Here is a 142,140-nt window from a genome sequence, read left to right as displayed (position 1 = left end):
ATCAACTTGGGAAGGAGAGGTTCCCATCCTCCTGATTTAAAAAGAAACAATGACTTCAAAGAACATAAGAGAGATGGGCCTGAGTGAGCAAGAGCCAGCTCCAGAGACACAGCAAGGTAACACCCCAAACAAACACACGCCAACAACATGAGCTAGGAGACATGTTCTGTGGGAGTGTGCCAGGAGACTTCAATTTAACTGGGTATTTGGGAGGTTTCACCTGTACTCCTCCCACAGCAACACCTCGGGCTTTGGCAGAGCGTCCATCCGCTGCACTTGCCCTGTTTGGTTCTCAAGTCAATACTCTTTCGACAAATTCCAGGTTTCCCTTACACAGGGCCTACTCTTCTGCACGTGAGACGTTAGTCACTGCTTCATGTGCCTACCCAGCTTCACCACAAGAATCCCTCTTAGTGTTCCAGCAGTAAATAAATTGCTAGGAGAGAAAGCATCCCTCTTTGAGAGGTGCTGAACCAAAGTATAATGAGACCGAGGAGCTTGGTCTCACCAGGCAACCTGCTGTAGCGGTTCAGACCAGAAAACGGTTCCCCCCATCCAGGGTCTTAAACTACAACTCTTCTCCTTGGAAAGTTCGATGCTCTGCCCAGGGAGACCAGTATCAAACCTCCACTGACTTCAGTAGTACATGAGTTCAGTACCAAATATACCAATTAAGAGGTCATTCCTTGGAAATCAGAGAGGTGGGGAATCTACTGTTACTTTCTTTTCATACACGGTAGCAATTAGGAGTCCAGCCTCCAAATCAGAGTCCCCTGGACCCAGACAACGCATCAGCCCTGACTAGGCTATGAGGGAAGATGAAGCCACATTCTTCGGCATCACATTGTTCCATTTTTGGACTCTGCAAGTCATCGATATTATTAGAATTTTTACTGAAGGCATGCAAACTACTTACACGCAATCTGTTGTACTTTTCTCTCAGAAGCTCACTTCATCTCCCAACTATTTACAAAAAAATAGCTTTTATAATAAATCTTGAAAAATTGGTTCAGGCAAGAATCACAGCTTTAGTAAAGCTTTTAAACTGTTACCTGCTGCCTGATGAGAGTGGATTGAAACAAGGTGGCACAGGAGGAAAATCCCTGCTCTCAAAGGATGCTACATAAAATTAAAGTGAACGTACAAAGCCGCAAATGACCTTTAACAGATTGCTTTGTATTCACAGCTTGGTTTCCCTCCACCATCCACATGTAACATGGCTGGCACAAATTCATAATGAACCGTGCTCTGTCATGCAAGACCCACTCTACAGTCTCAGCATAAGATACGTGGATACGCACGCGCACACCTACGCGTTTGAGGAAAGACCTCCTTTGTCCCAGCAGAACGTTACACTCTCCTGCAGACATGAACTCTTCGGGGTACAGACTGCAGCCCGCTCTCACCTGTGCAGTGTGACGAGGGCCTTCAGGAATTACGGCAATATCTACAACAGATTACTCTGATCTCTACCTCACTGCTTCCCCTGGGGAATGAGCAGAAAGGAGCCTTACACGTAACCTGCTTCCCTCTTCGTTTAAAAACAAATGAACTAAAGAACAGCACGTTCTGGGGGGGGTCACAAAGCTCCTCTCCAGTTCACACCTCACATACATGGTACTTTTCTACCATTTCAGAACATGTTCTGGATTGTTTCCCTCCAGAAATAAAAGAAGAATTAACAGCAATTATCACAAATAACTACAAAATACTAGCAAAACTCTAAGAAGTTTGGGAAAAACACACCTGACAACCCCATTATCCTTTTACCCCTGGATTTACTTTGTTCCTCTCATCCCTGCAATCAGCAGCTCACAAAAACGCACAGGTGTCTTTTCACGGTGCCCAATTCTGCACTGTATAGGGAACACCACCTCCTGCACTGGCCAGGTGAACATCCAAGCTGCTACAAACTAGCGTGCTTTTCTGTGGTCCAGAAAAGCTGTGCAGCACCACTGTCTCGGCAGGTAAGGTGTTTGCTGCATATGGAATTAGAGCCTCAGAGAAAGGCTGGACTCAAAGGCAAGTGCAAGCCAGGCTATGAATAGGTGGCGTTCCTGCTGCAGGCACCCACCGCACTGCCCCGCTGCGTTAACCGTCGCTCCATCCCCACCTTTGTGAGACAGAAAAGCTCTTCCACGTACAGCAGACATCGCCTACATCATGATGACGGGTGCTAAGGAACACGTGGGACTCTGCTGCTAACCCCTTACGCAGGCATTCAAGCTCAGCAGAAGAGGATTCCTCTTCCTGACAAACACCCTAAATCCCTCCAAAATACCAAAGAGCGAACAAAAACCCACAAAAACCTGTCGATGTCATGCGATTGCATCACACCTCCCCTTCTCTCCAGGACTCAAAGGCACGTCTCCAAACGGCTATTCGCTTTGCAAAACAAAGCAGATGTTCCCTAACGCCCAAATCCCGGCCGCCTGCGAGGTGGTGACCGGCTCCACCGAGCGGGAGCGGCAGGACCGGGCCGTGCCCGCGCATCCGCGCTGCAGCGGGAAGAGCGCGATGGGCAGACGCGCTGCCCGTACTGCAGCGCCCGTGCCAGCCTCTGCGCCGCCTCCCTCCGTCCGAACCCACCCGACACGCCCAAAGGCACCGAAAAGAAAGAAACCCAACCCAAAACGCAGGGAGACGAAGCTGGGAAAACGCCTGTTTTCCAGATGAATCCGGCTAAAAAAGCCCAGCGTGCCAACCCCCGGGCTGAGCCGCCGCCGTGCCCAGGTAGCGGGACACCACCCGGCTGCCGCATCGGCGCGGGAGAGCTCCCACCGCGCGGGGCCGCGGCCGCCCGCACCGAGCCGAGGGTGGCGGGGGAGCCCACCTACCTGCTTCTCCTCTGCAGGGCAGGGCGGCGAGGGCGGGATGCCCGCGGCGGGAGCCGGCAGCGGGGAGAGAAAAGAAGAGAGAGTGAGGCGTGAGGGATGCGCCGGGCGGCCGGGGATGAGGGATGCGCCGGGGCGGAGCGGCCGCGCGTCCCCGCCGCCTCACCTGGGTTGACCAGCTTGCTCTTGTACCGCATGCCGGTGCTCATGGTGCCGCCGGCGGCCCTGCCTTCCCGGGAGCCGACAACGGAGCCGTGCCCGTGCGTGAGGGTGTGAGTGTGAGTGAGTGAGAGTGTGTGTGTGTGCGTGTGTGTCAGTGAGCGCGGGTGCGCGGCCGGGGCCGCCCCAGCGCCGCCGCGGAGGGGCGGGGGGCGGCCAATCGCGCGAGCCCGCCCCGCCCCGCGCCCGCCCCGCCCTCCTCGGGCCGCCGTGGGACAGCCGGGCCCGGGGCCAGCGGGAAGGGGGGGGATCCCGCGGGGAAGGGGGGGACGGACGGACCCCTCCGCGGGGAAGGAGGGGGACGGACGGACCCCCCCGCGGTAGCGCATCGCTCAGCGGCCGCAGCACCTGAGCAGCGTCTCCCACCCGCCCCTGTCAGCGGCCCAGTTAATTAACGTGCGCGACGGATTCCCCGAAACCACCCAGGATCGTGCCTCTGTACATCCCTCTGGAGCCTTAAACACTGTAAGAGGGAGCACTCCCTACTCCCGAACAGAAACACAACACCCAGAAGAAGGAATACTCCAGTAAAAAAGCCAACAAACACAAATGGAATAAATAGGAAATGCATTTCCAGATTTAGCATCTCAAAATACAGTGGGAAGGCCTGAATCATACTGCAACCACACTGTGCAAAGCAGGAATGTCTGCTCTGTTTCCATTAAAACGTTTTAAAGAGGAAAGTAGAACTTTTTAAGAAGAGGCAGGAAAGGACTCAAAGGAATTTTAAACACTCCAAAAGCAGTAGTCAAAAGCACATGATTTAAGAACAGCTCATAGGAACCTCAGCAGTAAAGGAGCAAGGAGAGGGGGATGTGAAGCCTCAGGACACCCAGATCCTTCCCCCAACTTCCACAGCTGCAGGGAGGGGTCATGTGATCCACATTTCAAGGACAGATAAATAATCAGACCTGAAACTCTCTGAACACAGGATAGGATAAGCTCGGCACGGTGATGGCTGCACAAGCGCAAGGACGCTCCCCTGCCTTGGAACAAAACTGACACTGACGTCACAGCACCAACTTTTCAAATCCTTCTGGTCATCATAGCATTTATCTTGCCATTTCTTCCACCTTCTCTTTCAAAACATCCCTCATATCAAAACAAGGAGACACTTCCAAGGCCAGAAATTGGCAATCCCAGGCACATATGTTTTAAAACCTTATTAGCTCATCCCGAGTTCACTTTTAGCCATTGATTCAAAGCATCAGAAAAAAAACCAACCAGATAATTGTCATCATATTTGCTTGGTTTTCAATGCTAGAGAGCCACAGACCATTAGAGACTCTACACCACAATTCAAGGCACCAACAAGTCAATCAGCCTTTCATGAGTTGTTTTACAGTCTGCCAGTCTGTTTTAAACCTAACGAAGACTGAAAGGACCACAGTCAACAGCTCCCTGATCCTGCTGCAGTCATTAAAATAGTTACTTTGTCCCAGTGCTGGAAAGCATGAGCCTGGAGAAGGCCAGGGTGGAATTCAGAGAAAGAGATTTGTCTTCCATGGCCCTGTCACTGCTGACACCAATGGAAGCAGAAAAGCAAGGCCAGAAATTAGGCTCCAGCCAGCGTCCTCTATCCAGAGATCTTCACAGTAGCAAGGACTTGGCTTAATAACTATATGTTCCCCCGTTAAGCTGTGAAGTAGTTTAACAAAACCAAGTTCAAATGTAACTGAAGATTAACATCAGACAACATCAAATAAGTGGTAGAAGGCATCAAAATTAGGCCTACATTGAAAGGAAAGCACTCGCACATGGTATCATTAGTACTGCAAACCCTTCTTGGACAACTTTTAAAATAGATCTCAGGCTTTGAGCCAACTCCAGCTGGAATCCACAAGCCCGAAGAAGGCAGAGACTATCAATCGATAATCAGTATCTGCTAGTAAAAATCTGTTCACTGAGGCTTCCCACACAAGAATTGTGACAGTGACCTTAGGTGCCTTGCTTTGAAAAGAGGGGGGGAGGGGAAGCTCTGTTTTTAATAAAATTAAAGATTAGATGCTTTTGAAAGCCTGCTTCCCTGTTCTCCTAGTTTGCTTTGAAAGATGAACCTTTCATGTTACCTTTGTTCCAAGACCTAATCCAGTATGTAACTAATGTCTTGGTTTCTCAGGAGGGGTGTGGCTGTCCTGACTTGCAGAAGCACAAATGGACAGCATATCATTTTAAGAAGGTTGCAAAACATGACGAAAAATTCTGGAACAAAAACAACAAGAAAGGTGCACGTAATGACACAATTCACGAGCGCGTGTTTACCATTACATCTCTCACCTTGGTCCTCTTGACAGACATGCTTGCAATTCAGATCTTCATAAAACCTGAAGAGACTTTGTACAAACACAAATCTGTCACTCCATTTCTTCTTTTCAAACTCATCATAGCAGCCATGGAGATAACAACGTAATGTCCATTTTACGCAGTTCAACTCCACACACAAGACAAATACGCATCCCTGTGATGCAAATTATCTGTAAATCCTATCCTGATTAAACACTCATTGCTAGGTATCAAAATCAGGGCTAATCATTACATGAAAGACACCCCAATTCAGTACAGAAGTGTCTCAAGTCCATATTTGCAAAATAATTTACACTTCTGCATATATAATACATGCAAGATTACAAAAGCATGCAGAAGAGAGCTAAACACTCAGTAGTGACATAAAGGACACAGAAACATTCATGAATCTATAAACAAAGGTGTGTGATCAGATTTTCCAAGGTATTTACACACCTAAAAGACGCCAGAAGATGCCTAATGAACTTTGGGAAGAAAAAAGTGGATGCAAAGTCTTGTTACCTAACTTCCAGTTAAAACATTTTTTAAATTGTTTTGAAATGAAACCAAAGCAGATCGTAGGTAGACAAATTCTAGAAAAATGCCTTCATTCCCCAGGGTAAACATCACTATTCCTTTGCACAACACCATTACAACATTTCACAGATTGGCTTAAAAAAGCCAAAATCAAAAAAAAAACAACAAAAAACACCCTGAAATTCAACATTTTCCACATTCGTATAATTTATTACAAAATTTCAATGAAAATTAGTGTTATGGTATATAAAAAGTTCAGTACATGCCATTGCTCAGCTGACAGATAAAAACGCCTGACAAATTCTTGCAATCAATACTTGAGACCTGAAGACAAATCTTCAGAGGCATCCACAGAAGCTGTTGGCATGTGTAGTGTTTATGGTATGTTAAGGCACGATGATTTAGAAAAGTCAGCTTCTTTGCATCACTGGTGAATCATCAGTGTTTTGTACATTTTCTCATACATCACACAAATATAAATCACCAGAGATGAAGCTTCAAAAGTAACCAAAGCAGAGAAAGTTATGAAAGGCTGATGTGATACACAATGACTTAAAATGGCAAGTGAAAGTTATGATACTGTGCAAACACACGTTTACTGTAAACAGCCACAAAGTCTTCTAGTATTAATCAGGAAATTGTTCAGAACAACCGAGCAGATACACAATTAACTCCTTAAACCCATCACAATGACTATCCACACAGTGTACTCTATCGGTTTCAGTAGAAAAGAGTATAGGAAGGATAATAAAACCACATTTATAAGTATGAAGACAGTGTTACCAAAAGAATCAAAAAAGATACAATATAACTTGATTAACATGGAATATATAAAACAAGCCGTTTCACAACACGATCTTCAGACTTTGTGTTTGTTTTAACGCAGGTCTTGATCTGCGGCATCCAGCTTTTGCATTTGAACGTTACCATTCGGTCAAAGAAAACAGAGCACCCGTCCACTTAGAGAACTGTACACTGCTGTGAACGAAAGCGGAAAACAAAGAGCATTAGAACGGACAAACTCTCAGCACTGTCAGAGCGCTGGGGCAGTCTGAGCCCCTCCGAGCAAAGCAGCCTAATCCAGGGAACAGGACATCTCGGTTACTGCATCACAGGGGCCTGCCTTACAACTACATCAGCTCAGTCAGATACAGTTTGGCCTCAAATATTTATCATAAACGTCTAATAAGAGCATATAAATGAGAATCTATTTTTAGTTACATACTTTAAGCACCCACGCCTCCCTCCATCTGCAAGAATACAAGAACCCAGTTACAGCTCATCTCAACAGTAACGCACACAAGAAACCAACCTCAGTCAGCCTGTTACACGAAGTGTTACTTCTGATGAGGAAAACAAAAACCACTTATCTAAACAGCACTAAAAGTAAGCACCAAGTATGGTGTCACATAGAAATAACTCTTAGGACACTGCTAAGGTAAAACAAAAGCAAACAGATTTTTTCGAGCATTCATACAGCAGTATTCATATGGCTGAAGGAAGGGATATCCATCTGTAATTTCAAAAGTAACTACCAGTTTGTATGTCTCTACAGCTACTTGCCAATCAAAAAGGCTGCTACAAAGAAAGCAGAATTCCAGCTTTCCCGGAAAATTAAGCCCTGCTTAAGAAGCTGTGTCAGATTTAGAACTTGGGAGACACCTCAAATTCTCCAGTCCCAAAAATACTAATTCCCAGCACGAAAAAATAGCTTAATCTAAACTCTCACCTGGATGGAAAAAAGAAACACCCTTTTGTGTCAACTCACTTGTAAAGTACAGTGCAACACTCCTCCAGACTACACTTGCTGACTGCAGCTGGGATAAGGAGCAAGGAAAGCTGACAACAGGGTCCTCTGCTCTTTGCCATTCTCACAGCGGGAACTCTGTTCAATACACAATTACTTAACACCTTAAGGAGGCCATCGCTTCCCTCAACAACCAAAACAAGCAAGCCAGCTTTCAGGCTTTGAAGCCAGAGTCCATACATTGTTAACCAAATTCAATATTCAAATTCAAAATTAACCTGTTGTGCTACTCTGCTACTTGGAGTATGAAAGAGAAACTAAGTTTCTGCCACTGCCTGTCTAACTCTAATCTGTTACAGAAGATACCTCAAGAGGAAACGTTAACTGATGTTTCAGACTCACAAAACGACTGGAATTTCCAATAAACACGAAGGCTACGAGCGCAGCTGTGCACTGATGTTACCAGCATTAGCAACACAAAATCCACATTTTATAGGCTTGTAGAACATATTTGGACAAAGTAATGCTTCTGCCTTTCAGTGGGGATTCATTTCACTGCTCTTTCTTCCTACTCTCCTTATGAGACAATGTTTTATGGTACGTTAGGTTGAAACTGTTCCTTTACAAATTTGATCTCCAGTTTTATTAGACTAACCTTACAGTCCTCCATGCTCCTTTCACCAATACATAGCTTTAATAAGTGCCTCCACTTGCAATGTGAATTTCATACCATTATTTAAGAAAGACAGTACACTTCTCCAGTATGGCATTTAAAAAACTTGCTCAGTAACTAGCACTACACACGCCTGCACCCTGATGCACATGGTCAGACAGTGCAGAACACAGTATTTGTAAAGGTTGAAAAAGCCTTGGGAAGGAATGGGTTTGCCTCCCCCTCAGCTGCTTCCAAGAACACCACTACACCACAGGGCAACTTGACATCTCTCCGTATACGCTTCTGAATTCCTAATGAGAGAAATTTGTTTTATAACCAGTTACGTTTTCTCACTGACCTAAATTATTCTTCTTCAAACAGCACCCATTTCATGTCATAGCTACAGCTTTTTGAGTGTCCAATCGTCAGCTGAACTCTGGGAAATGGTGTCTTTCCAAAAAGAATGGGTACTGGATGACACCGAAGTCCTGTTGCTAGTTTTCACTCATTTTGTCACTCACACCCCTAATATTTTGGGTGACTTCACTGCTTCAAGTTTGTTCCCTTTCCTTTTGCTAGTCTGTAGCAACACCTTATACTTCCCCATAGCAAATGTCATCAGCCAAGTATATACTAAGTTACAAAACTGGCCTTTGAACTGCTTCCTAAGGTTTATCAGTTGATTTAACATTCTAATAGGGTTAATATCCACTGAGTCAGGTATACATACAGGCCTTCGAGCTCTAGAACTATAAGAAATGCTCCTCCGAAAATGTTTATTTAGCAAAAGGTGGCCTGAAGCATTTACAGGTCCCCTGTGATATGATGTCAGGCTTTGGCATGGACCTGGTAGGTCCATGTACTCCACTCCTCAGACCCACTAATGCCCAAGAAATTCTGGCAGCAGGCACCTGCCCTCACCCCTTCCATCCAACAGCTGTACTGGATGCAGCAGTGTGTCACTGAGGTACAGGAAGAGGTGGAATATGTCAATTGTGTCATTCCTGGGTAATCAAGCCTCTCAAGGGCAGAGTGCAAGGTGCCACTGCATGTATTCACAAGAATTGAGAATGTCACTGTAGCCACTGCACTGTGGACTTCACTTTTCCCAAGGCATCAACACATTACTGAAAAGCAAATAAATATATTTCCACTCATCCTTGACATTTTCCCCACAAAACAAGATTTCTGCAGTGATCCATTAGTAATTTTATATTCTCTCTATTTTATATTCTCTGAGGTCACTTGGCAAAAATTGAACCAATTTGCATTAGTCCATATACTGACAAAATTTATTAAGATACAGTCTGGGCGATTATGTGAAAATATCAGAAAAACTTGCTGTTGAGTGTTTCCATCTTTTCCATTTTATGTTTTGCAAACATGGTGTCATTCCTTGGAAAGCTTTTAAGTCTGCAAAGTAGAGAGCGTTTTGTTTTTTGGGAGGTGGGGAGACCATTTGCCTCTCCTTTCCTCTATAAGCACAGCATAAGATATCATTTTCAGATGAACAAGCTCAAACGAACACGTTACTGTTCTGTGTCAAGGATTAAAAGCTGTAACACGACTGTCATCTGGCTCTCTCTGCATTATATACAAGGGCAGGTGGGCACCAGCTACACGGCAGCTCTTGAGGACCCTGCTAAGATCTTTCTGTACACATTAACTTCTCGGTCCTACGGAGCCACACAAGTCCAGAGCTTCAGTTGTACAGTAGCAGAGGAAAACCGACAATTTCTATCAGAAATCTACTAAGGGAAATGAAAACCCGTGCTAGCCCACCAATGCAGGGCTTGCTGAGCAACTCCACAGTTAGGAGAGTCAAAAAAGAGCTGGAGGACGACGATGCTCTTCTAGTTGAGCTTCCAGCCAGAGAAACACGCACTGGCAGTGCCAGGCAGTTGTTCCAAATGCTACAAATTTGCCCAAGCTTCGCATTCTCTAGGCTCTCAATTTCAGCTGCCAAAAACTACAACATAATCTTTACTTCCTCAAATGACACTTCTCATCAGATCAATTCAGTATTCAGCAGCATCGTTTTAGAAGGCTGGTTGCTATGACAACACTTTGTGTTGTTCTGTTAAATGATGTCGATTCACTGGTAGAAAGAGCTAGCTGTTTGGTTCCTTTCGTACTGTTCTTATCAAGACCCAGAACAGTGTTAGTGAGCTCGAGAGGCTTTAAAATAGTTGTGGAAATCACGAGCTATACTAAAAGAATTTTCAACATCCTACAGATATTTTAAGTGCAAGATGCTTGGGTTTTTTTCTGAACATGTTTCCCTAACCATAACTACATTTCCAGCTGACTATATTTGTTTTCCATAGCCTGGCTTCTGTTTCTGGTTTGTCCCAGTATGATCTTGAAGCTGAGTGGAAGACAGACAATCCAGATTTTTAAGAATAACAAGAGGAAAACAGATTGCAAAGAGCTACACTTTCAGAAACAGAGAACGAAAAGGAAGAAACGCCCATCAATAACCATTTTATTTGAAAAAATAATTCCAGCTTTTCGTAATAGTTGCTCTTCTGAGATGGACAAGTTGAGAAACTAGTAAATACGCTATTGGAATTACTACAGGCTTAGTCGAAAAGCATTTCGTATCGGAGTATCCAAATAAAACTAAATCTGTTTTAGTTTTTAGTAACTTATTCCACCGCTCCATCTCCCTCCTTTCCAATCCTTTTTTTGAACTGTCAAATATAAGAAGCAATAAGCTCCTATACTTTACAGCAGTCTTGCATTTTAGAAGCAAAAAATCTGAAAAAAAATATCAAGCTTGTCTTTAAGACTTTACCATGCTTCACACAGACTGCTGCAAATGCCTCCACATGCACTGGTTGTACACAGAAGCTACGAAATGTTTAGAGGAAACAGACAAAAGTGTAGGTCAACACACCTTTGCTAAGCTCATCATCATCATCACCATCATATAGATTAAGTCCGTACTCACAGGCTTTTGCCAAAAACTGCAGTTGGCACACTGGTCAGTACTGTTTCCAAAATCACAGTCCTTCCTTTCCTACTTCTAACTCAGTTTCCATCAGTGCTCTTCTTCATTCCCCTTCAGGTTTCCATTCCTCCACAGCAAGAAATCTGTCCATCCTCTTTGGAAACTTTGAAAATATTCCCTTACATATAATCTATGTCACTTCCCTTATGCTTCTCTTACTCTAGCCTTGCACGTAAAGGAAACTGCTTAAAGTAAATTCTCCCTTTGCTCTTCCCATAAAACCTTTACAGATGGCCCTATTCAAAAGTGATCAGGCAAACCAGACCTTCCGGTAGCCCATCTGTGTAGCACTTTATGATAATACAGACTCGTCAGTCCTTCTGGCAAGGATTTGAGTTCAGCACTTCTTAATCATTATACAATGCCAGACTCTTTCAGAAAACCCCAAAAAAGCATTCACCACCTTGAAATACCTCTGAAACCAGAAGTGGGTATTTCGCATATTTAGATATTACCACATTTCATTATTCTACTCTTTGCTCTCCAGTTCTTATCTATGAAGGTATTTACACCATACTTCTCTTTTCCCAAAATACCTGAAAACATCTGTGTATCTGTGCTTTATAAAGGGAAAATATTTTTAAGATACTTTTGAAGAAAAACCAATAAACACGTATTTATCCAAAATAAAAAGAGTGAAAATGTTAATTTTTACTTAAATTATATATAAAGTTACATATTTTTCTCAGCACTAAGATAAGTAAGGGTGCAAAGAGCAACCGGAGGGGAGACTCTGCTTTTAGTAGGAGAGTTGACTCTTTAAAGTTCTTGTAAAACTAGAACCTGAGAGATGCTCAAGATAATCTGTGACAGAACAAAAAGATTGATATCAAGTATATTTACATTTGTTGGCAGTTTGGTTCTGTTAAGTACTATGTTAATTACAAGTTTCCTGGATTCTCTGGAAATAGTGAGTTTAATAAAATACAGCGAATACATCTGATGGGAATGCTGGAGGTTGAAACCATCATTCCTCCTAAACTGCAAAGTCAGTTAATATGCATGAGAGAAAATTCCCTAAGGCTAAGTTCTAGGCAAGGATTCACTTCAACACACTGACAGGATCATACAGCACTGCTTTGGTTTAGCAGGGCTGCACTTGCAGCTCTGACTGTGCATATTAGCCAACAAATTATGCTAAAAGTCTATCAATCAATATCTCAAGGGTAACAAAAAAGAAGTTCAAAATTCTTTCCTGAAAACAATCTGTCAAAACGTAATTTCCAAAGCACGTGCAGAAGTGTAGTTTAGCAGATTCCAAAGAGACAGCAGGACCTCCACATATGAAGATCTCATTCAACTCCTCAAATTTGTTGACATTCTGTGTTTCAGACCAACTCACCTTCTTAAGATTTAGTTCAAACTGAATCACAACAAGATCACATGGACGCCTAGTTAAACCTGCAAAGCTCTCCTGCTTAACACATGGAGTGGTCCAAGATACTTTATATTGCTAATCTGGAATGTATCTACAGAGTAACATTTCACTTGGACACACACGAGCATGCCCAGAACCCTGTATACTTATGTATCCATGGCTGCAAATTCAGCCTGGGACAAACCATGCCCTACTTTGTTTTTATAAATACCATATCCAGTATTGCCAGAAGCTGTGAAACACAGAATTCTGGTGCCATTACTGCCTAACCATTAGTAGGAATACTGTATACTACTAGCCCTCAGATACTGATTTCACAGCAAATCCAGTATTTAGGAACTAAGGAAAGAGCTCTGAACATATTTGTATCGTTTGCCATCCCGTGCTCTGCAAGCAACAACTACGGACAAGCCTGTTAGATTTAGGGTGGGTTTTTTCTTACCCAGTATCAGTTTAAAGGTTGCCACGTGATTAAATGTGGTTTGTAAGTCACAGAAAGAATCGAGCTCCTTTGCAAAAAACAGTAGTAACAATTTACACTACATAATGTTTCCTGCATCAAACCGCCATTTTCACAAGTGGTCAGAGTTTGCGTGAAAACTTGGGACCTTCAGTTTAGACTAAAATATTTAACAGGCTGCATAATTACCAGCTCCTGTCTGGGGAAGTGACAGCTTGATGTCAGACACCGCTATCACATACACTGCATGGTCAGCCACAAAATTATCCTCAGTGTTTAGATTTCCAACTTTGGGAAAATATATCTTAGTATGGAAGTTGGAAGACCTGACGTGAAAACTCCTCTATCTGCAAGACTTGGAATTGTGACAGTAAGAAACCTGAGCCTGAATTACTTTTTTCCCCTTAACTACTTCATTCAAGGATCACAGTGCACATACCAGTAAAACCATCAACATCTGCCTAAATAGGAATCCAGTGAATAAGTTTATTACTTTAGACTTTTTTTTTTTTTTAATATAAACAGGAAGACTGAAGGTTCAAATAAAGGCAACAAAAAATCTCCTTATTTTAGGCTTGGAATGTTGGCAGCTGCCACAAGGTCATAAGGGATAATATAATCCATTTTATTCAAGCTTTACATTCCAGAAGACCAACAATCACAACAAGAGTATTAAACTGAAGTATTAAGCAACATGACTCCTTGTATCCTTCTATTTTTTTATTCTTGCATTTAAAAGAAAAATTGTGCCAGAAGAGCTGTATTCTGAAGAAAGCATTAATATTTGCTACAAAAATGTTTTTTTCTTCACTCACTGTGATCCCACCTAATATACCACACATGACATCAAGGGAGCCCGTATTCAATGCACGTAACAAGTTTGTCTAAAATTCTGATTGGTTCTTCGAAAAAAATGCTATAAATTCAGCAGCCTACATATCCCAAAACATCCTAACTTTTGTTTATGTATAGTCAAATTAATCTTCTGAGCAGCTTTTGCTAAAAGAAACAAAGCCAGATGATCCAGAAATAAGGCACTAAAGATAAGCACTCACAGGTCTCAAAAACAGCTGGAAAGGTAACATCTGGATAGATTTTTTTTCTAGTCTACTCAGAACATCACTCATTTTTTCTGTAAGTACTATAAAAGCAAGTCCAAAATTAACAATAATCACTGTGAAAATCTCATGTAAGAGTAAACAAGTCAGAAAAGTCATACCTGATGCAACCAGATGTTAAGCATCTTAATCATCACCAGGCTTCATCCTCATCTGGGCCTGCATCTGTGCAATCATCTCCTGCATGCGGCGCAGCTGGAAAAAAAAAAAAAAAACATGCACATGTTTAAAACAATTTCATGAGGAATCCAAAATCCAGGAAACTTTAAGTCTTTTTCTTCCACGGTAGGGCGCAGATCTGATTTGCCTCTTTATAAACTGGCAATGTTAGATTAATTCACATGATTGAATATTCTGTTTTTCCCCATCTCAGATGCTTCAATGTATTATATCTAACTGTCACAAAAGATTTGTAAGAATACTTACAATGAAAATTAAGCAATAAAATCCAAATCTTCTGAAGCTTGCAGACCTGTGAATTAACATCTAATTTACAATAAAGAATCAAGCCCTTGATGTGCATACAGAGATACACTGTTTGAGGGAGCTGAAGTAGCTTTGCTCTCATACAAGTGCTCAAAGCATAATACCATGTAGGAATACTCGTCTTGTGGCTAACCAGATACTGTTGCTAAAAATCCACAAAGTTAACAGCCAAACAGGCAGACAGAGTTCAAAAACTACTTCAAAAGCAAAATAGAAAGATGTTTACAAAATTTGGAAAGGCAGACTAAACATACTAAGCACCAATATTTTTACATCTAAACAAGGACTTTTTCTGGAAATAACTGTTTTCTAAAGGCATTTGCTTATGACACTTAAGTTAATTTCCATCTCATAAAAGGCCAGATTTATATAATGTTTTTTTTCCAAAAAAAAAACCCCATTAATTTAAATAAACATTCCTAAGAAAGAATAAGAAACACTAATACAGTTTTCAAAATATATATGCAAATACTTCTCATTTGGTTTACAAATGACTTTGTAATTCCTTCCAGGTGCAGGTGGGGAAGGTGCACATACACCACGAAGCGCCCTGTCTTACAAAGCGGAAGAGAAATAGGCTGCAATTTCCATGCGCATTGTACAAAATACGAGTCTATCTCAAACTAGAGATCACTTAATAATCTGAGGCTCGTATAGCAAGTTTTCATTATTCTAAGAATAATTGTGTAGTTTTTAATATATCCAGCTTTTTTCCCCTTTAAGAAAAAGTAGTTAGAGAATTGCTTTTATTTCTTTTCTGGGGATGGCGGGGAAAAAAAAATAAAAAAAACCCTCTTCAACTCAAAAAGCACTGCTATGGTTAAACGAGCCTATTGTATTTTCATCCAGTCAACCACATCAGCGATTGTGATACTAGTTACTCCATCAAATTCGATACGAAAGAATGTGATAAATCCTTGACTACATGTATGCGGTTGTTGAGCTGCTTGTTTGTGTGTTTTTTAAGTTTTTTTTTGTTTGTTTGTTTGTTTTTAAAAAAAAGGCTGAAAGAAACATCACAGAACAAGGAAAAATTAACTGCAGAAGCCTGTACCACTTTTTCTTGCCTGGCCTCAGATACAGATTTGGGAAAGAGCAAGAAACTGAAGTGCAGAGCTTGCAGCATAGCCAGAGATAACAGAGCTTGCCTAAAACTAGCTGGCTTATACACTGGTACCCATCCTCCTGCTACGGCATCACAGGGTTCTGCAGAGGCTAACTCAGGGTCCTGCCACTGCAGCACAGATACACTCTTGAGAAAAGGGGATTCACACAGCAACAGCGTAAGACACAGCTAAGTCTGTAATGATTATTATATACCCATCTACATCTTCCTGCTAAACACTTAGAACAAAAAGCTTCTGGTCAAAAAGACTGCATAATGCTGCTGGAAGGAGGGGGGAAAAAAAAAGCAGAAAGTCTCAGAAATGAGTTGCATTGATTCCATGGTTCAAGAAAAGAAGAAAGCTTCAAAGATCGACTTGTAAAAATGTAAGACACCTGGCCCTTTGAACTGCCTCTTTGCAGATTTACCATCAGAATAAAACTAGCTTTTTGGAAGCTCGTCTACTTGAGCTTTCCCAAGAGCACTCCAAGTTGAGCCATGAAACACTCCCAAAATAGAAACCATCCAGCAATCACAGGGGAAGATACTGCTGCACATATATCATGGTGATTGCTCAAATGCAGCATTCTGCTAATAGCCAACATCATATTTTAAGACTTAAATACAGCGTTGATAAAAATATGCCCACACCATGAAAGAAACCAGATGCTGCATATGACTCAAATGTAAGGTAGGACAAAAGCAGTAGAAGACCTACTCTGCTCTATAACATTAAGGTTTTAAGATGATCTTCCATTTCCATTTTCATTCTTGTTTTGACATCTACTGATGGAGTTTTAGTCTCATCATTAGCTAAATAATGGCGAGTTTCTGAAGCTATTTTAGCATAATTCAGTAGAAAAAACTTCCAGGCACAAAGCCTGTTAAAAAAAAAAAACAGGTACATGGCTGTCTCCTATGGCCATCAGTAGGTAAGTCATCATTGAAGTTTTCTTTTCGTAAGGAAAGTTGGAAAAAAAAAAAGTAAAGAAAAAATAAGAATAAAAGGTACTCAAGCACATCTATCTTTTTCGCTGTATCCTGGGCTGCATCAGCATTTTGTTTTTGTTGAACATTTGATATGCAAACAATCCAGAATGGTTGCTTTGTGCTGTAAAACCGCGGCTTCTTAAGACCTCTAAGCAAACTCACAGCTATCGGTTTCCTAACAGTATTCTTAGCAGACAACCTCTGAGTAACGATAGATGCCACAAGCTAAAACCTGGCTGCATAACTACAGCACTAAAGCTAGAGGTAATAACTGAGCTTAGGGAGAAGGCGCACAAATATCTTGGAGAGAAAATTGTTTGCGCAGTAAGAATCCTTGTCAGCTCAAGTGTAAAATTCAAACTGAAAAAGAAGAATCAAGTTGTTTTGTACTCAAAGTGGTAACCATGTCAGTCTCTTCCACAGCTCCTCTGCAAGCAGAGAACAGGACATAAGTACCATTACAATACAAGCTAAAAACAACTCATGTGTCTTCACCTTACTAGATCTACTGCACGGACAGAAACAATCTCTCCTCTTAATAAAGGTCAATGTAAAAGAACACACAAAAGACTGATGTCATATCAACATCTGTGTTCCCTTCGCTGTTGGGTACTGCAAGCATCAAGGGCATGCCATGACTTTGATCTCGCTCAGCAGTAAACCCTCTCACTTGTAAGGGCAGCACTAATATATTCTGCAGGAAACTTGCATTCATCCCCTAAAGAAAAGACACTACGACATGATAGCACAGGTTCAATGCACATGATGAAAAGGAAGCTCGGAAACAATGTTTGGAAATCTCTTAAAACAAACAACTCCTGTGAATTCCCAGATAACAAAAATCAAAAGAGTAAACTTGACCTTAGTATAAACTCCACTTAGTTTACTTACGCCAGGACTAAGATTTACTTCAAACTACCATGTAGCTACTGGGTAGTGACTACATGTAACTACTGTAGCAACACAGAAAGGAAACATTTAAAATGAGAGTTAAGCTTATAGAGTTGAGTGAACCATAGAGCTTCCTAATGGGTTCCACACCACTAACAAACCACAGATACACAGCTTAGCTTTACCTACAAGACTGCATCTGCAGTATGTTTTGCCCAGAATACCAACAAGTACTATTCCTGTCTGAAGAAGGCAAGTGGCTTTTCAGCGACAACCCTACAGTTACCACAGGAAAAGAAATGTTCGAAAATGAAGAATATCTACTTCCCACTGACATGCTTCCCCTCCCCACATCAAGTATGATCAGTTCTGCCCTTGCCTTTACATGAGAAAGTTTGTAAGAGAAGAAACTGCAAGAATAGGGCAAGACAGAAAACTGTAGACAGCGGATTTTCTAGTACACCAGGATGTTCCCATGACAGTTCTGTTGGTTAAAAATACTTCCAATACCAGAGTACAACTACTCTTGTTAACTGAAGACAAGAAAAATACTCTTGACAAAGGTACTATGTTTGAAAAGGGGCTCCCATTGAGATAAACGTCTTTCATAGGACACATCGACACTACAAATTGCAGAAGTCACTATGGCCACAGCCATCACACTACATGGGCAACAAGCATTGCTCCTTCAGACAGCTCAAAAGGACAAAAAAAAGCAATTACTTAAAAAAGAATTGTTCTTCATTCCAGCTCCCAAGGAATTCCCCATTGCTAACTGCTTTCTAAGGGTTTTCTTCTCATGATGTTCTCCCAGGACCAAGACTACATCACTTCCCAGAAGAAAGCTGAAGCATTCTGCACAAAGTCTGCCTCCTGCCCCGGCAACAGCATTTCACAATACAAACCAAACCTTAGAGCAGGTTTTATTTCCCTCAGGTCTGCAGGCCTTCAGCAGCAGCAACCATGCTGTCTCTCCACATAGAAGTTTCCACCTTATCTTTCAAGAAAACACTTAACACAAATACCTGCAATACCAGGCAGTTACTCACACACGTAAGTGTTCCTCACACTCTCACCTGCCCGCAGCACTGCTGCCAGACCCTGGCCTGGCAGCCCCACCACTGCAGGCTGTCCCCCCGCTGACTCCCCTACCAAACCAGCGTTCTTCATCTCATCTGATAAAGGGTTAAACACAGGCAGAAGAAAGTCAAAGGACAGAGGGAAAACAATTTCAACATTGCAATTAATTCTACTGTATTCAGCTTACTGCTGACCGTCTCCACCAAAGACGGTGGAGCAAAGGGATTTGCCCAAAGCCTCAGGGTAGGCCACTGGGAAAAAAAAAAAAAATATCAGAGGAAGTTTATTCCTTACTGTGTGATGTAATCATGGCCTTAACATTTTTCTGGAAGTATTGCCTCTCAAAACTTTGAAAGGTTTTTATTATGAGATATTTTCAGAGTAGGAAGAGTATGGCACAACACTACAAGCTTCCTTAAGTTTGTGCCCACAACGTCAAAATAATCTGAACTGCAGCATATTTACAGTAAGGAACACGGACACTTTCATTCTTATTTTCACTTCCCAGCTCAGAAAAACAGGTCATCACTTGCAAACGAGCAAAAAACTACAACCAGACTGAGCAATAAATCCAAAATGACAAATTAGCAACTCCAAATCGCTGAACTAGGGACCACATCCTTTGGCATAATAAAAGATCATTTAGCAAAAGTGATGCCTTGATAAAGATGATCCTGGCACCAGCCCAAGCATTCATTCCTTCCAAGGTTATATAAACCTCAGAAAACTGTAAATAGAACTTCAAGCACCGTTACTGATGGGAATGCAAAACAGGAGGGGAAATGGATATTTGTTTTCTCTGCAAAGGCCATGGAATGCAAGCCCATTTCCTCTGTGCCTCCTTCCTCCCCAGACCCTTCCCAGTCTGAACCTTAGGGATGATACGGAGATGAAGGGATTTCATACTGGCTTATCTACAGAAGATTCAGCAAAGCCTCTTGATCTCTTTGGGACAATAGAACGCAGAACTTAAAATCCATTTGTTTTGTCAAGTTCTAATCTAATCCTCTGCAACTTCAGCAGCAGTTATTCAGAGATGATTAGTCCCAGAGGAAACTTTCAGAGACTGTCCTCCAAGAAATTCAAGACTTCATCCCTTTAGCCATATTATATAAAAAAATATATTACATACATATATACACACGTATATAAAAATACTATACATACACATTCACACAAGAGTGGTCAAAACAGACCAGTATACAATACTGTGCCTGCCATATCAGCAGTTTCCAGGGGAAACAATTACAGGAGAATTTTTCCAGATGTAAGCCTAAAGACAAATAGTTCTACAAGGATACTTAAGTTTCTACTTAACTACTAGACGTGTACAATTTATATAGTTCAAATAACAGGAGAAACAGTTATGACTCAAATTCTCTAAGTCTACTGTCTGAATCTTGGAAGCATTAAGAAAAAAGAAACACAAAACATTTCCAAACAATGCTCTTGACATTTTCAAGGCATCTGGTCCTCCTGGCTATCAGCTGATGGTCTACTGTTGTTTCGCACACACATCAGCCGACGGGAGGCAGTTCATCTGTGCACAGAATACTTGCAGAAGTCCCATTCCCAGAAGCGCATGGCCATTAACTGTGCTTATGTTGCTGAAATGAAGTTATACAGTGATAAAGACGCAGCTCCTTTAATCTCTAGTTATTCATATTATTAACTACTAATTATGGTGATAATCAGCTGCTTTTGCATTTCCTTTTAGAAAAATGTTCTGCTACTTATGTCAAAATGCCAGGGTTAGCTATTTTTAAATATGGATGCTATAAAGGCAAAAGGAAATGCACACACTGAAGCAACTATATTCCAAAAATTTCCATGTATGGGAGTCTGAATCTTTCACCTCAGAAACACACAAAACTGCTTGCAATTTTTTCTTTCTTGCTACAAAGCACTGCATATATGCATTGATCTTTTAAATCATGTCTTCCTCCATTTATGGACTTGGATCCAAGATGAATTGGGTACAAGAAGGATAAACAGAAAAAATACTGTCTTCCAATTGGCAGCAAGTCTTGAGTTTTCACAAGGCAAACAGTCATAAGCATTGGCAGTGTACTACTTGAATTTAAATACTAGGCTAAAAATCTCTGAGACTTTAGAACTTTAGCATTGAAATGTTAAGTTGAAAGGCCTAGCAATAAGTCGAAACCAGAGTAAGAAATCAGAGATTGAAAACATCAAATCCGTAACTTACTTGTACAACAGAAACAATATGAATTTTGCTGCAAGTCAAGATTAAGATGCAAAAACATGCACATAAACTATATTATGGGATTTTTAAGACTCAACAACCTCTTTCTACTCCATAGCCACATGACACAGGAAGAAATTTACTGGTAACATGCTTGTAGTAAGCCATGTACATCTGAAATGACATTAGACTATCAGTCTACCCCAACATACCAAGTTTAAAGCAGCATATGTAGCTGCTAAACATAAATTTATTTCAATAGTTAAAAAAATAGCAACTATATCCTAATGGAAAATTAGCATACAAACTGGAAGTGAAAAATACCCTGCCTACAACCAAGAATCCACCTGCTACCTACCATCCACAGTACACGACTACAAACAAAACACTTTGTATGGGCAACTTGTAAAAAACGACAGACCTAATCTGAACATACAACTCCAATCTTACACTCTGTAGGCAGTAATTGACATAGAATACCGAAATTGGAACATTATATTAAGAACAACAGTTTTAGAAGCTCACTCTTACCTCAGCCTCTTTCTGCTGGAGGATTCTATCCTTGTCTACCACTTCTTCTTCAACAGGTCTATTGAACAAAAGAATGCATTGGTGGTATAAGATATAGAAGTTAAAGTCTCCAAGAACAGATTCAAGGCTCATATTTCAGCTAATATAACAACAACAAAAAAAGTCTACACGCCTCCTCAAAGGGGAAACTAGGACATTCTTAAACCCATGCTTCCCTTTTGTAAAATGCCATTTTTATCTCCTAGAGTCCTATTATTCACACTCTGTTTCTTGACATTCCATTTCTTCACTGCTTTGGGGATTTTTTGTCATTTAACCAAGAGATTCCCTGCACTATCTCTACATGGTACAAAAATCAACCATTAAAAAGCTGCATAGGTGACTTCCTTTCTTCTTTAAGATCAAAATGCTTGGCTGAATACTTAAAGAACAAGTAGGGACATAAGTAAATTGCTATCAAAAAAGATGCAGCACAGGTAGATGCAGATTTTTCCTATTAAGTTGGCAAGGACAGAAACCTTACCAAGGTGAAACAAAGACACCATAAAATCCACACACTTTACCAAAAAAATTGTTTGTTCTAAATTTCTCTCTCTAGCTATATATGAAGGAGCAAGAGAACAGTCACCATGGCAGTTCTGCAATAACTGGAAAAGCAACATCCTATCTAATCAGATAAGCTGGGACCTATATAAATGTGCCCACTAGAGTTTATTTTTTCCAAGTAGACATCATTAAATAAAAACCTATGTTGCTTGCATCCCACTACTTCTTTATGCACATTCCAATTAGAAGCATAGAGAAAAGGGAACGGATACAAAACCAAAACCAGCCTTTTCTAAGCACAGCACTTCACTACATATTACTCCTTTTCAAGGTGAGTATTTCATATAAATTTCAGTAACTTCATAGATTGAAATCTCATGAGAAATAACTAGTTCTTCCTCCTAACTAGCCCCACCTGTAACAAGTCCAATGTCACAGTGGAAAAGAAGATGCTCACAAGCAGCAGAGCCCAAAGGCACGCACATACTCACTTGCCAGTTCGTTTTAGCCTCTCCGAACGGAAGTTCTCATAGTGCAGATCTTGGGTCACCTCCTGCAGGTCCTGCATGTGCGTTCTAGAACATGCAAAGGGCTATTGAACACTTTGTCCTTCTTGTCAAAGGGAAGAAAAACACCCTTTTATCTTCTATTTTTGTTTTATACAATGGATGTTCTTACTGGAGAAATAATCCATACAGACCAAGCCTGCCATAAAGCTAGCCAGAACACTGCTTTCATGTTTATTGGTTTTTAATCCATACTTAAGTGTCCTCTTCACCAATATTCTTCAAAGATGCAAAGTATGCTGTCCTCCTCTTGTTCACCAACTACTTTATAGCAGTTGTTTATACCAGCCTTTGCAGTATTAAGAACCTTGTGAAGACAGTTATTCAGAAAGCTACTTTAATTCCTAAAGCATTTTTTGACTCTTAAGTGCTACGAAGTATAATTTGTAACTGAGAACTAGGTGGAGCTCCTTGGCTCACATAACAGCTGACAGCCTAACAATTTTCAGTTGTCCAAAAAAAAAAAAAAAAGGAAAAAAATGCTTGCTAGTGATTACCAGCAGAGGGCAATCCTTGCCCAGCAGACTGACATGGGAAATAACAGAAATCAATTTCCAACAAGACTTGTGAGATGCATTACAAAAATTTTTTTAAAAATCACTTAAAACTATCTACACAAGTAGAACATCCAGATCAGCTAAAAATCATACAGGGGCAGGGCATCATATTTAATATAGGATTTCCTATACTGCCAAGAAAACCTAGCTTTGCATTTAGAATATTCAAAGTGATTGATTAAACTGTGAAGAGTAATATTTTAAAAGCCTCACTGCCCCACCCATTTCACTATAAGAAAACTTCAATTTATATGTAAAGCCACCACGTAAGCCACAAAAACTGTCACATATATCTGACAAGTTAAACACAGAAAATATTTTCTGAAGTCAAGCGATCAGAGGATTTCAGCAGCAAAACAAGCTCAGAGGGGGCGGACACACAATAAAAAGCCACTCCACACTGCCATCAGAGCTAGCTTTGAACTACGGAGTTCACGTTCTTGTAACTCTCTAGTCATTGTATCAGTTACGTCACCACCGGCGATGGGATAATTTTACCATTACTCACACCAGCATTGTGCGCAGTTTAAGGAAATCATTGTGCTCTGGATTTTCAACTTCAACAACTCCCCAGGGATACAGACGGCCTCTGATTTTTTTCCCTTTCACCTCAATAAGCTGATTGGATCCAATAACGGCAAAGGGAATGCTAGCCTAGTTGAGACAGAGCAAAACAAGTTACTGCTTTAACTTTTGACTGGTTACTTTTCTTGTGTTTTGTTTTTCTTTTAAAGAAAACACAGACACTTTTAAGCAACAGACAGGAGAGGGGGAAAAGAAATGTTGACAAATGCATTCTACTAAAATCCTTCCACATCAGAAAATCAACAAATCCTATTCTAGGCAATGCACCTGTAGTTTTGTCAGGATCAGTTTGTCTTAACAGAGGCGCAAAAGGAAATGATGCTTTGCTTTGGGAACACTTGACTGTTGCTGAAGTACAGTTTGGGCATAATGTGTCATCTGACATAACATCATACATGGAAAACAGCCAACAGAAACATACTTCAGATACAGATTCAAGTAGCCAGAGAGAAAATTTCAGATATGTTTTTAAGCACCTTTGCAAGTATCACAGCACAAAGAGGAAATTACTTCAGTAAAATCTTTATTATCTGCTCTAATGAGGAAAGTCCTTAATTAGTATAGTAACTATAACACATACACACTTTTTCTCTCTTTGCTTGCATGTTAAAGGGCTTGAGTCAGAAAACAGACTGCAGATCGCAGTTGTTTGTGGAGAGCTGCTTACATTTGAAAGAGAAAAGAAATTCAGGACACACTACATTTGGAACTCTGAAGAAGCAGAGACTGGAATAAAAAAGATTATAATTCAGATTCAACATCTAAAGAAAACCTCAATTTTCAACATGTTATAAAGGAATAAATTATCTTTAAGCACACCATAGGCTTGAATAACAAATAATAAACTGCAGCAAAATAATAAACTAGGAGAGAAACTTGCCTTTAAAACTCTGGTTTGCTCTTTAAACTCCTCATCTTCATCAGAGTCTGCATCAGGGAGCTGATAAATCCTAATGCCATGTTCAGAAATCTCATCCAAAACCTGATGTTTACAAAAAAGGAAGAATAATAAAGTCTTATTTCATTGAAGAGGTATTAAGTTGAAAATATATACAATTGATTTACTAGTCTGTCACATCTAGAAAACCCAGAATGTTTTTCTGCTTTAAGTAGTTTGACAATGCTTAGAAAAAATGATTGGCAGAAATTGCCATTTCTTACGCTTTGAATTTATGTACTACCAAATCAGTTTATAGCCTACAATACTAACTCTCATGGCACTAATTTCATTCTACCTATGAAAGAAGAAAAGCAGTGTTTTTCATTTTTTTCTTCATTCAATAGAGACTTGCACTTCAAGTCCATAAACATCCTGGAAAGAACAGTTCAAGGTAAAAGCACTCAGCAAGCAACCTACATGTTTTCAGATGTAAGAAAGGAATACTAAGTGGGAAATTAATCACATCCTTGAAATTAAGAAAGGGAGTCTACACCTGATCTGGTTGGATTTTAAAAAAAAATTATTATTGCAAAAAAAGTATCTTAAAAACACTGCTGAGATTTGCTAACTACAGAGGTTCTCTTTTAAAGAGCTTACTAAGAGGCATTTTAAAAAAACAAAACATTTTCTGAGATTACCTCTGAATTAAACTGTTTGCAATCTATCTGTAATACAATCTGCAAAATCAGACCTGGCTAAACACCAACGGCAGCTCACCTGTCTGTCCACCCAGAGAAACAGACTCACAAACTAAATGCATTTTGTGACATTCCTAATGTAGGTTTCTTTGCATACGACCTTAACTAGCATATTTTTGTGCAGTGAGACAGAAATAAAGATTTAAAATAAACACATCAAGATGCAATCAAGGCCTTCAGAAAACAATCTGTAGCTGTACTTGAGGAATAAACATCAGAATTAGAACACTATTTGCGATGAATGCTAGCTGCATAACTAATAGAGTATTTATAATACAGTGCCCTCTTGCGCAGCACTTTTTGAAGACTAATATGCCCTTGACTCAATGCCCAAAGTGCCAAATAACACAGGCTTAAAGATTTTTAAAAAGGCACAGAAGATAAATGCATTTTTAGAAAACATAGCAACTAAATCATAAAAAAAACCCAGAAGATTTACATGGAGCATAATACAGATGCAGACAAATCAAAGTGAAGTTAATATGAAAAAACAAGTAAAAGCAATGAAATTTGTAGAAGGGATTCAGTAGCTACAGCATCAAAACCATGCAGCTCAAAGTATATTTCTGTGTATTTGATGTGCACAGAAATTTTAAAAGATAGTGCCTACTGTCTCTTGAATCAAAAAGACAAAAGCTTATCATTCACTTCAACCAGCAAAAGGTATTCAAAATCCACTAAGAGAAAAACCATCCATAAGCAGTTTTCTTTATTGTCATTAATGTCTGAGATTAACATAAACTCCACACTATCCCTATTCCTGTATGCATTCTTTTCCTAATGAAATCACTGCAGGGGTAAGCAGCTGGCATAATTCCAGGCCTTTGGCAGTTCCGAAAGGTGGTACAAGTCAATCCTTTCTTCAAAACTGAAGAGAATGCTCCTACTGCCATACTATTAGAAATATTTAATTCAGAAATCCCACCAAATGCACTGACGAGATTTCATTTCACTTAAGAAAGTGTGGTAGCATGACAAATGCTGAGACTCCACAATAACTCTCCCCAAAGCCATCTTGGATGTCTCATCAGAAAAAGGTTAACCATGCAATGGTCCTAGATTAGTGTTCCCTAACGAGGTTGAGGCAACTGCAACCTCACAAACAGCACACGAACTAAGCAGCAGCACTGCTGCAGTAACAAACTCTTACAGCAGACAGAGCTGGGCCAAAATCTGGACAGGGGGGTAAGGCACCTGTAAAGACATTCAGAAAAGCCTAGGTAAGGACTTGTGCTGTCATTTCCACATCTATAACTGGACACTATCCAGATAACACAAACACAATCGGACTTCAAACGGATGAGAGGTCTTAATGAGCCTTCCCATAGAATTGTTGGGTTCCTCAATACTCGGTTGTGATGGCAACCGATAGCTATGGTATAAATAAAACTTGTCCTACCAGAGTTTCATTATTAAACAGCGTTTAAAACAAAACAATCCCTCACACCACTAGAAGAGGAATGACCATGTATGAACCACAGCTATTCCCATGAAAAGCTTTTCCTGCCAGGTATATAAACATCCCCCGCACTCACACACGGGCGCACACGCTGAATAAAATATTATGAGTCCCCCGCTCCAACACAGAGAGCAATATTTTTAAAAGAAATAAGAAATTTGGGAATAAGTGTTGCCAATAAGCAATTAACACTTACATTCGCACAACTACATTTAAACCAATCCATGTTGCTATTGTTTTGCAAAATGGAAGATAACTAAATTGTCACCAAATGATAATAAAACATGCACAGCTGGGATAGGTGGGGCAGTGCTGCAGTGCGATGCCTTTAAGTAGCTGCATAAAACAAGAAAGCAAATTTAACCTGGCTGAGATCTTAAAGATAAAACACAAGCGAAACAATAACGGGAAAGCCAACAACAAGGGGTGCTAGAATAATATATTACAGCTGTTCAACCTAGTGCTTCCCTGAAAGGAAAAAGAATTGCAATAAAAACAAACTGTATTTTACAGCCCTAACAATGAAGCAGCATTTTGCTTCTTCAAATCTGAATTTTATTGGCCTCAGAGGAGTCTGTGTTCCTAAAGATTAGCCTTCCCATGGGAAATTAAAAAAAAAGTCAAAATATTAGTTCCCCTCTCATGAAGTCATTCTTTTGAGCAGGTTTCCTTAGCAGCCTTGCATGGCACAGCTTGTGAAACTGCCTTGCATTTCTTCCCACTCAAGAGTTTTAAAAAATAACTTTGAATTCCAGAAAGACCAAACAGGAATTACTCCAAGCTGGGTTTCCTTTGCAAGCACCACAAGCCGATCTTGCTGCTTAGCCCAAAGCGGCAAAACAAAAAACATTTTACTTTAGATTGATGGCCAAATGGCAGAAACATCTTAAAAAAAAAAAAAAAAAAGACTTCAAGCTGCGTCAGCAAAGCAGGATTTTGATTCTTCTTCTTGATTAGAGATTCCGTTAGCCAAGATGCTTTGAGTTAGAACAATATACAGTAGCTAGACTTTCAAAGCTTTGGAACCACATTATACATTTGACTTTAGTATAAACTCAGTTTGTAGAGTGACCTTTTGCCAGCAGTACAAAAATAATGAAGCCTTGTTTACCTGTTTCCTAACCGCTCCCTCAGGCTACATGGTCTAAGGGCCATTCTTCTTGTTATACTTAGCCAATGCATAAATGTGGTGTCCATATATGTAAGTCAAGACTGTTTTAAAGACTTGAGCAAAGTTACTTTTAACCAATTAATGAGAAAGAACTAGACATGGATTACCACTAGATATGGTCAAGAGAGGTTGCCTTTAAATTAATCTATTCATCACAGGACACGTAAACTGGGATTCACCTCCATCTTCCACAATAAACGTGTATCATAAATCCTCAAACTAATATCACTTACAGAATTGTACTGAAAAATAAGCAATTCCAAATTCACATTGGGAAATACATTTGTTTGCGCTACTGCCATGTTTCAGGTCAAATCCAGTGTTAACAATACACAGAAGCCAATGTCAAACAACACATGCCCTATGCTACGCTTGACCCTAAGAGAAGCCACCAAGCAGTAGGTAAAAGGAGCACAGAAGAAAGAGTCCCAAACAATTATAGCAAGTATTGAAATCTGGTATGAGTATGTTCCTCTTCATACCTAAAAACTGCTTTTGTGAAAGATGACTGTGGCTAGCACCTATTTTATATCAGTTTATTTTATGCATTTGAACTGACAAAGCAGAACATTCAGATTCCCAGTGAATTATAAAGTCAAATAATTAATGTTCCACCTAAATGCCTACTTCAAATCTTTCAACCTCATTCTGCTACCAAATGCTGAACCAAAAAATAAGTACCTATGAAAACTGAGCCTGAAGCACACTGCTGAAAGATCAAATACAGTTTCTTTATAAAAAGTAGCAGCTCTGCAAACAATCTTACTATCAGATAAAAATCTTCCACCAAATCAGTTCAGCCACAGAAAAAGAGAAGTGGTAAAACCAACACACGCAGCCACATCTCTGCTGTGTTATTTCCCTATGAGTTCCTTCAATTTGTCCACTGTACTGATCATCTCCTCATGGCATTTGTGGAGAGACAAAATAAAAGCTCAAGAGCCTGGACAGAATTTCTCCCAACAAGAGGTAGAAGTTCTTTTTAACTCAATAAATGACTTTTTTTTTTTCCTTTCCCCCTTTCACCTAGTTCATCATAAAGCTGCTCACTTTTGCATAAATACCTCTCCCCCTGCCCCCAGTTCTCCAGTTAATGTTTGTGTACCTTGCAGAGAAGGTTCATACAGTCACAACTGTCCTCGCTTTAAGCTTCCTCAGATATAGAGAATTTATTCCATTTCTTGGGCAAGTTTTCTTACATCACTGAGCTTTATACAAACACAACAGCAATGCCAGCAGCACCTCACCTTGCCAAGCTGTACTTGCTTACATGCCTGCACAAACCATGGTCACACCTTTGACTGTGGCACTGGTCCACTCAAAAAACGTCTGACAAATCCTCTGAATTTAGGTGAGGTTCAGCTAATGTGCTGGTTTTGTAAGCAGGATTTTAACTATACTATTTTTCCAGTTAAAGCAAGGTGCACTTCCTCTTCGAGAAAACAGAAAAATACTCCCAACACAAAAATCCTTGGAATAAAAATCCAATAACGATATTTATTCAGTAAAGATTCCAATAGTCTAAAGGACTACTGGAAGCCAAAAGACCACAACCAAAACATCTGTCATGCCCTCTATGAAAACAAAAAAGTGGTAGCATAAAATGACATTAAGACACAATATACAAGATTACGATACAAGTTCACCATGAAAAAAAGTTTGCATACTCTGGTGCAAAGTATAGACTACATTTTAGAAGTACTAATTATCTCTTTATTACTCAAGGCATAAGTTATTAAACTTGTAAAAATTCACAGGCTTTGTAGGGTTTAAGTCTATTAGACTTTACAACTGAATGTGCAGGTTTTGAGTCAACAGAACCTGAAAAAAGCTTGTGATCTCACTAAATTTTACTGAATCACCTCTCAGCACAATACTATCTCACCACCTACCAATTTCCTTCTTTAAGAAGGTGCATGAAGTCATTCTGAATCAAAGAGGATAAACCAGGAAAGGTTAAATATTTACATTCATTGGCCAGATTATTCTACAATGAGATTAAATGGAAATTTAATTTTTAAGTGAAAGACTTGTACAAGGAGCATCCTGCTAATATATCAGCCGAAGTGTCCTGCCTCTGTGTGGGTGTTTTAGTTTGTACCACACGTGCGCTCAGTAGCAAGTTTCCAACCACCCCGACGTAATCACATTTTGCTACAAACAAGGAAGCTCAGTTGGAGTATGCAAACCAAGTTTCTTTTGGATGAAACTAAACCTAAAGACACAGTCTGGGAGATACCTAATGCACTCCCACCACTAATGGGCATTAAGTCCACTGGACTAAACAAGAGCTAGTCCGAAACATCTACACCACACGCATTTCGGGATGATTTGAGCCTTTGTTACAAACCGTTTTGCTCAAAACCTGCTCTATTGGGGCACACTGCTTCCAAAAATAGACGAAGCCAAGACCAGTCAGATTCTCAGCAAGTGTAACTGACAAAGCACATCAGCCTTCAGTGAAGATTTCCCACCTCACGCTTCTTGAAGATTAGGTCCTTGGCCAATACCATCCACACCTTTTGAATCTGAATTTACTTTATATTTGGCTTTAACATTGTACGGGTTGCATTGTTCTCACAATCAAGCATTAGACCTACTCTTCTCTTCAGCCTTTCTCTCTCCTTCAGTGTCAGCGTGTCAGCCTTGGCAATCACAGGGACAATGTTGACTTTTCCATGAAGAGCCTTCATGAATTCTACATCTAATGGTTTCAGCCTGCCAACAAGTGGGGAAAAAAAAAAGGGGAGAAAAAAAGGGAGGGTATTTTGGTTATTTTTTTAATAGACCAAATATATTAAAAATAATTCATTTCAAGTCTCTACATAAATAGTCTTTCCAGAATAAATTAATTCAGAGCACTTGCTTATCAGCTTGGTTGTGTAAAGGTTGAATTGCAATTAAAACTGTAACTATAAGATAAATCAGGTATTATAAGTTCTCAAGTTTCTGGGTGATAAACAACGCAATACTAACTGCTTCAAAACATTATTAAATGCCAAAAAGGGCACAAAGCAGAGGAGAGCACTAATCCCCAAAGACCATTTTAATTGCACTGGCTACCTGACAGTGTAGGAAGTAACTCAATTAACATCAAAGTTAAGTTTCCAGTTCAAGTAATGAACACACTTATGAACACAATATAACGCCCTAAAATAAAAGAGCTCAAAAGCTTTTTCTTACCCATGACCAAAGGGAGATATGAAGTAAAAACAGCAATGGACTCTGTTGTCTATAATGTGGCGCCTGTTTAGACCGCTCTCATCATGAAGGTATCTTTCAAACTGGTTATCAATGTACTGGATAATTGTTTTGAAGCTGGGGAAGGTGGGGGGGGAAGAAAGAGAGGCATCTTAGATCAGCTTTAAAACCATTAAAAAATTATTATGAAAAGAGAAGAACAGAAGGAGGAGAACGACACTTTTATTATGAACATTTCTTTTACAAAAATTCAACTTCCTAGCATTCTATCTACTACCGAGAAGGATTTTGATAACGCAAAAACATGTTTTCACAGCAACCACCAAGTGTCTATTTATGCCTAGAGCTACTTTAGAGCGTTACTCTGTCCACTGGATAAAAAGTTCAAGTGCAAGCTCAGAAAAAAAGGACTCAGTGCTGAGATAACACAGACAGAAACAGAAGATTGAGGATTTTTCTGCTTTTTTTTCTGGGGACAGGAGGTGAGGATTTGTTTCTAAACCATCTGACGAATGACATATCCTGGATATCCTCTTGATTTACAACCCTGACCCTAGAGCTACATTTCTATAGTTACCTATGAAAATTCTGGTATTCTAGTCTGTTTAAATTAAGTATAAATACGTTTGTAAGTCATGCACTAAAGTACCACATGATTTATTAAGCTATTTTTGTTACCTTACAGAATCCTTTTTTGTTGGCAAAGAAAAATAATTCCTGCTAAGTTCAAGGCAATTTAAAATATGCCCTGCAAAGAAGTAAAGGAACACAAAATTCGATCATACAGTTTAAAAAGAGCAGGGGCTAGAGAGAGAAAAGAAGACACCATGCGTTACTAAGATTCTTTTAAAGATATTCCAGAGCATGTAGACATCTGCAAACAACATTAATATAAAAGGACACTTTATATTAAGTACTGCAGGGGAAGGGAAATGAACACACTGATGAAGATAAGATTAGGCAGATAGATGATTGTGTGTCATGAACATATCTTAAACTACTCAGGGAAAAACTGAGAAGAAAGCTTAATTTAAGAAGTAGTATTCCTGTTGTGGAGAAAACGCAAATTTGACTAGAGAAATTTAAGGAGAAAACAGATGAGAACACACAAAAAAAGAATTAGCAATCTGGAAAATGTACACACAGAACGACAGCAAACACTGTGACAGGCAGCGAAGTTCAACCCTGGGCTGCAGGGCTGTAACAAAGATAATGAAAGACAGTAACAAGAATGATGGAAGAGGTCCTGGAGGGAATTTGATTTTCCAAAGCTGAGTAAGCTTTTGGATCTAGGAGGAATAAATCCATAGTAGAATATATGTACACACATTCATATCTTTGCAAGATTTGCACCGTGCTAAGTCACACTACAGAAGACGGCACAGCAAAACCCAGAATTTATTGGGTTTTGACCTCAGTGCTGCTCAAGTCTTTAAGAACTAACATCTCGATACCTAAACGTGTCGAAAAAGGAAAACATGGTTTATGTTCCTGTTGATCTTAGATACTCTTCTCTTAGAGAGTGAAAGGTAACGAGGCTGAAGACGCACAAATATTAGGACAGAAACCAAGCACAAACAATGGGAAAGCAACTATCACACATTTCTCTGGCAATGTAATCAGTTTACGTGCAGTTTTCTAGCTCTAACAGCTATAATTTTCCCTATAAATATGGCATTAGTGTCCTGTACCTCCTGACTTCCGGGAAACACCTGGCTTACACCGCTGTGCTATCATTACTTAGGAGATAGCACATCCTGTATTGTAACAGCAAACAACACAACTGTTGCATTTAAGTCCATTGGGGGAAAATTAACAATATCACCAAGCTGCCAAAACCCACAAAATATAAATCAGTAAAATCAGAAAGTCAGCAGCAGTCAGAAAGCAGTTATCAAAAAAATGACCTACAACACTGCAACTAAGACAACACAAGGCATATGATCAGCAATATCTAACAAGTTAACCTGTAAACTGTTTTTGTCAACCATCCTTTTGAGACTAGATTTGATCCCAAATTTGTGTATGAAGCAATTTTTTTTTCCCTCTCCTCCTTAGATCCCTTCTCTTCTGTCTGATAAAAGAAGTTGCCTCACAATCCCAATGTCCTTATCCATGGAAGAGCCATTCTATGCTTCAAACCTCCCACCTCGAAGAATTTTGCTACTCTCCAAGCACACATGTAAACTGATGCCAAGAGCATTCCCAGGTGTAGTTTTATTCTAGAATACAGAACTCCAGCTAGCACTAAAGCTTCACACAGAATCTAAAAAATTATCACTATGGTTAACTGTGGTTGGCCTGTAAGAAAAGGTAGATGCTGTTTTAAATACAATAGCATTTGGAAAACAAAAAATAATCCACTTTAGAGAATGTGGTGTACTAAATCTATAACAACTCATTTTCCAATCTAATTATTCTTTTGATCCAGGAGAAACTCTGGACAAACTCCCGACAACATATAATCCTTACTAGCACTTCTTCTGTGATGGAAAAATACGTAAAAATTGATGGCAGCTCCCATCCTTGAAAGTCAAACTCTAAAATTAAGCCCTTTCATCAATGCAAAGGCAGAAACCAAAAGCCATTAGGTAATCTACCCAGGAGAAATCTATTTGAAACAAGGTCAGTGATCACTGCCTCCTAGGTACATCGTGACAGTTTGATTCACCTCTGTTCAAAAATAGCCTTAGTAAAGTTCACCACTCTGAAGAACAGGTAGTCTGCACAGATTGCAGCTTTCCCCAAAAAAGTGTTTCATAAAACTTGCATCAAGATCAGCACCATCTACTGGTTAATCACAATTGCAGTAAATGCTCCTGAACACAAACGAAGTTCAAGAACACGAACTCACTATTTCCTCTGAACTAACGAGGAAGGAAGGTAGTTGCCCTGGGTTAGTCCTGACTACAGTTTGAAACAAAGAGTCTATCCATCCAAGTCCCTATAACATCCTGTAAGGACTAACAGACCTTGTCAAAATGACAGTTGTCATGACTCAAAAGCTTTTCATGTGACATAAGAAAATGGGACTAGAGAGACAATTAAAATTAACTGCATCTTTTTATTTTGTAGAATGTAAGTACCATCTGATCCTGTAATGTATTTTGATGTTTAAGATTCGTCACAAAAAACTAAGTATAAGCCAGTAAGTTGTTCTACTCCATCTGAATCATCACGGAATGACTCTATTTAGCAAGACTCCAAAAAGAAAGGGGAAAATTCTGAACATGTAGGTCTCTAAGAAACATCTTAGCAGAATAAACAAAGGGCATTAGAATACAATCAACAGGAAGAGCTCTACGTAACACAATACATGGGCTGCAGAGCTCTTAGTTCCAGCGGAAGGAAGCTCTAGTCAACAGTGCACAAAATAAGCAACATCATGCTGCAGTCCAGAAAGATGCCTCAGTGTTACTGCAGAAGCTCAACATTTTTCAACTTCATGAAGTACGAAAAGTGGGAGGAAAATAAAAATTTCACTATAGCTTCACTTTCAAAATATAACCTATATTATACTGCCTCCATTTTTGCTGTTTCTACAGTGCACCATAGAAAGAAAAGAAAACCATGTCTGATAAAAATGTTCTTCAGAATGCTCCAGATAACACAGCATTCTGTCAAGAAAAGATTGCAAAACATTCTATTAGCCTTATAATGTTTATTTTATGAGCTATTTGCCTCCTTCCTGATCTTTAACTCATACTGAAGAACTCAAATCAACCAGTATTAGCTTTATGCTCCCTTTCTCTGCACAATGACGTTTAGATTGCCTTAGGATTACCACCATCACAAAAAAGTGTCAACAAAAATTAATGGCTAAACAAAATAAATATTGTTAGCACTTTAAATTTCCACATGGTTATCTTTTAAGTTTAGCTTCTAGTTGCACTGGAATAATTCAGTCATCCTATTGAGCACATGAATGTATCATCTTTATTTGAAAAATATTACCATAAGATCAGTTTTCCACAGTTAAAGTGCATGACTATGATGATTTGGAAGTTACATTTATGAATAAACTTATTAATTCTAATTTTGTTACAAACTGCCCAATTCCTTCATATCTATTTTACCATTTTATTTCTTCATGCTCTTTTGGCATAAAGCAATTACGTATGTTGTCCAGTGTATCTGTGGACAATTATTTCAGCCGTTAAAGATTATCAGTGATATTTAGGCCAGAGAGAGTTAAGTAGTAACTCCATCATAAAAATCAGCAGTTCTATCCAAATCGCTCGTAGTACATACAAAGGACAGGGAACAAAAAGTACTGTCTTAAAAACATGGAAACTGGATGGGCCAGAAATACAGAAAGACAAATTAAAAAAATTTCCCTTCACCAGGACTCTGCCCTATCAGAGCAGCTACGGAGACAAAAAGTCAACTGCAGTTGTCACACAGAACCTTACTGGAGGAAAGGCCATTAATTTTGAGGGAGAATCAAAGACAGCCTAGAGATCACTAACCAAACCTTTTAAAAACAAAAAAATGGTTAGAAAATTGAAACAGGAAGTTGTACAAAGTAATATACTTTTACTAGAGATGTGTATTTTAGGCAACAAAAATTTTAAAAGAAACTTGATTTGAAAGTTCACATAAGCTACACGATCACGTCAATGATGATATGAAGTTGAGCATCCAGAATGCAGCAGTGCTTAGAAAACTGTGCTTAACTGCAAGGACTCAGAAAAGACCCTCTACGATGAATTCAAGATAACACTTCATTAATGTTAAGAATAAGGAACCTGTTGCTTCCTTTTAGTATATCAAAGTTATCCAAAGACCACCAGCTGAATCACTTGAGTTCAGAGAGACAGACACACTAGAGCAGTGTTTGTGTGAGGTACAAAGTCTATCAAGCAAAGCAGTATTTGCACACATACCAGTCCTGGCTGTTAATGGCATCTCCATATCCTGGTGTGTCAACTACTGTTAAACGCAGTTTCACCCCTCGCTCCTCTATCTCTACTGTAGAAGCTTCGATTTGAACTGTTCTCTCTATTTTCTCTAAAATAAAGGAACATTTTGATTGTTATTATGCCTATCAATTGCTGCAGAAACTCCTGCAGGTCAGAGCAACGCAGCAGGAAACGTAATCTGAAATGTATTGTAACCTACATGACATAAAATATTTTACATTAAAAAAAAATCAAGCTAGTTAGTCAAAATTTAACACCACATTTTTGTAAATAAACAAGAAGCAATGAACTAAGAAAAATTTACTCGTGACAATATGCAGAAATAAAATTATAATACTCAGAAGCATGCTAGATTCTTTGTCAAAAGGTATTTACACATCTAACCAGGATTTAAGGCATTACAGGCAAAAACATTAGAGGAAATGGGGATTAGAGTAAAACCACATTTAGGTATATTGACACCTTAACAGTCTAGGGGGTTGGGGTTTTTTTAATAACAACTGATAAAGAAACAACAAAAGCTGAATCTTTGAAAGGAAACATATCAGCTCAAAAAAAAAAAATTGGAGGATTAAAATACAGCTAGACAACGTGAAGAAAGGGTCTCATGGGTGAAGTTATCATCAGAATGAAGCAATGTTAACTGAAAGAACATTAAATTTCATAAAGTACGTGCTGGAGGAACTGCAAAACCATTTACCTGCAGCTCCAGGAATATAGCGTTCTGGATAAAGATCAGTCAGGAACAGACTGTTAATTAAAGTGGATTTTCCCAAGCCAGACTCACCTACAAACAAAATAATTCAGGTTATTAAGCACATACACCTTTTACACCAGGCTTTTTCAAGCACCTCCTCTTTCCCCGAACCCACATTATGGAGGAAAACTAATTTGTTCATAGAGATCCACCCTAGTTTTTTAGATAAAAACATCAAAGGTTCAGCTAAGCACTTTAAAAACACAGGAAAAACAAGCCTCTGATGTTTTTATAAATGTTACATGAAAACGCTAAGTTTACTGTAGTAGATTTCATAATAAAAGCTGAAAGGTCACACAGTACTGACTGCAGATCTAGAGATAGTTAGGTTACTTCAGCGAAATAAAAGCTTTTTTTTCATTTAACTTACAAAACCAGGAGCTGTAACTCTTTTATTGAAAATTTCTGAGAGCTTTAAGGTTTTCCTAAGCTACAAATTGAACCCGGAACACTGTTAAGAGGGAGAACGAATAAAGCAATCTCACGCAAACAGTTGAGCTTTGCACCCTTATAGTTAGGCTACATACATCCGACAAAACATGAAACAGAAAATCATAAGAAAATTGTTCAACGTTCACCTGAGAAGTTCCATAATTCTAGAACTTTAGGTCATAGAAATTTTATCCTACAAAGTAATAAAATTAAACCTGTAAACAGAATTACTAAATCTGAATTTTAAAAAGTCACTTTCTTCCTAACCCAAGGAATCAAAGGAGTCAGCATTTAGAACTGGCCATGTTTAGATGCCACTAACCTAATCTTAGAGATGGAGAAGTTACCTGTATTTATCATCACAAACTACATGAAATAAAACTCTAAGCTTATCACAAATTACCTATCTATTTTACAGATATTGCTGAACACTCTGCCACCAAGTAATCCCAAACGGTACTACAGAGCAAGGAGAACAAGAAGGAAGTGTTAGGCGTGTTACGTATCTCTTCTTGTTTTCATTTTTCAGTAACATGTAATTCCAAGGTAGCCAATACAAAAAGTTGATAGTACTGCGGACTCCCTTTGCACTTGCATAAAACTAATCTGATTCAATGCAAGTATAATTCAACATGTCACTTAAAACAGCTTTGTGCCTAAAGGATTTGCCATCAAAGACTCCTAACAGGTGCTCATTCACATAACAGGCAAATTAAAAGTTTAGTTATAATACCAGAGTGAATCAGTATAGAAAACACAACAATAGCATCACCATTTCAACAGCAAGATATTCACCATGTGCATTCATGCCTTCAGTTGGGGAAATGAGAGTCAAAGAAAGATTAAGCAACTATCCCTACCATCTGATGATGAGTCAGGAACACAAGAATGTCCTGTTGGCTCAAAGACATCATCTTTAATCACTACAAATACTCCCTCCTACCAAAGATAACCAAATAGTAGGAGATTGAATTAGAAAACGTGTGGAGGTTCAAAGCTTTTTCTTCTGTAGAACAGTCAATTGCTAAGTAGGAAGACATTTTTTGTTGTTGTACAACAGTCAAAAATACTTAAACAAGTCACTTACCAACCACCATCAGTGTGAATTCAAAGCCCTTCTTCACAGATTTCCTGTGAACCTGGTTGGGCAGATTAGCAAATCCCACATAGCCTGCCGAGTCGGAAAACTGACAAGAAAAAAATTGAGTATAAATGAGATCCCCTTTCCCCTAAAAAGTTGAAACAGAGTTCAGCTGATTCTATACAATAAACTGCAGAGGTATATAAAGACCATGGGAAAATAGAGAATGAAACATTTTTTTGCTACTATAGCAAGGCAGACCTTGAAAGAGGCCCATTTACCAAGCAGTATGATATAAACAGAAATCTGATGAGTACCTTGGACTACATATAAACAAAACTCTCTCCTTGGATTAAAAAAAAAAAATCTGCAAGCTTGCAAGAACATACTATTATTAAACAGTAAACATAGCTAAAAATCCCAAAGATTTTAAGCTAGAGGTCAAAAATATCTGTTGAAAATCAGTATCTGCTGCTATTATCTTCTATAAAAATAATGCACACACTCACATGGAGAAAAACAAGAACATTGTATAGTAATGCAGAGATTACCAAAATACAATCACACAGATATAGCTTCTGCTTGTTAAACTGTACACCTATCTCCACAATGTTTAACTTGTAACACAAAAGCAGGAAAAAGAAACCTGCCTGAAAAACTTATCAAAGAGATTTGGGCTATAAAAAGGGCAGTCTGCTTCACCATCTGTTATTAATTGAATGAAAACCTAAAAGGAGCCTAAACAAGAACTGAAGTCACCCGATTTGGGGACCTATCAGCTAGCTGGAACCAAATGTTTTCTTCACAGATGAGTTTATGATGAGAACAGCTTTTCCACAACGCCACACTTCCATGGGGCAGGGGGCATACATGGGAAAACACTTACAAGGCAATTAGTTATTTGCTAACAATCCCTTTAAAACTCACCTAGGTGGGCAAAATCCCTACAAACGAAGGCTTCTCAAATTAAATTTCTTTAGGTAAAGGCACCATTCTAAATTGTAAGCAAACCCTGAGTGGCTGGCAAACACCTGAAAACCTATTTCTAGAATCACACACAAGCTCTGTTTCTACTAAACAATTTCTTTTAAGAAACACATCTGAAGCAACAAGGTGTCATTTTTTCACTGTTTTATCACTTCAGCAAAACCACAAGTATTTTCAGAAGTTGAATAGATTCTAAGCAAAATTTTGGCTATGCAGCCATCTCTTTACCTTTACTTTTTCGCCTGACTGAGACATGTTTCGTCACTCCAAGTTTCAGACACTAGAAAATAAAATTCATCGTGTATGTTAGCTGACTTGAAGATTACATTAATTTTAATTTTGAACCAATCAATTGTATGTAACAATCACATTTTATTCCAGTAGAATGAAATGCCACATACTCAAAGATTACCAGAACAAACAAGCCATAATCAAAACGGCTGCTTCTGCGAAGCAACTCACAGGAAAGAAATTACACAGGATTATGAAAACCGGAAAGCTTTATTTAAACACTTAAAAGTTTTAAAACAGAAAGATTCCTTTAAAATTTTAAATACTAAAATTCCGTATTCTTAAAGATCTTTCATCCATCCTGTCTTTAAAGAAGGAAAAATATCTACTGAAAGCTAATACTCCTGATGCAATTTTTCTTTCAAGTTCACTGGTTCTGTAATTAGCTACTAAAACCTGAAATTCAAATATTCTGTTCCCAACTCCCTATAAAGAAGAGCATAAGGAGGTCCTTTTTCCTTCCATTTTTTACCCTTTCCACTTAGGAATCATATGTTTCTTGAAGATGGTTTACAAATAGGTGAATGTAATCTAACTACTGTCCGAAAAATGGTATTTGAGACTCATGACCACGTACAAAATTATCCCAAGAACAGGACACCTATGGGATTTCCAGGTAAAGGTTATCACATTATTTTCAGTCACTTTGAAGTTGTATCGCTGAATGTGAACACTACACTGACCACTGCAGAACCTTGGCACTTGGCTAATCCACGTTGGACACGAAAATTCACCCTGATCTGAAGGGCTATCGGAGAGATTTGTTCTTTCGTTTCAGACACCCAGAACAGCTGGGGTTTGGCAAGCTCTTATCTCTTTACTCAAGGATGTTAGTTGTGCTATAGATGAGTTATCATGGCAATGGTGAGGCCCTTTTATTTCGAGCGGCCACAGAGCACTGACAGGAAACGCAGAAGCGGCAGGAGCGCTGCCCAGCTCGGTTTGTTGACAAGGCAGCTCTTGGCCACGGAAAGCAGGGAAGTGACCTATGCAGGCACCTGTGTGTTCAGACAGAAGTGCTTTCCTGTTGGGTAGCAGGATGCAGTCCAGCTCCTGACACCAGCAGTTTGACAGTCAAATCCCAGCACTAAGCTTTGGATTACAGGAAAAGTCAAAGTTAGCAGAATTGAAACTTGGGAGTTTTAAGGAAAACTTATCTTCAGCTCACATGGCATTTCATTTGCCCTCAAGCAGGCATTTCAAACCCTGGCACCTGTGTAGACATCAGCCACTCTGTAGGCAAGGAAAGGTGTGGGTTTTTTTTCCTCCTCCAGCTTCTTTTCGCCCACACCCAGTTCATTTGCTTGCTAAAGAAAGCCTAATACACCCACTGCCTGGAAAACATGGAGGTCCTGGTCCTAATCATTTATGACTGCCTCTAATTGGGTCTTCCTCCAAACAGCCTGGGAAACATCCCTTAAGAATGGTGTTGGAAAAACAGGGCTTATTTTTCTTTGAGCAATATGCAAGCAAGGGCTCATTCTGGCCTCCAGCCAACCAGCACTACAGGTCCCTAAAGACAGTCACGGCCTCACTGACAGATGTAACTCGTTGCTCTGCCTGCATCTTGTTTCTATGTTTGGAGACTTCTGTTGTCACCTTTGTCTATACAATCAGTAACAAAATCCAAGAGTTTAGAAAAGCTCATGAATAGTTACTGCCTGAACGTTAATGCAGACAGACATTCTGTCCTGTTTCTCACAGTAATGCCAGACGAGAAGCTACCCAGAACTGCTGCCTGTAGTTAAAGGTGAGAAAGGGAAACAATTCAGATTTAAATATTTATGGCAAATTCTCTAATTACTTCTGCTTTAAACTGACAGTATAGTTACATCCATTGCAGCATTACCCAAGCTACTTGATTAAAAAGCAGGAGTCAAAATTGTCAACTGATTATGACACATCTGGCTTCAAAATTAGTCTGCCATCTCATAAAAATTGTTCCACAAACATAACTTACAAAACCTGTTTCCTACTGGGCAAATCACATTCACCTTGTGTGTTATGCTGAACAAAAAAAAAACCACAAACCCCAGACCAAAAAAAAAACACATTACATTCAATGTAATGTTGAACATTCAACACTAAATGCTGAAGTTCAACTGAATCCTCAGTTATTCAGCCTCAACACATTTTGCAATTCATAACACTGCCCTCGTGAGGTTTCCTAGGAAATTATTCAACCAACTTCCCCAGATGACCACGAGCTGTATTTCTGAAGCTTTACCATATCATTACAAATCAACACTCCAGAATTAGCAAAATACCGTATGTTACATCTTATAGCACCAAATAAACACAGCGCTTACATCATTGCCTACAAGTGATAACTTGTCAACAGACCAGGCTACACCATGCATCGACAACTGCTGAAATCCCAAAGTCTGTCTGCATACAGCTGAGTCAAACATTAAAATAACATGAAGTTGAGTGTTAGTCCCACATCTGGAAACTGTAATGTTTCATTTTTCATCAATTTTTCATACTAAAATTTAAAAAGATAACAACTAAGGCAAAACAGAGCAAGCCACAGCTGTTCTGTTCTCTTTAGATTTTCAAAGGACTATTTCAATCGTTATGAGATGAGCAAAGCAGCACATTTCAAAGAGAAAGGAGAAGAGAAGATACAACTGCATTAACTTGCAAAACGCAGTGAAACTTTATTTATAAATAATCGTGTGCCACTTGTAGCAGGTCTAGCAGAAAAAAAGGGACACTATGCTACAGTATGGGAATGTTCAAAGCAGTTTTTGAACAGTGAATGACGTCACAAAGTTTCATTTTGGATCTCAACCAATTCTCATCCTGAACAGTGTCCTGTTGGGCAATTGAAGGGAGCAGATTACCACTAAATTCAGTTGCCTCCTCTACAAATACAGAGGCCGGGAACATGCCATCCTACCACGTACTGCTAAGAAAAGTATTCCAGTGAGAGAGAAAGAGAAGGGAAGGAAAATGGGTCATTTCCTTTGTTCCTGTCAGGATGTAAGAAGTAAATTGTTAGGAACAGGCAGACTGGGAGCTTCTTAATAGGAACTAGCACAAAGAAAACGCTATGACAAACATACAAAGAGTGTTTCCATATAAGGATATTAAACAACATTTTTAAATAATCACTTTCAAGTGACCTCAACAACCATCTCTACAAGTAGAACAGCCCTCTTGATTTATCAAATGAGACCTCTTTCTTTCCATATAAGATTATACAACTCTGATACTTTTAAAAAAGTATTTAATAACCTAATAAGGAACCACAGAAAGCAGTAAAGACTTCAGTAGGTTTCCAAATGCTGGAAATGGTCTCAACAACATTAGCATCCTGAAGTAACACTTTCAGACTTAGAGCAGACAGAGAAAAACCAAGAATATCTTAGTAAAATACCAAAATTTGCAATTTCTTACAAAAAGAACTACAGAAACACACAGAGAAGTGTCAGAGTTGAGTACCGAGGCACATAAATAAACAATAAAAAAACCCCTGTAACTTCTCCAAGTGTCTTGCATACAAGGAAACAAGGAAGTTATGTGACAATTAAACATTTCCTCACTGTATTCCAAACTGGATATAGGGGTATTCAAATACAAAGCAGTTAACCTTTTTTTCTCTTTTGGTAGCTTACACTATCAAAGTTGTATGAATCACCCAATTCTACCCAATGACAGCGGGTCCAGCAGAGCCTGTTCTGTGTCTCACGCTTTGTTCATTGCACATCCTCACCTCCAGTTGGAAACCCACTTCCAAGGAGAAGCATCACTCCCCCTGTATCAACAATCCCAGATGATTCCATTTTCCTCATTAGAAACCGATGTTACCAATTGAAGGAATCCTCTTTTACACATTAACAACTGAATACATTTCTGCATTGCTCCTATTCAGGAAAATGACTGTATCAATTCCAGCAGTCACAGAATTTAACAGTAAATGCAATAACAACAACAAAAAAACGAGCTATGGCACCTGCAGGTTGACCAAGCCAAGTGTATGTCACTGCTTTGTCTTTGAATTGGTATTCAGTGTTGGTAAGTTTTACAGATCTTGTTTTGACAACTTATTTGAACCAATGACATACCATACAGATTATCACTGGGAATGCATCAAAGCTTGTAACATTTCCATGATTTAACAGCACACATATGCAAAGCAAAAGGAGGTAAGGACTAATGAAGTAAGAGAGAAACCATATACTAACACTGTTCTTAAAAGGAAAATGCCTAGAGAAAAAAAAAGATGCACAAATCTAGAGCTCTGATTCTAAGTATTTTATTTAACATTTCATTTCAATGTTAGCATATTACCCTAGACAAGTTCCTTTCTTACTGTTATTTCAATGAATACAGTCACCTAAAAAACACAAAGGAGGCAATGATACCGTTCATGTTAATGATCAGTTTTGGTGATTACGTGCTTCCTATGCAAGCAGCTTTCCAAAGTATCTTCCCAGAGTTACTGTATCAGGAAAAAATATTGTAAAACAGACCTGTAAATGTGAAAAGCAGGGGCTTTTTTTAAATTCAAAAGGTAAACACATTAGCCATGAGCGCTCATCAGGAAGCAGGTGGCTCTGCCTCACACCCACAAAGCTTGACTGGCAATACCCAGCAGTGATGAGTTGGTTTTTCAAATCACTTCCAAATCACGCTTAAGTCCCATGATACCATGCGGTCTCTAACCTGCATGGGAACAATCATTTGAGACCTAAAATAAGCTAAAAAAAGGCAAAGCTCTTGTTGTGTCTGTTGCCAAATCAGGTATGTGTCGCTCTGTGCGGATGAGCTCCGCACTTCTCCCGCAGCATCCCCCGTTCCCAGCAGCAGGCCACGCTCGGGTGTTGCAATCCTGCAAACATCTGAGGAATGCCCCATGGAGACAGCGCTTCCTGCTCCCTCCTCGGCCCGCACCTCCGGCCGCGGCACACCGTGCAGCCCCCGCCGGCGCCGAGGCCCGGCCCGCACCTCCGCACGCCGCGCCTGAGCGCGTGCGCACGGCGGCCCGCGGGCTGTCCCCGAACGCTTCTCCCCTCCTCCGACAGCGGCCTCAAAATCCTCGCCCGGGCAGCGACGGGAGGCCGGAGCCGGGCCCGCACACGGGGCACACTCGGCGGGGCCGAGCCCGTACCGCCGCCCCGCTGGCGGCTGCGGGCAGGGCAGGGGCGGGGGCCGGGCCAGGACCAGCTGCGGGGCGCGGGCGCTGGCCAGGCGGGGCGGTGCGCGGGGCGGAGGCGCCCACCCGCCCGCCGGAGGTCGCGGCCCGGCCCCGGCGCTTACCTGAGCCCGCGGCCGCTCCCGCCAGCACCCGGGTTGCCAGGCCGCGATCTGCCACGGAGCCCTCCCGCATCCCACACACCACCGCGGCCGAGCGCCTACCTTCCGCACGACTCTATGGTTTAGGCAGCTTCCCCGCGCAGCAATGGGGCGCGGCCCTGGGACGAACGAGAGGAGGGATAGAGCGCCTCCCCGGCCCGCCCGCTCGCCTGAGTGGCAGCGGGGCGAGCCGTGCCGTTGCCATGGCGACCGCCCCCCGCAGCGGAGGCGGGCCGCCGTGCGGGAGCCGTGGCCACACGCGCGGGTCGGGCACAGGGCCGTCCGCGGGGCGAGTGGCTCAGCGGCGGGCGCGTTCCTCCCGGGCCGTTCCGTAGCGCCCTGCTCCGAAATGCGGAGCATCTCCCGATCCCGCTGACTTCCCAAAGGCGAAAAAGGTGGGAGAATGGCTCATCTGACAGAGCCACCCCTCGCCGAGGTCACTGTGCTCCGGCTACACGACATGGTGCTGCACTGGTAACGACTTCAAATTACAGAAGTCAGTCTTGCTACCCCGAGGTCGCATTCTGCCAGCAGCGCACTCGGGCATCCATCTGGGCCGACGGTCTCGGTCGGGAGCTACACATGGGACTTAACCTTCAAGAATGAAAACACAGAGCCCATTCCGTTTAAAATCGCCCCTTCTCAAATTGCTTGATTCCTGTTTCCTACCCAAATACCGTTGGGCTTTCAGATTGGCTCCACCTACAGCAGGTTTTAGCCGTACTCCTCACAGTGGAAAATCTTTTGGTACAGTCGAGGTGATAGCCAGGGGGAATCTAGCTTAAACTTGGTGCTGTTTGACTGTCATGGAGTACGTCGTATAAGCCTGTTCAGTTTTCAGCTGCTTGTCCACATGTGAAGCAAATTTCTCTCCTAAACATTGTGCAAAACCCACAATGTAGTCGTTTCACCTACACTGTTGCTATTTTCTCTTTCATCACGGCATTCTCTCTGATAAGTGGGAGCCATTCTGCCCTGGTCGTGTCATTACTGAAGAGGCGAGCAGGGACTCCAGCAGGCATGCACCTAGGTGTAAATGATACCTGCAGGTAGATTACAGAACCAGATCACTTTCTCATGGTGAAACAGTGTCACGTAGCTCAAACACTCAACAGAACGCTGGCAAGAATAAAACAGAGTATCAGAGGAGGGTTCTTCCAGCTGCAAGGACTGGGTTCAGAAAAGTTCCTAGCAATCCATCTGAACATTTTGCAGAGGGCAGTTTGTATGTGCGACCTAGCAGCAAATCTTTTGACTCACAATTTTGAATACCAAGAAGTACATTTCTGCTTTGTCTGTATTTCCATTCATTAAGCGAACAGGGTTGCAGTTCACAACAGGAAAATGTGGAAGTGAAACAAATGCTGCTGAAGGCAGACTGGCATTATTTGCCAGTCACTTACATTGTGCTCATATTATTATCAACTGAGCATTGATGTGATCTGAGTAAGAACAAGATAAAAGCCAAGGAAAGCGCAACCAAGTTCCTTTTCCTAGGACAAAGTGTAATGTTATAACACAAAGTACTGCTACACACTAACTTCTTCCTTCTTGGAGGAGTTAAAAGATGGATTTCAGTCTTCTTTAGAAATTGTCTTATTTTACATTATTCCATGGATATCCATGCAGGTGTTTTGTACTACCACCAAAGGAACCACAATGGCAGTTTTTCTTCCTTTCACTGGCACATACAAACTGATATTACAAATAACTACTTAGCACTTGGAGAAATTACATGAGATTAGCATGGACAATACCAGACTATAGACTGGCATCAACACAGAATCTAGTGGAAATTAGTGCTTTCCCATGATTGTGACTCCTTTCCTTTGGCGGGATTTTGTGCAATGGTGACACATTCTCCAGAAATTTCAAATGTCTCATCACTGAGGCATACAACTAATTTTCCAAAGCCATGGGTGAATCAGATGGCTGACCAACTGTCACACAAAACGTTCAGAGAAGTCACAATCCTCTCAAAACTGTCTCATTATGTCAGAAAGTAACATAAGGAAGGGCACTTTGGGTAAGAGCAGAGGTCAGTTCAAGCCAGTGCCCTACCTCTGCAGTGCCCAGTAGCAGATGCTTAGGGAAAGATAAAAGTAGCACCGTGTCTGTATATCCTCCCTCCCTTCCGGCAATCTGGAGCTCAGCAGCTTCCTGAGCCAGAAGTTTTATCTCGACAGTTTTCTCTTCCATGAATTTTTCTTGTTGCTTTTTGAACCCATCTCAGCTTTTGGCATTAAGAGCATCATGCGACAACGCGTTTTACAGTGTATTACACACTTGATGAAAATGTACTTTTGTTACTTTTGAAACCTGTTATGAGACTTGTTATGAAACCACAGTATGCAGGATCACCGAGCAGCAGAACTGGAACTGTTTGGCACACGTAACTGACAAATGTTGCATTGCAGAAACCTGCGGAGAATGCATGGCCACAAAAGACACTGCATATCTGTTACTTCTCACACCGGTATTAGCAGGGGTGCAAACATAAGAAAATGTTGTATTGAAGAACACCGTTCCTCCTAAATGGTTAAATAGTCTAGAAATGCTACTGGAGTGAACAGCAGTCTGACTGTGAATCATTCATTCCCGTAATTATTATTTCTGAAAGAATTTTGTTTTATTCTTCCCTTAGAAGCTGAAATGCCTTTTATAAAAGTTCCTGATACATCTAGGTTTACATTCTTAAAAGCACAATTGGAGTCCTTCCTTGAATTCAAATCTTAACTTTGTGCGGAGTCACGTCTTAGCAAGTTAGAAATACCTCATCCATTCAGCAAAATACACTATGTATCTTTTGTTCTGCTCCTTAACAGAGAAAATAGTATGATACTGATTATAATAAAATAAATGCCACCATATAACTGAAAACTAAATCGAGTTTTGATAGATAAAACAACTCCATGTTCCTTGGCATTATTTCTATTAAATTAAAACAAAATAGAAGATACGCTGCTTAGACAAAAGAAAACTGTCTCTTTTCACTTATAAGATCCCTTTTAACTTTATTTGCTTTCAATTGAGTCTGTTCCTCATACAGCTGAATGTTTGGAATTTGAGCCTAAAATTACGTGTGGTTGCTGTAATGGCTGCGCTGTAAGAGCAATTCATGGAGATACTGGCCCACTGTTGTAAGACAGGGAGCATCTTGAACTCTCCCAATCTTCCCTGCGGATAAAATTACTCAAGTCCTGATTAAACAACTTATTTTTAAGCATATGCATAAACCTTTTTATTTTCCATAAGATTTAAGTTTGTTTGATTCAGAATATTTGTATATGCTTCGCTAAATTATAGTTCATGGTTCCAAGACCAAACATTTTAGAAATAAACACTTAAATGCTGCACACTCTAAGCAACATCCTTTTTCAAAAGATTATCAGAGAAAAAAGTACTTCGAACATAACTAATGTGAATGCTGGATACCTTAATTTAGATATTCCCTGGGCTAATTTTTAGTATTTGGGTATGGTGACAGACAGAAATTTAAGGGCATATTTCCCATTCTCTGTTAGCATTTGGTAAACTGGTAAACAGATCAAAATACTCTTCTGTGTAGTGCTTTATCTATGGAATCACTAATGGGGTGAACCATTCTAACATCTCAAATCTTCTGTGTTTTTGCAGACTTGCTGCATCGTGAATCAGAAAAGTCAGGTCCACTGAAAACTGGTCTCACTGTTGAGCCCTTCTAAAGTATGCAGCTCAGAGCTGGAGCTCTGGTAGTACCCCAACAGGGAGCCAGTGTTTGTGGATACACCAGGATTTATTGACACAAGCTACTTTACAAGTTGTTTAGTAATCTGCAAGAAAATCTGAAACAGATAAGTATTTTCCCTTGCTGGAAAAAAAAAAAAAAGAACGCGTTTTTAGTGACGTGCTACAGGAAGGGAAGATTGTGTTGGAATTATAGCAGCCTCACAGGAACAGAAGTGTTTCTTTTGCATTTACAAGCACACACAAGCCCACCTTTTCAATATGCTAAGTATGGCAACAAAGAAGCAGTAAGAAGAACCTGAAAATTTTCTCTGGATTTTGCATCTTTTCACCAATAACAGCCATCCTTTCCTCTGACTTGAAACCAACTTCACTTTTAAGAAGGGAATCAGGATTGACAAAACAGATGCATGCTATTCCCAAAGACAGGGCTTGCCTCAGACATGTCGCATTAAGAAAAGGGGCAGCACTGCTGAGAATTAATCGCTCTCATAATCAGAGGTGTCCCAGACTTCTCGCATGTTCTCAGGATTGCAAATTTCCCGGGACAATAGAGAAATGTAGTATGTTTCCCATCACTAGCCCTGAGCAGTTTTCAGTAACTTCATGGTCATGTCTTTATTAATTACTTTCAACATCTGCAATGTATATTTAAAACAATGGCATTTGTCCTTGCTGACGCTGCTCATTACAAAACGACATCTGATGTGATTTCCCAACAATTACATGGGAAAGAGATCTACCAGGATCCTGGTACACCACAATCTGTGGAAGGAGGCTAACTTTGGAAGAGGACAAAATTAAACCACAGTTCTTCTGATAGGAAGCATGACATAGAATGGACCCTTACGCATGAAACAATGTATATTTCCTATAGCTTTTCCTCCCTGCCTGCCCAAGCTTTAACACATTCTCAAGAGCTGCCCATAGCATTAAAGACAAGTATTGGAAGTGCCATGGCCTAAGCATACATTCAGAGTGATCTCTTGGCAACTGGGATGATCAGGCTGTTTAGATGCTCATCTATAGATGGGACATTCTAAGCTTTGGGAAAGGGCCATCGTTCACCATATCAGCTGCCCCGAAATGCCGTTAACACAGTCATGGCTGTCCAGTGACCGTGAAGTATCCTCCTGAAAGCCAAATTCAGAAAACAAGGTGCTGAAGAGTTAGGTGCACAGCAGCTCACCTGTGCAGCCCAGCTGGTCCTGACAGTGGTGACTGGAAATGCTCCCGTCTGGAGGATGCTTTAACAAGAAATAGAGGAATGAAGATCAGTTCCAACCAAAGGGAAGTTTCAAATGTAGGCTTTCTTGCCTACAAGAAAGATGGGGAGAGGTTGTTCAGGAGGGCCAGTTGTGATAGGACAAGGGGTAATGGTTTTAAAATAGAGGGAGGTAGATTCAGGTTGGATATTAGGAAAAAATTTTTTACCATAAGAGTTGTAGAACACTGGAACAGGTTGCCCAGAGAGGTGGTGGATGCTCCATCCCTGGAGACGTTCAAGGCCAGGTTGGATGAGGCCCTGAGCAACCTGATCTAGTTGGAGATATCCCTGTTCCTTGCAGGGCGGTTGGACTAGATGACCTTTGAAGGTCCCTTCCAGCCCTAACGATTCTATGATTCTATGATTCTATGATTCTATGATTCTATGATTCAAATGCTGATCCAGAGGTTTATGTGTAGCGGAATTTGAGCAAGGAGGTGTGGAACTCAGTTCTAATGATGGTTTAGCATAATTAATTTCCTCATTATTTGAGGAAAGGGCTCGTAACACTGTCTCAGTATTCCCACCATGTGTAGTCCAGCCGGAACCCCCTGCTCCCGGCTCCCTGGCAGTGCCAGCGGGCAGCTCAGCAGAAAAAGCCCAGGCAGAGGGTGCATTTAAGTGCAGGGACTGATAGAGGGCCAGAGCAACTTTGTTTGTAAAGGGATATACAGCAGCAAACATAGGAAGGCTGGAAGCAGATTTGTAACCTCTTCCATTTTTTTCAACTACTTATATGTTTCCTTCCTTTCTTCTACACAAGTCTTGTCACATCACCACAGAGGGGGAGGAGTAGTGTGGGCATCCATTTCTCAATCCTGAAGGGCAGCAGCAACACTTGTTCTAAAAAAGGTGTTGGATCCTACATCATTAGCATCAGTCATAGAGCATCACTCGTCCCTCTTGCAAAATCCTGGTGCTGCTTTTAAATCACTCGTTGCTTCTCTTTGTTCAAAAGACGAACTAAGAGAGGAAGTGACAATTTCATGTTAACCACTTCAGCTTGTTTTCAAAACCACTTCAGCTGGTTTCCAAAAGAAAGGATCTTGAGATAAACCCTATGGTGAAACTGTGCACTTTCATTTTGTAATAACCTGCTCATTTGACAAGGACTCATTCCTACGTGCCAGTCTCCTGACGTGTCACACTCGTCTGAAGACATGTTGGCCCTGTTGACATGCAGGGACTTCACGGAGGCCCACTTTACTGTGGAAGATGGCATGTGCGCTCAAGCTCCAACTAAATCTCTTCTCTTGAGAAAATTAGTTGCATTTAAAAGGATAATTCAGAAAGGAATGATCTTCGCTGAGAAGACTCAAGCTTTCTAAATAAAGAACAGCCCCTGCCTAACACCTCTGTATTTGTAAATCTCCCTGCCTTTATTTCAGCACTAATTAGAAGACAAAATACAGCACAAAATCTATCTCTAACAGGATTCCTGGTTCTGCACCTTCGCTTATGCCTGATCACTGGGCTTTCAATTCATCGTTTGACTCATACTCTGTCTTATTCACACAAACAATACTAGGTTTGTGCATAAGCTTGCCACCAAATGTCATTTTCCTCTCCGTCTTCCAGATGCTTAACATTTTAGGGATAAGAAGGAGCAGAAGCACATAAGTAAGGGACACTGCACAAGTTATAAACCAAGCATGCTCTGCAGACTACATTTCAGGTCCCAAAAGCCAAACCTGTCTAAACACTGCTGGTGGGATACTTCGGGGCTGAGCAAAGCCCTTGCAAGCCTGGAGGGCTGACACAGTTCTTCTGGTACAGGGCTCGTACACCAGGACAAGCAATGCTGGTAAGAGCCTGGACCCCCTTTAGCAGCCCTCCCTGTAACTCTGTGCCTGGTATTTGTCCTGATTATGTCAGGAAAAGAGGGAAAACACAATCACCTCTAATCCCAAAGCCCCTCTTGCGATAGTATGGCTTCTGTGCCATTGTTCTCAGCTTGAATACCACTTCCGCCCATTTTCACAGGCTGCAAAGCCCCCCTACATATCACCCCTAGAATAATTTAATAAATACATAGCAGGAGCAATAATAGATGTAATGACACTAATGCTCATTTGTTAATAAATTCCTTTGGTGCAAGAACATCATGCCTTTGCATTTAAAGGAATACAGGCTTTACCAGCAAGGATTTAATATCTGGGGTAAGGAAAAGAAACAGATGAAGGCGAAATACCAGGAATAGAAATGCCTCTAAGCAGAAAGGTTGGTTTACCCTGTGATTATTAAGCATGTATTTCCCCAGAGAAAAAATTGTCTTGGATTAAGTGATTTGTAGGAATCAGTTGCTCGGTAACAGGTAGCAAGGGAAGGTGGGGTAAGGGCTGCAGAGGTAAAACAAGCCTTGCGCTGATTTCCCTTCTCAGCCCAAAGCCCTGGGCAGCTGCACAGCCCCACGAGTGCCTCCGGGCCAGCTCAGGAGCACACACAGGCCATTTATCGGAGGAAATTCAGAGTTCCGTGCTCCCGGGCAAGTGGCAAGGGTGGGGCTTTCCTGTGCTTGTGGGCTAAGATAACTGGCATTTCTCCCCCCTTTTTTAATTGTTCTTCTGTGCTGTTTTCTATATAATCATTATTATCATCATAAATACAGATGTTATTCAGTTTCAGCCCGTGCTCTGGGTTTCTTCCTGTTCACCTCTGAGATATCTCTGTCTCTGTGGCTGGTTCTTTTGCACATTCTCTTCTCCTTGACACCAGGGACTTTTCTGAGTGATTGTAAGCAGCCTCAGTTTGACAGTCTGCACAGCCCCAGTCACACATTCCTCCTGGACTTGCACACTGGAATCTACAGTTTTAAATAATTGAAGTAAACTGTATGTATTTCATATACAGCTGGAAGAGGAGATAACTCCTCTTATCTCCATTTACCAGGCAGCCTCTGTTAGGAAAACATTTTCCATGCTAGAAATGTTTACAGCTCCTCAGGCAGAGATAATCAATGGCCAGCTGCAGCCGTTGTGTGTCAGCATGTCCACGTCATGACGGTACACAAGCTGCTGATGTTCTTCTATTTCTTTTTTGAGTGTCTTGTAGCTAAAGTTTGTCTTCTGGTTGGAAAAAAAAAAAAAGTGAAAGACAACATCCAGTGTACTGTGACCTTGTTGCCATCCTCCTGTTACCAGCACTCACGTCCTCTGCAGAAGAGTCATCAGTGCGGATGTCAGGATGTAAGCAGGGTATTGCTCAGCATTAACCCACCGGTCACTTCCTCAGCTATCCATGCATGTGATTCCTTTAACCTTTGCTGCTGCTTCTGCTTCACACATGGACGTTTCCATTCATGCTGCATTCATATCAGTCTTTATATTTCCATCACAAATCTCTGCATGCTGTAATACATGCTGTAAATTACTGTACAACAGAGAAAACTGCTTACAGAGGGGCAGGAAATGTGTTATTTTCAACTCTGTGATCTCCTCTACACTTGAAGGATACTTTGGGCTAACTGAAACCAAACCTATCCAAACCAGTTCAAGAGTCGTTGTGAACACAACTTTCAATTTTGTCTAAAACATGTAAGTTTATTTAAGATAAACCGAAGCAATTCAGGTTTAAATCAAAACAAGCCTTTCTCAGGGCACCCACTGGACCGCAGCTCCTTGTGAGTGCTGTGAGGCAGCTGATGAGGTCTGTTCTCTTTCTACTGCCGTTGTAACAGCAGCATTTGTACCACCAACACTCGCTGCAGCTGCCAGTCTGGGGGGGCTGTGAGCTGCTGTTGGCCTGCAGGAGTTGAACTAAGGTTTCTTTGCAAGAACAATCCAAGACACCAGTGGTCCATGAAGAGATTGCAGGATTTATAATGTCTGCGTGGCCTGATGATGAAACTCTTGCAAATACACTCTTTTTGATACAGGCACTTAAATCGTCGACACACCATAAAGATTCGAAATGTACTTGACAAATTATAACAGTAAAATGAATTTTGAAACCTTTATGGCAAGATATTTAAAAAGAATGCCTTGCTCTTGGCTCGAAACAGAGTTTTGTGCCTGGTGTAAGCTATCAGTGATTATTCTTCCTGAATGAATTAAATAATCTCTTGGTTCTGACATGATGTGTAGACCCCACATTCAAAGCTGTTTCATTTTCAGGGTGGTTCCTAAGGCATTTGACGGTGTTTGCTTGCACTTTCGCCTGTCACAATGTGCAAGAGACAGATGTGCAGGTCAGTCGGTATGCTCGGTCTTTCGGGAAATGACCAATTAGGCTCTGCTAATCAGGACGTCCCTACTGCTGGATGCCTGCATTGGCAAGACCTATTCGAAGGTCTGGCTGTGGACTTTATCAGTAAATAGGAAACACACAGATAACGGCACCAGCAGGAAAAAGTCTGAGCAGCCGAAATCCTAGAGGAGATTTCTCCAGCCTCACGCGTTCCTGGGACCGGGCAGCGTCCCTGCGAGCTCCTCCCGGAGCAGGATGCCGGGGCGAGCAGAAGGACGTCTCCCCGGCTCCGGCGAGAGCCCCCCGGCCGCGAACCGCAGGTGAGCGCTGCGCCCGCGCCCCCACCTCCGCCCGCGGCCCCGGCCCGGCCCCGCGGCGCTGCCCCGGCCGCGGGCGGTGCTGCCGCCCACCAGCGGCGGTGCGAGTGCCCCCGCCGCGGGAAAGGGCCGGGCCAGGCGGGGGGACGGCAGGGGGAGGGCGGCCCGCGGCTCCTCATATAGCGCTGCCCGGCGGCGGCGGGGCTCAGAGCCGGCTCGGCACCCGCCTCGCCGTCCTTTCTCCGGAGGCTTCGGTGCGGCAGCGGCGGCAGCATGACTTCGGCGGCGCTGGAGATTTTGGGGCTGGGGCTGGGCATCCTGGGCTGGATGGGGGTGATCCTGGCCTGCGGGCTGCCCATGTGGCAGGTGTCGGCCTTCATCGACGCGAACATCGTGGTGGCGCAGACCATCTGGGAAGGGCTGTGGATGCAGTGCGTGGTGCAGAGCACGGGGCAGATGCAGTGCAAGGTGTACGACTCCATCCTGGCGCTGCCGCCCGAGGTGCAGGCGGGCCGGGCGCTCACCGTCATCGTGGCGCTGCTGGGGCTGGTGGCGCTGATGGTGACCGTGGTGGGCGCGCAGTGCACCAACTGCATCCGTCCCGGCAAGATGAAGTCCCGCATCGTGATCGCCGGCGGGGCCATCTACATCCTCTGCGGGGTCCTGGTCCTCGTCCCGCTCTGCTGGTTCGCCAACATCGTCATCAGCGACTTCTACGACCCGACGGTGCCGACGTCCCAGAAGCGGGAGATGGGGGCCGCGCTCTACACCGGCTGGGCGGCCACGGCCCTGCTGCTCTTCGGGGGCTGCCTCATCTGCTGCTGCTCCTGCTCCCAGCGCGACGAGACCTCCTTCCCCGTCAAGTACTCGGCGCCGCGGCGACCCACCTCCAACGGCGAGTACGACAAGAAGAACTACGTCTGAGCGGGGCTGCCCCGCTCCCCCGGCCCCGCAGGGACACGGACAGACAGCTGCGAGCCGGGACTGCCGCTCTCCGCCGGCCGGCTCGGGGCACCGCACCGGCAGCGCCTGCGGTGAGCGCCAGCGCTCCCCTGCCTAGAGTCTCTTCTTAACGGGGACCCCCGCGAAGCGGCAGCCCTAGGCAGGGCGGCGCGCCGCTGCCCGCCAGCCCGGCTCTCCGGCGGGTCTGGCCGCTCCGCTGCGGGCAGCGCCGCGCTCGGCGCCGCCGGGGACCCGGTACTGACCGCCTGCCCGCACAGCGCAGCCGAGCCAGCGTCTGCCCGGCCCGGGGTGGCTGGGGACGCCGAGAAGCCCGGGCGAGCCGCGGCGGCGGCGTCTGCTGGGACGCCCCGTCCGGGCTCCGCCGCCGCCTGCCCGCTCGGCTCCCGCCGCAGCGCCCGGCCCTTCCCCGGCGTCACCGTGAGAGACTCGTGAGTACTTCGCCGCCCGCTCTTGCTGCTGGTGCCTCTCGGGGCACCGCCTGGCTGGTGGGACCAGGCCGTCGGGTGTGCACTGTCGCCAAGGAGAAGCTTCCCTTCTTCGTTGTCTCTTCTGAAAACCTGCATCTGGCTCTTCCCGCTGGGACTTTCCCTGGTTGGGGTTTTGTTGTTCTTCTATTTGGGCAACTGAAATAGGGATTCTGTCTAAAGCATGACACTAACGTCGGTCCTTAATCCTGTAGGCGAGTGTTTGGAGAAGGGTATTTGATTTTCTGCAGTTGTTTCAGTCCCTCAGAGAAGTGCATTGGTCTGTGTGTCTTTGAGACCTTTGAAAGAGATTTCAGGTAGTTGCTGTTATTTAGTGGAGTACAAACCAGCTTATACTAGGTTGCCCCCTGAGGTTCTTCATCCCTTCGCTTTCATCAGCTTCTGTTCTGTTTTTACTTGAAAATAAACTCATTGCCAGAACTATTGGAGGACTAGATTTGGAGACCTAGGAGAACTTCGTATGTCCCAGCCCCAGCCGGGCATCCCTCCGCATCCTCTCATCTGCACTACAGGAGACTGGAAACAACAGTTGCCCTGGATATTGATGGTTGGAGTATGGACAGCTTTCATGGCCTTCTTGTTGAGCCTCACTTGCTGCCGATTTTAAATCGTGTGTTCAGTTGGATGTGCACTTGGTTGGCTCCCCACCGTAATTTTGTTAACATGTACTTTCCTTCATTTACCAAATCAGGCAAAGAAACTGCTAGGACAATTTTACCAAAGACATTGATCAGACTTCATGCAGGCTGAGCAGGAGATGTGAAGTCACGGCTCTCTCAGCTCCTCTGTATTGCCCTGGTAACACTGTGCAGCCTGGAGGGAAGATGCTCTGGGCAACACAACTCATTTTCTGAGCTCAACACCTGCTAAACTTCACCGCAGCCTGGAATATGAGCATACACCTCTCAATTTTACACTGCAGACACAAACTTTTTTTAAAGGAGGGGCTAAGAGGTGGTGCAATACTCTTCCATGCGAATTACTTGTACTTTTAAATCAACACAAAATTCTGCTACAGACAGTGGCAGCATCTGTATTGCCATAAGGAGACTTCTGCAAACAATTAGTGAGGAAACTTGCTGTGTGTGTTCCTCAGCACAACACTAGGACCTCGTGGGTCCCTCACAGCCACACAGCAGTACAGTGCATACCTAACCTGAGCATTAACTCTCACAAGTTTCTGGTGACGCTGAGATTTACGGACTAACCATAACTGTGGGTTTGTGACAGATTTACATCAACTGTGTTCTTGCCTTGCTTAGCAAACTTAAAATCCCAGTGGTATCAGTATGTACACAGACCTGAATGAGGGACTGAAGCCTTGCCCCTGCAAATATCGATGTTGAATATTGAGCATATGATTTACTCTTTTTAAGATAACTGCTTTCATTTTTAAACATGTAAATTGCAGGGTCTAAGCCTGTCAGACAATACAAAAGCCGAGCAATATGTCTAGAACTAGTGTTGTTCTATAAAAAGGCGCAGTTGTTATACTGTCTACATTTAAATAAAAGCTATAATATTGTTGTTATGATGTGATATGTAGTTTTGGTACAAGAATGAAATATTCCGTATTTCATCATTGCAACTTTTTTCAAACAGTATAACCTTGTAAACTGTAAATGTATTTAAATGCATATACTTTGCAAGAAATCTACCAAAGTTGGCTTGTTATGTGGTTTGGTGCCTTTATTTGCTTCTTGGTTACTTTATTTTTATTTTAAATGGTAATGTTTTTGCTACCCAGCCCACAGACACATTACGCCCTCACTCAGCCCCCTTTTTCTAGCAGATAAGTCAACTGATATTAGCCCAAATCCTGGAACTCACTCTCTTTTGTCTCAAATTAAGGAACTAAAAAACCCCCATCGACAGACATGCCTGCATGTATCTTTACTGTAGAGCCTTCAGAAGTGCTGCAGGATTTGGGCTCTGACCACAAGATGAAATCTTTCTGAGCAATGCATTGTTAGAATTTAAAATCAAATCAAAACTGGGGTCTTGGGGAGGGGGAGGGAAACCCACACCTTGGAAGGGAATTTTTTTTTTAACAAGTCAAACTTCCTGATATGTTGCCTTGTGGCACGGCAAGGCTGGATCCACTTACAACCAAAATCTGAAACAATTACACAAGACCTCTTCAAAGAAGCCAGCACTAACTGTGTCTGTAATAGTAAACAGCATCGTCCTACCAAAAACTTGCTGCTGAGGTAAAGAGATTTCACTGAGGTCAGTGGGGCAGTGCCCAGCAATACTAGCAGGAAATGGGGCCCATTTCAAAAAATATTTTTATGTTTAATCTCATCCTTCAGTATACCTGTTGCTGTGCTTTAAAAAATAACCCGAGAGAACGCTGTTACTGATGTCACTGGCTTCAGGGTAAAAGCCTAAGTTGGTTTTTGCTATGTTTTGTTTCCCAAGAGCAAAGACCTAGTCCTGAACTTTAAGACTTGGAAGTGCTCAGGATCAGGCCTGAACCTCATCTCAATGAAAAGAGAAATCTATAGCACTTGTTTACTATTTTTATTTTGTATTTATGATTTCACATAAAAATAAAAACATCTAAATCGATCCTTGAACAGGGTTACTGTTTTTTGTGAAAGGCACTGGATTGTTTGGGCTCAGGAAGGTGGGGCATGACATCGGTGCTCAAAGGGCAACCTTTACCTGGGCTTCCCTTGGGAGGAGAGCTGGGCCACCTCTGAGGAGGCGAGAACTTTCCTTGCAGAGCAGTCAGCGTCTCAGCTCTCCGCTGGAGCCTCAGACAAAAGAGCAAGTAGCAGAGGTTGGTCTTGTGATGTGAGCACATTAGGGAGTGCACTGTGAGTCCCAACTATTTTGAGAACAGCCCTAAGCATGAAGCTCTTTAAGCTTTCAATTCCTACACGTTTAAACTAAAAGGTAGAAAAATCCCACTGCAGCTTGGATCAGCCCCAACCTGACCTGATACCCTAATCCTTTCACTCAGTTTTTTTAAAAAGTGCATTCAAGCAGGGGGAAAAACATTTTTACAATTGCATCAGAACAGAACCTGTGAAAAAAATGGCTGTTAAAGGAAACCGTAGAGCCTAATTGCTAGTGGCAAAGTTTGCCTACGTTAGATGACTGCCAGTGAGGTCTTTCAATATTTTGCAGATTTTTTTTTTTAAAGATTTTCAAGCTTTTCTAACAAACTGTTGCTTTAAAAATGAAGAAAAAAACATCTTCAAAGACTTCATTTTGCAGCATTCTTGCCAGCTCGGTTGAGATTAACAAAAGCTCCTTGCCACCCTCCCATTGCTATGCACATGCTGAGCTGGAAAAAGGGTGTCTGCCGGCTTGGCCTTTGTCCTGCTAAACGAACCATTTCATAGTTATGAATTTGAAAGTAACCTGCAGTTCATACCCTGCAAATCTGGTTAGATCCTGTCTGTGCAAAGAAGGGAAATGCACCAGGCAGAGGGAAAAGGAAGCTCAATCAGTCACGTTTGCTGCAGGATGTTTAAGGAAATATTTCCTTTTCCTGCACAAAGATGTTTGTTGGGCATCTGTTCTCTGGAACACATTGAAACGTTTTACTCTTGGAGTGAGAAAGCAGTGAAACTCCAGATTTTTATTTATAAATCTATTCCCTGATCAAATACTATCCAATTTCCTTGGCCATCTTTCAAACCACAAATGCAGGTAAATAGTCTTGCAAACCTACTTTCCTCAAACTGAGACTGATCCATACATCTGGAATGCTAAATGACAATCCTGCGTGTCCGAAGCCATATGCCACATATAAGTGCCGTGTTCATGCATATATTCAGCAATATATTAATGCAGTATTCCACAGCAGATGATACCCACAATGCATTCTTTTTTTGTTTTGTATACTGAAGAAGAAAATCATTAATTAAGTACTTGTGCTTGAGGATTTGCTTTTGTAAGTCTGTTTGTGAGACACAGCTATATTTCTGCTATATTAGCTTATGGGAGATAGCGGGTCAATTCTCTTTTCAGGTCAAATATTGCACTTGTTTTACCTGCAGACTGATGGCGATAGGATGAATCATTCCAAAAGCAGAGCCTCAAGGGGCCCTCATATTTATATTTTGGAAGTGACTGAGTTCTACCATTCTTATTTTGATCAGACCTTTGTGTGTGTGTCTGTGTGTGTGTGACTGCTCCAGACTGTTCCTTGCAGATTCTCTTATCACTGATAATGTGAAAATACTCATCAGTAAGAGTGTGATTTAAAAGTTCTCTAGGAAAATGAACTTATCAATGAGCTGGGATGTTAAGCAGCCGAAATATAATTATCTGATGCATTTACTGAAATAATGGTTTTAGCATTTTGTTTTGAGAGCAACAGGATCATACAGCATGAGGAACTGTACATACAGCACTGATGTTGTTAAAGTAAAAGAAGAGTGAGCCCTGAAACTATCATCTAGCTGTTTTGGTTTCAATCTACAAAAGGAAGAAAAAAAGAAACACACCTCACTCCATGACCAACAGAGTTGTCAAAAAGGCACACCAATCTCATGACATTAATATAGGAAAGTAAATTAAGATCTTCTCCAACATCCAGTACAGAACAGTACAAAAGGAGTTTGACCAACTGGAAAACCAGGCAGAAAATAAAATAAGCCACATCTTGTGCTCTGTTCCTCCTCAGAACATCTTGAATGGCAAAGGCTATTCACGTTGACTAAAGCCCTGGCAGCAGCTGGCAGAGTATTCACAGCATATAGGTACAAGATGTTCCTGAAACCCAGCTGAGGTGTCATTCACACAAGCTTCCATTTTTTTTGGAAAAAAATTTGCTTGGTTTAGACAGGCTGAAGTGCCTCAGTGCTAATACATACAGCAATAGTAGTGGATCAGTTCCTTCCTACACCTCAGCTGCAAGTACAGGGGAGGTTCCCTTCTGGTGGATCCTCCAAGCTGCACCAGCCAGGCTGAGAGTTTTTGCATGACACAGGAAGATGCTGTGATATACATGCACAGAATACATGAGATGAAACTAGTTTATGTTTATTTACAGTGGAGGACAAAAGTAAATGTTTAAAATAGCTGATTTTTACAGGCAAACACCAGATAACCCTCTCAAAATTGACTCTGATCCAATGAGCAAGCTGTGAACTCTGTGCCAGTTGTAACATCACTGTATCACTTGTTGCTGGCTAAGTCCTGCAAGGGGGTAAGTTATGTGTGTGCAAATTTACCAAAAGCTAGGAGATGCACAAAACCAGATCCTACAATGACATTTTTAATCTGGTAGCAAAAATAGTTTGCGATGTTAAATGTGTTTTGGATTTCAGCTGTCTGCGTTCCAAAAGTTTCAACCAACCAGGTTAGCTGACAGAGGTCTGAGTGACACTCATCTCGATCTCATGCCAGGCACCATGGCAGTTAATCAAACTGTATGTCGGTACCCATGGGCTCTATTCCCACTCTCAAACACACTCTGACCTGAATTGATTCCCCTCTGTTACACCCATACATAACTCACTCGCATTAATGGTACCTGCAATCAGAACATTTCCCCAGAAGGTTAATTTAAGCTTGAGCACAAAAGAGATCACTCAGGAAAGAAAAATAGGCACTCCTTGGTAAGAGCATATGAGAAATCTCAAAATGGTATGATTCTGTTTCAATATAGCTTCACATATTTGAAGGATCGGGGGAAAAAACAACAATCACAAATCTTATCAACTCTAACGAGTGCCTAGCACGGCAGAATTCTTGCTCTTATGTATATTTTTAGACTACCCTTCCAGTTATAGTGTTCTGTCCTTACTGTATATCTTTTGTTAGAACTAGGATATCTGCTGCAGCAGCCTGGATAACCTTTAGCCTGAGCTACAAAACCTTTAAGTTTCCAATTATAACAGCAATCTTTCATTCTATAATACAAATAAACACAAGTGTTATCTCAACACAGAAGACTCACATAAATACCCAATGACTGCAGAATGATTTCACCCTTTTTTTCCTCTATAATTTCCTGCTATTATTTCATTGGAGATGACTGCCAAGATCCAAGCAACATAATACATTTCACTGTTTACATCTACTTTATTTTTGTTATGTTTTTTTTTTTGACATTTAAAAATGTTGGCATGCAAGACTGAAGTTTTAAAAATTTAACTTCTACTCTGAATTCCATTATGTTCTTGGACCCCCAAATTACTTTCTCTCCCATTTTCTCCTGATTTTATCGTCTTTACCCAGTTGAGAATGTCTAAGCTCCCTACTACCTGGCAATTTTAGAAAAGTCTTAACTCCCTCAGCTTATATATGCAGCAAGTGCCACGGAAGAGGAATTTCTATTGTTCAGAAACGTATAAGACACATTAATAAGAGTACCTTTTCAGATATATGGAAATAGTTTCCCCATAAATATAATCTTTGTCTACCGTAACAATGTAGATTGAGCACCATTTTAGAGACAGAATTAGTTGCATTGGATGATATAGCAAGAAACGAAACAAAGGCACTGTTAAAAGAGTTACTCTGCAATAATAGGTACTGGCTATTCCCAGAAGCGAGTATCATGCTAAGAGTGTAGGGGTAAAATGCTGTTGGTTGGATAATATGGAAAAGAGGCCTCTTGTCCACTTGGGGTTATTAATGACTGCAACTATTCAAGACATCCATATCATCATTATAGTGTCCCTCCTAAAAGGAAAGCTGTTATCCATGGCATCCTGCCCAGATTCCTCCAGAGCTGATTACATTCTTTACAACTTGCACTTTCAGTTCAGTACAGCAATCCTGACTTCATACCTGGATGGCTGTAAGGGCTTATTTCATGCTCTGAAGCAGTGACTGCCATCTGTCCTAAAGGCTGATCACCACTGGTGGAAAGAACAATCTTTTTACCCCCTGCCTCTCTCACAAGATTGTAGATTTTAGTTGCTTGCTGTCTGCAAAATGTATTCATAGCTTTGCAGAAATGGCCCTTTGGTAGATTGCAGTGCTAGTATTGAGCTCCACTAGTGTGTAGAAAATAAGTCCACAGCAAAGGCAGGGTGGGAGGGGGAGGTAAATTGTAAGACAAAAGTTTTTCCCTTTAATAGAGTTATTGGAGTCTGAGCCATGTCACAAAACAAAATTTACAATTTCAGTTTTAGTATCTGTTGCTACACAGGAATTTGTATTATGAGGAAAAAGGCAAACCACAATCCTTCTCCCAAACCAAAAGTTTTAGACCTGTCCCTCCTGTAAGGAAAAGATGGAGATGGAAGCATCAGATGTATGTGCAGACCAGGCACCTCAACAACCTTGGAAAAATCTAGAACCACAAGAATGAATACAGCTACAGAGAAGGCTCCAGACAGAACTGAAGCACAATCATCTCACAAAAGATGTAACAGCAAACAACGCACACACAGGAAGGATGAAACTCAATGGAAGGGTATATTGGAGATCTGCTGTGGATCAGTCCCCTCCCTTGCACTGGCACACGTGGTGTGAGGAATAGACTGGTTAAGGAGACCGAGCTAGCTGAGAACAATAACCCAGCAGAAAAATAAGCAATAGTTTTCTTTGTCTAGCCACCATCTTGCTGCTCCACACAGTGACATGGGCAGGCAGGATGCAGGAGCATTTAAAATGCTGTGAAACGTCACTTTTTGACCTTGCAAGTGAGTCTGAATCAAACAGAAGGGTCTTAACTCACAGGAATAAAAAGAAAAAGGAAAGGCATAATGAAAATGCTTTATGATGAGCAAAGGTGGGATATCACCTCGCTGTAGGCTCCAAACTGAGTGAAACCTTACCCTGAGATGTCAGTGAAAATACAGACCTTGTACACGACAAATGGTTAACAGAAATGAGAGTCTGCAAACGGAAATGAACATATCCAGGGCAGAAGCAAAAACTAAAGAGCTTAATTAACTTAAAATGTAGGACTAAAATTAATCTGTTTCAGAAAGCCTAGAATTACCAAAGTTGAAGGTAAAATAGGAAGGTGGTTTTTTTTTTTTTAACAAATAGACTAGAAAATAGCATATGTAACACCTGTATATGTAAGGTGGTGAGTGTCCTGGACAGCTAGTGGGCTCTAAGACTGATCTCAGTAACACACAAGGTTTTTGTTCAAAAACCAAAAGGACAGAACTAATATGAGTGATTGGACACTGGATAAAAACCAGCACAAGTTACTAAATATAGATTGCATCCAATGGGACTTGACACTGCTCACCTACTAACTACTTGATCTGCCACAGCAGCGTCCTTTCGGGTCTTCCTGTCCATTTGAATCCGAGGCACTCTCTCTAATATCCATCCTGCTGAAGGGAGAAGGTGAGGCAAGGAAGAAATAAAAATAGTTAGAGGTTTAATGAAATAAAAGACCACAAAAATGTGCTGAATAACAAAAAAATGAGGGGTCATCACATTTTTTTCCTAAGGGCTGTGATCAGGGAGGAGGAGGAATAGTGATTCTTACGCAGTTTCTGCCAAGTCAATGCAGTACTCTTGGAGCCACGTACAGTATTGCTATCTTTGAAAGGTTGAGACAAGATACCCTTTCTATAAAGGAAACGTTTATTGGTTATTTGGAGATAGTGGAATAGATGAGTAAGCAGATACATACGTACATGGAGACTAGTCAGAATGGGACACTGGCCAAGAACACAAACAATATCTACGTTTACTGGCAAAAAGTCTCAGTGAAGAAGCGTAGAGTTGAGAGTTTATTAGATAATACGTGGAAAAAAAAAAAAAAACCAACAACCCAAGACAAGTTATGAAGACAAACAGTTCTGGCATCAGCTTCTAATCATTCCAAAAGAAACATCTCTTCCAAACAGACCTTGTTGGTTCCTATCATCCATTTGTGCAGAGATGAGGATTTTCAGACTGAGTAGATGGCCCCTGTGCAGCTGTGCCACATTTCTTTCTCCCTTTTGTTGCAGAGACAGTTTAGTGGGACACACTTCTGTATCCTATTCCTTTTCCTTCCTTATTCACCGCAGAACCTTTCACTTAGCATTTCTAATAGCACCATGTAGCGCTGTCGTTTCAGGAAATGCCTGGCTGTATTCACTGCTAAATCAAGCAGGAGTCCTGCTGGCAATTCAAGAACACCTCATCAGAGGAAAAAAAGCAATTGCTGCTGAGCTATTGTTTTCCATTTCATTTCACACACTCAAAAGAGCTCTGGTGACCACCCAGTGGGTCCCCTGAAATACAGATTCCAAGACACCTTCCTGAGCTAGAAAGGCAAACCGGATTTACTGCTCACCCTCTATTGTTACTCAGTTTCTCTTTTCCTGCTAGTTCTTTATTTTCTATTTTTCACTCTGTCATTTTCAGTCCTTTTCAGGTTCCCTTCTCAGTTTTGTATGCAACAGTTAGAAAGCTTCCCATCAACAGTGCGTGCTATGCTCAGAGTTTTCTGAGGGGATATTCTACAACGGAAGCCAGCAAGACTGAGTCAGAATTCGGTAGCTTTAGCACGGAAAAAGCCTCATATAGAGGACGTGTTCATTAAAGTTATTGTTCTAACTACTCCAACCTTAACACTGATATCAGCTAATCAACTTACACAGCTACATGGCAAGCGGAACCAGCTGAAACAACAATACTCTTCCCCTCCTTCGTGTTCATGAAGGAGCACGCACTGGATTTGCAAAGCAGGTAACCATATACCAACAGCCATGCATGAGCAAACGCTGGTTTTGAGGGTGTGAACAAACTGCAGCCAAATAACAGGAAAAAGAAACCTAGACACTTGATGTAGATTCAGACCTCTAGTAGGAAGAATGGGAGGCAGTTTAGCTTAACATCAGAAACAAATAACGCAGAGGCAGAAAAATCTCACAAGGAGAGAGAACAGGCAGACGGAGAGGAACACTGCAGAATGGTTTGGCTTTTCTCATCCTCAGGCTGCTTTAGGCGGACAATATTTCCCTCCCTAGAACAGACGTGTCTGGGAAATTCTGCCGGTGCTTTACAATATGTGCATGCAGGTCTTTAAACAATTGTGCTTAATTTTTCAAAATGTAACTTTTACACAGTCCAGCAATGGTACTGTTCTGATAGCATACACTCACAGAGTGCCATTAACCCTAGAGGGTAATGGATTTTACTGACAGCAAGTATAAATAAAGAAGAGCCTACCGGACTGTATTTTTAAAAGCAGAAAATCTTTTCAGCTGTGACAATTTTGGCAAGTGAGAAAGTAAAGCTGGAAATGATGGATACTGCCTTTAAAGTCTTAAACTTCCTAAGCAAGATATCACTATTAGTATTAAGTGCTGAACTAGTCTAGTACTAGATGGCTACCTGAATCCTCAATTATAGGTAAAAGTAAACGTTGATACTGATTTATCCTAGTGAGCAATGAACATCTAACTGAGGCAAACATGGAGAGTGTAAATGCATTAACGACAAACAACCTCCGGATCTGCTTAGGAGGCAATTATTCTGAGACAGCGGAGTATGGCACTTACCAAATTGCACACCATAAAACACCACAGTTCTCAACTAAAGTATCAAGTTGCAGAATTATATTACAGCACAAGTTCTGCAACTGTTAAGGTCAAGATCTTTTTTCCATTAATTTATGATTTTTTCGTAATGCTCCAAGATTTGCAGGACACCCTAAACAGCCTGGAGAGCAGGCTTGCATGACAAGACTGTAGGACAACAGTTTTTCAAATTTGAGATGATGTAAACAAAACCTCCCAAGACATAGTCTGCCCCACAAAGAATGATTAGCTAGAAATAGCCAAATGCTCTCTTGAGTTTCTTCGAACTGGACAGTTACTACTGGAAAAATGCAGAAGAAAAGTGTTTGCAGAGCATATTTTTTTTTTTTTTTAACAGCTTCCATATTTTGTAACAAGACCACTTCCAGTTAAAACAGACTTTCCTGAAGGAAACACAGCAGGCTCAGGTAAAAATTTATAACGCTCATTTATTTCAAGACAATTGTCACTCTGTACAATAGGAAGAGGAAATTGTGGTCAGTGCAGGTGTCTGAGAAGAGGAACATAGCAGGGGTCCAAGAAGGTCATCTCAGACGTCAGAGTATAGTCAACCCCAGTGCAAACTGCTCTTTACAAAATCTGTTTTGTGGGCATAAACCACGCATCCTTGCAAAGATCAAGAATGACACACTTTTTAAAGGAAGATTCTTCACCATCTCTTTAGAGCTTTGTCCTGCAAGCTACCCTAGCTCTAATCCTGTGACCTCTTCACAGGTGACCTATTTCTGGTAACGGCACATACTAAATAACAGTATCTTAAAAGCACCTAATGGTTTCTCACCATCAGCCTTTAAAGCAGAACAATTGAAAATGTCCATAAAGTAAGAAAACATTATAAGATAAATTGCTGCCTCACAATATTGAAAATACTCGGTGATGACTAGACCTCTTTAGGCAGTGTTTTAACAATACAGACCAGGTCTCTTAGAGATGACTAGAGCAAGATTTTTGCTTTTTTAAATGTAAAGTCCTGCTTATTCCCCACTCTCCTGCGATGCTTTATTACAACAACCTCACTCACCTAAAAGGAGATTTTCCCAAGTCGCAGAAGCTAGTTTGGAGCCAAACTTATTTGGAGCCAAAAGTTATTTTTCCTTCCAGTCTGCAATGCCATGTGTAACATAATATACAAATATTCAGGAATGCAACAATCCCTTAAAATGAGCTGCAACTTCAAATATTCAGGGAGATTGCTAACAGCAAGCAGTTGCCATAAGACAGCATAAGAACCTGGCATGTATTCGACAGTCTTGTTATCCGAGTCCTGAATTACTTACAGAGACTGCAACAACAGTGTTTAAAGAAAATACCATTTTACACGCCCACACCTTATAGGCTACTGATCCAGCTACACTTTCAGATGAGACAGGAGATAATTGTTGGCCTACTTATTTCGGGACCCCCTTGGTGACTTCTTTCAGCAAATAAAAACATACCAAGAGCCGAATGTCCCTATGAATTCTTTCCAATTCAGTGGCAGGTGCCTCCGATTTTCCACTGACATGCTGCAAATGAATGATTAAATGAAAGTAAATTCCACTGAGCTAAACAGTGGAAAAAGACACCAACACCACAGGGACTGAAAAAACAGACAAGCTGTATCAACAAAATGAGGTGACTCTAAGAGCTTTATCCAGTTAAAAAGACAGCACCTCTTTTTGTAAGGGAACATTACCTGTCTGCAAGGGCCATGAATGTATCATCTCAATTAAAACTGGTTTTGAAAAGAAAACAAAGGACTTAGAATACCACAGTACTTATCTAACACAGGTAACCTAGTTAACATCAAGGAATATCCAGAGAAATCATCTACAGTTCTTAAACAAGTGGCAAAGACTTCAGTGAGGAATGTTGTCGAACTGGGGAATACAAAAACCCCAGATCTCTTAATAAAATAAAACCAGACCCTGCACTGGAAGGAACTATGTTGTGATATGGTTTGTGTATACCTTTTACCTTAGTTTAGTTCATGAGGCTTGCCCACAAATTCCTGTATGGAAGCTCTCTATAGAGAGCTTGATTTTAATTCTGATTTAAGGACGTCTTCTGAGCCCTCAGCTCATTGAGAAGAGCATGCAACAGCGACTCTGCTGAAGGCTTGTGATACCAAATCACTAGACAACTCTTCATCTCTTATTATTGAGATCTTAATATATTGCCCATATGCACGATTCAGTAGCAGGTAGCAAGTCAGAGTACCAAGTGCCAGGGTAGCTCTCCAGCAGACACAACTGCCTTGAGAGAGGAGAGGAAATAAAAATTACTCTGTCAAAAAACAGCAGTGACTGGGAAACCTATATTCTCTGCTCTGTCAGACCCAGGACTGTCATGAAGTTGTGCACAATCGAGTAAAAGATCTCTGGCTTACTTTGAACGTGTTTGACCTTTGTCTTGCTTCTCTAATTTTGCCGCCTTCTGAATCACAAAAATAAAAACGCAAATGCTTGAAAAGAATGAAAGTCCAGTCTGAAATAAAAGCTCACATCGTTTTCTTTCCCTAGTGAATGTTTTGTAATATTTCCTGCTAAGAAAGTGTTTATAACCCAAATGCTTGTGCATAAAGGTGGCGCTCTACTTAGAGCACCACCCTGGGCAGCGTTTCTTCCTTAGTCCTTGAATCTGATCCAAAGGGAACTTTCAGTACCACCTTGAAGCCAACAATGGTACGCAAAAGCCAAGAGGGACTTCAATTTTTCCGTTTGAAGAAACAAACATTTCACCGCTTTCTTTCCCTCTGACAAGCCAGACTTACTCACAAAGTAACATTCAGATGAACGTTTTCAAGAATATTTCTTCTCTGATGGAATCAAAACCATTGTGACTGACAGATGTGGACATAAAATCAATGATCAAATGATATCTTGTTTACTGTCTTGAGAACAGTTCTGAGCATTTTATGTTTTGTTTCTCCCTCAGTTGCGATACTCTAATGATTACTCCATTTCCCTTTTTATAAATACTGTTCTGTATTACTCCCATCTTTGCAAGTTAGCATACCCTGAGCGGCCAATTCAACTCAACAAAGCCATCTTGAATGAAGTCCTGTACAAAAGAGACCAATTTTAAAACTTCCCTTTTCCAGACCTTAAAATTGGGTTACTCCAGACTAGCGATTAGGGTGATGTCTCCTAGAAAGAACTACGTTTTATTTCTTTCATATTTATGGACAACTGAGGACTGGAAATACTGTCCTAAAAACGAGAGTGGAAAAAGTGAAACTGAAGCGTGAAAGATGTTCTGAAACATCTCAGAGTTATTTCTCCATTTGTAGTCTAAGACACCGAGATCACAGATTCTAAACGTGACAATTCTAAGGTGCTTCCTCTCCATTTAATTACATCTTTCCATAGGAAACCTCATGACTGTAGAAGGAAGAAATACATACCTCTGTAATAACGTTTTTGATTGAAACATTTCAGAAAACAAGGAAGATTAAACCTTGCTGTATATTACTATCTTTCACTTCCAAAACAAATGACAGAATGCAATGTACAAACTCAAGCTTTCAGCATTTATGTTATGCTTCCCAGGACTTGTCTACCTACAGTTCTGGTCCTGTTGAATTCCACTTACCAGGAAGGCAGCTGCCTACACCTTCTCTAGAGTTCACTGGATTTTACTAAACAAATGACAGCTCTCCCACAAGCCACTCAGAATTTTAAGACTTCAATCTCTCTCAGCCCTTATCAGCTTTAAAAGTGATGATTGCTATCTAATAACATAAACTTAAATTGATGACAGGGCAGACAAAAACATCAGACATTGAAATATCTCTGATTTACTGCTTCTGCCATAAAAGTAGTAGGTTCTAAGAGAACAGTCAGGACGAGTAGTGGGAAGAAATAGCAGATACTGTAGCCAAATTTGATATGGCTCATGAACTAGAGCCCATATCGTTGTAGTATCAACCATAGTGAGGATAGGCATACATGCGCCTCTAGATCAAGGCAAAACCCCCTAATATTTCCAAATATTAAACCCAGGAATATTTTCTGTTCTTTATATAGCAAGTTTTACAATAGCAAATAAAACTAGTGACTATTTGCAAAAGAATTTGTTAGAAATCACTGTAGAGGCTTTACTTCCATTAACAAGAACAGAGAAAATATAAAACATTATCTTCCTAAAAAATTTTACTTCTAAAGTTGCAAATGGAGTTTATTCATTTTTAATTTGCCATTAAACTCTTCCACTGTTTTTTGCCATCTTATATCACCAAATGATCAGAATTTACTCTTTCCATCGACTTATGTATCATTCAGTGACGGAGAGTCTGGATTTTTTTTTTTTCTTCTATTTTTCCTTATTACCAGTTTTTTAGTGCAGCAGACTATCTGCGCTCTTGCTTTGATTTGGAAAAACAACAACTAATAAACAGATTGCTTTCTGCATTGATGAGTGTAAAGTGATGCATATGGCAAAAAAAAATGATAATACTTTGGACCATTAACAGTCATGAGTGAGATACTGGTGTTACACCAGCTAGATTGATTACATCATCAGATTGGTGCACAGTAGCTGTCAAAAGAGCAAAGTGAGTCTTAAGAATTATTAAACAGAGAGACAGAGAGCAGTCAACACTATTACACCATTGCACAGACTTGTGTACCCACACCTTGGATATCGTGAGCAGTTTTTGCTCTCCCCTGTCTGAAAATGATTTAGAGAAGAGCTACAACAGTAATCAAGACACAGAACAGCTCCTGTAAAGGGAAAAATTAGGCTGTGATTCTTCAAACTGGCAAGAGATGATTGTGGGGAATATAAACGAAGATTACAAAACAATGAGTACACAGAAGGGTAGGGACTACAGAGCATCAAATAAGCTAGCAAGTGACAAGTTGAAAAAAATACTTAAAAGTTGTAGTTTTTTGCACAGTATCTAGTGAGGTTGCAGATCTACTCACTACAGAATACTGCACAGGATAGAATTTTACAAGGATTCAGGAGGAAGCTACTCAAGTTCACAGATAACTACTGACAGTTACCAAATACGCAGAAACCACACCTGATTCAGGATGTCCTTGAGTACGGGGATTGTGTTTGCATCTGCAAACACCATATGCAATTGCTTTGTTTCTATACTCTTCTTTGTTTCTATACTCTTCCCTAGCACCGGCTTTTGACATTATAGAGGTCAACATACTGATTAAATGGCCCCCTGGTGTCCTCCCATGGCTATTACTGCCATGGTTAAAGTGGTATAGACCCAGTAGCTCATTCATACAAGAATGTTGCATTAGTTTGTAATTTTTTTAATTTTTTTTTTTAATTTTTTAAGAGAAACAGTAAAGGAAGTAAGAATTAATTGTTACCCACTCTACAACCTTGATGTTGGTAAGTACAAGTCTATTAAGTCACTACGATTCTTCCAGGGAAAGGGATTCACTTTAATTCCAATTAAATGAGGTCCTTACTGTGCAGTTTCAATTATGTCTAAATTTATAACCCCAGAAAGAAAACAGCCATGAATCACTGTACAGGAATGGTACGATTTAGTCAGCTTGTTCAGCTACTTCAGTACTTTGGTATTTAAGGATTTTCATGATTATATTTTCTTAAAAAACTAAAACATTTTAAAGGATTTGTTTCATGCTTTTGTTGTTCTCTCAAACTGATTAGCAGCAGCAGAAATAATTTAAAGCGCTGATTTATGAGGGTACTATTACAGCAAGCAAACACAGTAGAGGAAAAAGAGTTACTGCAGCTCAATCTAATCCTTAGGGAATGTTTCTATTTGTATTCAGACATGGCTAGGTGGAATGTCACCATACATCTAAGAGGGTAAGCCGATTTCTTAGTGCTCTATTTATTTTAATATGACTCGCTAGAGCCACATTTTCTGTTTGGGCAAATAAATCAAAAGCATAATGGTCTCTTCATGAAGAGATGTCGAGTTCTTGGCATGGAGTCTCTGTCCAACAGTTGACTGGAAGAAGTGACCATTTTAACTAACCTACACTACAGTTTCAGTGAGCCATTCAAACCACCAATTTACTGAACTGCTTTTGTGTCTACACACTAGGCACACAATTTTGGATCTTCCTGTACAATGATTCTCTGAGTGATGCTAACATATTCATCTACAAACTATATATCACAGAATAAACTATGTAAGGAGTGTCTGATACTATTTTACATATTGCAAAATGTTGACATATAGAAGTTTTATCTATTGGCAGGGATCAGTTCAACAGCTAATCAATTCTAAAATTTCCAAAAGCATTCTCGGCACTTCTAGTAGATCTGGAGAAAACGAAAACCTTAGAAGACACCAAAACCCAAAAAGCAATAAAGAAGGGACAAGAGAAACCTGTTCTCCATGTAATCGATCCACAGCTTCAAGCTTACACTTCTGTTTGGAGGTTGAAGAACTTGCCAATAAAGTAGTTACCAACACATCCCAGCATAAAAACTATCCCATTTCTCATCCTCCCAGCACAGCACAATATGCAGAAGCTAAAGGGTGTATGTGCCTTAAAATTTGTCTGTTTCTCAAGACATGACAGTCACCTACTAAAACAAACACACAAACACTTCCCCTCCACTCCTCACAACTTCCTTCTTCATTTCAATGCAAGATCTGTATTTATCACAACAGCAGGAAAAGTTGGTAGCAGCAGAACCCAAATGTGGTCTGAAAGGGGAATGGAGTAAATACATAAAGTTCCAGGAGAGGGATAAGGGATACAACAGCAATAAGAGAATTGATGAGGTGAGATAAAGGGGTTCACACAGAACTTCTAATGAGAGTGCAGAGAATAAAAAAAACAGGAAAACCAAAACCCCAAACAAGAAGATACAAGTCACAGCTTGCTGCGGCACCCATCAGAACTATTCCATCTATTGAAAAGAGCATTAAATGTAACTAAAGGCAGAAACAGTAATTAAACTGAGATGTTACATGCCTATGCTTTTTGATGCCTTCCTAAAACCACTTATTTCCCCTGTCTAAAGGTTTTGTACAGGAAGAAAATGGGGAATTTAGCTGTTTGTTTAGGATTTCTGGATAGATGGCCACTGAACCGAGAGTCAGAGATCCAGGATGTGCAAGACCTTTTATGCATTTACTGAGCAAGCAGACTGTGCAAGTAAAAATTGTTTTACTCAGCACATATTATTCATTCTGTGTACATGAAGGCGGTCTCACACACTGAAGCACACTGTATTTACTACTACACATACCCATGGTTTTGTCTGATATTTACATCTAGAAGCATGAAAGCACTAAGTATATGATAGGGCTGAACTCAAGTTATAGTCATTTAGTGCTGTGGAAATGGCAGCGATTCTTTTGTGACAGATAAGTTGAAGATAAATTTAGGAAATTAATTTGGCTCACTCTGGAGTTTGCAACTGAAAGATAAAGTGAAAATATTTATAAGTGTGCTTAAGTGTCACATAAGCTCCAAGCTTCTACATTGTAATCATGGCTTGGTATCAGAGTTTGAAAAACAACATAAATTTGTGTGTTTCCATTTCCAGAGAATTAAAGTACAGTAATCTGCTTCAGAAATGTAATAGTTACTGCATGCTGTATACAGACAAAACCCAAAGTACACTGGTAAGGGAGAATATTATTTATTGCCGATACTACCTAATAAACATGCAAAACCAAAGGGTGGCATTATGTTTTATCTCAGGAAGCACAACTTTTTGGCTATTGCAGCTTGGTAAAGGGATTTTACTGCTCAGATAGGATGACAACATTAAAAAAAAAAATCAATTTTGTTTGAATAAAAATATATAGTTTAATTAGCTTTGTTGGCTACATTTAAATCACATCTAATATTAAATTAACCTGTATTAAAAGTCTGTACAAAGTATGATGTAATGATACATAACCTTTACATATTCATTATAATACATGAGAACATTAAAGTCACACAGAATTCAAGCAAACATTGCAAGAAGAAAAAGAATTCCAAACATACACATATACATACCCACGCAATGAAGAGCAGGACAAGCCTCACAAGCCACACCATTTCATATGACCAAAGTGAAATGAAATCTCTTGATGGAAAAGGATTGAGCTAGTCTGTCAATATTTATAATGCTACAGTCTACTCACAATTATCACAGCATTTTAGACTCTTTCCAGGGAAATCATTCACAGACCAAGCTGCAAGTGGCCATATAGTATCACAATGCATGACTAAAAATGCTTTATTGACACCAGAATTCCCCAGATTTTTCATTCAGTATTTGGCAGTCACTCAGTACTTGGATTTTAAAAGCCCGTAAGTCTTAAAACTTGTCTCGCAAAACAGTTATTTCAATTAAAGTACAAGACTTCAACTTGATAGCACTAAAAAACAATTTCAACATTCTAGAAATTCAAGAAGAGTTTCAAAATGTTTCTTAATTAAAAAAACAAGTAAAAAGCATTCAGGACAATTTTAAAAGAACATTTGAATGGTAATATAAATATGGAACTTCTTCAAAACCTGTGTTTTTTTGTTATTAGCCAACAACTAAATATCACAGGAGCGTGTCTACTCATAAAAGCAGGTTTGACAAATAGAAGTCCAAATACTCCTAGTTGACACCTTTTGCCATTCCAAGGATGGTACCTTTACAAAGAAGCAATATTCAATATCTGTGTGCTAAGGTTAAAATCCTTTTGAACTCCCAAGAGCGATAAAACCAGCAGTCCAGGCCTGTACCAGTACATTTAAGATAAAGCGAGACGATACATCACAACTGCAGCACCATGAACTTTGGAACATCAAAATAATTTCAGAGCATCTGATCCTCAGCTTCCAGCACAAGGAGCCAAAAACCATCACTGCGAAACAAGGGCAGAAGACAAACTGAAACAATCCGTAGTCAGAGTGTAAAGAAAGAAACAAAGAGATGTAAAAATCTTGGAAGCCATGCATGACCATGCTGTCTAACAAACAATTGCAGCTATTCACCCACTGTTTCAAACTTCTGAGCGAACAGAGGAAGAAAGAAATGATAGCTTTGACACCCATTGAAAAAAGGTTAAGTCATATCTTCATTTGGCTACAACTATCAGCATTCACACTGTTGTCAAATTCTTCATCTTACTCTCTTGCTTTCGTATATATACGATAAAGATAATATTGTGAGATTACTTCACGTGTTAATACTAAAGACAAAATCTTTATCTAAGCATGGAGAAGCCATGAGGTACTTTTCTCAAATGGTCTTTCAGGTTGTCTGAACAGACTCTACAAAAGAGTTTGGCAGCTTCTCTGGGAGAAAGCAAGCTATCCCCACCCCTCACTGCAGAATAAACACACACACAAACCAATAAAAATAGTTCATCATTGAAAAGCAGTCAAAACTTGAAGATGATTGCAACAATTTGACAGTCTCATCAGATCTACAGTAAAATGTGTCTTGCCCTAAAGTAGCTTTAAAACAGACTTTGAACTAGTGTGAAGCCAACAGTCACAACTACAAATGAAGTCTTATATCCCCAGCTTTATTCCAGGTGAAAACTACACACTAACATACGGTATAACCATAACACTGCGAAAGAAAAATGCAAATTCTACATTAATATCAAAGCCAAGAATGGTACTGCTATGGCCAAGATTCCATCCTGATCTCAAACAAGCCATGATAATTAAAAGTCAGTAAGAATATCAACTACAATTAGCTAATATCTTGATTTCTTTCACAACAAAACCAGCTGCTCCTTTTCCAGCTGAAGTTAAAAAGCCACAAAAAAGTTAAGAACAATGAAAGAGAAGCTTATGGATGACAAAACTTAAATAAATCTCTCAAGGAGAAAAAAAAAAAATTCTGGTTGTACATTGTCTGTTGCCTCCCAAAAACAATTGCAAGAATCTCTTATCTTCAATTTATATTTTCACCAGAAGTTAGCACATTTTCTTAGAACATTCTACAGATAATATACGAATTTGGTTACTAATTTGATTTTTAACTTATTTTTTAGTTAATTCTCCTTACACTGTCTTACCATTAGGACAAGAGAGAAATGAGCGCATCCAGAAATTTACTCCGGTCTTCTGTTTTCAGTTCAATTACTAAAATATGAAATATTTTATTACAAGATGCAAATAACTGAAAGATATACCAGATGTCACACTTGAAGAATATTAATTCCATGTATGCTTATTTATATTCTCAGACAACTTTAAGAAGGAAAAAGGGAAACTATTTATTTGGACAAAATGCAAAGCACATAGTTTATTTTACTCTTAGATTTCAGCAAACTCTGATTTCTAGGAGCTCACTGTGTGATATAGCTGCCACTTTTTAAATCTAGGAATGTTTCATTGTATGTTCAACGTGCACACATAAGTATGTACTATTAAAAACTGCATCTTTGTAAGCACGTACAAAGACAGGCAAATCTCATTGCATAAATATTTCATTTTTCAAACAGACAATAAAGAATGCATCTCATAGCATCAATACAATACTTGGTTTGGCTGCCAAACAAAAACACTCACAAATAATCTCATAGATTTTTAACTGAAGCGCACATATGAAAATTACTCTAATGCAAAATGTAGATCATCTGCATATGTAAGCCTCTGCTTAGTAGTTTATAATTTCTGCACAGCAAGACGGCACTTAGAAAAAGATTGACAAATAATGTAGTTGGTGTTTATACTAGACTCAGGAATAGTGTATCATAAACACAATCTTGATGTGTATATTGCCTGCAGTCACTGTGCTTTACGGAGCCTACGTAAACACTGACCCCTAAAGGTGCATGAAACAAGTGACAGGCAGCATTACTTACTCGACATGTCAAAATGGTTGTGTAAAGTCCTGGAGCTGGTACTGTCTGCAGCTTTCTCAAATGCTCTTCCAAAAAAGCTAGAAGATGAACAGAAATACAAATGAACATCACAGAAAAGGATATGTTTACTAAGGTAGGAGTATGGAACTTTTTTCTTGCTGAGAGTTGAAAATGTCTTCCAGATGTTTTTCATGTGCCATGTATTCAACATACACCTCACTTACTCAAGTGCAAAAATCTAAACATTGCAGGCTGCAAGAAATTAAATCACAGGTCATATAGCGAACTATTTCCCTCTTTTAAGATAAAGAAATACTTAAGAGGGAGGGGAAAAAAAAAACCCACCTTGCAAGGAAGCTGGGGAACATCTGTACCCTCGCTCAAAGCATCTCATGCATATGCACCATATGCAACAAGCATGTTTTCAAGGGTACATCAAGTCAACATATTCAGCGTTAAATACGTACAGGAAAAAAACGTTTGCTTCAGAGACAGGAAAAGTCTACAGATAACCTTTAGTAAGAACTTTTAAACAATATGCTTACTTCTTTTTGTCAGAGCTTTCTGTCTCCGGAGGAATCCCCACCATGATCACAGTTCCCTGTTCAACATCCATTGGTGCAGCCATTATCAGTGGCAGCAATTTACAACGCTTGTTTTTCGTCTGGAAGTCAGAAAACCATTTTGTTAGACAAAACTCAGGAAACACTTCAGTTTCATCTCTCCATGTGAGCTAGTATTACAAACATTCATCTAAGAATACAGCTATAATGCAAAAGGTGGTTTCTTTATATTATTTCCTAATCTCCTTCTTTGTTACAACAAAAGTGACTTTAAGGACCAATAGAAATTTCAGTTCTTCTGATCTCGCATCCCATTTTAACACAGAAATTATATAGACAGACAAGATATGATTTACAGTGAAGAAAAAAAGCACTTAAAAAAACAAAAAAACACACAGAAAAAGCAAAAACCAAAAGAACTGCAGGTATGGGTATCTAAAAGCTTGGAGAGGGCATAATTTTTTGCAATAATCAATTCACATTGAAATACAACAAATTGACAAACACAGTCTTCTCTAAAAATTATTTTCCCGTTATGTTGTTTCACAGTAGTAAGTTGTAACTGCAAAAAAATCTTGCAATTTAATCAAATCCAAAAACAATTATGAAGATTATAACATTTGTAGACACTTAAGTAAATGAAACAGAAGTTTGTTTAAAGTGTTCTGATCTTAAGGTAAATGTTTCGCAGTGAGTTTTAAAAACGCTGTCCTGCTCCTAGTGGCAGACTAGTTATTCACCATGTCTAGCTTTCAAAATGAGGACAGACAGATGCAATCTGACAAGGATGGACCACCATAAATTTCATTTACAAATTAGGAAGTGCTTGCTGTGAAGACAATTCTTCATCTTTACATCTAATTTTTATCCCAATTGTATAACTAATAGCTCAAAAGATAAACGCAATTTAGTTTCAGTTACATTAGTTGTAAAGATCAGAGGATTTTATTTAAACAGATGCCAAAATCTTTAGATAACAATTACCAGTTCTGTAATATTGCCTTTTTTTGTGTCGGGTTAACTTTTCAAAGTACGTATTTAGTGATATGCTCCCTCAAAACTTACAAAATTACACAAAGCTTTTAGATTGTAAGTATCTTAGTAGTGAAAACTCTTTCTAATGCCACAAAGTCTCCCAGGCAGATACCTTTCCTAGAGCAGCTTTCACAGATGTGTTAAAATTATCCAACCAATTAGCAGAAAAACATTAAAAAGATTTTCATGTAATGTTCTTAATCATCAACTGCAAGTATTCAACAGAACAATAACTACTACACAGGCCAGAAGTTAGCTAGTCAAAAGCTTTTGATTTACTTACAGAGCAGACGAATGATTTGAGTAAGTATTTACTAAGCAGGCACAGAGACACTGGTTTGGAAAACAGTTTCACGTCTGGTGTGCCCTAGGAAAAGAAAAACTATTTAAATTACAATCCAAGATGATTCTTCCAGTTATTTAATTTTAATATCTACTGACAAGTCTAAAAGTTTTACGTGGCTCAAAGAACACTAACAAGAAGCATTGTAATATAGGAGCTTGAGCTCACCCACTCGACTTTTATGTGAAGCCCTCTCCCCTTTGAGAGGGCTGACTCTTCCTTCAGGAAGTTCAGAGTAGATGTTGATATTGATGCATAGTATAAATAAATAGGTCCACTCTGATGGAGTCATTCTTATTGAGTTAAGGAGTCGGGAAAACAGTGTTATTCAACTATGAGACAGCCAAAAATAAAATTCTGACCTCCATGAGAGAGCAATAGAGAAAAGGCCCCTGAGAAATTACAAGGTTGGTGCAAATACAGCTGGCTACTGTCTGCTGAATGGCACGTAACTGCTTTTTGGCTAGGTCCAGCCCTTGGTGCAGTTTGTCCAGGTTACCCCTGCAAGAGAAAGAATAAGAATAAAACACTTTCATATAAAAATAAAGCTTTTCACACAAATGTGAGATCTCTCTAAACACTATTCACAGGGATATTTGGGGTTTTCTTCTGTGGCTTATGAAGCATCAATGCATCTTTTAGATATGTAACCCATGTTTCCTGAGAAAAATTGTAAAAGAATGAAGAGACATAATTTCAGTACCTGGACAGACTGTCCAAAGCTTTAATGAAATTAGTTGTTTCAGGCCCCTCTTTCTCCATATTCTCCATGAGAGAAGCTGTTGCATAAACTATATCACTTGCTGAGAACTTGTTCTTAAAGCCAAAGTGAATGCTGAAGGTCTGAACTCTTAAGTCCTTCATTCTGCAAAATGAAATAAACCCAGTAAAGATTATTATTAACATTATCAACATTGTTATCAACATTGACCAGCCATCTCTTCTGTACGTTCATGTTAAGGACATGAAGATAAAACATGCCCTGACATTGCAATGAGCCTAATATTACTTTGTCAATTTAAAAACATATTTTTTAAAACAAGATGTTACATGCTCTTCATACAAAAATATTTGAACTTAATTGAGAAGTATTTTCAGATAAAACATTTGTATTTAAAACAATTTACCCAAACTTGTTTGCAGATTCTTCAATCATTTCCCGAAGATTTTCTTTCAAAGACATGTCCATGGAATTAAACTTCTGTTTCACTTGCTTCAAAGGCAAACTAAAGACAGAAAGAAAAAACACATTGATAAGAATGCCAGAAGAAACAAATATTTTGCCTTCCTTTCATAAGACTTTCTTAATATTAGATAATTTTTCAAGTTAACTCTGACTAAGCTTGTTTGTGTTCTTTTTTCATCAGTCACTGAAGAGTGGATTTGAGAAAGCACAGGTTACTTTACTAATCTACTATTCTGTAAAGACATACAGCTGAAGTATTCTTCATACACCAAGACACAATTCACATAACTCAACTCAGAGACCTACTCAGAGACCCACAATCATGTTTAAAAATGAAGCAGCTGAGTACTTGAAAGATATATTCCCAATATTTTCCTATAATTCATCGAAAAAATGATACTTTAATTGAGATCCAGATTTTTACAACTCACCCCATGTCAGCCAAAAACTCCTGGAGCCTCTTCTGCCCTTGTACAGACCAAAGCTTGAGGCTAGCAGAGGTATATGAAGTGTTACAGAGACTTTCGTATAGAGACCAGTGCTGATAAAGTGCCAGGCGCAGACTGAACAGGAATTACGGAAAATAACTGTAATCACATATGTCATTTGAAGTTACAAATAGTAACAAAACTCCACAACTAACAGCTACGTCTTCAGTTGCCCTTATATATTGCATCTCTGTATGACGTAAGATGGGGTTAGAAGCTGCAGGTGTGCATAACACAAGATGAGCAACACTGACTTGGAACTAATTCTGAAAGGTTAAGCTGAACTGAATCTACATGAGCTATTGAAAGACGGATTCATGTTCAACAAAACATCCAAATTTCCATTTCTTTTAATTCCATTCTCAGCAGCAGAGATGGTGCTGGAATATTTTTCCCTAGATAAAAACTCAGCTGAGGTTGACCAGGTAGGTGGAGTTCCTTTTCCCAAGATCTTATGCAAGGATACTCATATTCAAATGCTATTCGCATGCAGTCAATTGACAGGGAGTTTTCTTCATCCTCATTGCGGTGGTTATGGCGAGACACATGACGCTGTAGAATTCCAATATCAGTCACATACTTCATTCTTAAATGAGAACAAATTTGTTACTTCACTTTCTTCCTGTGTATTTTTGTACTTGATTGTGAGAACAAAAAATGCTTCCTAAAGATTACACATTGGCCAGTCAGCAGTATGAAAACTGCATATTCGTCTTAAAAAAAACAATAAACCAACTTGTTAAATAATGTTCTTCCAATATTCAGCCATATAACCAGGCAACTGAAGTTAAAATAAAACCAATACAGACACACAGATAGATTAACCAATGAAATTAGTTGCTTATTACACTTATCTCCTTAAAAATATCAGTGTATTATTGCCAACAGAACATCAGAATTTAAATGTACACATACACTACTAGAATTCTGATGGTATCTGGTAGGAAATAGGAAACAAGGTTAAAAAAAAAGAGAAAATCTGAAACTCGTTAACTAAAACTGGAAAGGAAGCTGGAGGATACAGAACATATAATTTTTTTTCCTTTCATAAAACTGTATCATGGTCATATTTATGTAAACTACATTTCTTTATGTAAACACCATTTCTTCCCGGATCAGAAGTTATTATTTTACAATTTTGTGAAAGCCAGTTTCAAAATTCTAAATAGTAGAAAAGGAAAAGAAGAAAGGAAAATACAGTCTTTTCTGGACTTCCATTTTTGGAAGGCATCAGATCACATTCAGTCATTAAGATATTTAATGTCACTGTTTATTAATTGTCTTGTATTATATTAATTCCCATATGTTTCCTGACCTCTATTAATTGCTATTAGTTACTCTTAACTTTATCTATTTGGATAGATAAATAAAAAGAATTATAATAAAAATAAATTTTAAAAAATCTTTCTTACTGAGTGATTTTATCTTGGATCCATTGGTCTGTTAGGCCAACAATAGCCCACCTAAAATTTGGGGGAAAAGAAAAGGAAAAAAGTTAAACCAAAAAATATTCCAGTACAGTATATTATAGTTAACCCTTTAAGTATGTAACAGAACAAGTTAGAAACACTGTTCACCAACTGTACATAAAAGTTAACAACTAAGTTAAATACTATTATTCCCTCTTTAGCAAACCATCCTCCCTTTTTCTAAGCAAAATCTGGTGGTTGCTTGTAATTAATTTACACAGATGTGTCCTCCAATTGAAGACAAACATCCACTCACGAAATAAACTGGAACCTCATACTGAAATCAAATAGTTTTAGGAAATCTTGTCTCTCTCTAGTATTGGATTAAGCTTCCAGCCTCTCTGAAAAACGATAATGGAAACATACCACAACATGTCATTCAAGTCTTTAGACATTATCCATGCCAGGTCAAACATCACCATTGCAGACTATATAAGGGAAAAGAAAAAAGAGGATAAATGAACACAAAGCTCTCACTTCATTAGATAGACAGAACACAGTTAAATTTGACAAGTACTAGCATGTCACAAAAGCTCTAGAAATCACACTCAAGTCTGACAATCTGCCAGCATCTTACCTTCTAAGACACTAAGTAGAAAGAAAAATATTTTATATAGCTCTGAAAACCTGCACTATATATGAAGAGGCACTTAAAATATAAAAATCATCAGACAAGAGGCCAAGTGACAGAAGAAAGAGTTTGATGTCCTGAGTGTTATTTTTGAAATACCCTGGCACTTTGAAAACTTCGAAAGGCAAACAAGCTCCCTACGTGCTCGAGCCTTTTTGCAAGAATATTTCATAGAATCATAGAATCATTTCATGCATAGCTAAATACTTTTGTCGAGACCCGACAAAATTCCACTATTATAATTTTTTTATATCAGCATTAAAGATATCAAACAACAAAAATGTTAATAGTTCTGGTTTATCATTTCCCCCCTCTGTTAAGATTACTTTATCCACTGTGAGTCAGTTGTCTGCTGTCTGCCAGTATTGTTTCTATGATGTATCTAATTCATCAACGGTAAATTGGATGAACACAACATGAAAACATTAAACTGCTAAGTCAAACTACTTGTGATGTGTCTTATATATAACAATAAGACATCAAAATAACAAGATATAACAATAATATTATAATGTATAGTATTATTAGATAATAACATTGGATAGCATCCAATTACCTTTACATTGGCACCTTATGTTTTTATGGCTAACAAGTTTATACTTACTGAAGTCCCATGGTATTCATATTGCTCATAATCAAAAAGAATTTCTCGCCTAAAAAGGAAAAAAACAACAAACCACATTTGACTGAGTGGTGAACTGGTCATTGGATCAAATTAAAAATACAAGCCAAGAATTGTGAAATAGTATTTAAATTTCATTTTAGCAAATCAAAATATAAATGAAACTTGGGCTAGAAATTGTTTTTGTCCAAGGCAATTAGATTTTAATAGCAATGTGGAAAACACACTGAAATGTACTCATAAAGTAAAAAGGAAAAATTCATTAAATCATTATTCTTCAAATCCCATTTTCTTTGGAATCTGATTCAAATCCTCTGATTTGTTCCTGCTCTTTCCTATTGACCACAGCAGGATGTAAAGGAAGAAAATAGAAGTACAAATTTCTCCGTAAGATAGGCAACATAAGAACACTACAGCTACTCAAAAGCAAAACAATACATTTATTCCTACTCAATTTTATAAATGACTGTTTACAACTCTCCTCCATGTAAACGTTTTATTTTTATAGTAAATCTCTCTCTCCACTTTCTGAATAAAGTTAGAACTAAAGCATCTTGCAAATCAAGTAGCATAGCATCATGATTTTGTATTGTCAACAAGATTTTAACCAAAGAATAAGAGAAAGAAAACAGAGATACCAGCGACATTAAAAAAAAAAGTTAAACATACCTGCGTGCCTCCCATTCTCGCTTTTGTCGCCTTTTCATTGTTCTCTCTATTACATCCTGTAAATTAATCTGGATGTTAAAAAGCCAGAAAAAATACTCTAGTAGATTAGCACCTATCCAGATACTCTAATGACTAAGTATCTTCATTAAAAAGAATAATTATTCCTATTGACAATGCATAATGAGAAATGTGGAGAAACCTTTTGGCTGCTGCAGCATCCTGTGAAAGTTCTTTCCCTGTGCAGGCTAACTAAGAAACACCTGTAGCTCGTTACACTGGGAAAGTTACCTTGAAACAGGTGCTGTAGCATTCAGCCAATCACTCTGGGAGATGGATGGTCAAGTGACCAATAGCCTTGACCCATCTAGCAAACCATGTGACTCCTGACTATTTAAGGCAGGGCGTTTACTCCTAAGGGTGAGGCATTTCCTCCTGAGCCTTGGAGGAGTGTGGGCCTTCCTTAGAGTAGAGCCTAAAGCCTTTGCATTAGAACATTGGTCTGCTTGGAGCCGCCTGAAGCCTTCCAGCTGCGACAAGAAATGTATTATTATAAAATCTTTTTCCAAGGAATACACTTTTATAAAGTCACGACACCTTTCTGTGCTAGCATTTACTTATCTCGCCTTCACAAATTAAAGACCTGGTACACAGTATTTTCAACAGCAGCAACGTTGCATGCTGCCATTTTGTAACATAAAAATGATACTGATAAAAAATAAAGAAGAGACAATGAAGCTCAGAAAAAGAGGCACTCACTGTATATTTAAGCTCCATAAATAACATCGTCATCTTGGAAACTTAAATAAAAAAAAATCTCTCTGAAATATTTAACAGATTTGAGAATAGCTTTTGTCTATACTATTTATAAACTTTCCTTCAAATTTCTGGTATCTGCTTTTGTTAAGATATTGCCCCTCGCAGATTAGTAGGAAACAATGTACAATGTTAATATAAAAATAATACAAAACCTGTATTAAAGCTGAGAATATCTTTACATTTAATTGTCTCTTAATATTGCTAGACTCATGCTTTTTCTTCCTTATATGGCATAAATAGAAAATATGCTAGAAATAACATATGGCAAATAAAAGTTTTTGTGTCTACTGTAACGTATGTTTGTTCATTTACTGCTGTAAGGACAGACAAAGGTATTGTTAAATTATTTGTGAGCTTCTATTTTCTCAAGCAATTATTAGAAAAATAGATCTAAACAAGAAATATTGCTAGACTGCAAAGCCTAGAGTACATATTCAGAGACAGATCTCTTCAGTTCCCTGCTTACACAAAGACAGCATTATGCGTAATCAAACTCAAAACATCTTGTTTTATAAGGAGAAAATACTTCTGCGCGGCTCAGATAAATAAACATTTTGCGTATGTGAAACTCTACTGGTCGTAGTAGACTATTTTTAAACCTTACACTTGAATTTGTGATGTAATGGAACATAATTTTTAAACTCAAATGTCATTGTCATGATGATGTAAAGTATATACAACAAATGTTTTATTGTCCTTCTTTTCACAGCAAAGTAGCAGAAACACACCTCTTCAAAACGTCTGCGTTTCTCTGAAGGTTCTGACCCATCACTTTCATTCTCTGAGTCCTCTTCTTCATCCTCTTCATCTCTGAATATATCGTCATAAGCAGGAACATCGAGATCATCATCTTGTTTAACTAACAGCTTAATCTAGCAAGAAAAAATGTATTGTAAACAAAGTATCTTTTTTAGTGATTAAAACGTATTTCAAATGACAAATGAGAATACTTCAGATACTTAGTAAGAAAAACTGAAAATTCATTTTGACCATAATTGATTCTTGACATAACAATAATATTGCTTTTCAATACAAAGACCATACTATTTATACAAAATAAGAGTAAAAAAAAATAATATTCCTTTGTTACAGTATTACGGAAAGAATTATCATTTTTTATGCTCGTTAAAGTAATGTTATAAAATAATTTGTGCTTAGTACTAAAATTCTAAGTGTTGCTAGATACCGAGAGGTAACATGCTACATTCTGGAGGATTTTCATCCTCTGATTTGTAGCAGTTTGACTTACAGCAACAGGATTAACAGGTGCTTACTACTCATAACTATCACACTGCTAACAGTATGTATTTTATTACTGAAAATAGATTTTTTTTTCTGATCATGTACAAATCACGGAAAAGCACTACAGCACCCACCACCACACTGTGCAAAGATTTTTATTATGAAAGAAAAGTGTTTACCTGTGTGTCATTATAAACATTCACTACATTTATAGGTCTGTGGCTGTCACATACAAAAAAAAAAGTATCTTCTTCAGGCTGCAAGATCTCCAGAAGGTCAACATTGGCACCACAATTAATAAGAACAAAATATTTGAACTGCAAACAAAAGAAAAATAAAGGAAAAAAAAGCTTTTTACTTCAATTAGCAGGAAACATGGAAGACTGAAAACACCTTTACAAAACCTCCAAAGCACTCATGATTGCCAAAACTTTTATTTACTCTCTGATACTTGATGTCCCTAAGAAAAAAAATCCTAAGACAAAACACCAAATTGGGGAATGTTGGACATTCAATACCATCACCTTTTATAGCTCAAAACACGTGCAAATTTGATTTGACTCTATCAAAACTCTAGCATATTAGTTTGAGCTGATGTAAAAAACTTATTACTGGTGTGTTAAAATTTAAGCACTGTTTTCAGGTAACCAATAATAATAATTAGTTCAAGATCTGACGTTTTAAGCTGGGGAAAGGGAAGTGCATGTCTATGTAAGATGAGCTACATCTTAAAAAGTTTCCAGTATTTTTTCACCTGATCTTTATGCTCAAGAAAGGCAGTTTCAAGTTCTTGCCATCCAGATACTGGAACAAGCGTATATTGCACATGATCACATTGAAACAAAGCCTGAAACGAAGCAAACAAGTATTAGCGAAGGTCAGGGGAAACAACCTCTTCTACAATGCTATACCATGCTATAATTCTAAATCATACAAATCATTATCTTGAAGACGTCCCAAACGACAAACCTATGACTTACCAGTTTTCAGTGTCGTAACTCATGAAAAAAAAAAAGTTACAAAAGTAGATTAAACTTTCACCCTTTCCCTAGTTCAAACCTATTGAAAGGATCCCAGGGCATTTTTTCTTTTACCGTTAGCTTACAGTGATAACGAACAAAAACTTACTTGAAGTATTTTACAGGCACATAACGCATCAACATCTGAAGCAACAAGAAGAAGAACACGCTGCAAAAATAATAGAATAGCAGTATTAATATAGTAACATAGGTGCCAAATCTAACGTGCTAGTACATGAAACATGTAGATCACCGCGTGACCAGAAAGTAAGAAAGTTAGGTAGGGATGATTATAAGCATAAAGCAGGATTGCTTCTGAATGGACACTGCAATCAAAATTAGCTGATTTAGATCCTTGTAAATATAAACGATACGCAAAATATGTCAGCTGCTTTGAGGAAATGTAATTATTCAGACTCTTATGAGCAGCACACAGCTTGGAAGGTTCAAAGCCAGTTAGTCAGCCCTACAACTGTTTTCATCACGTCTAGAAAGGCCTAAGTTTTCAGCAGGAGATCTGGAATAGTTTCGACTAAGGAAAATCTGTAGCAAAAAGAAGAGCAAGGCAACTCCTGAAATAATCTTGATTTAGGCAAAACAATGTATCTGGTGGGTTTTCATCGTTTTGGGTTGTTTTGTATTTAAGATTTTGCCCACAGTTGGAGAAGCTGAGAGAAATTATTTCATTTGCACAATCATTAATACAGTTTCACAGGTAGAAATACTAGAAGATTGTCCAACAAAAACGTTACCACTTCAGAGTACACATCCACCCTGAACAAAGGCAGGCAAACTGTGGGGGAGAAACGAAGGGAGCCAGACTTGCTAACAGACAGGCTGCAAGAGCAACCTCGGAGAAGAGAGAAGATGCAGCGTCTGGGCCAGCAACATCGAAAAGGCTAAAAAGATTCGTGATTAAACGAGAGATTCACAAAACCACGGGAAGCCTAGCCGCCGCCAGCGCCGGGGACGCGCCAGCACCGCCCCCGCTCCGTGAGGCGGCGGGAACCGCCGCAGCCCCGCCGGGAACTCCGCCCGCCGCCGGGGATGGCACCGCGCTCTCGCCGGTGGCGTCCGGCCGCTCTCACCTGGCTGACGATCACCTCATAGAACTCGCGGCGGCAGTCGGCGATGAACATGGCTGCGGCGCGGCAGCGGCGGAGAAACAGCAGCAGCCGCGCACCGCCCCCACTCAAACTGGGCGCCAAATCAGTGCCGCTTGCTATTGGTCCGCTCGTCACGGCGTGCTGGCCAATGGAAAAGCAGCCGTCCCGCCTCCGCAGAGCGGATTGGTTCAACTGCCCAACCCTTTCCGGGTCTTCGCCAACGGGGTTGGGGAAAAGGGCGTTGCCTCATGTGAGGCTAGCCAATCCCAGGAGTAGCGCGGCCGGAAACACCATGGAAGGTTTTGTTGCCATATCTGCCATCTTTGCCGCGGGCGAATTGTTTGCTTTGCTATTTAAGTGAGTCCACGAAGAGGCGGGAGGGGCCGCATCAGCACTTGGCAACTGAAGAAGAGCCATGAGGCCAGAAAAGCCTTCCAGAAGGGCCGCATCGGCAGACGCGAGATCCCGCCTTTCGCCCTCACACGAAATGGCCGCCGGGGAGGCGGGCGCCGCGCGGCACGCTGGGAGGAGCGGCGCGGCAGGGGAGGGCCGTGGGGTGGGGCCCGCGGCGGCGGCTGGAGCTCCGTCAGGCGAGAGAGCCGCTCGGCCCGGCCCGCCTTCCCGCGCCCCGCCGCGTCCTGCGAGGAGCTCGAGCGCCGCCGCCCTGCGCCTCGGCGCCGCCGCCATGGTGAGGCCCGGAGGGCGGCTGGGGGAAGTGCCGAGTCACGGCGGGCGGCGGGGCCCCGCGCTCCTGCGGCGGTTCCCGTCGCTGCCTGCGCGCGAGGCGCTTTTCCGAAGCCGGCGAGCGGCGACGCCGGCGCGGAGGGCCGGGCCGAGGGCGGGCGGGTGTCAGTGTCTCCTCCGCGCGGCCCGGGCTCGGTTGGGAGCCGCGCCGTGCTTCCAGCGCCGCCGGGAAGTGCGCCGCTTCCATTGTGTGAGCCCCGCGCAGCGCCGGGCGCGCAAACCGTCGCGCAAGAAGCGCGGAAGCCGTGTGGGAAAGGAGGGGCCGCCGCAGCCGTCGGGGGAACCCGCCGTGCGGCTCCTGGGTGTAGTTTGAGCTGGACTTGGGGAGACTTCGGCGCTGTGGCACTCCGGGCGCTGTAGGCACCTATTAACGCTCTTCTCGTTCTGTCGTTTTTCTTTTTCCCTCCAGTTTTCTTTTAATATGTTCGACCACCCCATCCCTCGGGTTTTCCAGAACCGCTTCTCGACGCAATACCGATGCTTCTCGGTATCCATGCTTGCTGGACCTAATGACAGGTCAGATGTGGAGAAAGGCGGGAAGAGTATGTGCATGTTTTATTTTGACTAATAACCTGTAGGAAGGGTGTTTGTGAATAATCTCAAGTGATGCAGCTTTTAGCCGGGAATGCAGAAACAGCATGGAGACGTACGGTTGGCTCTGGCTGGAGCCAGAGGAGCACCCTGGGTGGGGCTTTGAGAAGAAAGGAGGAGGGTTTTGTGACGTTAGTGTGTAATTAGAAAACTTACCGAGTGAGTTCTGGTTTATGAGCATTAGAAGACGTTTAAAGGCTCATGTTAAGATCTTAGGCCCATTAAGAGCCGTGGAAATTTATGATTAAGGACTTTTTTCCCCTCGTTGTACCTCGCTTAGCTCAAACACAGTCGGCCAACTTAATTTTCAGGCTGTCAGGCTAATGCTTTGTTCTTTTGAGTTGGCATCGGTTTAAGAGCACCTGTAAGCCCAAATAAATAAAATTCCCTTTAGGAAACATTTTCTTTAGTACTAGGTGTTGTAAAACCTCATCGTCTTTTTTTTTTTTTTCTGAATAAATTCTGAAATCTCCATGCTAGCAGGTGTATTTGTCATGACTGATTCTGCTGAAATCTCTGGCTCAAAAATTAATTTATTATTTTAGAGAAGATTTTAGAGAAAGAGCTGATAAAATTGTGTTATGTGCTCTTTGTACAGTCATGCGTTTCCTAATCGTACGTTCTTATTCATTTCTGCAGTAATTATGCCACCATCGGCTTTGGATCAACTCAGTAAGTGAATGTTTTATTCTGGATTCTAACATTAGAAATATGAGTAAATGTGTAAGCAGATACTACAATATTTTAGTGAAAATCTGACTTAAATAGAGAATAGGAGACTAATTAGTCAAAAAAAAAAGTATTTTGGAAGTATTTTGTCTGTCAGAATTAATGGGGCTTATTTGTCTTCAAGTACAGACATCTGAAGTGTTGGGCTGCCTGAGGCATGAATCAATATTTATTAACTATTAATATCGTACTCAGTATAATGCTTACAGTTAATCTAGTGAATTCTTAATCTCAACCTTCTTATTCTGGATGCTGTTGTCAGGGGCCAAAATTACTTTAAAGACAAAATAAGTGATAATTAAAGATAACTGAGTCAATAGTGTAAAGGGTCTTTATTGACCTTTTTAACTAAAGTTTGACCCCCTCTCCCCCGAGTTTTAGCCTTAGTATAATTTCTTTGATAAATTAGTGTAGTCAGGATTTAATTTTAAAATAGGCAGGGCCTGTTAAAATTCATTAGGTAGGAGCTAACTAATAATAGCAGGAGGACATAACAGTAATAGATTCCTCTGCTAATACCCACTGCCTGCTCTTCTCTGAGCTCGAGGAAATGTTGGAGAGGCATTTAAAGCTCTAAGTGCAGTGGCAGTACAGCGTTTGTGTATCTGCGTTCTCTCCTGGATTTGTAGTTTGAGCAATGGGAACAATGGTGTGAGGGGAATCCTCTCCTGTAGTCCGGCCAATTCTCTTGCTTATGTTCAATCTCTGAAAGCTTCAGAAGTGTGTTAGTGGCTTTTAACAAACAAAATTTTTTCTCCTTTCTCACCAGGCCGACTTAATATTACTTACCCAATGCTGTTTAAGCTGACCAATAAAAATTCAGACCGAATGACGCACTGTGGAGTGCTCGAATTTGTGGCTGATGAGGGTATATGTTACCTTCCACACTGGGTGAGTTGTCTCATGCTGAACTGTCAAAGCCTAATAGTAGGATTAGTGAGTTGCCAGTTTAATATTAAAGAGATGGAATGTTTCCTGAAAGTGCGTGTCTTTGCTGCTCGTGTTCCTGCAGCTGCTTTCAGTCGCAGCTCAGGTTTCCCTCCATGAGAGTTTAACTAAGTAAGCAAAGCAGGCTGATTTTTAAGATGCAGCTGAGTCTTCTCTTCCTGAAGTTAAACCATGGTAGACTGGTGCTTTTCAAGGAAGATGGTGGCCCCAGTGAAAATAGGTATATGCAAGGAAACAGAATTAAAAACATCAGTCATGTTGATAGTGGTTTGTATCTTTGTTTTCATTCTTGCAGATGATGCAGAACTTGCTACTGGAAGAGGGAGGCCTAGTGCAAGTGGAGAGTGTTAATCTTCAAGTTGCTACTTACTCTAAATTTCAGCCACAGAGTCCAGATTTTCTTGACATCACCAATCCCAAAGCTGTGTATCCTTCCTGTCCAATTACAGAGCAGGGGACAAAAGTTTTCTCCCAAATTGAAATGATGAAGCAAAGCTAGCTTTTCAGGCAGTAGGTAACTACTTCTGCTCCTTCTGAAAACAAAGCGTGGAGAGATTACGTACAGAGATGTTGCCAGCTGCTGGCACAAAGTATAGCCTGGAATGAAGAAGCATGAATCTTGGCTTAGAGTCCAATGAGTTTGAGTGTCTCTTAGAAGAACTTGTACACCCTAACGTTTACTAAAAGGCTGTGTACAGTACTCGTGACTTTTAAACCATTTGGGAGACAGGATCACAGTTTTGTAGTATAGTAATTTTAAAGGTTTGATGTTGCATTGAAAACAAGTGTTTCATCTTAACATCCTCCGAAGATTAGAAAATGCTTTGAGAAACTTTGCTTGTCTAACTACTGGGGATGTTATTGCCATCAACTACAATGAAAAGGTACAGTATGCAACACCAGTCCATGCAGGTTTTGTTTGGATACCATCAATTTGAGAAAATCTGTCCCATGTGAAAAAGTAAGCTCTGTTTCGGTAGATTGTGACCACATTAGTACTCTGACTTTGTCTTGTGAATAGGTTTTATAGATGAGTATTTTTGGCAGCACATGTGCACATTTGATCACTTAGGCTTGTAGACTAAGCTCAGTTATTGCATGTTGGTGCCAAAACAATCAACACAGAGCTGTGCAGTATTGTTGACAAGTAATCCCAGATGGGAGATTTCGCAATCGGTTTTCTATTGGAGGAAAAAAGGGGTCAGTTAAGTCTTCTCCTGAGCTGCTGTTTAGGCTGGTTTTTGGCTCACGAGAAAATAAATGTTTGTGCTGTTGATGTTTTTACAAGTCAAGGGACAGAATTTATCCTAGATGCATAATTTGTAAAAATGCAGATTAAGGTACAGTAAGAGTGAAGCAAGGCACAGTAAAAGGTAGGTTCTCTAGCTCCAGCATATAGCAGTCTTTTAAGTTAAAAATCTTTGCTCTCAAGTTCTGTAGAGACCCTGCAGTGTCCAGTCCTCAACCTAAAGAGCACTTACTTCAGCTTTCTTGAAGCTATCTGAAGAGAAAGTTTTAGATATGCTTTTCATATGTATAAGTTGTGCTTTTTCATGTGCAATCTTAAAATATTCATTACTGTTTCAGATCTATGAGCTTCGGGTAATGGAGACCAAACCAGATAAGGCTGTGTCCATCATAGAATGTGATATGAATGTAAGTTAATGCTAGTGTGGAAAGTCTGCTTTTACTGTGTCCTCCCAAAAGGAGTGGGCATCTCGCTCTGATAGCGTGGCACACCGAGCACCTCTGATGCTGCAGGAAAGGTAAAAACAGATGGGATAGAGAAGATGACTAATTTGAGAGTACCCTACGTACCTTTGTTACCACATCTGTGGTCTCAAGCTGCACTTCATGTACCATCAGGTGACTGTAGTGCCTAGAATTTAATGTTTAGCTTCAATGTGTTTTATAACCTGAGTTTTATTTAATAGCCTTGTCTTGATTCAAACTCCAGTGATATTGTGGGGTGCTGTTTTACTGCTCTCTTTCAATTATCTGCTAAGAGTAATTCTTGGGAGGTTTAGTCTTTTTAGTTCTGGGTTAAAATTTTTAACAAGCAAACCTCAGTTCTTTCTAGATCAAAGTAGAGTGATAGTTGTGGAGTTTTGAGGAATGGTAGTAAAAAGCTTGTGATTAAAAGAAAAATATCAATCATGCTTGTTTTCATGCTTTGTATGTAAATAGGTGGATTTTGATGCTCCTTTGGGGTACAAAGAACCAGAAAGAAGTGCACAGCATGAAGAGACCACAGTAGGTTAAGTTTCTGTTCTTCAAAAAGGTATCCCCTAGAAGTCAGCCTTGCTTGTGATAAAGCAGTGAGTGCCAATATAAGTTTTTTTCCTGAAACAATTTCTTAAGACTAAACCTTATTTACCAGACAATTTTCCTTGTGTTACTTAGGAGATGGTTGTTTTCCAACTGTTGATTTTGGAAAGGGATTGTTCTGAAGTTTTGTTTGGTTGGAACTACATGAAACTGTTTTCAGTTTGTGTTCTTCAGTATGTGTTCTGCATATCACAACATGAACACAAGGAACTAACTTGTTTTTTCCCTTACAGGATGTTGAAGCAGACCATAGTGGATATGTGAGTGACGTAGGATTTCGTGTAAGTCCCCGATTTCTGCTGGTTTCTACATGTTGTAAAATGGTGAGGGAAAGTTGTCCCAAACAACTGCAAAATGTGAATATGTGTTCTTAGAGGTGCTCATCGTTTAACTGGCAAGTACCTGCAAATGTTTTGTGGTGCTTGCAGCCAGTAGCAGTATGACTTGCTGTCCTTAAAATGGCAGTCTATGACTGGGAGACTGAAACATACTCCTACACTCAGCATTCATCATCTTATATGTACCAAAAAGAAACACGCTGAATCAAATAACTAAACAAAAACGATAGCAAGATTTTACAGAATATAGTATCCCTGCACTGTGTGCTTTCAAATACAAGATATGGTTAGATTAAAACTTGTTATGTGTTCCTAGGCATTCTCTGGTTCTGGGAACAGATTGGATGGCAAGAAGAAAGGTGTTGAGCCTAGTCCGTCCCCAATTAAACCAGGAGACATTCGAAGGTATGTCTGTTTCGTTCAGTTGTCAGCAGTGAAGTATCAGTGTTTTAGTGGAGTTGTTTTATTTTCTGATCCTGCAATATAAAGAAGCTAACTTCTTCGTAAGTTTGAATTTAGAAAATTGATAGTTTAATCTTGTAGACTGAGTGTGATGTCCCTGACTCCTTAAGATGCAGAATACGGAGTTAGTGTTGTCAAAACTCACTCAGTCAACTCTGGATCTATAAAAGACAAGTAGAGAGAGGCAGCAAGTTTAGACTGCGCTGGTGGGCTGGACCAAGTGATGCACAGAGCCCTGCCAATTTTCTCAAGTGAAATTTGGCATAGAGTGAAATATTTTTTTTTTGAGTTGGGTGGATAACTAAAGCCAAGCCATGCGTGGGTTTGTTGGTTTTGTTCAGACTTAGTTGAAGCGTGCAAGGATGTTGTTCCTGTGATGTTCTGTCGTTTACGCCTTTTTACACAGCAAAACTTGAACCCTTTTGGAAAAGCATGTCCATAGCCCTGTGGAAACCATGGGCTACGTGGAATCGTGCCCACAGCCAAGCTTCTTCAGCAGCTCTAGTATCTGATTATTTACTTCGTGCAATGTATGCCTATCTTCAGAAAACAGTTCAGTGGTTTAACTCTAGGATTATTTGGTAATGAAAACTTGCAGCCAGTGTTGCTACAATATTGACAGACATAGAATAGGTCTCACTGTGTTCAGTTGGATGGTAGGTGTAAAACTTCTTTGGTAATATTTTTATTCTTCTTTTCCAGAGGAATACCCAACTATGACTTCAAGATTGGTAGAATCACGTTTATTAGAAACTCACGTCCACTAGTTAAGAAGGTTGAAGAGGTAAATAAAGCTGGATCCTTCCCAGTTTTGCGCAGAATCAGAACTGCTGTCCAAGTTTGTGGCTCCCCTCTCCATACTTGATTTTTCACAGCACACTTCATGTTAAAAAGTGGTGGTACTTAAAAAGCAGTTTGAGTTGGATGAAAGCAACTTCCAATGTCCTTGCTTACTGATATAAAAGATTGGCCTGATAGAAGTTTAATAAGCCAGTGCAGACTTGTTTCAGTTGGCTGAAAGGTCACTGAAATGCTTGTATTTTATTTTCAGGAAGAAAGTGGTTATTATGTAGATTAAGGATGAGAAATGTCTACAGTCAGTTGCTGCTATGGTGGAATGTTCTTTCTAATGATTGTTCAGCTTTCATCACACACAAGCAGTGAGCAAAGAAGTAACAAACTCTTTTTCCCTTCTTTCCTTTTCCAGGATGAATCTGGAAGCCGGTTTATTGCCTTTTCAGGAGAAGGCCAGTCCCTGCGCAAAAAGGGAAGAAAACCCTAAGCTGTGCTACCTTTAGTCAGTTAGGAGGAAAATAAAATAACAATTGCAGCATATTGGATCTTAGTTATTGCAGTTGAGGGGAAAGAGTGTTTTGCAACACCGGAACTTTTACTGGTTTGGGTTTCATGTTAAAAACTGGAGCTGTCAGACTGTCTTAATTTTCAGTTGAAAATTAAGTTCTAGGAATTCTGAAGGAGTTCTATGTATGTGTTGTAAAGAGGGAAAGTATATCCCTCGTTAACCTGAGGAGTAAAACTAATGAGGTCTACCTTACGAAAAGGTCCAGTTCTTAGACTACATCCTTCCCTCTTGCATCCTGAGTGATGAGGGTCTCTTGTTGCTCTGTGCTTGATATTTTCCTCCCTCTTAATATATTTTGCCACAATTTCAGGTAAGCGTTTTGGTGTGTTGCAAGTGGAGGCTAACACTTGGGCCTTAAGACTTTTGTGCAGGGAGTCTCCTTGATCTTAGCTTCAGGTGTTGGGTTAAATCCTTCTAGGCAATCCCCCTGTAATTGCTTTTTATATTTATAATTAATAACATGCCCTTTAATAGTTCTGATACAGTAACATACTGTAGCAATCTAATGCCATATGTAGGGAGAGGCGAGATCCAGCTTCTCTGCCTGGTGCCGGTGAGGGAGCACAAAGCTCCGGCGTCCCGCGCTTTGGAAAAGCGGTGTCAGCAATAACCTGCGCGTCCTCCCGAGCGCCGGCGTGTCGTCGTTGGGCCGTCAGCTGGGTACCCGGGTGAAACTCTGTGCTCCCTCCTGAAAGGCCGAGTAAAGGTTCCTTGGTGACCAGTGTGCGTGTCCCGGTGTGGTGATTTCTAAGGAGAACCAAAGCCTCGTGTCTCCGCACTGCCCCGGCTGTGCCCCCGCGGCAACCGGCGGGTTGCGGGCGGTGAGTCCCGGTGTTGGGGGCGGTGCGGGTCACGTGCCGTCCGGAGAGCCCCGCCCCCTCCCTCCAGCCAACCATTGGCTCGCAGGCCCGGGGGCGGGGCGGCGAGGCAGCCCATTTGTGCCGCCCCTCGCCATTGGCTGGGCCGTCGGGTCTCCCCGCAAAGCACGGCGGGGATTGGTGGCGGGGCGGGTCTGCGGGCGGGCGCAGCATGGCGGCCGGCGGGAGCTGGCGGGTGAGCGGGGCGGGCTGTGGGCGGCGGGGGCTGCGGGCGGCGGGCCGGGGCGGCGGCGCTGCTCAGCCCCCGGCCTCTCTGTCCGCCCGCAGCCGCCGCGGTCGTGCGAGGACTACTGGTGGGAGTGGAAGCACTGCCGCGGGCTGCGGCACGCCTTCCACCACTACTACGCGCACGGGGAGCTGCCGGCCTGTGGCCGCTGGCGGGACGACTACGAGGCCTGCCGGGCCTGGGAGAGGGGCCGCGCCGCCGCCGCGCAGGTACAGCCCGCGCCCTCCGCCTGCCTCCTCCCGCCGCGGGAGCGAGCCGCGGTCGCTTTCCCGCGCGGGGCTCCGCAGGCCGGTGCTCGGGGGTGAGCGGTTACACGACGGGGAGGGGTTGGACAAGCAGGTGTCTGCTTGGGGTGGAGGTGGGTGAGAGGGTCTTGACATCCAGCGGGAGCATTGTCAGTGTGCTGCTGGAAAAGCTCTTGCTTTCAGTTACTCTCATGTTCCATTCCTACTATGGAAAGCTGCCACGTTACAGGGGAAAAGTATTCCCGGGGTGTCCAGGAATGCTCCTGGCTACAGCCCCATCAGCATGGAAGGATGAGAGCCCTTCAGCACAGGCTGCAGCATAACTCATCCTTTCAACCAGCTAGGACAAGGGTAGCACCATAAGCAGTTTTCTTCATCATGGAGGAGCAAGGGGCAAAATATAGATGTGACATAGTTAAAAGCTTGTACCCTGGCTTTCATGGCACTCAGCACTTCTCCTTAAGTGTGATAAATTTCTGTTTCTCATTTTATCTCAAATGGTTACAGCAGGAAATAAGCTCTGTAAGACTGGAACATCCAACACTATTGAGGTAATATTTTTTTCCTATATTTCAGGAAGCTTTGTGCAAGAGTGAAAGAGCTCGAGTTACGGAAAAACAGAAATATGCTCCAGTGTGGACACTCAGGAAGAGCCCACCACCTGAATGGTATCTTCCACTTGACCAAGACAAACCAAATTAGCAAGACTGTTTTGCTGTGTTTGGTCAGTAATGTAATACACAGTGCAGAACTATGCTGTGTTGGTGTTTTTTCTTCCATGTCGTCTTGAAGTTGTACAACTTTACCTCTGCCCTGCAATATTTTAGTACTCATTCAAAAGTACTGAGACTTTGTTTAAACACACAGTATTTTTAAAATAGAGAAGTGAGGTGCTTAGTTTGATTCTTGTCTCTTAGTACTGTCTTAGACTTTAGGATTTCATCTCAGCAGACGACTCCCAAATTAGTGCATACGGGATCCAGCTCCTCTTGCTAGATGAGGACCTCTTTCCCTACCAGCCAGTGTTGTGCGCTTTTGGAACAAGGTACCCACCTGAGGCCTGCCAGATGGGAAAACAAAAGCAAGCTGGGACTCCTGCCTGCCAGTTCAGGACAATCACAACCACTGGCATTTAAAGGGCATTTCCCAGGTTCACGATTGTCATGGATTAAGAGCTTCTCACATACTGGGATGATGTCGCAGACCCTGAAACTGCACCCCTGCCCCTTTGTGGAACTGCTTTCGAATGGTGGTGTGTGTTGATGGCAGCATTCGAAATTACTTCAAAAATAAAGGTTTAAATGAATGAAGAGACATCTGTTTTGTTTTAGGGCAAACCCTTAGAAACTTAGTTAAAAGTTACAGTTGTTACATGGCGATATAAAATAACTTTGGCTTTGTCACAGTATGTTTTCCATCTGTTTTCTGTCTTAGATGGAAAAGTACTTCACGGAAGTCTGAAAAGAAAGGCAGTAAATAGCTGCTACCTCCCTTACAGTGCAGACTCTGATGTGATGACTGTGACATTCTTTCCTCATAGCATAGAAATCTTCTGAGTTATGGTTTATGCACAACAGAAGAATGCTGCTTGTGAGTGTATGGAGCGATGAGAGATATAAGCCCAGAAAGACAAAATAATCTGAAATACTACTCTTTTTGTCTTCTTCTAGCATGGTACAAGCGTAAGGTAGTGTAGTTTTATTGGGTGTCTTACTACCTAGATAGTCATTTAAAAAACCTAAACAAACAGATACTTCATTAATATCTGTTTTTTTACAGTCACACACCTACAAGTATTTTAACCTGCAGAAGGAATTGCTTATTCTTACTCCATTCTTTCCTCCTTCAGTCAGCTGAGTAGCTCATGCCAGATGAAGAAACTCCTCCATCACTGTGTATACACTTTGGTGATATCAACACATTTTCCTTCAGGAGGATCATAACCGGGGAGTGGTGGGGTATAATTAGGTCCGTCTCTCTCAAAGGGGAGAAGCCCCTCGTCTCGTCTGATTGCTGCCTGATACAGCTCCTCGGATTCAAGGCGCAGTTCCTTGAGTGCCTCTTGTTGAGCTTCTACAAGGGTCTGAATTGCTTTCTTTTCTGCCTGATCTTGTTTCTGCTTAAACAAACACCACTTTTTCATAAGTAAAACTCTTCTTTCAGTCTCCTCAAATGACAGAGGGGGAAGACTTCGCACCCTGATAAAGAATGAGATAACATTGTAATAGAGAAATAGCCTGCACTCCAAAGAGCAATTTATTTTTTTTAAAAAAACAACAACACAACAACCCACTACCAGCCAAAAAAAACTGGACAATACATTTCATTTATGAAATGTCCGTGAAGTTTTCCACAGTCAGTCCAACAGGAAATTCCTGTTACTATTTTTTCACTGCTTTTAGCACAAGCAAATAAAATTTGCTTTCCACATTTTTGTAGATAATTAGATAAGGTTTTATACCAAGGCTGGCATTATACTGCAGTTTTGCAGAGAAAGAAATCAGAAATGTTTCTACCATGAAGGCAAGCACATGGTGAAACAGTCTTGCTTACCTGTTGCTGTCCGAGTACTTAAGTGGCGTTGTAAAATCCTCAATTGGAACCATTTCTGGGGCAGCTTTTTCCAACTTTTTAATCTTCTTTTTCATACGATCCTTCTGTGCTTGCTCTCTCTTTACATCCACTTTCTTCTTCTTCTTTGGTTGTGCTCTGCAAGGGAAATAGTTATGTGAATGAAAGAAGATGCCTTGTCATTTAATTCAACACCAGCAACTTTGACTGCTACTTTACTTAGAATTTTAAGGACTGTTCCTTCCCATTGCATAGTTTGGTCTCTAATAGAAGTTCCAGCCATTAGCTTTATTCAAGTAATATAATTTCCAGGAGACAGTGATACGTCTTGTGAGATTTTCTGCAGACAGAAGCATACTTGCCTGAGAAAAGCAACCTCCAATTTTGTGCTGAACATCAAAATGATCTGAGGAAGTCCTACAAAAGTTGAATTGGAATTGTTTTGCACTAGTTCAGAGTGCAGCAGAGCAAGTAAAAGGTTTATCTGCAAATATTCCTGTCATCGCACATTAAAGAAGAGGGTGCTTTTTGACATGCTTTTAAAATTACCACGTTTGGAACAAAATTCAAGGTGCAGATGTTACTGTCTTCTTGTACTTCTTCACACAGATCCAGTATACCCAAGATAACATATGGCATGCTCCACAAACACAAACTAATTCTCACAGTGGATCTGTGGGACATTGATCCTGCCTTGCAGAGCGAACAAACAACCTCTATGGTGTGAAACAGTCTCTCTGATGGTACCTCATAGCTACTAGGACATTGTAAATCTAGTTGCATCAAAGTAAAACACGACGGATATCAAGATGTAACGTATACATAAGTGTGGGCTGTCTGTAACACTTTAGTGGTATATATACCACTTTACCGCTACAGTAAAATATTTTCAATTCAGCTAGGCTTTCATTTCCATTGCTGCTCAAAAGGGAATTCTGAAGCACAGTGTAAATCCGAACACCTCCAACTGCATTCTGTGGCTGAGGAAGCAAATTCAACTACAAACAAGCATAAAGCAGTAATTGTACAGGTTACCATTAGACTCTCCTCAAGAGGCTAACAGTTCTCAACTGCTTCTACATATAGTGACTTAAAAGCAAACATTTATAGCTAAAAGTTAATTTGGACTTGAGAAAATTTGTGTTCCCCTAAGGATGAAAACACTTCTGTGTTACTCCATGGTAGCTGCACTCACCTCATCGGGAGAGATGCCCTGAATGCCAGCAGCGAAGTCTGCCAATGACTTCCTCGGAACGGAACTGTCTGGGGCAGCCAAGAACTTTAGAAGGAAAAGGAACACAAAGCATGAGGAGAAACTGACTTTGATGACATCGATTCTGCAAAATATGAGAACTATTTATTAGTCATAAATTACAATGATGGAGTTTTGAATCATCTTTGACTACTTAATTCATGTCAGCATACAGAGGGGGTCACCTCAACCTCTTCGGCAAGGTAGCGAACCCCAAAATTTGGGCTGTTCAGTGTTGGGAATCCACAGGGTACCGAGGGGTAAAGCAGATACGGTTTTTAAGTCTGTTACTAGGTTAGAGAAATTTTAATCTTGAACTCTGATAACGGCCCCTTTGAAGCGCTGATTTTGGAGAAATAAAGCCACCTCCGTTCAAATTGGGAGAAGAGATGCCGTTCCTCAAATCTCGCCGCGTGCCGCACACCGGCCTCTCGCGGCGCGGAACGAGGCCCGCACGCACCACATCCCGCTCCCGAGCTCGGGGCGCAGGCCCGGGCCGCCGCGGGAGCCCCGGGAAAGGGGACCAGGTCCGGGGCTCATCGGGAGAGGCGGGAACCCCGAGCACGGGGCGCTTCGCTGGGCTCGCTCCCCGCGGGCCCGGGGCAAGGCGGCCACAACGGACGGATCTGGAAAACCGCCCCGGCCTTACCTGAGCCGGACGCCGCCCGGCGCTGCCCGGGCACCGCGGAGCGCCCGCGCCGCCGCTGCCGCCGCCAACATGGCTCCCTGACGGCGCGAGCAGTGCGCCGCACTCCCCGCCGGCCGCGCCCCAGCTCCCGCGTCCCCCGTTCCGGCTCACAAACGTTCCCCCGGGACTCGCCGCGCTGCTGCAGCCCGGTCCCGCCGCGAGGCCCGAGGGACGGGACGGCCCCGCCCGCGCCCCGCCCCGCCGCCGTCGCCCCGCGCCGCCCGGCAGAGGGCGCCCGCCCGCCCGGCAGCTCCCGCCCTGGAGGCGGGGCGGCGGCGCCTCGCGGGATCTCGCCCCCCGCCGGCCGAGGCGGGGGAACGCCGGGGCTCGCGGGCGGCTGTTTCCCGCCGGGCCGGTTAGGCGGTTGCCAGGCGCCGAGTTCCGGCGTTGCCGGGAGCCGCCGGGAGCCGAGCGGGGGATGCGGCCGGGCGGCGGGGGCTGCGGCACGGGCGGCGCCGGGGCATGGAGCGGCGCTGAGGCGGCTCCGGCCGGCGGAGGGGGCGGGCAGAGCGGCGCGCGGCGGGGGCCCATGGTGGCCGGCGGCCACTGAGCTCCGCCGCTCGCTCGGCCGCGGAGGCAGCCCGGGCGGAGCCGCCCTGGGGTCCCGAGGGCGGAGGCCGGCGGGGGACCCGGGCGGGAAACAATGAAGCTCCTGAAGCCGACCTGGGTCAACCACAATGGTGAGGGCCGGCCGGCCGCGCCGCCGGGCAGCAGGTGCCGCGGGGCCGGGCGGGCAGGTGCGGTGAGGCACCGGGGGAGAGCGGGCCGCGGGTGGGGGCCGGCCCGGGGAGCGGGTGGGGGGAGGCGGCGGGGTGCGGCACGTGCGTGGGGCGAGTTTGAAGGCGGGCGAGGGGCGGCCCGGGGGGAGCTGGGGACGGCGGCTGAGGCCGCCGGGCCGTTTGTAACCGCCGTCTGGCAGCCGCCGGGGCGGCCGTTTGCTCCCCGCGGGGCGGCCGTGGCGTGCTCGGGGCCCCGCCGCTCCGGGGAGCAGCCGGCGCGTACGCGGGGCGGCGGCGGGCAGGTGCCTCTGGGCGGGCGGCGGTGGGAGCGGGGAGCGGCACCTTCGCATCCCCCCGGGCGTCCCGGTGGGCTCGTGCGGAGGCGGCGGGCTGGAGGGACGAAAACGAAACCGGGATTTCTAGAGAAGTGCGATTTCCAAAAGGCAGCTCGTGCGGGGAGCGGGCTCGGCCGGAGCCCGTCCTCCGGAAGATGGCTGAAGGGTGCAGCGGCGCTGGAGCTGTCGGTGGCGGCCGCTGGGACGGTTCTCGTCTGGCGAAGCGCGTGTTCGCTGGGGGAGAGCGGGGGCGCGGGCTCTGCGGGGAGGGGGGAAGCGCTGGGAGCTGAAGGCTGAGCTGCTTTGACCTGCCGGGTACGAACGTTGGGCAACTTCATGGTTGTGAAAGTGGAGAAGGATGGTTTGAATCAAGTGTAGTCAGTGCAAAAGAGAGAAAGGAGGCGGTCCTGCAGCCATCGAGGTACCCCTGGGGACGTCCTGGGGACGTCCGTCCATCCCCAGGGGTACCTCGATGGCTGCAGGACTGCCACCTCTCTTTTGCTCAACGTGGACCGTGGTGGTCTCCCCTTACTGAGTCAAGTTCAATATCAAAGACTTCAAGTGTAATCAGGTGCAGCACTGGTCATCTGTGCTGTCCTTAGCCATGAAGGGAAAGGATTCTTCCGACAGTACTTTCAAAAGAACTCCTTGAATGTGTATGGTATCCTGTCTGCCACTGTTCTGGTGATTTTTGTAGAGATTTGTGAGCTAAAACGCTTTCAGAATGAAGTGTCGATATCGACAGAAAGCTCTATACTTTCCTAGTGTGGCAAGTACAGTATAGTATCAGTGTTACGTATTTACACCACCTATGATAGATTTCTGGAGTGATACCTGTACTTCCTCTGGCGAAGCAGTGAGAAGTCTCACGTGAAGACCTCGCTTCTGTTTATGCAAGTTTTGTCCTCAAATTCGTGCGTACAGCTTTATTTCAACTGCAAATTTCATACCCTGGTATAAATGTCAATAGTTGGACTCATCTAACTGATTATTACCTGGAATAAAACCAAGCTGGAAACCAGCTTATTCAAGCTGGAAAAGTGTGCTTTGAGTTAGAAACTGTAGATGCAACTTTACAGCTGCCTTTTTGTGGATGTCGTTGTCTTTGTTACCATGCTGCAGGTTTCAAGAACAATAACTTAAGCCTTGAGTTGCAGTTCACATGCATCTTTGACCTACTCTCCAGGGGCCCTAGAGTCAGCAGATGGACCTAGCCTGTGAATGAAGGTTGTAGTGAACTGAAGAAATGTGGAAGTACTTTATATGACGCATTTTTTTACATTTCTGCCTGGTTAATCTAAACAAATGTGGCACTTACATCTTAATCTCTGTCTGCCTGTGGGCAGGCTGTCCTGTGCCTCTCTGGTTCCTTGGTGGGAGCACGCTTACAAGCAGCTGAACAAAAACTTTCGGCCTAAGTCTTTGCAGGTCACAGAGATTAGATCTGTAACTTCTTTTCTTATTTCTTTAATGAGTGCACCTTTTAGTATGAGTACATATTTGAAATCTGTAGCAATTTCAAAAACATTTAACCATTTTGGTATCAATTTGTGAATTGCAGAAAACAGTCTTCAGCCAAGCAGTTTGCAGCGAAGCTCTGTTTATAAAGCCCTGTGATGCTTTACCTAGTGGATAATGCATTACACAAGGTCTCCATAGTCCCAGATTTTATTCCTATTTCTGCTGCTGTCCTGCTGGGATGAGTTTGGACAAGTCACTTTGTCATAGTTTAGCCACCTGCAAAACAGACGATCATCACTGACTTCATTTGTAAAATGCTTTAAGGTCTGCTAACATATACAGGACTGAATAACATTCACGTGTTCTTAGCTTTGGGGCAAGGAGTGCAGGATAAAACTGGTGAGTTCAGTTGGTGTTTTTTAATGTACCTGTGTTCCGGATCCTGCAGGCATTGCTGCATGCAAGAAGTCTCCATCGCTCTTAATGGGCCTATGTATTTGCTCTGCAACCTCTCCAGAAACAGGGTAAAGATAATTTATACTGTGTGTACTAGAGACTCACTGTGATAATTTTCACTCCTTTTGTTTTCCCCATGGACACAAGAGGCTGCTTCGCTGTTGTTGGTTTGTGAGCAAGAGTCCTGGTAGCAAGACTGGCTCTTCCGCACACCAGATCAAGGTGCTGTCATTCCAGCCTTTCCCTCTCCCCACTCAGTTTTGGGATTTGTACCTTACTGAGCAGACTAGAATGAGTTTAACGATGTTTACAGGCATACATTCTCCATGAGATAATAGATGTTAGAAGTTAGTGTTGTAGCAGGGAAATTCGATACACCTGGGAATCGTATGCTGCTCAGCCGAGACGCTGAGCGTTTACGGTAAAAGCACTTTAACACGTTTTGACTCTGCAGGTTTTTGTCTTGGAGTTCTTAATTTCGCTTTATCTGAGTACTTACTGGAAATATTTCCTCTTCAGATGCATTTTCCATAAGCTTTTCACACTCTTAATGTGTGTTTATTAGATTTTGCATGAAATTCTCATTATTGTTGTGGTGTTCTCTCCCATGTTTCTTTGCCTTAGAGCAAGAATGGACATTGAAAAGTGCAATCTAATGGTGGGGGCAGGAACGGATGACTGTGAGATATAGATGGTAGGATTTGCTTCTTCTTCGCAGTTTTCCATTCAGTACCTCCACAAAGATGCATCACACATCCAGCAGTTGTATGTACTTATTTGACACAAGGCTTTGAGAGCCCTGGTGCTTAAAGATGGCTAATGCAGGCAAACGCTGAGCCCTGCAGGGAAGGAGGTCCCTTGCTGTTCCGAGAAACCCGTGCAAACCCCAAGGTGCTGTTCATGTATAACAACTTGTAGAAATTGGACCCTGCTTTTGTTTAAACATAGGCACGGAGTTTATTATCTCTCCAAGCTGTAGTGGTGGAATGTAAATATTTGAATTGATTTGTGAGTCATGTTGGATGTTACGTGTCAGATGGGCTGGAAGCAAAATGAATAGAAACTCATTCATATTGTGGTAGAAATTCACATTAAAATGTCTTTATATTTCATTGGTTATTGCCTAAAGTTAAATAACAAAGAAAAACTAGGCAATATTTAAAATTCCTTTTTTCTTCAACGGGTGTATTTTTTAAAGATGTGTCCTTCTCCTTGAGTTTGAAGTAGCTTACTTGGAACTCTTTGTTCCAAGCTTGCCTCATTATCAATGTGTCTTCAAGTGCATAATGTATATTTGGGTTCTTTAAACAAATAATACAACAGGACATCTGGTCTGTCTTAAGGTGTTCTGTTTTTAAAGAACCTGGTTTGCTTCCTCGTGCAATGTGATGCTGGGAGCTTCAATAATTTGAATTTATTTTTCTTAGAAATTATTGCATGAGGGCAAAATGTCTTAAACCACACTATTTTAGATTTTAATGTTACTGCTTAAGAATCACTTGCATTTTGTTTTGATGCATGATGACTGTTAGGAAATTCAACACATCTCCCATTAGGAGCACGGGAAAGCATTCAGTCACTTTGAAACAGGGACCTTGTGCCTTTTGACTGGTTTTGACAAGATCTAACAATGTAACCTGATAAAGAGACGGACCCAGGGAAGGAAGCAGTTGCTATCAGATAATGGCTCCTTCTCCATTATTTTGAGAAAATGAAGGAAGTGAGGAAAAACCCAGTATCTGTGATCAGTTTATAAACCACAGGTAGTATGGAACAAGTCTTACAGCTTTAACCTGTGACAGTTACACTGTAAATGGTGTTCCCTTGATAATGGTACCCTGGAGGAAAGAGCACCTTGGTAATGACTTTGTTGGTCCTGTGAGTCTGTTCTTTCTTTTTCTTTTTCTTTCTTTTTTTTTTTTAAGTCATTTGACATCTCTAGATTGATAAAACTGGAAGCAAATATAAGTCTTGGTTTATTTAGGCAAAGATCTAATGATTATTGAACTTGTTTTGTATTTTAGGAGATAGACATAGAAGTGTAGAGAGCAAACTTATTAAAAACATAAAGAAATTCCTTTTAGATTGTGAAAGAGTGAATATACGTTCATAATATATAGTTTTACTAGTGATGCCTTTTTCTAAGTCTGAGTAATCTAATTTAATCATGACAAGCCCCATGTTTCTCAATAGCCAAGAAAAGCACGTCTGGCTCTGGAGCAGAACACTGGGAAGATTCCCCTTTCCAAGCTGGTGCACTGGTGTTCAAATGCCTCTTACTGTGAACGTTGAAACTTTGAACGTGCTGCTGCCGATTCCACGTGTGTTTCACCTATTTCTGTACTTGTGAATATGAGCATGTGACGAAACTGTCTTGAAACTTCATGCAGTGTTTGTGCCAAATAGGAACTGAATTTGTTTGTGCCATCGATATGCTGCTTTCTAGTAAATAGTAAAGCTGCAACTCCTCTCTGAGGACTGGTGAAAAGGTCCAAATTAGGTGCTTTCTAGTCTGGATTACACCACTGCGAGTCACTACTCTTCCTGGTGCTGAAACACGCGGTAGCTCTACTCCTGCCTGAAACATGGATGCGAATGATCTTTTTAGCTGAGGTGGCAGAAACTCAGGTTCCTGTATCCAGTAGTTACTGTTTCCTGTCAGCATCCAAATGGGGCTGCTGCTACACTTGGCTTCACCAACAGGTCATTGCAGCCAGCGCTAGGAATGAAATTCTGATGCCCTGCGGTCCTGGACTGGTTCATAAGTAGTTGCTTCCCTCTTTGGTTTGTTCTTATCAGCTTAAGTTTATGCTTTCTTCCACTAACAAAATTACTTCAACTTATAGTTGAAGAGCACAGTGAAAGTGTTGTCAACTGAAAGCTGTGGGCTCTAAACAACTGGAAAGTCCATGTTTAATTATATTACCCCCAGCTCTTGGAATAATATCCAAAGCCATTTGAAATAAAATCCAAACTGATCTGTAAATAGTGTTTTGTCTAGGTTGACTTGTAAGTATTCTGCTGGGCCGGAATGACATGGCATTTTGCAGTTGCTATTTGTATTTTGATTAATGCAGAATGTCTGTTAAGAAGAGGGTGTGACAGGTTGAGGCTGGGTGTAGTTTGACAGACTTCCTGTATATGGAAAATGGGAGACTCTTATCTATACAAACTGAGAAGTCTGGAATTTGATTTAGTAAACTAATGTTTCTAGGGAGAAGCATGTATTTAAAAGTTACCCACTGGATGCATATGGACGTTGCTGGTGAGATTGAGACGTATGAAACTAGTCCAATTTATTGGGAATTATCTGTCAGATGAAAACAATATTTACTTGGCTCTTATAGGAGATTAATTTGATGGACCTCAGTGTTCACAAGTCATTGTGCTTCAAGCTTGTCAGCAAATTCTGTGGAAAACCCTGAGTTAATGGGTGGATCATTGAGTATGATTAGTTATCTGTGGAGTAAGATCCCTTCCTGGATTGTAGTTAAGCCACGTAGGAAATTTGATTTGTTGTTGAGGACTTCATTTATCACTGCCGCCTTTCCTGAGTGCAAAGTCTGTACCCTTTTTAAACTTCCTGTATAAAATAGCACCCTATGACCTGATGACTTCCATTGAGGTCTGAGGTTTTGGGATTATAATAATTTATGAAAATATCTATTTAGTGCTCATGAGATCAAAACCCAAATTTATGCTAGGAAAAGAACTAAAAAGAAAACATTATTCTACTGTATAAATACATGGATCATTTGCAGTTGAACAGCCTTCAATGTCAGTTGCCTTCCATGTCATAAAATACAGGAGAACTTGAAGAGGCTGATAGAGGAGTGACCGGAATGATCAAAAGTGTGAGGCAGCTTTTGTACAAGGAATGACCGAGTAGAGTAGGACTCTTTGGGCTGGGAGTGGGAGGACTTGCTGTGGAGACATGATGAATGCGTGTAGAGTTGTGAGCAGCAGAAAAGGGGTGAGTGTCAAGTGATTTTTGTTCACAATTCTGTAGAAGAGTTAAGGGATGTTGAAGTAACAGGTAGCAGGCGCAGGGTACATGAAGCTGGTGGTTCTTCACAGAGTTCATGGCGGAGCTGTGGATCTTTTTGTGTTAGGGGCTATTGGTGTTAATTATGGATCTGAGAAATGACCGATTGAATTTATAGAAGAAAAGTCTGTTGAAAGCCTCTGATTTAAGAAGTCAGAGTTGGAAATTTTTGGAGCCAGAAGATTATCCTAGGAAGAAGCATTGCGTGCTTACCATTGTACAGATCCCTGGGGAGGTATCTAGTGCTGGTTTCTGAACACAGAGTACTGGGCTAGGTGGACGTTTTCCCTAGTGTGATGTGGCAAATTTTAAGCTTTTATGTTAAACTTGTAGCTAAGTTACCTCTGGCTCTATAAGTAAAATAATGTGCTAAATTTCATCAACCCCATTTGTGGATCTGTGCAAAACCTTTGTCCAGAAGGAGAAAGAGAGCTGATATTACTGCTCATATAGAGTTGTGCTCTTAAGATGAGGCAGAAGTTGGAGATGCTGTGACAGTTTTAACATCTAGTAAAGGAAAATAAAGTTACATCACATCTGTAATTTTTGTGAAGCAACAGATGCAATGACTTATTTCACAATTTTTCAGCATGTGTAGTGTATTTGTTTTGCCCGAGTAATGAGAAGCCAGTGTGTCTGTCAGACAAGCTTAGCAGTGCGTGCTTTGGTCACAGCTACTGTTTAATGCAGACTTTTGAGAAAGAAGAGTGGTGCAATTGGAGTAGAGGAAGAACAAGTCTTCCTGTATGAAACAGCTGCATCTATTAAACCAATTTTAAATATAGTATTGTTAAACTACAATCCACCTAAGCTCTGAAGCCTTCTTCGTAGGTGCCATGCTGGCTCTGGAAGTCATTCCTCCTGATTGTTGATGCCCTTGTGTTAGAGGTTACCGTTCCTTCTGACTTGCTGGGGAACTGTTCCCTGTTGATGCAAATGGTACATAGGCAAAATGAGCCAGGTCAGTACAATTCAGAAGTCTCTGATAACTGGCTTCCTGGAAGGAGCACTCTCCTCTTCATGTCTAATGGCAAATTTGAGAGTATAGTAAATCTCCTTGCCCGAGACTGTTGATGCAGATTGAAAAGGTGACCTCTTCCACCCGTAAGGGCTACAGAATGACCTCTTTCCGTAGGTGTCAGTGGGTTAAACTATTTCACATGATGCACTGGTTTAATTTAAGGGAACTTCCACATCTTGGGAAGGACAAAATAAATATTTGCCGCTTGCCTGTGCTTCTCCAAATATTCAGTTTAGCCCTGTTTGTTGCGTTCAAGGTAAGAGAATAAAAGATAGAATCAGGCACAATAATCTGAAGAAAAGCCACAGCTAAGTCTCAGCTTCTGTGTTTTATGTGGTCTGAAAGACTTGGAAGGAATGTAAGTTGAATGCTGTCTTACTATGCTTAAGGTCTTTACTTGGCTGCCTGTAAAAATTTTGAGAAGAATCACATGTCAGATTTAGAATATAAATCCAAATAAAATAAACCTTAAAAAAACTCAATGTAAAGAAAATAAAAGTTGACATGAAACAAAATATCCCTCATAAAGTAAGAGATACTGGATATTTAAATGAGAGGTTTGTTAGCAGTTTAGTATCAAGGAATTCAGATGCTAAGTTGCAACATAAAACCTATCGGTGGATAAATTCTCCAGGTTTTATCATTTATGTCTTTATATATCATGAAGATACAGTGCAAGAATTGACTTACATAGGAGATTTATTGAATAATCTTGGCATGGTGGGTGCTAGTTCTTTTGGCTGTTACAATAAATTGCCTTATTTTATGCTGGCATGTGTGTGGTCTTGCTTGCAGAAGCATTCCAGTTTGAAAGAGTTCGAACTACTACCGAAAATTACTTGAATGTGGAAATCACATGTGTAATCCTTCAAGTAATCCTTATTGGTAGATCTTTGAGCATCGTTGAAAGGCAGCAAGTTTACTTTTCCCCTCTTCCTTCTCCTCCTGCAAAGGTTAAAAGAATTGTGAACGTATAGGAGAGTGTGTGTGATCCAGTGGTCGGAGCAGAACAGGCTGAGAGTGAGGGTTGTCTGGTTCCCAAAGCTGTTCCCCAACTAAGTTAGTTATTTGTTACAGGCTTTGTTTTATGAAAACTTAGTTTTCTTCTAAAAAATGTAGCATATGGAGAATGGAAAGATTTAAGAGTAATGTTAGAGTTGGTTAGTCTTCCTTTCTCTATATGGAAGCTTAAAGTAGAAGCACTTCATAACAACAGAATTCAAATTTGAGACAGGTAATTGTGCGACCAACAGATGCAGTCTGAGATTGGGGAGGATTTAAAAAAAACAAACCAAAACAAAACTTGCTCCAGGTCATCAGCTAATGAACTGTAGAAACCTGGAAGAAATCCCTTACTCAAATACAGTTTTGCCTCGTTGGCGCTTGCTTTGTGGTATTACTTTGCTTTGAGGCATTTGGCATATCCTGCTGGGTTAAGTATCCTTAGTTGTCCCTGGTTTGTTATGGCACGATAACTTCCATATACACTTTTAATAGGCCATCGTTTCTGCCATCAGGTTGCTTTCATCCCTTGTAGTCGGCTGTAATTCTTACAACTGTAGCTTTTAGAAGAAGAAAGTTATTCACCAACCAGAAGAGTTGTGTTCTTTTGGCGTTACTGCATTCTCTTGACTGTAAAACAATTCACTATGTTGCTGCTTGTTCTCTAATTCCAGGAAAGCCAATATTTTCAGTGGACATTCACCCAGATGGGACCAAGTTTGCAACAGGAGGACAAGGTATGTCTGCATACTGATAGAAGGTAGAATTTGGGTCTGTAATAGTAATCTTGTGCCTTCATAAGACTTTAATCAGTTTGACCCTTTGAAAAAGACATCACTTACATAATTATCTGTTTCTTAGAGACAGAAGTCATTAAAATATATCGGAAAGTGCTGTCGTTACTGCAGAAGGCAGGGGTACGTTTTCTGATGTACTCATCCTCTGGGACATCATTGAGATAGTAGCTGCAATAATTGAGTTTTGACCGTACTGGCCAAGTTTCTTTTTTATTTGAAGAGGAACTGAATGTGAAGTTGGGCTTTTTGACCTGCTAAATAGTAGAGCTATTGGTACAAAAAAATCCAATTATATAAATGGAGTAGCTCAAGAAATACGTGCAAAAATCGTATTTGGATTACAATAGCAAATAACTATATTGGCTACAATAATTGCAATTTAGGATTTGAATGTATCTTTTCTCTTTTAAAATACAATTTTATTATAAATAGTTCATCCTTGTAGTTGGATTTTTGAACAAGGCTGTATAACTTTAATAGCTTCAAGAAAAATAAAACCACTCCTGACTCAGTGTAATTATATCAGCATAGTGTCTATATTCAAATGTTTCCGAAGCTTCCATTGCAGTAATGCCTAAATTTTAGCATCTGTTCTGAAACTGAAATTCAGTTGAAAAGCTTTTTTGCATGTTTAAAAGAGGAAGCTTTTTGTTCTCTTACAGGTCAGGATTCTGGGAAAGTTGTGATCTGGAATATGGCTCCTGTCCTGAAAGAGGAAGATGAAAAGAATGAAAATATTCCCAAGATGCTTTGTCAGATGGACAATCACTTAGGTAACAAAGATTTTTTTTTTTTATTTTTTTTTAACTCACTGTTGGTAATTTGCCAAAGCTTAAGCATTACATGTTTGTAATTACAAAAAACATCCCTTGTCCAGTGGTGATGAATCAATAAAATACAGTGGAGTGATCTCATTCTTTGGCTATATGCTTTTATAGATATTCAGCAGAAGATGTTATTAAAATGTGGGAAAATGTACAGAGAAATAGATACCCTTGGAACCTCCCTGTGAACTTTTTGCAGCTGTGGCCGCAAAGTAATTGATAATGCACGTTCTGAGAAACTGGGGAGCTCTGAAGGAGAGGGCAAGAGAAGAAATAAGTATAAAGGAAACATCATATGAAGTGTTTTGGTTATAGTTCTAAATTTTCTGGATTTATTGCACATAAAGTTTGAAAATATAGTTACCTGAACAAGCTGTCCCCTTTCTTCAAGATATATCTTTCCTTCTTTGCTCTCTTAATCACACGTCATTTACCACAAGAAGCTTCTTTTGTTAGGTGAATATTCGTCTTTCTTCTTTTGAGCTACTTTTGGTGAAGTTTTTTTATATAAGGAATAGTTTTTTTAAAATAAGAAGTTCCTCAACTGCTACTGAAAGATAAGTACCAATTCATTTATCTAAAGCAGACAGAGTAACTGCTTTGAGTGGAAAAAGCACACTTAAATCCCAAATGTCTTCTGCCAAGTTTTGCTTATTGTAAACTTTGTCCCTCGTCCAGAACCGCTTATTCTCATATTTCATCTTACAGACTTTCTTTTCTGCATTGCAGCTTGTGTGAACTGTGTGCGATGGTCAAACAATGGACTTTACTTGGCTTCAGGGGGAGATGACAAGTTGATTATGGTGTGGAAACGAGCTGCGTAAGCATCTTTCTTCCTTCTCAAGTTTTATTTTATTTTATTTCAAATAGGTTACTCTGTCACGTATCTTAGTGTTTCTTCCCTGTGCTGGCCTTCTGTAAGCTCACTGCTTTGCTGTGTAAGGAGCTGACACCTGTGACATCACATCACTGATGTTGGAGATTTGTTCTCTCTGTCTCTTGGGCTGGAGTGTGTGCCTACCTGGGCAGTCTCTCTCCTCTGGAGGAGCTGAGGTGTTTTCTTCTGTCTTTGAAGAAAGCTTCCTGATGAGATTTGAAGCGTTATCTTAAATGTTACCATTTTTTGCTATCCATAGAAATTGTACATTTTATTGAAGCTAATTTTTTAATAACTGGAATTAGTTTCTCTAAAAATACTTTTGCTTCAGTTTTCATTGCAGGAATAACTGATTATAAAATAGAAGTGTACTGTGCAGCTGATTTTCTTTACAAAATAGGTTTGAAAAACTTGAGGTGGTTCTGATGATAACTGTTTCTATTTTAATTAGGTACATTGGACCTAGCACTGTGTTTGGTTCTAGTAGCAAACTTACTAATGTTGAGCAGTGGAGGTGTGTTTCGATTCTCAGAAGCCATTCAGGAGGTAAGTTAGAAGATGTTGGATGAACATAATTTGCATGTATTTGGAAAAAATAATTGGTTTTCAGTGTCACGTTTTCGTGCTCAAAACATATCCATTTGGTGGCAAGTCAGTAACTACTTGTAAGGGCAAGGATGAAAATCTAGAAGAAAATGTTGTTTATAATCAAATGCTGATTTTTTTTTTTTTCCCTACAAGTAACTTCCAGCAATTATGTAGTAGAAAAATTAGCAACTAAGAAACTTATATTTTATTTGCTACCTTAAAAATAAATCTGAATAAAGGAAGCTAAACTGTAGTTTTATTTAAATAAATGTTCACACTTGCAGTGAGTAATCTCCTGGTTGGCAAAAGATAAAGTTTCGGTAAACCAAAGAATATTAATGTTTATTTAGAAAAAATAACTAAAGAGCAATGCAAAAGATGAATAAACCAGATAATTTCAAATGCATCTTCCACATGCTGACATGAGCTATGATTAAAATCAAAATTGAAATCCTTTTGATCACTGCACGTGTGTTGGAATAAAGCCAGTGCATTGCAATAGCTGCTGCTGCTTTTGTTCAAAACAAGACAAAATACATTATGCAGGCATTAGTACTTCCTGTAATCACTAAACATTGCCTTCTCTGCCTTGGATTTTTTTTTTCTTCCCCACTGAACATTCTAAGTTGGGCAGCCTCACTCCCGGTGAGTGTTGCTATGTTCTTTCTTACATTCCACTCTAGTGAGATGATAATCGTTTCTTGATGATAGAAAAAATGCTGCCACACAAGTTCTTTTTAAAAAGTTTTTTGGATTCTCTGATTACCATCAATGTCTCATATGGAAACTTTTTTTTTTAAACAGATGTCATGGATGTAGCGTGGTCTCCACATGATGCCTGGCTCGCATCTTGTAGTGTGGATAACACTGTTGTTATCTGGAACGCTGTCAAATTTCCAGGTGAGAATTCTTACATTTCAGATGTGCAAGTGTGTAGAGCTTTGTGACAAGCTTTTCCCTCCATGGGTGTGTTTCACTGACTGAAAATCTTTGTGTGGGAATGGGTTGTCTGTCTTTTAAGATGACACGCTTGCAATCTGGTGAGTCAGTCCTCCTTCCAAGTTTGGATGGCAATGAGCAGTGGATTCCACTCTGCTGCAGACAACAGCTACATTCAGGTTGTGCTGCTGATTTTACATGAAGGTCATTATTACATGTATTTCCTTTCTCACCTTTTCTGCAAAATCCCAAATAAATAGAACTTCAGCTTGATAGTAAATCTGTATATGGATATATTTTTTCCCCTGTTGCCTCTGTACCTACAGGACTTTCCATTCATTTGCCTTTGCCGGGGGGGGTAGTGTCTTATTTCCCCCATTTTAAATGCTGCTGCTTAATAAGCAGCATGACTTGACATGATGAAGAGGAGGAAGGGAGGACATGAGGAGCCTCCCAGTAGCAGAAGCTCTCAAGTCTCACATTTTATGGTCGTTTTCTTTTTCCCATTGCTGCGGTGCTGGCAATTCACAGTCCCAAGGCCCCTGTTTCTCAGGGTCCACGCTGCCAGGCGCAGCCAGTGCACTGGCTTTAGCTGTGCCTTTGTTTGACTACCTCTCACCATGTAACTTGATGCAGGCTAAAACTCCCATTGTGTGGTGCCTAGTCGCTGCCCTTTATTTTAGGGTTGCTTCCAATCCCACTATCAGAGTTTGTAGACTCTCAAGCTAGCTGTGTAGCCTGTGCAGTCTTTCCCAGCCTCTTTTTCTCACAGTCTGATAAGCAACAGATTGACTGAAAGTAGGTTACCAGATCTGCCAGGCTTGTGTGTCTGTTCAGTCACAACTTTGAGTTCACGTTTGGTGCACAAAGCTGAATTTGTTGCGATAACCTTTGGGTGCAGAGGAAAGGGTGAATGTTTAACTGAAGTTCCAGTTAAAGTGCTACTTTCCATAGCTTGAAAGTGCAATTCTGAAGGGCTGGGCTCTGCTGGGCTTCTGGCTCTCATCTGTTTGTTTTTAAAGAGTTTTGCACCCCTTACTCTGGCCAGAGTTCTCTTTACCACGTTTCTATATCATTTATAGCTTAAGTACAGGTTCTAGCTTGGTTGATATGTTGTTGTTTGTACATGAAAGGAAATTAATATGCTGTTTCAGAAAGATCTTGTAGATCTCCTCAACTTCCTGTCCTAAAGGAGCTATCAGTAACTACTCTCTGTTCTCAATTTTGCGTGCACAGAAATTCTTGCCACTCTGAAGGGGCATTCTGGCTTGGTGAAAGGACTGACCTGGGATCCTGTTGGAAAATATATTGCCTCTCAGGCTGATGATCGAAGTTTGAAGGTGTGGCGGACCATGGACTGGCAGTTGGAAACCAGCATCACAAAACCCTTTGACGAGGTACTTCAGAATGTGTGACTATTCAAAGTGAATTTCTATAGAAGGAACAAAAATTATAAGAATAACTCTGATTCTGCACAAACATTAGTTAATTTAACAGTGCCGAATCCAATGAAACTATCAGGTGGCGGGTTCAAAAGAGGGGGAAAAAAAGAGCTACTTTCTCACACGTGGTTAAATTGAGACTTGCATTGCCATTGGATGTTGTGGATGCCAAAGGATTACATGGGTTATGTAAACAATTAAGTAAATTCCTGGAAATGGAGAGGTTATTCCAAGGAAGTATTGGCACACTGTTTACATTATTCTTACATTCTTCCTTATGCATCTTCTATTGGCCGCTCTCAGAAACGAACTAAGTACTTAGGAGGGATCTTTGGTCTGGCATCACAGGGCTGTTACGGGATGACTTTGATCAAGAGATCAAATTTCTGGGGGCAGAAGCTGGTGCTTAGCGAGTGGAGTGTTTTGCAGGGATCTTGTGGCGTCGTGGTTAGTGCAATTACTCTTTGTAATAGACTAAATTCATCTGTAAATGCCTAAATTCATGTGTGAGCTGGTGTTGCAAGCTGAAGTCTCCCCATAGCAGTTGGTGTGCTGCAGCCCTGTCACTAACTAGGACTGTGAAGAATACTGAGTGTACAGTATCCAAAGAGACTTACATTGTTTCCTTTAAACATGTTCTCTGGATTCCTTTTTTCCCCCTTTGGGAAAGGCTTTGTAAGTTACAGTAGATCACCTGTGTAAACATGGCTGAAGTGCTGAGGATTGTATGGAATGTCATTCTTATATATTTACAAAAAAAACTTACCTTGTAATCATATTCCCTAAATCTAAAATTTTAGTTTGTATTAAAAACCCTTTGTTTCCCAAACACTTTTAAAGCTCTAGTATGTTTGTTTTTTTTGTCAGTGTGGAGGGACAACTCATGTGTTACGTCTTAGCTGGTCACCGGACGGTCACTATCTTGTTTCTGCCCATGCCATGAATAATTCTGGGCCTACTGCTCAGATCATTGAGAGAGATGGATGGAAAACCAACATGGACTTTGTAGGGCATCGGAAGGCAGTTACAGTAGTGGTGAGTGAGTGATAGTAATTTATCCCTGAAGTTAAACTTCTAATATGTGCTTTTGATAAATTTATGCATAAATGGGACAAGAGGTGAAGGCAGGTGTCAAGATTAGTAAAGCAAACGAATGGTGGTGATTAAAAAACGTCAACTTTACATGTTGGAAGCAATCAGTTTGCTCTTGTGATGAAAGAACTGGACGTAGATGAACAAGATAAGAAGGGGGAGTACATGAGCATGTTAGGAATGCTAAACACTAGCTTTGTTAGCTCTTCAGTGACTTGATTAAAGTGACTTAGGTTTCTAGTGGATTCCTGATCGCTAGTAAAATTAATATTTCTGTTAAGACATTCAGAAAGCCTCTTAAGAAAGCATATGCAGCTTTTGTTAGTGCTCTTATAGAGTCCGGTTAGGGACTTTGTTTCTATGAAAGATTTCTTTTTCACTCTTAAGTGGGAAACTTGCTTTTAAAGCAGATCTACTAAAATTTAATTACTGTAATAAAATCTGGAAAATCTCATTTGTTCAGAAATTCAATCCAAAAATCTTCAAGAAGAAACAAAAGAACGGGAGCTCCACCAAGTCCAGTTGTCCCTACTGCTGTTGTGCTGTTGGTAGTAAGGATCGATCTCTTTCTGTCTGGGTAAGTGGGGTTTTTGCCGCCTTTGAACTAGTGTGGTCATTTGGATAATGGGGGTTTAGCACAAAAGTCATGTGTGCAGCATTAGGTCTTACATTTAGATTCACGTTTAGGTTTTTTTCTCTCTGTTGTTACAGGATTAGCTGGAGGGGAAGGAAGTGGATTGGTATTTGTTAATTTCTCTAAGACCAAGAGCAGCTAGAAGCCAGTGGCAGAATATGTTGCCCTGGTAAGGGGGAGGAACTGCTAAGAGAAACAAGGCATTACCACAGTTAATAAACATAATTCAGCCCTGTTTTCTTCCTCTGTCTTTTACTTATTCTCCATGTGAGTCTCCTAAGAAAAAGACTTTACTGTTTCTCCATGCTTAGCCCACCTGTCCATTAATCACCAAGTCTAGCTTTGTTAGTCTTGCCTTCATAGGTATGAGGAGAATAGAGCAGGCGTAGGATAGCTGTTTCTGAGTGTATGTATGGCTCATCTGTCTGCTTTGTTCTGGCAATCCCTGGCTTCTGTCTTTGCTATGGAAAGGAATGCGAAAAGTGAATGAGCTTTTTAAGTATAGTTTCAAGACTTCAATATCTAGTTTATGTTTTACTTTAAAATATACACTAAAATTATTATTATGGCTAAGAGAAGAGTAGCTATTCTCACATTTATAAATGCAAGACGGGTTGTTTGGCAACTGCAAAGGACAGGGAATAAATTTAACTGATTTGTAAAGCTTTGTGATGGGAATGTGTGCCAAAACACACCAATTGCTAATTGCTATCTACTATTTATAGATTCCAATGTGTTATTTATCCATCAATCACTAAATGCATAACACTAAATCTGTTTCTGGCAGTGCTACCAGTGCATACTCGTATCAAAGTATGACTCTCAGTGTATTTCACTTTCTATTTATACTACGATTTCATGTAGGGTGCCTGTGGAGGTTATCCTAGGTATTACAGAAATGCGAAGTTATAGGCAGTCTTTATAGGTATACAGTGTATACTATGTGTACAACACAGACCTATGGAAACATAAAGGAGATAACTACTGAAGATGACCACTACACTACATCTGTGAACCTATGAGCATGAAACATCCTAGACCATATTGACTTCTCCTACTTCATTTCAGTTGTACTATATCCTATAGATACTACTAAGTCCATTGGTTTAATTTTAAAGAGCTTGGAACGTCTGGTTAGAACAGGTTACTGGGAATTTTCATATTCAGTTCTTTATTACTAAGCTGATTTGTAAGTGTAGAGGAATCTTTTTTAAGAATAATTGTGAGTCAAATTCCCTGTGCTCTTGATAGGCTTCACTTACTTAGACAAGTAGTCTGAGGGAGGACATGGAAACCTAATCCGTTTTCTGTCTTCCTCTTGTGCTGGCAGTTTGCAACATCCTTATTTCAGTAAAGCTTAGAATAGAAGCTGTCTTTAGCATCTGCGGAATTACTTTTTGAGTGATGGAGAGTGCTTTATGACTGCGTTGTAAAGGCAAAGTTGGTTAAGAAATTCAGTCTGTATTTCCGAAGGGAGGGGAGGGTTGGATGTCAGCTGTTCTCCAGAGCTTTTCTGTGCCAGTAGAGGAATGGGTAACTAGTGCTTCAGATATACCACCAGGCACACAGCTGTCTCCTGGCCAGGTCTTGTTTGGTGAATATTATTAGACTCTGAGAGAGTGTTAATGTGGTAATATCTGTGGTAGCGTAGAACTTCTAAATTTCTGAGTGTTGTTTCTTCTGTTTTAAGCTCACGTGTCTGAAACGACCTTTAGTTGTCATACATGAGCTGTTTGACAAGTCTATCATGGACATCTCCTGGTAAGTTGATTTCTGCTGTGTTTTACAAAAGCCAAAATGTTGCTATGAACTTTAGATATACACATTAACTGGAAATTCCTTAAAACAGTACAGATTGTAGCTGTTGGAACACAAATAATCGATTCCTGAAGGTTTTGATTCTGCTGCAACATCTTTGGTAGTAACATCAGCAACTACCATGTGATCACTTGAGATTGTGTAACATTGAAACGGAATAAAACATAATGTGTTTAGAACATGATGCTGTAATATACCTGTGGAATGAGTTCCTCCTTACGATTCTCTGAAGTTTTTTTCATGGGATGTCTATTTTATAACATGATGTGGTGGACTTGGTGAGTTTTATGTGCATTACATCTATGAAAAGTTATTGCACTGTACAGTTAAGATAAATTCAGGTGAACCTTCTAGACCAATCTTTCCTTCATGCCTAAGGACACAATATACCAAAAGAGAAAGTGTTGTGGGTTGGTTTTTTTTTTAATATTTTATACATACACTCACTCATTTATACACACACGTGCACTACTCACTCAGCGTTTGAATTGCCTGAAGGATTTTCACGTAGGAAAAAAGTAAATGCAACAGCTTTTGGTTTAGTAAAAATATAGTTTTACCCTGTTGTTGCAGTGCCATGTGAAGGGTGTAAATTGCTCTGTGTTGAAGAGTGGCAGAGGCTGATCATGTACCAAGTCTCAGAGAAGGGATAATGAACCTGCTACAGCCACCGCCACCCCATCCACCCACCACAGGACATAGCAGAAGGGCAAGTGCTGAGCTTTGCCTAGAGATCACAGAACATCTCTAGTGATTTGGGTTGTGTTGGACAACCCACTTTCCCAGCAGTTTACTGTCCCCAATATTTTTTTCCTCTTTCTGCAATTAGTGGTACTCTTGCCTCTCCTGCTTTCTTCCTAAGGCCTGGTCATAAGAATGCAGAAGTCAATAGTTCTTTATTCCCGGCAAGACTTGAATAATAAGGGAGAAATAACCGTGAGACCACTTAGTAACTGGTACTAAAAAAATGCTCTGCATTTATGCATCAGGTGATTTACAGAGTTAAAGGTTCTGTACAAGAAAAGACTAGTATTTTTTTCATGATGAGCACACAGCTGATTACATAGGTTGTCTTAGTTTCAGCGCTTCCTAACTTTTGAAATTCTACCTTCATAGCTGTAGCAATCTTGGTGGTTTTATACTGTAAATTTTAAAGCTTACAATTGTATAACTTGCTGTTTTCTGTGTGCCGTGTCGATTTTGCCATGAAGCTCAGTGAAGCACAATGAAAAATTTTCAAAACCAAAACATTTCTCTTTCATGAATAGATCAAGGCTAGAAAGCCAATAAATAGAATATTTCATGAGAAGTGCTGCTATTGTTGCAGTACAATAGCTTTGAATAGTTTTGTTTCTCTTTAGTGTTTTTTATTTCTCCATCTGCAATTTGCACATTTTTCATGGTATGAAGTCGTTGGGAGTAATAGCTGATTAACATTTTGCAGTTTCTGAGGAAATGGTTTTGTGGGATATTTGAAAGACAAAGAATCATCAGGAAGCTTGTTATTTTATATCCTGTTTACAAATTGAAATGTATGGCTAAAATGTCAGTAATATGGAATGTTCCCAGAAACATGCTCCATTCTGAAACAGACTGAGTAAATTCAGAGAAATCTGATACTGTTACATTGTTATAGCTGTCTCATTTCTGGTTTAGAGTTTTAGACTTGAATCCATCATCATAATACCTGAACATGATTATCTTTTCATGGAACAATTGTTTGGATTCAGAGGTCAATAGGACCTCAGCAATTTTGTCTGCCAAGCAAGCAGAAAACTCTCAACAAGATTTTATAATTTTCTAACTTGGAGGAGTGTTGGTTAACGTAGTTACACAGTGCTGAGGCTAACTTCTCTGGATATGATGCTATCAGAGCACCAGCCACCACAAAAAAAGACATTTTCAAACAGCCATAGCCATGATGCACAGTATGTTTTTAAGCCTTGCTGGACTAATTTGGATAGGACTTCAGAGTTCCATCTGCTTCCCTTTCCTCTTCTGTTCTCTGTAACAAGTCATCTGTAAACCACTATATTGCTGTCTCTGTGAGCTCTGTAAGTGGAAGTTACTGGGTTAGCAGTCAACACTCATCAAATATTTTTTTTTTCAAATGTGCAATAATAGGTCATATATGAAAGGTTATTATTCCATTAAGACTACAATGTATAGTTTTTTCTCTTTCTCTTCCACCAAGAAAACCTTTTGAGACCTTCAGAAGAGGATTATAATATATGCCCACAGACAAGAACATGTGCAGTTTGCTTAAAAACCCAAATAATGAACAATAACAAAATCAAACATATGTTCTTGCTTAGTACAGAGATTTTTGGACTGCTCAGATACACATCTTGCCTTTTTTTATTGCTGTCACTTCAGATAATGATGATAGAGAAGAGGCATTTACCCAGTATACAGACCTTCTCTAAAAGTCTCATCCTCTTTTCTTCCTATCTTGTTTATTTGGACTGTAAGCTCTTTATAGGAATGGACTGTCACTTGTTTCCCATGCATGATGCAGCTTCATCTTCCACAGGCCCCAACAGCAGTTTATATAGCCTTAAAAGAAGTGTATTGATTATTTGTCTGCTGAAGACCTCTTTCTTCACCCAGTTCCATTAGCACGCAAATTTTGTACATCTTTTAAAGGAAATACATTTATAATTTTCTTTCATTGTTCATTGTGAACACTATTCTGTTTTACCCCTACAGAAAGGTTTTCATGGTGCTGATCGTGCCGTGTGTAGGTGCATTGTTCTAACACCACCTTCGTGTGTGTGGTCTCCAAAGTAATATCGGCACATGGACTCCTGTTGTCCATCACCCTGTCTCCTTGCTCTCTCACTATTTTGGTTCCATCAGTAGTTGTTGTGATAATAAATCTTTTGCTAAGATTTTTATGGATCAATTAATTGTGCTGCCCCTTTGCATCAATGAAAGAGATTGAAAACAAATATGGACCTTTGTTGCCTTCAGGACCCTTAATGGACTCGGTATCCTAGTGTGTTCCATGGATGGATCAGTGGCTTTTTTGGACTTTTCCCAGGATGAACTTGGAGATCCACTCAGTGAGGAGGAAAAGGTACTGTAAGCACTCAGAGAATCTGTGGTCATGTTTAAGGGATGTAGTGATTCAATTACAATATCAGACTATTTATAGAAACATGTAGTGACCGATGAGAAAAATGTGTTCTTGCCTACTTTACAAATCATTAAAAAAGAGCAGTCAAGAAATTAATTTGTGATATTAGTTTCTATTCTGGAAAGAATGTCCATTTGGAAAACATCCACTTGCTTACACATCATTATACATTTGAAGTAATTATTTGGCCAAGGAAACGAGGAGTGGGTGCTTCAAAACACTTTAAAATTAATCTTTGATTTACATATATATGCAAGTCTTTTTAAAGTGATTGTTGTTGACTGTTTTTTCCTCTGTTATTAGCAACTACAGTTTTGAATTCCTATTATTTTACATATTGATTTAGTATTAGCTGAAAAGATAAAGAAAAAATCTTCAGTGTATAAATCATACAGAGGGTATTTGCATTTTATGGATTCCACTAGATTTGTGTGATTCCATTACATTATAATTAGTGATGTCATGCTAGCAGTTGTAGTCACTCTTTTTGTGTGATACATTTTTAACGCCCACAGAGCAACATTCATCAGTCCACCTATGGTAAAAGCCTCGCTATAATGACTGAAGCTCAGTTGTCTACCACCATTATTGAGAATCCAGAGATGCTCAAGTATCAACAGAGGCAGCAACAGCAGCAAGTGGAGCAGAAGAACGCGTCAATTAGGGAAGCATCTGGGACTGCAACAGCAGCTCCCAAAGTGGCAAGCATGGTTAATGGGGAGAGTTTGGAGGACATTAGAAAGGTAGATGCTCTTGGATAGTCACTTTATAGTGTCAAGTATAAGCTGATAAATATCCAACTGCTTGTGGTAAAACCGATGTCTGCTTCCTTATTCGTGTTTAATGGCACCTTTCAACCCATGAACAGTCCAGTTGACACTACTGGGACTTGTTGAAAAGTTAAAATGCTTTTAAGCAGACATAAGACTGTGCAGAAAAAGGCTTGTGGATATTTCTATGATGTGTGCTAGATTCTTGGTGTGCAGAAAGGAAACCAAAGGTACCTAACAACAGTCCAACTGTATAACTGTGCTTCAGTTTCTCAATGAAGGAGATTGAAAGCATTATTTAATTCTCCCCTAAACGCAGAACACAACTTTTAATGAAGAGTTAAATGTGCACAAATAAGAATGTTTCAGACTTGATGCTCTAATGTGGAGAGAATCAGAATTCTGTTGTACTTTGTACTGTATGAACTTCTACTTCAAAAAACCCACCTACTATTGATCGAAAAAATTGTGGTATTAAAATACACTTTATAGTAAAAATGTTGATTTATTCTATTTTGCAATAACAGCATGGTTCAAAGACCATTGGGAAAAAATCTTTTAACAGATTTTTTTTATTGAGGAATATCTTTCATCTAATACACCTATTCTTGTCAGTTGTCGGGGGAGGGGAGGTGGAGAAAAAGAGAAAAAGGATTTCCTATTTATTGGCAATAATGTGGAAATATATTTCCCAACAGAATCTCTTAAAAAAACAAGTTGAAACACGAACAGCAGATGGTCGGAGAAGGATCACGCCTCTCTGCATAGCTCAGCTGGACACTGGGTACGTTTGGAAGTGGTCTTTAAAATATTTTTTTACCTTTTTATATCTTTCTTTTTCTGATGCAAATAAGAATTCTGACTTATTTTAGTCTTATGGCATCTAAAGCACTTGCTGGAAATACCTTGTGTATAATTAAGGAATGTAGTTTCAACCTATGTTCTCTTAGCTATAAGATCTCACTGCCGACAGATAAGGCAATTCTCATTATCTGCCATCACAGATGAGTGAACAATACTCTGCATTAATATTGGCTTTAGTGTCCTCTGTATATGAGAAACAACTCTAGAAAGTTAGGTGTTTGTGGTTTATTTAGGTTGTTTATGAGCATCCATGTGTGGAAAAGGGAAGAACAGAATAAATAGTTTACAAATAATTGAAGAAGAACAATTTTAACTAAAGTGTTTTCAAGAAATGTATTTACTGTTTGTCTTTTTGCTTAGGGATTTTTCTACAGCATTCTTCAATAGCATCCCGATATCTGGATCTCTGTCTGGCTCAATGATGTCTTCTCAAAGTAACCAGCAGCTCATGTCATTAGATTCTAACGCAGCAAATTCCCTTAATACTTCAAAGCCTTCTGTAGAGCCAACAGCGGCCAGTATAAAACCAACAGATGATGCAGCCAATAAAGATGGGTCAGTATTTGCAGTTTTGTTTTTCACTTACGTTACTCTGTTCAGTTTTTAGTTCTTGTTTACAGTCTGTAATCAAGCAATTACTGAAGTGGTTTCCTTTTCTCAAAATTTCAAGAATCTAACATGCCTGAAAACAACAAGATTTTGTTTGTATTTGGTTACTTTAAATAGTGATAAATCAGTAATTAATAAATCCATATGCATAGTTCTGGAAATGAACTTCAATGAGGTACACAGTTGATTGCTAATGCTTTAACAAATTTACTTGCTTTTAGATTACTGGGTTGCTATTAGTAAATAATAGCAGGTTTTCCAGCAATGAAAGTAATGAAGCCTGTTTTCCATCAAATTCTGTCCTGTATCCTAGATCTCCTCTCTTCAAACATGGTAGTAGTTCTTCCCTGAATAACAACCCCATCAGAGCACAGTGACATTGACTTGTCAATGCACACATGCTGATTGGCCAGTGTGTCTTTCAAATTAATTATGGAACAACTAAATTTTACTTGCTTTTCCCTCAGTGGTAACACTGACTTGATTTCTTCTCCTCAATGTGTTTTTACAGCATTTGTAAGAGCACAGGGTCATCAGAACCTCTACCACTCTGTCAAATGTAGTTGAAATTGGCCTCGGATTAAAAAAATGAGTGGGTAGACTATGAGAAATGATTGACAGATGAAACTATGAAATCTCCTTTTCTTTGGAAATTGGACTTCTAATAGCTTTTTAGTACAAACATCAGTTATCTTAGAGCCATTCTTTCAGTTCATTCTCTGAATGAATCAAAAAATCTCTAAAGTAAACAGCTATTCAAATAACAGATCCCTGGAATGCTTTAGTGCGGGGAAAACACATTCCTTTGCCTTAGGGTTATGCTCGGAAAGCCTAATTATTAGTTTGGATTCAGCAACAACAAAATCAAAACCTGGCATGAGTTGTTTTAGACCAAACTGTTTGATCGATAAACAGTGGAATATAATCTTGTAATGGAAGAACGTATTTTGTAACCTGAACAAGGGGTAAAACCAGGAACCCCAGTCATCATTTGAAATAGTGATCCTTTCCCTTTGGGTACGTAAGTACCCACTGAGAGTACCATTTCATTGCTGAATTAAAACTACATAATGAATGAATGAGGGTCTCTTAATCTGCATATATCTATGCAGCCATGTGAAGCTCTAAGCTCTGAGATATATCATGACCAGCACTTGAGAGTAGGCAAAGCTTGCAAGGTACTGATGCATAAAAGGGGAAAAAGCATATTGTAATTCATGTATGTGCTTGAGTGAAAGGTTTTCAACATGGTTTCTAGCCGGTCTGCTGAGTGCTAGCTAGTTGTTATGAGCAACGCAGGTTACAAATACTAAATTTCTTTCAATCCTTGTTTTCCTGTCCCTTTTATTGACAGTGTAAATGCTACCTCTGCCTCAACTGCTCCTCCTGCATTGTCTTCCTCTGTGTTGACAACTCCATCCAAGATTGAACCTATGAAAGCATTTGATTCTAGATTCACAGAACGATCCAAAGCCACCTCAGGGACTGCTGTTGTAACAAATACAAATCAGACTGTTGTGGACAGGTAAGACATGGCCTGGGGACAGAAGAAAAAGATAGTAATGTAGAAAGTTAAACCACTGATTTTCTGCGGTGTGGATGTCATGATGCTTGCACTCTGGAAGTTGTCTTGGGTCTGGGTCTCTTCCACAACTATAAGGAAGGAGATGGCTGTGAATAGGTAAATTCTCTGCTGGCAATATTCCTGTGTACATTTGTCTCTGGCATTTGGAATCAAGCAGACTTTTCAAAATATTCCAAGTTAAAACTATTATTACAAGAGACTGCGTGTGTTTGTGCTTCCATGTTTGGCTGCATGCATCTGTGCTCCTTAGAAGACAAAAATAGCCAGCCTGCATCTTTGTACAAGAGTGAGATTTACTTCAAGATAAATTAGCCATATATGTCTGCAGACAGCCTATCATCGTAATAGCTGCAGTTGTATTTCAGTTTCATGCCTTGAAGGCATGCAGAGAAGACGCTTTGATTTTAAGAGGTTTTGGCTCCAGATCCATATGATTTTAAAAAAAGAAGAAAGCCTTTGGTTTTGTGACATAGCATGTTATGGCATAAGTATTCCTGCTTCACTAAAACAAACAATAGAAAAATCAGCAGTCTTGAGAAAGAAGTATGTAGTTCTCCAACTTGTTATCAATAAAATGTGTTTTTACTAAATACCTCAATATTTTTATGTCAAAGGGTTTAACCATACGATGCAGAAGAAAGATGTATTAAATTACCCTCATAATTGCTTCTAATGTGTCAGTAAAGTATTGATAAAAGTTTATTGTTTGGCATAATTCAGGTGCCAAAGAAAAAATATTTGGATTATGCAACATATTTCTAGGACGCTGAGTGGTTCTGGAATAAGCGGCAAAACATCGTTGTGAGTTAACCAGTTACTGGAGGCAATGAGAAGAGTATGATTAAATGGCCTATTTTAGGGCATAATGGTTAACAAAAGAGTTCACAGGGATTTGTGCTTTGTCTTCTGTAGTTATACTGTATTCTTGAAATGGAAAATGGAGCAGTGAGGTCATTTGTGTATTTTCCAGATACACATCTTAGAGTAGTCACAACTGAATAGGACAACTTTTGGGGATAGACAATAGAATGACAAATGGAGTTCTGCATGAGTAAGCAGAAAGTGTAATGTCCATCAGAGGGGAAAAGATGAACTACTCTTGCATCTTACTGAATTATTTGCATCAACCCAGGGAAAGAGATTTGATTGTAATTCGAACTCAATGCTGAAATAAAGTTGTTACTTATAGCATTATCCAGTTGCTAACTGCTAGTTTGATTAATTTTTTTAAAGGAAAGAATATGTCTGATCAGCGTACAAATATATTGCACATTGTACTTTTACAGAGGATTTGCCATATCTCTTTGGCTTCCTCCTCTTGCCTTTGTGAGTTTTGAAATACACTCAAACAAGGCTAAGAATATTCTTCTTACCTGCCAGAATGCAGTGCGTAGGGTATGTAGCAACTTTTGGAATCAGCTTATATAAAATGTGAAATATATTTTTTTACTTGCTTAGACTGAAGGATCAGAATTTAATTAAAGACAATAAGCCCAAGGATATGCTGGAGAGCAGCAGTGACAGTGAAGAGAAGATTCCAGCTGCTAAACCACTCAGTGCACCCAAACGGAAACTGGAACTTGAGGGAGAAACAGTAGAAAAGAAGAAAAAAGGAAGGCCTCGAAAAGACTCCAGGCTTGTACCAGTAACTTTAACTGTTCAGGTAAAATAAATAAGATTCATTGTGGCTTTCAATGTTCATTTAATAAAGTCAGTCCCGTGTTGACTTTTTCCACCAAGTCAGGGAAACAGGAGTGGTACCAGTCCCTCAGAATTTTTATCCATCCCTCTTCCTTGCCTTTAAACTTATTCTTTTTAAAATTTAAGATTATAAAAAACAGATGCACGTGATGTGGCAGATATGTTCATCCTTTATATAAATATGCAGCTACTTACCAAACAGTACCAGCAGTGATAGCCTGCCAAGTGACTGCAAAGACTAAAATGAAACACCATCGGTTTTTGGTGTTCTTCGATGGAGAGTGGCCCAAGCACAAGAGAGTGACTTGGGTATGATGGCTTAAAGAGTTATGAATTTTCTAGGAACTGTGAAGTAGTAAGTTGCATTGGAGTTTCTATCGTTTTAGGGCATATAGATCCCTCTGTTTTCAGTATTCAGAACTTAGCTTTTCTGTGCAGTATACCAGGATTTCCATTAATTAGTTGCAGCTGAAAAAGTGGGATATTAAAAAAAAAGGCCACATCTAGTTTGTTTGTTTTTTTTTTCAATTCTTAGAAGCTATATTAAAAAAAATTCTATTTATACAACTAATTGGAAAAAGATTAATATTTGCAATTGACTTTATTTGGAATTTAAAAATAATTTTCTTTCAAATCAATCTATATTATAGAATATATTTGGTTTTTACTTTTTTTAATTGAAAAATTTAACTACTTTTGCAATATTTTTTTTTTCCAGTCCCCAGCTACACTGGCTTCTGAGAAGGATGCTGCTTGCATCTCTGCACCAGCATTAGCACTTAAACTGCCAACCCCAATCCCACAGAAAATGTTTACTTTGCAAGTAAGTGGACTATAAGGGAAAAAGCTTAATACTTGAAAAAAAAAAAAAGAAAGAAAAATCCTGCTTTTTAAAATATTCTGAGATTATTCAGATCCTATGATAACGTTTGAATACCTGTATTTGTTCAAGCAAGCAAGATGGTATACTTCAGCTTCTAAGAATGTCTATATGAGAAAAGTTAATGGCAGATCAGCTAAAAATAGGATACTTCTGAACTAGCTAAACTAAAAAGAGAAATACCTACACTTCATCAGTCCCTCCTCCTGGTTAATCAAAGTGTATCGTGAAGATAAGAGTCTCTAGGAGTAGAGAGTAACTGTTACTATGGTTGTGTTGGTAGTACACTGCTGAAGAGAAAAACCAAAAATTGTCTGAGAGCTCTCTGGAGGTGCTCTACATCTGAAGAGACTGGCAAATAGTATTACTTTAGGTATTTTTGAAATAATTTTTCTGCGTGTTTAGGCTGTGGGAATCTCGTTCTAATTGCAAGATTGTAGGGAGACTGGGCACATCTAGACTTGATCTGGTGCCCTTAATTAAGAAACATAGACTAGCACAACCTTTCCTTATTTTTATGCTCTGAATGCAAAGAAATTATTTGTGTTCTAGCCAAGACTGATTTTCAGAGGCTTGCTTCTTTTGAAGTACCACAGTGTATTTTGAAACCACTTTGAACAGAGAATGCCGTACTTAAGTCTGTTCTTAAAGACGGCATTTTTTTGATCTAATAGTAGTTGTTGCCTTTTTGAGTAGTTCTTTTCCAAAAAGTTTTTTATTTTTCGTATTTCAGATAAGTTCAGATCCATCGATGTATCTTGAAGTGGAGAATGAAATGACCCCGGTGGGAGGGTCAAAGTTGAGCAGGTTAAAGTGTAATCGAGAAGGAAAGGAATGGGAGACGGTCCTCACCAGTCGAATTCTCACTGCAGCAGGAAGCTGGTAAGAGAGTATGTTTTGGAGGAAGTGGGTCCTGAAGGCCAGAAAATGTTGTTAGAGGTACAAAATTACACTTTACAGAAAGTTAATTATGCATAAACCCACATATTTACAAATAAGTGGAAGCTCTAAAAGTATTTTTATCTACTTATTTAGAAAAGTTGATTAACTGGATCACTTCTATTAGGGATTTTTGTGATTCTTTGTGCTTGACTCAAGATGTCATATTTCTCTTCCAGCTAACCTGGTCTAATACACTGATGCTCTTAAACTCATACCCTGTGGAGCTTTTTGTAGGGATTCTGACTTATTTCTGTTTGACAACTTTGCTTAATTCCAACCTCAGAGTTTAATTTGAAAGTATATTTCTGAAGCCTGAGCCATGTCCAGGTCTGAAAAAGAAGCAACAGATGTAAAAGATAAATACAAGCACAGGCCTTAAGAAGAGTTTGGGTATACTCAAAAGCTTTACTGATATTTCCAACTATGCCCCTTGGTCTAATAAAAGATACTATCCCTGCCTTCAGACCTTCTCTTGCCCATCTTCTTAGACCGTCATAGTTAAAATCAAATTAAGGAGGCATGGAATGCACCTATATATAAAAAAAATCTGTCTAGTTTTTCACTTTCCTTTTGGCACCCAGGATTTTTTTAAAAGCTGTAATAGTTAAATTTTAGAGAATTAGTCCTAGCTATATTATAACTTAAGAAATCAGTCTAGGTTTAGGCTACTTGCATTTGACAAAATGTAAATGTTTCTTTTTGGGTTTTTGTGTTTGTTTTTGTTTTGTTTTGCTTTTTTAGTGAGATTGTAAGTGTAGCCTGTGAGAAACGAACGTTGTCGGTATTTTCAGCTTGTGGTCGTCGCCTTCTTCCTCCTATAATACTGAATACACCAATTTCCACCCTACATTGCACAGGTTCTTACATCATGGCTCTCACCACTGCTGCTACGCTCTCTGTTTGGTAAGTTCTATGTTTGGCTGCAGCAGCTGGCTGGGCTGATTTTTATAGGTAACTCTGTAATTGTGTCGATGCATTGCTGTTGAAACTTAGGCTCTATCAACAGCAGGTCTGACCACAAATCCGCTTGTAATATAATATGAAGAGTTAACTCGGCAAGGACTTGAATCCTCTTTCTTCCTTGTTCCAGGACAGTCCATCATACTGAATTTGATTCTAGAAGGAAGATCAAGGATAAACTAGAAGTTATCAGTTTAAACAGCCTCTCTAGAATAGACTTTTCTTGCATTTGGAATAGATTGAGGAGGGGGAAAATAGAAATATGGGTACTTCCTCTTCCATCATACTTAGCTGATAAAGTACATGAGTTTCAGAGTTAAAAGTACTCTAGGCATCTTCAAGATACCAAGACTAAAACTGCAGTAGCTTGCTTACAGTTGTTGAATTTAATCTCGTGTCTCATGGAAGTCAGAGCTCCTAAAGGAGTTATTGCTCAGCTGTGATGAGGTTTCCTGATAAAGAGCCATAGAAGTTGTTCTCTGCTATTGACTTCTGTCTTGCCATAAGGGGTCTGAGTTTGCCAAAATAATTTTGTTGAAGCAATGAAGAAAATGTCAAAACAAAAAAGCCACCAAACAACGAACTCTCCCAAACCCCCTACTTTGTCATCAATATTGAAGAAGTGCATTTGTTAAATTATTTTGGAGCTTTCAGTTGTTTGTAAACTGCGGACTTTTCCTTTTGTCTGTTTCAGGGATGTCCACAAGCAGACAGCTATTGTTAGAGATGAGTCTTTGCAAACAATATTTTCAGGTAATAAAAAGGATCATTTATCTACCAATCTTTGAGCCCAGCTGTACTATTTAGTGTCATTTATGAATATGCTGAAATTATACAAAACCTGAAAAGCCTAAACAAATACTTTTCCTTCATTATTGTGTGATAAAGAGAAGTCATTGGCAATGTTGAATTACAGTAGAAATAACTGAGATGAGAATATCAGCGGGTAACAGACTTGTGCAAGATTCTGTAGCTGCTTATATTCTGGCTTGCTTCTGAATGTGAAAATTCGGTGTTGTGAAGACCACAAAATAAATATATAATGTAAATCTTCTATTACAGCAGTTTGTGTTTACTTTACATGTTTATTGTCTTAATGATGAACAACAGCTGATTATCTTCCAATTTGTTATTTCAAGATCTTCAGTGTCTATCATTGCCAATATCTGGCACAAAACAAATTATCAGAAAAGCAGTATCTCAAAGCATATTGGCTTCTATTTTAGCTTTAATCCATACAGTACTAATCAAAACTACCTAGAGAAGTAGTTGTACTAGCAGTTTGCAAGTGTCTTCGTTAGAAGTTGCATGCACAAACCATGGGCCTGGAATATGCTGGGAAATGAGAGACTCCAGCTATCTTGCTTGTACTGATAAGTATAAGCAAGTTCTTAGAGAGCACACCTTTCTGCATATGCTGGTAGAATTTTAACTTACTGGGACAAAGGAAGATAAAGGTTTCTTGGGTTACAGAAAACATGGCAGAATTACTGAAGGTTGCCCCTAGATATGAGGAATGCTTCCAATTAAGTCCATGTTGATAATGTATTTTGCAAAAGAGTGATTTTAATGCTAGTGCACTGAGCCTGGTGCTTACCATCATTATCTTGTGTCTTGACCTTCCTGTCAGTGCTTGAGAATAACATTGACTGAACCTTTCTGTTGGTTGCTGGGACTGATGGTGGACAACATTTTTTACCATTATGAATGTTATGCAAGATTCTGAAAGAAATACTTTGGTCTGATTTGACTTGTAGGAAGTGATGCAACTGTCTCTCAGATCTTGCTGACTCAGCATGGTATACCTGTAATGAGCATGTCTGATGGAAAAGCATACTGTTTTAATCCTTCTCTTTCTACGTGGTAAGTTATATACTATTTCCTGCTTTTACAACTTAGCTGAATTGATGTATATTCTGATTTACTGTTTCACTCCATATTTTGAAGGTTTGTCTGAGTAGGATCAACACACCAGGCTTAGTTTTGCTTTGGTTCACTATTGTACATCAGGACTTTATTATGTTCTTATGATTTCTTATGTTTAAACTCCATTTTAAAAATGAAACAGTTAAACTACTTCTTACTCTATCACTCTTTCCTACACGGTGCCTACTCTTTCATTTGTTGACATACACCTGTATATACTTTTGCAGATGTACGTCACTTGAACCTGTCAAGCAGTTGGCAATGATTAAAGATAATCCAGCCTTACAGTCCACTTTTTTATGTAAAAGAATGCAGTTCCAGAAAATTTGTCAGAACACTTTTCAGAGTTTTGTTGGGAGTTTAGACATGTGAAAATTATTCTCAGTTTCCAGAGAAAATAGGACCTATGCACTCCAATTCTGAACATTTATGTGCCTGACTTTGTCAGTCCCCATCACTCCTTAATATTTTTTTTGGATCTGTTGACCAGTCAAGTTTGAAGAGAGCTCTTTGTCTCCAAGATGTAGAAGTTTAATGAAGGTAGTAAGTCAGGTAGGGAAGGAGGGAAGAAATCATTGTACCTCAGAAAACTCCTGTGGAAGAGCCATTACTGATGTCCTAAACACAAGGAAAGGCTACATAAGAGTCTGTGCTTTGCTGGGTGTCAGCGAGGCTTCCTCCATAGGTTCTCTTAGTTCTGTCAAGGTATAAGTTCCCATAAAAAAATTTCCATGTCTAAATTATTTACAATGTCTTTCCAAAACAGATTCTTTGTTGTCTTTCTAAGTGGAAAAAACATGTTGCAGTCTCAATGTAATTGTGGCACTTAGTGTAATGAACATGTTTGATGAAAGGGCTTATTGTTTTAAGTCCTCCTTAGAATAATTGTTAGTAGTCGACTACTTGATGTGAATCCTTTAAAAAATAAAAAACACCTTGTTCTTTAGATTAACTGAGAAATTATGCAGAAGTTTTCTGAGTCGGTAAGGAGCAGAGGACAGGCTCTCAGTCATAATTCTGAATTTGCTGTCATTCCTCAATTTGTACCACAGCTTTGGAAATACATGAGAGAGCAATCCTTTTAGTCATCATACAAATTTAAACATGATAAAGCAGTAAAGGGTATTTTAAATTTGTGCCCTTTTACCTCTGAGCTGTCTGTAGGTCTAAACTTGTCATTGGTTTGAGCCATTAATTCCCTTGGCATCTCAAACCAGTGAAAATTATATCCTTGATTAGGAGTGGAAATGCCAGCTCTAACTGTCAGCTCCTTCCATATGAAGGAATAGGTGTAACGTATGGGAAAGATTGTCAATGTGTGTGACCTGTGATGACTTGTCTGGAGGGTGGGGGTTCTTGATGTGGTAAAATTAAGTTGTTAATGAGAAAGTCATTACCTGTGTTCACTCCAGTTTTTGTTCTGTGGCATGACTTCTTATTAGATGTAAAATGACAAGTAGAAGGTTCATTTCCTTCAAAACTAATGCTAAATTTTATTATGCAGTTAATGTTGTGAACTTTGGGAGTGGGAGGGGCATTTCCATGACAGCACAAGCAGAATTTGGACATGAAGTGGGAACAGTTGGGGTCCATGGAATTCCTGAGCCACCTTGGTGATAATTTTGGTTATCCGTGCAAGTGTAAGTCGGGCTTTGAGGCAGAACAGAGCTGGATTCCCTGATATCACTGCCTACTCTCCTCAAACTCACTTGGGGTTTTTTTTGTTTGCTTCTTTTCAGGAATCTTGTTTCTGACAAACAGGACTCTCTAGCACAATGTGCAGACTTCAGGAATAGTTTACCATCCCAAGAAGCCATGCTGTGTTCTGGGCCCTTAGCTGTAATACAGGGACGAACATCAAAGTACGCACTTCATTGCTTCGTTTGATCATGTTTGTCTTTTTTTCCTATTATTTATTCATGTGCTTGAATCAGCGAGTTAATTCTTAAGATGCTAATGGCACTGAAAATTATCAGTATCTCATAGAGTGATTTGTGTCTTGTGTTTTTCAAACCTCTGCACGTTTATAGTCTGTATCGTAATGTTATTTTGAGATTGTTTGGGGGGCTGGGAAGCATGCTCTACACTTAATCATTATAAGGCTCTTTATTGGATGGATAAAGTACTTGAAAATTCTGTACATGTAATATTATTATTAATTAGCTAAACTGAATTACTTACATTTTACATTTTAATTTTTAGTTTACCAGCTTTGGAGTAGGCCTACAAATTTTGAGTAGTTCACTTGTCCTCAAGGGATCTATTTAATGAAGTCTTTGAGAAAGTTGAGTGATTAGTCATCTAATGCATACTTTTAACATCTGAAAATATCACCAGGGAATTGTGTGAGCCAGAGGAGACTCCTGTAGGTAATTTAGCCCACCCTCACCTGGATTTAAATTAGATTTCCCAGGCAGATTTCTGTGTTATTTCTGTCTTTCACATCTGAGTGTTATTTTTTTTGTAAGAAAAACTGTATAGAGTTGTATAATTTTACTGCTGTTCTCCTGGGAGGGGAATTAATTAGGAAATATATTTGAAATCCAAACAAACGCCACTCTCTTTTTGAGAGAGAGAAAATATCAGACTGAAAATTAGCAGTTTTTTCATAAAGAAAATAATTAGTTACTTTATTCAAGTTAGCCTTCTTATGACAATACATTTATTTGCAAGGAATACTTTAAATGCTTTAGGCTAACTTTATATCTTGTGTTTGTTTCGTGACTTTCACCCCTGAGATGCAAAGAAAGATAAAGGCAGTCATCTTAATTTCCTATAAACATATAGCAGCACTTAGGCACCGAAAAGCATGTATTTTTAAAGAGAAGAGAGGGAGAGAAAAAGAACAAGAGGCAGGAAACCCTCCGTGGACCTTGATACCTGTGAGTGGGGGGGAAGGCAGTTTGCTATGAAGTGCCACCTTTGTCATTAAAAGCTGGAACTCTGGAAGTACTAGATGCCTCAGAAAGATGAGTGTAGAATAGCTTGTACTACAAAAATATATATTCCTTAAACTAGTGTCTGATTTTTGTGGCTGGTATGTTAATTTTTCTTTGTTTTTTGTAGTTCAGGAAGGCAAGCTGCAAGATTGTTCTCCATGCCTCATTTAGTGCAACAAGAAACAACGCTTGCATACCTGGAGAACCAGATAGCAGCAGCACTTATGCTACAATCCAGTCATGAATATCGCCACTGGCTCCTTATCTATGCACGGTACCTAGTTAATGAAGGTGAGACCTGCCATGCTATGTTACTTGTTTACAGCTCTGATGGATTTTTACGAAACGCTCTATTCACGTCATGTTTATGTACGATTGCACTTAACGTTCTGCTTTTAGCACTTGGCTTCTGGACTTAGTACTTAAAACCAAAACCAACTGCTGAAGCACGTTTGCTTCCTATAGTGCTCAGTACTCTGGAATCCTGTTTTGACACACGGACTGTGAAGGGATCGTGGTCTGGGGAAACAGGGCCATCTATGGACTTCAACAGTAGGAATTGTGTTGTAAAAACGTGCAGTAGTCTGTCAGGCATGTCACATGTATTGTCTGGCAACAACTACAGATGTTTCAGAGGAACCAGCAACACCTTGTAAAATATATAACATTCCTCAGCCAACTGATGATCGCTGCCTGATGTGAAATGGAAGATTTGCTCAGTCTCTGACACTTTGTACCGGAGAACATAAACTTGCAGAGAATTTGCTTGTGTTACTTGCACTTTATACTTTTTTACATTCCAAAATTTTAACAGCCTGTTACTGGTGAGTTCCCTAGGTTAAATTCTGCGAGGAAAAAAAACCACAAGAAACGTTATTTGTGTATTTGATATTTGAATACATATCTCTCTGCTATTACGTTAAATAAGGTTAACCAACTGACTTTATGCTTCTTGGATTCTAAAGATCTCTGTTGTATCTCTGCTTGTCTGCATTCCAAATTTAGTAGTTCCCATTGTATTAATTCAGCCTTATTCCTCACCATGCATAATTTTACACAGAGGGAATCAAAATGGTTCATGTTAGGCCACCTAATAGGTGTTGGCAGAATTAAAATTGAGCTTGTTAATTCTTGCCTTCTGACCCCTACTTTATTTAACAATAGCGCTTGATGAACTGCATATGATTCTCTCTGTCCTTCCCAAGTTGAAGTTAAAATGTTCATCATGTTAAAGAGACAGTTATACTTTTTAAAGTCTTGACTAATTGAGAACCTCTCTATTGTGTGTGCAGGGTTCATTTTGCACTGCACAAATGTCGCTGCCTTGTGTGTGCTTATACACTGGATGTCACTGCAAATTCTCCTTTGCCATACGTGTATTACTGTTCCACTAGTTTTCTAGGTCTGCCTAATTTTGAAAATTGCACATCCTATTATTGATTCTTTATTCCTGTGATGATTTCGACATTTAATGAATTCTAATCCATTAAAATATTCAACTATTATACCTTGATTGGCAAGTTGCTCTTGAGCAGATGATTTTATTACTTGCAAGGGAATTCCCTCCTCTAATGCTTGGGTGAATAAAGCTGGCCTGGAAACTGTGTGCAGTTTTATTAAAAGTTTTCTTTTAAAAAAAAAAAACTCTTGTGCATATTAATTGAATCCCTTTTAATTTTGTTGTAAGTTCTTTCGCTAAGGATTTGAGAAATGTCTTCTAGTTTAGTAATATTTTAATGTTTCAGAAGGATATCTGATTTTTTTTTTCCTACTGACTCCATTTTTCCGAATTCATATATTGCCATTAGATGCAGCCTAACAACTCTTGTGATATCTCTTTTGTATTAGTTCTCTGGCTATTGAAGTCTGTCAGTTTTCCAATGTCTTTTGTTTTGTCGTTTGTTTTTTTTTTTCAGAAAGCTGGTATCTTTATGTGGGAGGGGGGAGCGAGGTTGAGATCCTGGCAGCTCAAAGCAAACTGGAATAACTACTTCAGTTTTTCTCCTTATTGTAGGCCATCTTTAATAGTGTTTTTTGTTTTGAGAACTTCAAATAAAGCCCTTTGGAACTCCAAAATAAAACCTTTACAAATAATCTTCTCTTTCCAAAGATTTTGCTGTTAGAAGAATAGTATGATTTTCAGAAATCAATGCTTTTGGCTTTATTTTATTATAGACACTTTAACTCTTTCCTGAATGTTGTCAGTTACATTGTGGAGTGGTCATATATAGTGGAATGCTTATGAATGTGACTTTATTTTCTGATAATATTCAGGATTTGAATATCGTTTGCGAGAATTATGCAAGGATTTACTGGGTCCAGTCCATTACTCAGCTGGAAGTCAGTGGGAATCAACAGTTATGGTAAGTCCTGATAATAGTTTAATGAAGAATGAGGAATAGTTTCCCATGAAAATTACAGAACGTGGATAGACAATAGAACTTAAAATATGACGAAACTTAGTGGCAAAAAAGCAACCACAAATTATCTTTGCTGACCCTGGAACCCTTTCCATACTCTGCTCTAATCTCAGAAGCAGGTGTCCTCCCATGGCAATTGTATTTATTTCATGTGAAACCATAGACAAATGCTTATTGCCACAGTCTCAGCTCTGGTGCTGTCTTGAGCATCGTGCAGATGGAGCAGAGTTGCGGGTTCAGGTCTCCACATTCTTCAGGCAGCAGCTCTGAAATAGGGACACGGCAATTAAACATCTCCCCTTCTCAGAGCACATGTGGAGTCTGTAACTGCAGAGGCTGCACCAGCCTCATGAGTATATGAAGGTAAAGACAGCTTTTATTCTGGGATTCATGTAAGCAGAGTAACAACATAAAATACACAGCTCTCTCCAGGCAGGAAAACGGGCATGGATCTTAAACAACTCTATGGGATTTATTCATGATCTCAAGTAATATATTCTGAGGATGTTTTTGTGTTTTTTGTGCAGGGTTTACGAAAGAGAGAACTATTGAAAGAGCTTCTTCCTGTTATTGGACAGAACCTCCGCTTCCAGCGGCTTTTCACAGAATATCAAGAGCAGCTAGACATCTTGAGAGACAAGTAGCATTTCCCCAGATTTTCCCTGCGGGGCCTGGTCCGAGAGAAACTGCTGAACAGCATTAACCAGAGACAGAAGAGGAGCAAGAGCCCGGTGGGTAGGGACACTCCTGAAGAGAGCAGTGCCGTAGGGGTCCCAGGTGCTTCAGGAGTGACCTGCTTTAGTTTTTAACGAAGCTCACAAGTGGATTCGTGAAAATGATGAGTGGATGAGCTCGACCGTTTCCCAAGTGAAACTTAACCATCGAAGCTGTGGCCTCTGTTTCTGTGGAAAGTCGTGGATATGTACTTCAGGGGGTCCTTTTGGATCTGGATCTCATTTTAATATCAAAACTAGCTGAGAACTGGTTGTGGGTTTTCTTGGATGTCCTGTGAAAAGCACAGTACTTCAGAGTACACTGAACAGCATATTTAACCCTGTTTAGGGTTTTTTGCCTGAGGATTTATTGAGGCTCAACACTATATTAAATTAGATGAATGAGCCACGTAAAAAGAAATTTCATAAATATTAAGGTATTATGCAGCCAATAGACTCTTTCATGTGAATATAATAATAATAATAAGAGGCTGTTCTAACACACGGACTATTTTTGTACTAGAATTTGCTAACTTGTAATATGGAATTTTATTTGGCCGATAATCAGGCTATCTCTACAAAGTCATCTTGTAGGAAATTTAACTCTAATTACAAAAGCTATGTTTCAAAATAATTCTACCAAATTAACATGTCATCATCTGGTTTTTAATTTTTAAATGTTTGTAAAAGACATTTTGGGGGGAGGGGGAGGCATACAATGGGGTGGCTCTTTTTGTAAGTACAAAAATAAATGAACATTGCATTGGTTTAAAAAACAAAAAGCGAAAACATGGTCTTGAGTTATTGCAAAGGGCAGAGGCATCTCCAGAAATGTCAACACAAGCTAAGTCGTGTTAACATGTCTAGAAATAAATAATACTGTCTGGGTGATCTTTCCTCTGAAAGCATGATCAGACAAGTACTTGTAATCTCCTTAGAGCAGCTACAACATTTTCTCTTGGGGCCACATCTCGGCTGAGGGAGCAGGAGCTGTGTGGGAGTACTCGTTATCTCAGGCAACACAAAGCAAAATGGGCTCCCCCAACCACTGCCAAAAGTGGTCAGCGCTGCAACAAGAAACAAGCTTCATGCAGTTATGGCCATGTTCCTTGTGTGGCATTTTGTAATAACAAAATAGTGCTGGTAGCCTGCCAGCAGCTCTCTTGTGGAGTGGTTTTGGAATTCCACTGAAACCAAATCAATCAACTTGTTTTCTTCCCCAAAGTATGCTTGGTGCTGGGAAAGAAGCAAGTGTGTGTGTTGGTTCTTTCCAGGACCTAACTATTCAGGTGTGCCTCAATTTATTGCCCTAATTTGCAATGTTTTTAAGCAAGAAAATTAGTATTGAAATGAGTAAGTGTATTTAAACCCTTGTAAAAGCGCAGTTTCTCCCCTAAACTTCTAGCAGGAAAAAACAATATCCTTTGCCCTCAGCCAGGACAAGGACTAGCTGTGCTACTGTGGGCTTTGGCTGAAGGGGACTGACCCTCTTCAGAGAGGTGGCTCTGCAGTTATATGGTTGCCTGGATCCTAGAGGGAGGGATGTGTTCTTTAAGGCAACAAAACCCCACATTTGGAGGGTTTTGTTGTCTTCAGCATTCAGCTGCCAGACCCGATGGACACCGGATTACTTCTTTGTACAGCAGTCTCACGTGCACATGGACTGAAGTGTCTTGAAGAGCAAGAAAAACAACTGACTATAGAGCTGCTATCAGTGAGTTTTCAACAAGCAGTGGGAAATGTAGAGACAGCACCACTTGATTCTGTGCATACCTGATGGGGAAAATAAAGTTGGCAAGAAGAGCCATCCAACTTCCCCTGACCTCTCATCCAAAAAGTTTAATAGCACTGTGGCAACCAGCCGTGGTGGTGCTGTGACTCAGTCATACGCTGTTGCTGGTCAGGCTGCGCTCATGGAACAGGTGGTGTGTTCCTCATAGAACAGAAACATAGAATGGGTTGGAAGGGGCCTTTAAAGGTCACCTCGTGCAACCTCCCTGCAATGTGCAGGGACGTCTGCAACTAAGCAGGTTGTGCTCGTCTTGCACTCATGTGTGCAGGGCAAACAACCCGCTGAGATGATTAAAACCAGAGATACAGACTGTGTTTTGGGGAAAAGGTGGGTCCAGCCCAGAGCCTGGTGCAGTCAGTGGGAGAGTCTGGTTATCAGCTTCTGGGGGTTTTGACTTTCAACTGTTCTGTGTAGGCAGCTGCCAGGTTGATGGTTTAATGAGGAAAGAACATGGATAGTTTGAGAGGTGTTTGATAACTGAAAGCTCTGAGACAGGCGGCTCTTTCCTCCTGCTAAAGGTGAGATGTTTGGGTTCTGGCCATCCTCTATTCAGCCTTGTGCTGCTCACACCAGTCTCGCAATGAACGCGGTTCAATAGATTTAAAGGCAATTAGCTAAGGGAAAGTAAGTTCTTTGTCATTAAGTCTTTGAAGAGGCACCAAAATACTCTTTATGAAGAGCTGTCTCCATATTAGACACTATGTAGATTTTCCTACCGTTTTTTTGGGGGAGGTTCTGTCACTGCCCGACAGACCAGGAATATCGATTTTAAATTCCGTGCAATAAAGCATAGTTAAACCAAGATTAACGTTTTTCTTAAATTGGGTATTTTAGCATTTTCTGCTTACATTCAGCGCCTTTTTTCAGATGAGGGCTATGAAAACTCTGTTCGAGGCTGCATCACGTTACCAAAGGAAGCCTGCAGCAAAACCAACACGGAACACTTCCAGTGCGGGAGCGGGGCAGGCTGTTTGAACAAACGAGGAGCTTTTAATTAATGGGGGGGGGGAAGTGGAACGTCACAGAGTGGAACCGACGTTGTCACTAAGCGACCGGGGCAGAAGACATCCGCAAGAACTCCCGCAGGGCTCCCCGGCGCCGGTGAGGGA

At 40.4% G+C, this 142,140-nt stretch overlaps 7 protein-coding genes across 19 annotated transcripts; 4 read left to right on the top strand and 3 right to left on the bottom strand.

The window, feature by feature from the left end:
• Positions 1–6,118: 6,118 nt before the first annotated feature.
• On the bottom strand, positions 6,119–45,125 carry LOC104376277 (septin-2). The gene is made up of 13 exons (XM_086623599.1): positions 45,091–45,125; positions 39,664–39,715; positions 38,455–38,554; positions 36,879–36,965; positions 36,143–36,266; positions 31,239–31,373; positions 30,656–30,773; positions 24,668–24,769; positions 23,711–23,856; positions 22,571–22,654; positions 21,534–21,591; positions 14,346–14,439; positions 6,119–6,851 (listed from the first exon to the last, which is right to left on the bottom strand). The coding sequence occupies exons 2-12, from the start codon at positions 39,688–39,690 to the stop codon at positions 14,371–14,373; spliced, it is 1,050 nt and encodes a 349-aa protein (XP_086479725.1). The 5' UTR covers positions 39,691–39,715; positions 45,091–45,125; the 3' UTR covers positions 6,119–6,851; positions 14,346–14,370.
• Positions 45,126–54,795: 9,670 nt separating this feature from the next.
• On the top strand, positions 54,796–55,446 carry CLDN5 (claudin 5). Its single transcript, XM_086623535.1, has one exon. It carries the CDS (start codon positions 54,796–54,798, stop codon positions 55,444–55,446), a length of 651 nt encoding a protein of 216 aa, XP_086479661.1.
• Positions 55,447–76,399: 20,953 nt separating this feature from the next.
• On the bottom strand, positions 76,400–88,411 carry CDC45 (cell division cycle 45). Of its 2 annotated transcripts, XM_086623375.1 has the most exons (18): positions 88,361–88,411; positions 87,382–87,441; positions 87,008–87,100; positions 86,433–86,570; positions 85,740–85,883; positions 84,196–84,251; positions 83,509–83,557; positions 82,640–82,701; positions 82,217–82,267; positions 81,271–81,390; positions 80,748–80,879; positions 80,258–80,356; positions 79,834–79,995; positions 79,493–79,631; positions 79,071–79,154; positions 77,735–77,853; positions 77,190–77,266; positions 76,400–76,464 (listed from the first exon to the last, which is right to left on the bottom strand). In XM_086623375.1, exons 1-18 carry the CDS (start codon positions 88,409–88,411, stop codon positions 76,400–76,402), a joined length of 1,701 nt encoding a protein of 566 aa, XP_086479501.1. The 2 variants fall into 2 exon arrangements, with proteins under 2 accessions (XP_086479501.1, XP_086479502.1); XM_086623376.1 differs by lacking the exon at positions 86,433–86,570.
• Positions 88,412–88,865: 454 nt separating this feature from the next.
• UFD1 (ubiquitin recognition factor in ER associated degradation 1) lies at positions 88,866–96,247 on the top strand. 5 transcript variants are annotated; one of them, XM_086623295.1, is made up of 12 exons: positions 88,866–89,066; positions 89,577–89,664; positions 90,353–90,385; positions 91,212–91,333; positions 91,686–91,816; positions 92,202–92,274; positions 92,978–93,046; positions 93,578–93,643; positions 93,952–93,999; positions 94,373–94,461; positions 95,221–95,302; positions 95,726–96,247. In XM_086623295.1, exons 1-12 carry the CDS (start codon positions 88,866–88,868, stop codon positions 95,798–95,800), a joined length of 1,077 nt encoding a protein of 358 aa, XP_086479421.1. In that variant the 3' UTR covers positions 95,801–96,247. The 5 variants fall into 5 exon arrangements, with proteins under 5 accessions (XP_086479421.1, XP_086479425.1, XP_086479423.1 ...); XM_086623299.1 differs by having other exon boundaries at positions 89,026–89,066; positions 89,532–89,664; XM_086623297.1 differs by lacking the exon at positions 95,726–96,247 and adding an exon at positions 95,570–95,715 and having other exon boundaries at positions 89,035–89,066; positions 89,532–89,664.
• A 663-nt stretch (positions 96,248–96,910) lies between these two features.
• Positions 96,911–98,713, top strand: C19H22orf39 (chromosome 19 C22orf39 homolog). 2 transcript variants are annotated; one of them, XM_086623631.1, is made up of 4 exons: positions 96,911–96,934; positions 97,027–97,194; positions 97,807–97,954; positions 98,665–98,713. In XM_086623631.1, the coding sequence occupies exons 1-3, from the start codon at positions 96,911–96,913 to the stop codon at positions 97,930–97,932; spliced, it is 318 nt and encodes a 105-aa protein (XP_086479757.1). In that variant the 3' UTR covers positions 97,933–97,954; positions 98,665–98,713. The 2 variants fall into 2 exon arrangements, with proteins under 2 accessions (XP_086479757.1, XP_086479756.1); XM_086623630.1 differs by lacking the exon at positions 98,665–98,713 and having other exon boundaries at positions 97,807–98,400.
• Positions 98,714–98,909: 196 nt separating this feature from the next.
• MRPL40 (mitochondrial ribosomal protein L40) lies at positions 98,910–101,773 on the bottom strand. Of its 3 annotated transcripts, none has more exons than XM_086623504.1 (4): positions 101,714–101,773; positions 100,997–101,064; positions 99,784–99,939; positions 98,910–99,428 (listed from the first exon to the last, which is right to left on the bottom strand). In XM_086623504.1, the coding sequence occupies exons 1-4, from the start codon at positions 101,771–101,773 to the stop codon at positions 99,119–99,121; spliced, it is 594 nt and encodes a 197-aa protein (XP_086479630.1). In that variant the 3' UTR covers positions 98,910–99,118. The 3 variants fall into 3 exon arrangements, with proteins under 3 accessions (XP_086479630.1, XP_086479631.1, XP_009980555.2); XM_086623505.1 differs by having other exon boundaries at positions 98,911–99,428; positions 100,997–101,080; positions 101,703–101,737; XM_009982253.2 differs by lacking the exon at positions 101,714–101,773 and having other exon boundaries at positions 98,911–99,428; positions 100,997–101,080.
• Positions 101,774–102,358: 585 nt separating this feature from the next.
• HIRA (histone cell cycle regulator) lies at positions 102,359–139,995 on the top strand. 5 transcript variants are annotated; one of them, XM_086623462.1, is made up of 25 exons: positions 102,359–102,421; positions 111,455–111,517; positions 112,240–112,350; positions 113,131–113,221; positions 113,730–113,824; positions 114,671–114,766; positions 116,042–116,202; positions 117,115–117,282; positions 117,803–117,916; positions 119,664–119,734; positions 122,765–122,870; positions 123,446–123,673; positions 124,399–124,484; positions 124,925–125,119; positions 126,528–126,698; positions 128,217–128,421; positions 129,178–129,282; positions 130,073–130,221; positions 131,023–131,184; positions 131,936–131,994; positions 132,999–133,104; positions 134,907–135,029; positions 136,234–136,397; positions 138,381–138,469; positions 139,054–139,995. In XM_086623462.1, exons 1-25 carry the CDS (start codon positions 102,385–102,387, stop codon positions 139,168–139,170), a joined length of 3,072 nt encoding a protein of 1,023 aa, XP_086479588.1. In that variant the 5' UTR covers positions 102,359–102,384; the 3' UTR covers positions 139,171–139,995. The 5 variants fall into 5 exon arrangements, with proteins under 5 accessions (XP_086479588.1, XP_086479587.1, XP_086479589.1 ...); XM_086623461.1 differs by having other exon boundaries at positions 126,528–126,700; positions 128,198–128,421; XM_086623463.1 differs by having other exon boundaries at positions 124,399–124,496.
• The last annotated feature ends 2,145 nt before the right edge of the window (positions 139,996–142,140 follow it).

This window comes from Tauraco erythrolophus, chromosome 19 (assembly GCF_009769465.1).
Source record: "Tauraco erythrolophus isolate bTauEry1 chromosome 19, bTauEry1.pri, whole genome shotgun sequence".
NCBI classification, from domain to species: Eukaryota; Metazoa; Chordata; class Aves; order Musophagiformes; family Musophagidae; genus Tauraco; species Tauraco erythrolophus.
Note: the sequence above shows the minus strand (reverse complement) of the source record. Positions and strands in the feature narration are given on the sequence as shown.

What these genes read in the sequence shown, in the direction of transcription:
- MRPL40 (XM_086623504.1), bottom strand. Translation starts at nt 101,773, where the DNA reads ATGTTGGCGGCGGCAGCGGCGGCGCGGGCGCTCCGCGGTGCCCGGGCA. An exon ending in CCCGGGCAGCGCCGGGCGGC is followed by an intron (nt 101,065 to 101,713) that starts GTCCGGCTCAGG and finishes TGGCTGCCCCAG; the next exon opens with ACAGTTCCGTTCCGAGGAAG. An exon ending in AAGTACTCGGACAGCAACAG is followed by an intron (nt 99,429 to 99,783) that starts GTAAGCAAGACT and finishes ATTCTTTATCAG; the next exon opens with GGTGCGAAGTCTTCCCCCTC.
- UFD1 (XM_086623295.1), top strand. Translation starts at nt 88,866, where the DNA reads ATGGCCGCCGGGGAGGCGGGCGCCGCGCGGCACGCTGGGAGGAGCGGC. An exon ending in TATGTTACCTTCCACACTGG is followed by an intron (nt 91,334 to 91,685) that starts GTGAGTTGTCTC and finishes TCATTCTTGCAG; the next exon opens with ATGATGCAGAACTTGCTACT. An exon ending in CCATCAACTACAATGAAAAG is followed by an intron (nt 92,275 to 92,977) that starts GTACAGTATGCA and finishes TTACTGTTTCAG; the next exon opens with ATCTATGAGCTTCGGGTAAT.
- HIRA (XM_086623460.1), top strand. Translation starts at nt 102,385, where the DNA reads ATGAAGCTCCTGAAGCCGACCTGGGTCAACCACAATGGTGAGGGCCGG. An exon ending in TCTCAGAAGCCATTCAGGAG is followed by an intron (nt 113,825 to 114,670) that starts GTAAGTTAGAAG and finishes TTTTTTAAACAG; the next exon opens with ATGTCATGGATGTAGCGTGG. An exon ending in TTTGCAAACAATATTTTCAG is followed by an intron (nt 131,995 to 132,998) that starts GTAATAAAAAGG and finishes TTTGACTTGTAG; the next exon opens with GAAGTGATGCAACTGTCTCT.
- CLDN5 (XM_086623535.1), top strand. Translation starts at nt 54,796, where the DNA reads ATGACTTCGGCGGCGCTGGAGATTTTGGGGCTGGGGCTGGGCATCCTG.
- CDC45 (XM_086623375.1), bottom strand. Translation starts at nt 88,411, where the DNA reads ATGTTCATCGCCGACTGCCGCCGCGAGTTCTATGAGGTGATCGTCAGC. An exon ending in ATGTTTATAATGACACACAG is followed by an intron (nt 85,884 to 86,432) that starts GTAAACACTTTT and finishes TTTTCTTGCTAG; the next exon opens with ATTAAGCTGTTAGTTAAACA. An exon ending in GACTTGAATGACATGTTGTG is followed by an intron (nt 82,268 to 82,639) that starts GTATGTTTCCAT and finishes CCCAAATTTTAG; the next exon opens with GTGGGCTATTGTTGGCCTAA.
- LOC104376277 (XM_086623599.1), bottom strand. Translation starts at nt 39,690, where the DNA reads ATGTCTCAGTCAGGCGAAAAAGTAAAG. An exon ending in GAGAAAGGCTGAAGAGAAGA is followed by an intron (nt 24,770 to 30,655) that starts GTAGGTCTAATG and finishes TGTAAACATCAG; the next exon opens with GTTTTGGATGAGATTTCTGA. An exon ending in AAACTGCGCACAATGCTGGT is followed by an intron (nt 22,655 to 23,710) that starts GTGAGTAATGGT and finishes TGCATGTTCTAG; the next exon opens with AACGCACATGCAGGACCTGC.
- C19H22orf39 (XM_086623631.1), top strand. Translation starts at nt 96,911, where the DNA reads ATGGCGGCCGGCGGGAGCTGGCGG. An exon ending in CGGCCGGCGGGAGCTGGCGG is followed by an intron (nt 96,935 to 97,026) that starts GTGAGCGGGGCG and finishes GTCCGCCCGCAG; the next exon opens with CCGCCGCGGTCGTGCGAGGA. An exon ending in GCCGCGCCGCCGCCGCGCAG is followed by an intron (nt 97,195 to 97,806) that starts GTACAGCCCGCG and finishes CCTATATTTCAG; the next exon opens with GAAGCTTTGTGCAAGAGTGA.